Source organism: Desmodus rotundus, chromosome 1, assembly GCF_022682495.2.
Source record: "Desmodus rotundus isolate HL8 chromosome 1, HLdesRot8A.1, whole genome shotgun sequence".
NCBI lineage: Eukaryota > Metazoa > Chordata > Mammalia > Chiroptera > Phyllostomidae > Desmodus > Desmodus rotundus.
Window position 1 is genome coordinate 138784299 of NC_071387.1, and position 144179 is coordinate 138928477.

The 144179-nt window shown below is 37.2% G+C and overlaps 1 long non-coding RNA gene across 1 annotated transcript; it reads left to right on the forward strand.

Annotated features, from left to right (window-relative positions):
- Window positions 1-50474: 50474 nt before the first annotated feature.
- LOC128780855 (uncharacterized) lies at window positions 50475-106038 on the forward strand. The gene is made up of 3 exons (XR_008426828.1): window positions 50475-50553; window positions 97307-97377; window positions 105970-106038. It is a non-coding gene; the product is annotated as an uncharacterized lncRNA (long non-coding RNA).
- Window positions 106039-144179: the final 38141 nt, after the last annotated feature.

Here is a 144179-nt window from a genome sequence, read left to right on the forward strand (position 1 = left end):
TAACTTCTTTATATAGCTTCCTTCAGTTTTACCATATGAATTAGTTATTCAATTTCTTTATACTAATCAGTCCTTGAATTTCTTCACCAGTTCATCACCCAAGTGGGCATTCCTAACCTATAGCTTTGCACATTGTGTACATATTGGCTGTGACTTTTATATTTTTTAATATGCAGTTTTCTACATATCTATTTTTTCTTTGGAATTTATTTGTTTTAGAACTTAGGTCATTTAAGCTACAGAGGGCTACATTATTTAACATATTCCTCTGCCCTCTGACTTCTTACAAATTGGCAGTTGGTTCCAAAGGCATGATGGATTTGATTCCATTTGCATATCTATTGGTGGTGGCAGTTTTTCGTGGGGAGACCTATAACGTCCGGTTTTCTCTCAATGTCGCTCTCTCACTTTCTCCCGCTCTCTGTATCTCTTTTATTATAATGTTAGCAATCTTATCATGTGAATGCCTTAGTCATCAATTCATGAGGGGTTGGTAAATGGTGCTATTCTAATTCTAGTATTTTATATTTATTCATCAGTTGGAAAAATTTTATAAAGAAATGTTTCCCCTTATCTGTGATTACCCATAGGTACAATTCATATAAGGAAGGCAGAATGGATGCTTAATTATTTCTCTTAATTTACCAATTTCCAAGAGATTGAATCGATTGACTTTTTTCTCTATTGTTATAAAATCATAGATTTAAATGTTTTGATGTGTTTCAGTTCGTTGACATTGTTAACTTATTAAAGGTCAAGTTGTCTCATTCTTGGCCTGTAGGAGCCTCTTCCATTTGGCTCATGAGTGTTTTGACAAGACTCGCATTTTTTTATTCCATCTGGTTTGATAACATTTTCTAGGTTTGTCTTGTGTATGTCCTGTCTCAGTCCAGGAACAGCCTTTTTCCAAGAAATCAAACTCTGGATTATTTAGTGGAAAGTTGGATTTTGAGATTAAAATTGAGATGTTAGTGATGTTTATTTATTTGGGGCTGTTCATTGTGGACATAGGAGGTGATAGAATTATGCTATAATTTATTTCCTTCATCCTGAATTACTACACATACAACAGTCTCAGAATGATAATACTAATATGATCACCATCAATATGATTATGAAGCATAGTTATAAGTGATTTTTGCATATGCTATTCTCATTTTTCATACGCTATTGCTCATTTTTTAGTGGATGAACTATAATTTGTAAGGTCTGAGGGTGTAACAATACATACTATATCTTTTCCTTTTAACTTAGTTCATTTTGTCTTAGTTCTAAGTGTAATTAGAAACACTATGCTCACCACCAGTGCTTATGTTGACATTTCTCTGGTTATTTTGATTGCCAGAATTCTTTCCCTAGTAGATTCCTCAGGGAGGGTTCATGAGAGCATTCCCGGATGCTCCAATATTGAGAGTAGTTTGTGTTAGGCCCTTTATATTGATGGTCAGTTTTGCTGGATATGAAATCCTTGACACATATATTCTGTCATTGAGATTCTCATATTTTATTATATTTTCTTCTGGCATAAAGCATGGCTGTCAAAGTCTGATGATAATCTAATTTTATTTTTCTTATAAAATAAATGTTTTTTAAAAAATGCTCCCAATATTTTTTCTTTAAAGTCTAATAATTTTACTAGAATATAATTAGTGATAGTAGTTCTGAGTCTAAATTGTCAGGTACATGTGTGTTTTTTTAATATACAGTTTCAAATCTTTAATCCAAAAAGTTTTTCTTCAATATTAGATTTTAGTATTTGCTCTGTCCCTTTGCTTTTTCTATTTCACAGACACCTGTTATGCATGTCTTGGATTTTTTCCAAAACAATATCTTCAGTATTTTATCTGTTTAATATCTGTCATTTTCTTCCTTCTAAGCCATTTTGTCATTTCCTTTTTAAAAATTTCTAAAGTATAATTTACTTACAGTAAAATTCACCCATTTTAGTGTCCAGTAAGTCCTATGGATTTTAAGAAATGCCCAAAGTCTTGTAAATGTCACCGCAATGAAAAGATGGAAACAGTTGCAGCACTCCCACCGCCCCAATTCCTCTTTACTCCTTTGTAGTTGAGTTTCCTCCACACCAATCCCTGATAACCACCGACTTATTTTCCCTTTCTATAGTTTTGCATTTATAGAATGCCTTGTAAGTGGAATCATGTAGTAGGTAGCCTTTTGAATCTGAGTTCTTTCATCTAGTTAAATATATTTAAAATGTATACATGATGTTGCATCTTTTATACTTTATTCTTATATTGTTGATTGCTGAGTAATATTCTAGCATGTGTATGCACCATAGTTTGCTTCTTTATTCCTCAGTTGGAAGACATTTGGGTTTTTCTCTAGTTTTAATTATAAATACATCTCTTAAAATAATTTGTGTATGAGATTTTTCTGTGAGCTAAGTTTTAGTTTCACTTGAGTAAGGGATTGCTGGTTGACATGATGAATGCATGTTGAGAAAGGCTTCTGCACCTACAAAGAATGAGAGGTGAGAAAAGAGCTGAGTTACCTAATGGTGTTAAGTTCTTTTCTCTTTTTTTAAAAGATTTTATTCACTTTTAGAGGGGAAGGAAGAGAGAAAGAGAGGGAGAGAAATAGCAATGTGTGGTTGCCTCTTGCATGTTTCCCACCTGGGGACCTGGACCCCAACCTAGGCATGTGCCCTGACTGTGAATCAACTGGCCACTCCTTGTTTCGCAGGCTGGCACTCAATCCACTGAGCCACACCAGCCTGTGCTTGTATTAAGTTCTTGTTCTTGTTTTTCTATAAGATTCAGATTCTTCTTTATTTTTCCCATAACTTGGTTGTCTAATTATTCTTTGGTTTTCATAAGATAAACTAATATCCTTTAAACAATTATTTTTTGTCCTGTTAGGCAGTTTAGTTTTAAATAGATTTCTGATACTTGAAACCAAAGTAAGACTTCTATTATAGCAACCTTTTATTGAGCCCTTAGAGGGAGCCAGCCACTGTGCTGAACCCTTAACATGCATTTTATAATTTATGCACTGGGATTATCCAGTCTTGTACATTGGTTGCAATGAAAATTTAACTCATTGTTATGGAAAAGAGAGAGGAGGAAAAATGAAAATGAATAACCTTATGTGGAACTGATGTGTTTACTAAAGGGTTATGAAAATGCTGTCAAGCATTGCCAATGCATTTCTTGTTTTGGAGAAATACACTTTTCATTACAAATGACTTTATTATTTAGTACAGGCATTTTAATGTTGACAAGTAAAGTACAAGTCTACTTTGCACAAAAGAACAAGCCACATTGCTATGAATTCACACATGCATATGTAGATTACTTCTTTGGTGTATATATTAATAAATAAAATATTCATGAACTACAAGCCTTAAAATGAAAGATTTAACACATGATGGCTAAAGCACTTTGTTGTTTCCATTAATTCTAACAATATTCAGTTTTTTGCTTCCCTTTGGAACAGATTTTAAAAATATAAATGGTAAAAAGGGCCTGCAAATATGGCCATGGCCTCTGTTAAATAATTTAAGATATTTTGATATCCCTTCCATTTGGGGATGAATGCTCTCTTTTCTTGCATCATTTTATAAAGACACATATCATAGGTACTATGTGAGTGGTCCAGATGCCCTGTGCTGCTGGAATTGAGAGGGAGAGGTCACTTTCTGTGCTGGAGGCTCAGGGATGGCTTTGTGGAGAAGATGGTACTGGAATGAAGCATTGTAAGTTACATGTGTCCAGTAAAAGAGTCACCTTCAAAAAAGGAACTAAAATTTTTTTCATAGTATTTTGAACATACAGTTGAAATCAGTAAATTCATAGGGCGTAATTCTTCATTAATAATTAAAAGAAACTCATGCCCTCTATCTCCTGCCATTGCAATTGAAAAAGGCAACTTCTAGAATAAAATTATTCCATTATCTAATTCAATATGGCATATTTTTGTTATGTGTAGGTAAAATTCTATATTGGATTTTTATTTGTAGTTGATCAACATGAATTCCAGCAAGAGAGTTATTTAAAAATTGTCATGATCTCCTGGGGAAAAAATGTCATTAAAAACAAACACTATTTACTCACTGGAGATCAAGAGAATCAATGTGGTCACTCAGTAAAATATACTTATAGACTTAGAGATGACGTAGGTGGCTTTTCAGAGTAATAAAACAATCTCGAGTGCAATGAAAGCAAACTTCAAAGCAGGAAGAATCTTCATAGCATTTCGAAGCAATAGAAAAATATATAACCCATTTGCAATTGTTCATGGAGTCATTGCCAAGAAGTGAAGTGTTGCTGATTATTTATGAAACATTTAAGAAATAATGGTTCATATTTTGCCGTAATTCTGAGTTAATCTCTTGAGCACTTGTATGCTAATAGCATTATGGGCCTGATGTGCTGATACACAGAGATCACTGCAGAAACTTGTGGACAGGAGTTTTCTAAATGCTTACAAGACACTGAAAGATTTGATTCCCTTAATCAAGAAACCACAGGTATTTGCTACCAGTGTTTGTGTGTGTTTTGGTAAACGTGGTATTATATTGTGGTATCATGGTAAGCATCACATGAGTGAGTTTAATCCACTGTGCAGTTGTATTTAGTAATGCAATAGAACACTTTGAAATGCTTGTGCAATTATTGGTACATTCCCTTCATCTTCAGATACATCAGTGTGTGCTGGCCCAGACTCTGAGCAGGTCCCCCTCTTCCACTTTACCCAAACACATATTAATTCCAATTTTTATATATACCATACTTATAAAAGGGTTGGGAAATCCTGAAAGCAGCATTTATTAAAGAACAATTGTGGGATAGCTACTAGCCTAAGAATTAGAAGTGATTTAAAAACAAACAACACGATAGTTTATGATTTTAAAAAGTGTTTGAAATCTAATGTAACAGGGATATGTAATGAATAAAAAGTTACAAACTTAACTTTTTAATTTTGTTTGAATGAACTTTACATGTATTCCAAGCCCCCATTTCCACTATGATGGAAGGCAATCTTGCCAAATAAAGGCCACTAACAGTTTAAAGTTGTTTCTACTGGATAAACTCAGGAAACTTTAAAGCTCCTCTCTCTCTTGCTCCTCCTTTCCAGTTGATCTAGGTTCTTAGGTGCTCCCATATCTTCCTGACATTGGAGGGAGAGAACATGGTCTGAACTCCCATCTGCTGTACTCATTGCTGGAATAACTTGCCATCTGTTTTCTCAATGTTGGCAAAGTGCAGTGATTATCAGGGAAGCTCCTTCTGAGTTGCAAATGCCCCTATCCCTCACCCCTTTAACCTTCAGGGATCCCATATCTGGATTTTCACCTTACCTCTCTGTGCCTCAGTTGGGCAGCAGAATATTTTTGGCTTCTCTTCTTATGCCACAGGATTCAAACAAGGGTAATGAAGTGGGCATGAATATCAAGATATTTCTCTCTCTAGACCTGCCCTGTTGTAAACTATACTCGAAAGTGTTGGCTCCATGTTGGCAAGCATTACATTGCCAGGCTGCCTCTGACTGAAATCCAGACAAGAAATGGAAATATTTCTGCCTTCATTTTTTTCAGAAGTTTGATATTTTCTATAAACTCCACTTCTCTGGGTTTTAAGGCTTCTGTGGGAAAAGGAAGGACCGGGTGCAACAGTTACATGTAGTTCCCCTCCCCAGTCCTCCCCGAGTTCTCTCCCATCCCACACATGCACATAGAAATGTTTTGATAAACTGGATTTACATTAGCACATTCCTCTGCCAACCCCAAGGTGGTTTATAATCTAAACTGACATTTTCAAATTTTTTTGACAGAAACCCTTTGTGGTAAACCCATTTTCATATCAGCCCCCAAATCACATACTTACCTTACTGTAACTGCACGCACTCTGTCCTATTCTACGTAACCAGGGGAGAAAAAGCAATGCTAGTCCAGACCCAGGAAACCAACCCACTTGTGGGCCCTCACCGGCATTTTGAAAAGCAATGCTACGAACCTTTGCTGTGAGTCCCTCCTTGCTCCTGATAAGCAAAGCCAGAGTTTTAGAATTCTAGTAATTCCCTTCCCTTTTTGAGTGGCTGGGTCTTACAAATGGAAAAAAACTTTGAATTTCAGACCAGTATCTCTGCTATGTGCATAAAAATCCATTTGAATTATTTGTTTTGGTCTTTATTCCACTGTCTACCTTTGACAGTGAATATCTTGGGTATATGGGCAGAGAACTGTAAGAAAAATGAGGGAAAGAACTTAGAGATTTTATCCTGCTCCACATAAATCAGGACAGGGAATGACAGACTTTGTAAATGCCATGGAAAGTTAGATTAATTTTCCCAAGCAAGGAGTTCACAGAAGATGCTGATATTCAGGGGAATAATCTGACTTGTCTCATTTGAGCCAAAACTCAAATCCTGGCTCTTGGCTGTCATGTCACCTTCAACACTTAACACTATTCAGCCTCTTCTTAAAACTGGAAAATTGGTCCAATGAAAGTCCATATAAAGTCCTAACATGGGTTGGGGGCTGATAAGCACCATGAACTTAATACTAATATCTTTGGTATTAGGGAGCCTGACAATTCATGCACCATAAGACAAGTTTTGGGAATTGAACTGTTGGTCACTTTGTTTTTTGGCTGATTTACTCAGTAATGTAGAACCATCCTCCATTTCAACTCCTCCAGGAGAAAACATATTTTATATATGGACATAAAGATATCTGGACACTTCTGATGATCCACATCAGGGATCAGCAAAACAGGTTTATTTAAAAACGTATGTATCTAAAATGGCACATCAGCAATTTTAGAAGGTGATTTATCAATGTGTCAAAGATCTTTGAAATACATTCTAGTGTTTATCTGAGTTATGTCTAATAACAAAATACTATATTGGATACAGCTTAAATACCAGTACTAGTAAGATGATTTAAGTAGATCGTGGTAGTTGTACAAAACAAGTTATTATATAACCCTGAAATATGATATTAATGAACAGTATTCCTGAAAAAGAGGAATGATTGTGTTTTAAAATAAATATTTTACAAATCAGTTTAAAATGTTGGAAGCAGGGACAAAAACTCAAGTTTTAAGCTTTTAAGGTTTTTAGGTTGTGTGTGATTGCAATGTTCAAAGAAGCTTGGTGAACTGGGGCATCTGCACACTTTTTTTTTTTAATGGAATATCTTGAGATGTCATATCAGTAAATCACATCCACTGCAATATAAAAAAAGATGTTGACTAGGAAGAACATCAGCTTTTCAAAATGCTATTATTTAGCATTTTGAGTGGGCCAGGGTGTTTGTTTATCTCCTGCTGCTATGTATAATTTAGGACTGTTATTTGATCCAGAAGAGAGGAGTCAGTTGAAAAGAGAAGAAATGAATAGCTCCTCTACCCCCTCTCTGAGGAACTTACCTGCAATCAATTCTGCTAGAATGAGCAGCAGCTACAAATGGGTCTGCTTTCTTGAATTCACTGGCTATACCCACAGTCCACGCTGCTGTAGTTGAAGCAATCTTCCTTTCAAGATATTGATTTCCTATGGAATTGTCATTTGAAATGATGGATCTATAGTTGGGTTGGGACCTGGAGGAAAGATGGTTGTGTTTGTGTTCCAGACTTGAATTTTGACAGGCTTTGTTCTCCACACAAAGGACAAGAGAAAAGGAAAGGAATTATTAGAGTTGGGAGAAAAATTAAGGAAAATAATTTAATCATGTTCCAGTTTTACAGACCAATTTCTAATACCTAGGACAAGGTTATTTATGAGTCTATCATTTTACAGTAGTTGATTTTGTTTGGTGGTTCCTTAAACCAAAGTAGTAAGACTTAGGATTATGTACTTTCAACAGAAAGGCGGAGTGTTTTACTCTTTGGCTAGAGTATTCATTGGTGGTAATTTTCTAATTCTCAGATTAGGTCTGAAGGCTGATCTTTGGGTCACAATGATAACAGTCCTTTCTTCATAGTTCAGATTTCCTGGATCCCTGCAGCCTTCCATTTAAGAAGGGCCTGATTTCTGATTATCTCCTGCCATCCTAAGGTATTGGAACATTACTCCCTTTTCCCACTCTCCCTTCCGTTATCTCCTTTTATGTAATATGGATTTCATGTAATATGGATCTTCTTTTTCTGTGATATGTCATTGTGGTTTTTTTGCCACAGTTTGATGCAAGTAATTTCATCCTTTCTTTTCTCTTCTTGTAATTTGTTTTGCCTTACGCTCTGTGTTTTCCTTCAGAAACAACCCAGCCTCATTGTCTGGGGTTCACTAATCAGGCTGATTATTTGCTTAACATAGATCCCTTTCCTATTTATATAGGCCCAAAGACATTAATCTATCCTTTCATTCTCGTAGTTTTTACAGAGTAGTCCATGATGCAACGTGTGTACATGAGATATGTGTTCACGTATTTGTATGTGATAAACACAATTATTAAGTTCATATAGCAATTAATGAATACTTATCATCAGTGAATGCAGTATTCTTCACAAATGAATTTTATAACAAAATTAGGCTTTATTTTCAGATTATATTTTTAAATCACTTTACACAGAAAAATTTCTCTAAAAATCACTCCTTTCTATACTTATATCAAGTATCATAAGCCAAATAAGTCACTTGTAGGTGATGGAACATTAGTGTACACTGTATAATAAGTATTCTTAGGAGTTTTGGAGTCATTGGGTCATTATATTCTTAGGTTAAACCACCACTGTAATTCTCTGTTATTGAATTCAATACATATAATGATTTTTAATAGTGCACTATATACATATATATGTATGTGTGTTTTCCTCTTGTCTAATTTTGTGCTTTTAACCTATAGAATAGAAAAAATTGTATCTATATTTAGCAGAATTCTATCTGAAGTAATATAGTAATAAGTAGTCACTGGATGACATTTAAAAACACACATTTTGAAATGTAAGAGTATGATCTTTTAGTACACAGCTTTTGACCTCTATTTTTTGCTGCCTTGAGCTCTTTAGTAAAACACTATTTCCTCATTCTTATTAGAACTGCAGAGATCTGAAGTTGTTGGGCAAGTGTGATGTTGAAATATTTGACTGTTTGTAAGGAAATTAATAAGTAGGTTAAATATCAAAATGTGAGGATTAAATGTACCCTAAATACAAGCATTTTATTTATGATAGTCACATATTGTGTGTGTGTGTGTGTGTGTGTGAGAGAGAGAGAGAGAGAGAGAGAGAGAGAGAGAGAGAGAGAGAGAGACCATGCTCCCAGGGAGGAACTAACCAGAAAGAGGTAGCTTAAAACTTGTTTGGTAGCTCATCTCTAACATGTTTCACTAATCTGAGTCACAATTTCAGCATTATTGTCAAGCAGACAGCGATGTCATCATCTTCGTTTTGTTTAGGACACCTTCCCTCCATTTCTGTTATTTAGAGAATACAGTTAGTTTGGAGGATAGATTGGGGTGTGTATGTGGGTGAACATAAGGTGAAATAGAGCATAAACACATCCAACTGTAGCTGTGATTCTTCTGATTCGAATATTCAATTGAATTTCTAGAACACTAAAAAAAGAATTCTTTCTGCAGATGCTTGCTGATGACAATCTGTCATGATAGCTATATCTTATTGTTGAATAATCAAAACTATACTTATGAAGTAGAGTAAGCTTTCCAATGTGGGCACAAGAAAAACCAGGATTCAAGTGCCATCTAGACTTCAGTCAGTAAAACCTCAAGTAATATATTAGGAATATAAATTGACTAGATTTCAATAGTAAAATAATTTCTACTCTAGATTAATAAAATAAAACAGCTTAATATTTTAAAAATATTCTTCAAGAACAAGTCAAGTTTTTTTTAAGAGGAATGTTTTTTAGGAAACCCTCTGGTAACTAGGGTTCATTCTTCCATTTCTGGTATTATTAATGGATTTTTTTTTTGGCAATAGTATTTTAAAAGGAGAAATCTTTACTCCTTCAGGACAGTAGGTTTGTATCCATTTTTTAAATTCTTACAAGTCAAATTCTGATTAGACAAACTTACAAAATGTGTCTAATATTAATTTTCTACTTAAATAGAAAGATTTCTATATTAGTTTTTTCATGTATATGCATTATTAATGGCAGATCAATGTCATTTGAAAAAACATTTTATTTAAATCATCACACTTATTTTAACAAAGTACCATATTTTGCTCTAAATAACACATTTTTTTGCCCAGATTTTTGAAGGAAAAATAAGGATGTGCATTATACATGGGGAGTACTAATTTTGTATCTATATAAATGTTTTTAATTCTTTTATTTATGCTTTTGCATTAAAAGTATAACTTTAGAAAACAATATCTGTTGCAAAATAATACCCTGGAATGTGATAATTGGTTTTGTTTTTAAATATAAATAAAAACTGAATTAAAAATTGAAATGAAAGATATTTCTTGAAAGTTTGTACCAAAAATGTGGGTGCACATTATACATGGCAAATACAGTAAATAGATCCTATTTGGTGTTCAGTGAAACAGGCTGTTATTTGGCTGGATGTATGGTAAATATATGCCATTTCTCACTTATCTCTGTTTAGAAAAACATGGACTTCTGACATTTATCTATATTATTTACCAGTCAGTGCTATCTATATTGGTAGGCAATGCCTTTTCCTATTTGACTTTGGTATAATCAGTACGTGAGTATAATTTTGAACTCAGCCACCTGCTTATACACGTTGTCATGTGGCAAACAAAACCCATTCTAGAGTAAGTATTTCAAGGGAGACAGGCCGTAGTATGAGTGAGACATACAGCAAGTCTAACCCTAAAGCAGACTTAAATTAGATTAAAATAAACTGTTAGCCTGCATAAATTCCTGAGGAGGCCTCTTGGTAATACAATTGAGATGCTGGTGAATATGAATGGAGTAACAAGATCATTATTGATAACCCTTGGATCTAAGCCCTTAGCTTATAAATATTGAAAATGTGTTAGCATGTATTGATGTTTGGTCACGATCTCAGTGGCACTGAAATACATAAAGAAGGCACTGAGTACATAATCAATGAAGGAGCCACAGCTCTGCTGTTCCATTGATGATTTTTTTACATAGAGAATACTATTTCTCATCATATTTGTGGAAAGGACCCATGAAATCTCCTTGTGAACAGGTGTGCCAAACTTTAATAGTTTATAGGACATTTTATAACTGAGCTTCTCAGTGAGTATGATGTATTAGGGATTCTAGAGATCAGAGTTCAGTCCTATTACCTGTGTTATTTAACAGCTTAACACTAGGAATCCATTTTGGACATTGATTTCAGTGAGCTATTAGGTGAATGTCTTTTTAGCAAGTGATCTAAAACTGGATGAAGCGCTCCGCGGCAAATGTTTTATCTCATATATAGCAATGAAAGATGTATAAAAAGAATAATTTACTTTGAGAAGATGAAATCTTTGAAGTGGTAGGCCCTGGTATAAAATAAGGAGTAATCTTTTCCAGAATTAGGACTAATCTGAAAATATAAAGAAGGTGGAATTCTAGTGAGCAAAAATAATTAAGAATATATATTTGCCAATGAAAAACTTACATTTATTCTGATATTTTTAAAGTTAGGCTGAAGGAAAAGCTATTAGATCAGGCTTTTGGTGTTGAAATGAGAGTTCTGATCAAGGTTTTCTCTTCCTATCATTAAAAAGAGTTCTCTGAGTATGAGTTTCTAACAATATGGGCAATCAGAAATTTGGAAAAGAAAAGACTAATCTTGCAGGAGGTCAGGAAAGGGCATGAGCAAGCCTTAGACAAGAGGAGTACACACACACACAAACTCTAGTGAGATGAATACCCAACTTGTCAGAAACACAAAACTGCTTAATGATGGAGTAAAGATAAATCAGTCACTCATATGTTGAATATTCATCATATAGTCTAAGCAGCTGGATCTTAGAATGCCATTTTCTTTTCTTTTCTTTTTTTTTTTAACATAAAGCAGATTACTAGTTTCTTCTGAGGAATTGCTGTATGTACTTTACATGCTTAAGTATATTTTGTTATCCTTGGAATTTTTTTTCCTTACTGTGTGATCAGATTTAAGGTATATAGGTTACACATTTTTTTTTGAAATATGAAAAACATTATGTGAAATTGACATCTCCCTCGTTGATGCTCAGGCATTCTGATCGACATTTATTTAGGGTTGTATAAAACTAGTGCTCTATTTATAGCACATATGCATGTATATGTTGAGGTATGAATATTGTCCCTGATCATTTATTAGAGAGGGAAGTGATATTATTTCTCTAGTAGATTTCAGAGGTTAATGCAAAGTCTAATCATACATATCCTCTTAGACTCAACAGCATGTGAGATTCAAATTTTACAAAGCTGTGACTTGGAAATAATATTTAATCATCTTATTGGAGTTTGTAATCTTATACTTCAAACAAATTTATATGATCATTTTAAACTTTTAAAGGAATTCTCTAAAATAAAAAAAAATGTGATTCCTGACTCCAGAAATGGGTTTAAAATGAAACTCATGAAGCTTAAATATTAGGGGCCCCACTTTCACTGATCTTTTCTAATCTCAGCACATTTTCCTCCTGGGAAACGCAGGGGAAGCACAGGTCACGTGACTGTTACAAAAAAGACATCAATCATTTCAATGCATCTTAGGAAATATACTGAACCAATATATATAGAAAGATTATTTTGGTTTCATACAAGAAAGACTATTCATACAATTATATTTAACAATGGCTTCCTATTTTTATTTTTCTGTATATTGAATTCTCATATGTCATCTTTGGAAGGCCTAGTCATTTTTCTTAAAAATTGATGAGGAAGTTGTGAATTGCATCTATTGAAAGTCAAACTCATTGTTCTTTGTAAGAATAGAGATTATGTTCAATGTTACATCCTAAAAATCAGATTAGATGAAAAAAACTGCTTCCTCCATCCTGTTTTTCATTAGAGGACATTTTTTTCTAAGAGGAATTTAATGTATTTTATCAATATTGGTCCAGGTTCTATTGATAGTCTCTGTTCTTTTAGAAACACAGGTGGGAGGTAAGGGGTTCTCTTTTATTTAATTAATTCCCCCTTCTTCCCTACCCCAATCTATCCTCTGAATCCAATCCTATTTAAAAGAAACAGACATTTCTTCTCATTGTCCTCAAAGTAAGTGCGAGTTGTTTAGCACTCATAAAGAAGCTCTCTTCAGTTACATGGCTTCATCTGATGCTACTGCCTCCCAAGTATAGAAGGGTTCTAAGTATGATGTAAACATAATGTAATTTGTCTAGAAAACAGGTGGGGTGGCCACTTTTCCTGTGCATTGAGAGAATGCACAAAGAATTTGTCTTGATGGAAAAAGAAGGAAAAATATGTTGTAATAAATGAGTGTAAACCATCTCTTAGCCATCGAAGAGCAGTGCTAACATCGAGGTTAACATGTTGCCCATCACTTGTTCAGCTCCTTGGTGGACACATGCCTGAACCTATGGAGACTAGGGATGAGAGAAATATTTTGAAAAATTATAAAGAACAGTCTCCCTAAAACCTGTGTGAAACATTAGGACCCCAGCATCACTGTTTTGTGAATCTTCTCCCGGAGTGAAACAAAACAAAACTGCTACTGTGCTTTGCCATAGAACTAAAGCTTTAATTATATGAAGGTCCAGTGGTGGCCCCCGGGAAACTGTGGTTCCCTGTTGTATGATACTCTCTGCATCTGTAGATGCCATTGAAGTGCCACTTGAAAGATACGTTATCATAAATCTGCATAAGTCAGCTTGTGGGATCTCAGGAATATTGTGGTGGTGTTGGTGTTGGAATTGGTAGGAACTGGACATTCTAAATTAAGAAATGGAGAAAAAGAAATTGGGATAGTTACTACACAGTATCAGTTAAAGATGAGTCAGAGGACATAAACCACACTAATATTTTGAATAGGGGAAGTTTAATGTAAATAATTATTAAATAGGTAAAGGATTGTAAAGAGGTCAAGAAAACTTGAGCATTTTAACAGAGGTAGCAACTGCAGACTGTAACTGGGGTAAGTCAACCAGGAAGGAACTTAGAAACTTAGAGAGATACCACCATAAGGCAGAGATTACCACCTTTGAATGGAGGGCATGGCTGTTCCAGCAGCAACCCCTCTCTCTGCCCCTGGTGTGAAGAACACTGGCACTCCCTCACAGGACCCCCAAACCAGCCTGGAGGTGGAAAATGCTGCAGAGAATGCTGTGGGGAATGGTATATCCCCACGTTATTTGTCTCCTCTCTGATACCTCTAAACAGAAAACAAAAAAGGAGAAAAAGTCAGTTGCTTCTTCCTCTTTCAGAGTTTCAGGCCCCTTAGTGTCCCCTATTGGCCAGAGGGCAAAGGAGAACCCCAGTTTGTAGACTCCTGGCTTCTTGAAGTAGAGAAGGTAGGCTTGAAGCTAAGAGGCAGTAGATTAGTAACTGCCACACACCCATTTGCCCAGAGACAGACACCTAAGAGAAAAAAGGCACATTTAACCTGAGTTAATTCCAGATTCTACAGTTTTATAGGGCTGCCTTCCATTCATTACCTGAACCTGTGTTGTACAAGTCCTGTTTCTTCCCCATGTATTTCAGAACATACCAGTGTAGAGTTTATTATTTTCCTTATTACCAAGAATTTCTTTTATTGAAATGTTGTTTTGGTCTTCTATACAGATCACCTCAGGCCATCTAAAATTTCTGCAGCTATCTCTGGACCATTTCTCTTCCAAAATGGGGACCTGTACTTCCCAAAGCAGAGTTTACTCAACACTTGCATTTAACAGACTTAACTGGAGACTTGGGTTTTTCAATGCTGTCAAAAAATAAGGGGCCAGTCAACTGAGAAATAAGACAAAGGTGTCCCAGATGGAGCAAAAATATAGCTTGAGGTGGAGGGTATATTGATGGAACCACAGTTAAGGAGAATTTCCCACCTAGTCACAGATAAAGTTAGATCAGTCCGGGTCTTCACAATAGGAGCCTGACCAAGTCAGACTTCTGTCATGAAGGAGAAATTCCAGTGGAGGAGAAGGAGTGTCAGTGCTAAGCTTTCTGGTTTATTCTTTACAAGGTTAACTAATTTCAGAGAAGTCAGTCTATGTACATCTCTGTGAGCAGAGACAGCAAGAAGCCAGAAGTGTCACACCACTTGATCTCCCACACCACAGAGAAAATGGCAGAACTAAGGAGAAAGCATTCTCACCTATGACATATAGGTGAAAACAGGTACTAACTTATAACTTAGTATGAGATAGGATTGCACCCCATCCATTAACTACTGCCTTCCAAGGGTTGTCCATTGGTCATCTCTGTTCAGCCTGTTCTGCTGCCATGTGGCATCACATGGATGTAACTGTTTTACATACACTCTGCCCCCTGGCCCCACCATGTCACATGGCCTCCAAGTGAGGTTGGTGTACAAGACAAAGGAAACAAACAAACCAGTTGACACAATACTATTTTTCCCCTCAAATGTTATTTTTGAGCCAAAAAAATTGTTTCTCAGTTCTGAAAGTGAAACCAGGAGCACATTCTTGTTTTATGACTGAGTCTTTCAGGGAGAACTAGTAAAGTACACAAGAAAATGTTATCCCTCCTTCCCCTTCCACAGTTTCTCATGTGTGCTGGTAATCCAAGTGCCTAACACAGTGCTTGGGACATATTAGGTACTTAGTAAAGTGTTGAGTGAATGGATGTACTGAGTGCCAATTTAAGGCCAGGATTATTTCTTTCAACATTACCAGAACTGGAAAGACATTTCCTCTCTTCAGTACTCACCATCTGCGTCAGCTCTCACTCCCCTTCTCGGATATTCAGACCTTGATTTTCCCATTCGCAGTAAGCAGCTGTTTTGGAGATATTTTTATTCCCTCCTTTCATTTCCCTCTTGTTCCAAATTTAATTATTTGGTATCCTAACCAATAGTTTTGGCAAAGGAATGAATCTTGTCTGACATACTCACTTCTGTTGTTATACTAATGGCTAGAAATGGCTAAAATATGTTCTCTCTACTTCTGTTTAAATGTTGCCACACTCTGAAATTTTACTGGAAATTAAGCCTTTTAACTCAAAGATCTAACTCTATCATGGTGGAAATTTAGTCCCTGTGAGAGTCTTGCAGGTCAGGTTTTTGATGAGGAGGTAATTTTCAGGTGGCCTCCCAAATCAGATCTCCTAATTTCCTATAGTGTCAGTCCTTCCAGAACTGCCTCAAAACAAGTAAATTGCTTTGGATTCTAAGGCTACTCCATTATAACTGATGGCTCTCTGAGAGAGGGCAGATTCTCCATTTATGTCTACTAACTCGCTTCACTACTCCCATCTACACATGAAAGTCCTCACATTTATCATGGAATATCACCGAAGAGGAAAAGACCAGTAGTAATGGTTACTGGAAAAGCCAGTCCAAGGCAATCATCCAGAAAGATCTGCACTTTACATTCTTTTTTGTTTTACATTATAATAATCCACATACAAAAAAATCAAACTAAAGTGAGTAAAGAGTCTTGGTTTCCTGTGGAATTCAGCTTTGTTCACTGAAAGAAGTAATTGGCCCATAACTCTAAAGACCTGAAGTAGTTGCTATCCTGCTGATCAGACTTCCTTCCTTCTTAGTACATTTTTTTGTGGACCCAGTTTCCCAGTTTTAATCCAGATTCCAACCACCAAGTCCTTGAAGAACTTTTTGAAGTATAGACTGTATTCCTTCTGTTTTAGTTGTCTCCAAACGTTTCCCTTAGGAATTGCCTGACCCAATCCTATCACTGTACATGAAGCAATTTAAAAAGTTAAGCAGCTTCTTATTTGGTTGTTAAAACCAAAGCCAGGTCTTGAATGAGACAGACCAGAGCCAGGACTTTGTGTGTCTCTTAGTTCATTTATTCTTCCTTTACATCATGCATTTTCTCATCAAAACCCAGAGTGTCTCCCTTAGTATCTGAGAATACAGAAATGGCTGAGATGCTCTTGGAGGGCTTTAGATGCAGGTGTATCCAACCTTTTGACATGTCTGGGCCACGCTGGAAGGAGAAGAGTTGTCTCAGGCCACACATTAAATACATTGTGACACATAATCACAAACAAAATTTCATAATGTGTTTTAAGTAAATTTACAATTTTGTGTTGGGTCTCATTCACAGCCATCCTGGGCTGCATACGGCCCATGGACTGAAAATTGGACACCCCTGCTAGAGCTTACTTCCCTGGCAAAGGGAACAATAAAGCTAATTCTCATATCTTACTAATTGGTTTCGTGGTCATGGACACTGAAAACCTAAAATCATAGCGAACACCATACCATACAACATGGCATATTATACATTTATCTGAAAAATAACATTTTTTACAAAGCACAGAATTGTATTTGCTAGTTGCAGTTTGAAAGTGATGCTAAAATTGGAGAACATTTAACAAAATTTTCAACAAATATTAAACAAGAACCTACAAAGTACCAGGCACTGTGTTAGGTACTCAGGATGCAATGAAATCCATGTGGACATTACTCCTGCCCTCATTGTTCTTACTGTCTATTGAGGGCTATAAGTAAGTAAATGTAGTGTGAAAAGGAACATCATAAGCAAAGTACGAAGCATGTCAGTTCTTACCCAGGTCATCTCATCCAAACATGGGGAGTTTGAGAAGTTTTGCCAGTAGGACTGATGTTTAAGCTGAGAAATCAAGAATTAAGAGAAGTTAACAGTGCAAATAAGAATTGGATAGGAATGGACAAGTGTTGCAGAGAGAGAGAGCATCAGGTGGAACATTTCTAAATTAGAAGAGGGTGTGGGGGAGATTTGCCCACAAAGCCCCCCATCCACTGAGGATGAAAATAAGTCTACCAAGACTTGATCTGCTTGGTGAGGAAAGTAGCCGATCTCTCAAAGGAGACAGGCCAGGATATTGTTCCACCACGGGCTTTTATTGCATTTAATTTGCATAAGAATACAGGGCATATACTTAAAGCTCATCAATCATTGTCAGGCAGAAATGATCAAACAATAGATAACATTCAAAGAATCCTTAGGGCTTATTCTGAGTCAGGTCAGATAGTTAAAGGGCTATAGAACTTTGGGGAACAAACTCATTTTGTGCTCGGATTCTTATTATTTAAATTGAGGGTATTAGCAAAGCAGGTTTCACAGGGTTTTATGTATTCTTTCTTAGGCCTGATCATCCCAGGGAATCCGCCCTTTCCAGCCCAGGGCCACACCCACCTCCTGCATTGTTTTAGGCTTAAGGCAGGCAGGGGAAGTAAAGCAGCCAAGAGATTAGGAGACTTCTTGCAGACAGAATGAGGACTCAGGCTACGTCAAAACTGAGGGGTGAGGGTCCATCACCTCCTTTTTCTATAGCCCCCCTAGTCCTTCCCTGAGGCCTCTTCATGACTCTGCCTGTCTTAGGTCATCCCTCCTTTGAGGAATCTTGCCTGTTATTGGCTAACTGGTCATGCACTGGGGGCCAAGCAGGGTGAAGTAATGTGGGCAGAGGCAATGCTCTTGCCAGGGAGATAACCTTTCTCTCCTTAGTGGCTTAGGGTCCCAAGGTCTGTCACTCAGCCTTAGCCATGGGGGTTTATAGCTTCTGAAACCAGGCAGGATGATTCCCAACAAGAGGGATTAATTATTCAGGAACCAAGAGAAGTTTAGAATTGCCAAACTATGCCTCCTATAGCTTTTTTGTGGTTATTTCCATGGTAAGCATTCAACATTATTTTTTCTCAGGGCACACATTATTTACCAAAGGGTACTTTTTTTTAGACTTAGAAATTTAGGGGAAAAAATTCAGTTCTGCTTTATTTTCTGAATAAAGGGAAGAACCCTCTCTCCAAACATATTGATTATTTATTATTCTACCTGACATGGATGACTGATAGGTATGTGTGGGAGTGTTGCACTTAGGGGCTGTTACCATGCGTTTCTGTAACTTTAAGCCTGTAAATCATAAAAAATGGATGCTTTCTGTTGCCTGCATTGTGACTGGTATCACTTGCAACTTAAAGTGTAGTCATTGTGTTCGAAAGCCTTGTGGGACTTGTCATATACAATTGTTAACATGTGTACAATTCCTGGCTCTCCTAAACTTTATTTTACTTGTTTTATATCTTTCTTGTTTATGTAAAGCACCTCAATATTCTACTTGAATGCATGGAAGTTTCTGAAAACTCTGCCACACTGGACAATTATACTTGATAACAGAAAGAAAAAAAAAGACACGTAGGAAATGATTCTAAATAACTCATGCCTATTCAAAGCAAACTGGTGATGAAAAATCGTCCTGTTTACATATAAACAACATCTTACTGCCTTGTTGCGCTGCCTTGGTGCGCTTACTTACTTGTTGCACTTGTTGCAACATCTTACTCCCTTCCAGAATAGCTCATAGTTATATATTAGGTCACTCAATATTAAAGTGACTATGAAGATTCCTAATGAACAACTACGTTCTAATAATAGATAATAATTATTGGCAATTATAATAACCATCATTATTAATAATATTAATAGCTAAAATTATATCATGTTGCTATCTAACAAATGCTAAGTGTTTTATGTTTGTTATTTCATTTAATCTGCATCACATTCTTATGGAGCAGGCATTATCTTTTTCATGTCATTGTTAAAGAAGTTGAAGCATAGAGAGATTATACACTTTTCCCCAAATCACAGAACTAATATTCGGGGAGGGGGAATTTGAATCTAGACTGACTTCAGAGCTCACTTGTGTACCAGATACTCTATCACTGAAAATAGGGGCACTTTAAAAGTTTGCCAAAAGAATAAAATAGCAACATGCCCAGAAACCAGTAAAGTATGACATTAATTTAAAGGATAAAGGATAAGTTTCTTTGGCATATGGTCTATCTTCTTACAGGTATTTTCAGAATATTTATTAGGTTAAAATTAACTTGCAGTTCTTGTGGATGCTAATAAGCTGCCCTGTTTACCTTTAAGATGAACTTTACAAATGGTATTGTACCTTTATAACCTTGACATTTATTAAGGTTTGAAAAGTGCTATTCACTCCTTGAGAAAAGAGAGTAAATGTACTCCTAGTTAAGAGTGCTTTGAAAAAAAAAATCGGTGCTGTATGTGTGAATTGTTTGAGTGGTTCTTTATAGTATACCAAGCAGTTTTGCCTTATTTTATTTATTCTTACAGCTCCTCAAGAGAGGTGAGGTGGCTATTACTGCCTCCATTGTGCTGATAAGGAGACTTCTTCTCACTGAGTAAAGGATGAACCAGACCTACAACATGAAACTATGATCTTCCCTATATGCTGCTTCTCTATATACAGTTCAGAAGAAAAATGGAGGAAATTTCACAAGGAATAATATGTAAGGAGCTAAAGTCAGATCCCCATAAATTAAGCTGGAATGTGACTGCCTCTTGACTGCTTAAGATTACCAAATATGGCTAGGTTGCTAACCTCACTGGAGACAATGAATTCCTGATTATCACAGCTGATAAATTTGGCACATGGTTCTTTTTCTGGCCCCTACTTTTGTGTCAGTGGGAGATGGGGCTCCATGGACTTCATTTCTCCCCTGAACCCTACACTGATGCCACCACAAAGAGAGGACAATTATTTGCAGAGAATGGCCTTAAACCCTCAGAAAACCTGGCAAGCTTCATTTTTTTTTTTTTTTTTTATTGAGGAAACCCATTGACTCTATGACAAAGATTTTTAAAAAGTTTACTTAGTAAATAAAGCCAAAGTACATTTTCTTTTTTAGAACCCATTGTAATTGGTAGAAAACTCTATTGCCAACATACTCAAATTCTTGCTAAAATTTGTACTCAAAGAATCTGTTCTGTGTTTAGAAAATTTGGCTCTTGGTCAAAATTTTCCATATTGAATTATAGAAATAAGAATGAGAGAAGTGGCAAAATAACTGAGTTGAAAGTGAAGTGTAGATTTTGGTAAATAATGGGAAGAACTGGAAGGAAAGACATGTTGAAGGAGGTGTTGGTAACAGCACCAAGGAACCAGTAGTGTTAGCCTAAAGCAAGTATCTGAAGTTGACAGTGTGCAAAGAGTTATGAGGGCAAGTAAGGTCAAATAAAAAAGGCAAAATCAATCTACATTAGCCAATCAGATGACAACAGTATATTTTTGATTAAAATAGTGTTAACAATACTTTTACAGTGGACACATGTTATGGAAACTTTGTGATCTTCAAGTGTTGTAATAGAAAAGAATTTCCTTCAAATTTAGAAACACTTTTTATAGGCAACTAGTTATAGTTAGAATCCTAGGGAGCAAAATTACCCATCGTGTTGTCTGAAATATGTAGCTTGATGCAGACCAGGAAGGCACCACAACCCTAACAGCTTAAAGAAAGGAAAATGACAAAGGGGCTTATGGCATGATTTAAGGCTCCTTTAGAAAGAGAGATTGAGGTCCACTCAGGGCAAAGACTTCATGACTCTGGTGAGGAGGTCCAGTACTTCTGCTTCAGAGATGTGGCCCTTAATCAAATCTGTTATATCTGGGTTTAGCTCAAGTCTATTTAATATCTATCATGGGTCTGTCACAGACCAGCTCTGTGACCTTGGTCTAATGCTTAACCTCACTGGGTCTTTTTCTGTAGCACAATCAATATACTTCCTGTTTTTTTCCAGTTTTCATAGAGATGCCTGTGAACAAATAACATAGTAAAGGGGAAATTGTTTTGAGTTTCTCAGAGGAAAAGACAATTGTGTGCTGGAAATTATTGCTGTTATTAAAGTTAATGACTATTATTAGCAGTATATTGGGACACACAACATGCCAGTCAAGATTTGAGTAACTCTTAGTTAAAAATTAACAAAGAATTCAGGTTAAATATTATGAGGGTTCTACTGGAGTAGATACAAGGTTCAGGAATAATAGTTTTTTTTTTTTTCTAGGAAGGTCATTGAACCATAGATTCATTTAAGACTCACAAAAACATTTTCTTAGATATTTTAAAATTGTAATTGGAAGATGCTCAGGTACCAGATAAAATCTGTCTATTAGGTAAAATTTACTCCATTTAGTGATGGTTGATTGGCTTCAGCTTTTTATTCCTCTCACCCCCACACACTTTCTCTTTCTAGCTTAAACTATGAAATAATTATAAAAGCAATGCATTGAACACTCTTAATTCAGCAACATACAAATATATAGTGTTAAGTTTTTTCCAATATCTTATCAACATTATGTTCTGTCTATCCCTAGTGATATGGCTGGATAGTGGAGAAACTTGATCTTTACAAAAGTATCTTGATACATTCAGAAATTTTTTTCAGGTTATATTCTTATTTATTATGGTTAATGTCTACTTTCAGTGGAGTGCTAGAGGTAGCTTGCATGCTATTTCACCTGTGTTTGTTGAAGCTGGGGGTATAGGTAAGACCGACTGTTCATGTGAGAGACTATGCTCTTTGTGAGGAATTGGGGTACCTCTGTGGTTGGCCATTGCCTCTTCTTCATCTAACACTGGCTGCCTGGTAAGATTTAGTGCAGCTGGTCTCTAAATGCTGGTTACCTGGTGTGGACTTGAGGTGGGCTTTGGTGCCTAGAGGGGATTCTCTCTGTAGCACCCTAACTTCGGATATCTGATGGGGTGAGTTCCACCTTTCTCTCCTCTAAACCTCTAAAGGATGGTCTCTGTGTGAGCTCCTGTAGTGACCACCTACCTTTGCTTGAGATTAAGTCTGCAGCCTGCTCTAGACCCTTACAAGGTCTCAGAGCCCCTGCCATGGAGCCTCAGCTCAGGGAGAAATTGAAGAGAGCAATCTTTGCCCTATTCCTAATTGTTTGCAAGACCTGGTGCTCAGCACCCAGTCAGCTGTGTAATGAACTGTCTGTGGAGATGTGTACCTACTCCCTCAAAGGAGAGAAGGGAAAAGAGGAAGTGTCAGAGTCCTACAAATTCTATCAATAAAAATCTCCTTCTTCCCCCCTCCCCCATGGATATACCTTCTCTCTTCTAACCAGACTTTCATTTTTTTTTCCTTCTATTTTTGGTGGAAAAATTGTGGTTTCATTAGAAACACCTAATGCTAGGTAATCAGCATAGAGACTCCTCTACTTCATATCCCTACATGATCCTTGAGTGGATCTGAATCTTTTATAAATGAGTTTGTTTAAATTTATTTTTATTTTTTATTAGAAAATTTTGGAAAAGTCCAATATACAAAGAATTAAAGAAGTCTCATTCATCTACATGGGTAGGAGGGGTGGAGATGCAGAGATGTGGAAAGGGTGGTCCCACACCCACATATGGTATTTAAAAATTGAGAGGGATATCTCGGGAGCCAGGAATCCCAGCCCCCTACCAGACCACTCAGCCTAGGGTTCCAGTGTCAGGAAGAAAAGCCCCCATAACTTTGGGGTTAGGAGTGGCAGAAGAAACTGTGGGATGCTCAGACATCGCCTCTTAAAGGGCCCACAGTGGTCTTAGGACTTATGAAACTCACTCCCTCTGGGCTCCAGCACTGGGGCAGCAGCTGGAAGGGCACTCACTAGTGGCATAAAGGGAGAAAATGAAGTTTCTGGCATCAGGGAAAGTGCCGGGGGGATAGCTTCCTCTTGGATAAAATAGAGGCCAGGCAGTGATCATTGTCCTTTTTCTGCGTCCTCCCCCACATAGAGCCACAGAGCAGCAACACCATGTCTAAGTCTCAACCTAGTTATCACAGGTTGCCCTGCCCTGGCAATTACCTAAGGCTCTACCACATCCACATTTTGGGTGCACTTTTCTAAAATAGGCCATGCTACTAAGACAGGGAGTCAAAGCATCTCTATCTAACACGTAGAAACAAACACAGGGAGTTTGCCAAAATGAGGAGACAAAGAAATAAGGCCCAAATGAAAGAACAGAACAAAACTCCAGAAAAATAACTAAACAAAATGGAGATAATCAATCTATCAGATGCAGAGTTTACAACACTGGTTATTAGGATGCTCAAGGAACTCACTGGGTATTTCAACAGTATTAAAAAGACCCAGGCAGAAATGAATGTTACACTAAGTGAAATAAAGAAAAACTTACAGGGAATCAACAATGGAGTAGATGAAGCCAAGAATCAAATCAATGATTTGGAACATAAGGAAGAAAAAAAACAAATATTCAATCAGAACAACAAGAAGATAAAAGAATCCAAAAAAATGAAGGTAGGGTGAGGAGCCTCTGGGACATCTTCAAAGTAGCAACATTCAAATCATAGGGGTGCCAGAAGGAGAAGAGGAAAAGCAAGAAATTGAAAACTTATTTGAAAAAATAATGAAAGAAAACTTCCTTAATTTGGTGGAGGAAATAGACATACAAGTCCAGGAAGCACAGAGAGTTTTAAACAAGTTGGATGTGATGAGGACCACACCAAGACACACCATAACTAAAATACTAAAGGTCAAAGATAAAGAGAGAATCTTAAATGCAGCAAGAGAGAAGCAGTTAGTTACCTACAGGGGAGTTCCCATAAGACTGTCAGCTGATTTCTCGAAAGAAACTTTGCAGGCTAGAAGAAACTGGCAAGAAGTATTCAAAGTGATGAAAAGCAAGGACCTACAACATAGATTACTTTGTCTGGCAAAACTATTATTTAGAATTGAAGGGCAGATAAAATGCTTCCCAGACAAGTTAAAGCTAAAGGAATTCATCGTCAACAAGTCCTTATTATATGAAATGTTAAAGGGACTTATTTAAGAAAAAGATCAAAACTGTGAACATTAAAATAGCAACAAATTCACAACCATCAACACTGAATCTAAAAAAACCCCAACAAACTAAGCAAACAACCACAACAGAAACAGAATCATAGATTTGGAGATCATTTGGAGGGTTATCAGCTGAGAGGAGGAAGGGTGAAAATGGAGGAAAAGGTACAGGGATTAAGAATCATAATTGGTAGGTACAAAAGAGACAAGCAGATGTTAAGAACAGCATAGGAAATCGAGAAGCCAAAGAATTTACGTGCATGACTCATGGACATGAACTAGGGGGGTAGGGATTGCTGGAGAGAATTAATTTTATGAAATAATACTCTTCTTTAGCCACCTGCCTGAGCAATATCTGCTCAGTTCAGAAGTTAACTCGCATGAAGCTTTTTCTACCATCCCTTTTCCCTTTCCTAGCTGACCAATCCTTCCTTTAACTTCATCTTTATATTCTTTTTTTATTATTTTACTTTATTACCATTCCTTCCCCCTTCCTTCCTCCCTTCCTTCCTTCCTTCCTTCCTTCCTTCTTTCCTTCTTCCCTTACTATTTTGCAAGTTCATTCCTAATACACAGACACATCCTTAAGGGCAGATACCATGTCTTATTTGCACTGTTCTCTTCAAAATCAAGCCCAATGCCTGGAACAGAATAAGCAATCAATGGATATTTATTTGAAGAAAATTATGAATACTGTAAATTCTGGTATAGTTAATTTCCCTCAAATTTCACGTTTGCTTAAGTCAAATTTTTAAGACAGATTTTGCCCTGTGACTTTTGTAATTCTTCATTAAGCTGTCACGATTAATTTGGCTTCTTCTAAAACCCCTACTTATTTTCGAACTCCATCTTTTCTTCATTCTCTCTCAGCTCCCACACCCTTCATGTAAATCCACAAATAACCCATGTGCCTTACACAACAAAGTGGTCCAGGATTCATGACTATTGTTTTAATGTTAGGAATCCCCTCAGAAAAACCTTGATAATAATATCAGCACATTTTAAAGCACCTTGTATTTTCATTTTTCTGGCTCCATTCCATTGTGGCTACTTTTAATCCATTAAGATATGGAGAAGATTTCTGATTGCTTAGTGACACATGGTTTCTGTCAGTTTTGTCCAACATGTTAATGTACTTTGGAGGAAGACAGAAGTTTAGATTGGTCTTAGACATGCCTTTAACTTCATGGACTTTGAGTCTACCTCCCAAAGTTCTGAGGTACAGTCATTATCCTCGTCTATAGTGTAAAACTCTATTTGTGTTAACTGTCTCAGAATTCTCAATTTCACGCTGCGAAATATGGGGGTTCTATTTTGTAACACTCCCTTTCTAGAACCTACTCTTTATTTTCAAAGAGAACAGGATTATAGTGGAAGAAAAGAATGAGGATAATAATGGCTCCGTTTTTACAAGCTCCCTGTCAGGCCTTTTGTGATGTAACCCCTGTCAGTTTCAGTAAAGGCAGGTGAGAAAGACCCAGGGGCTCCAGCCACACAAGGCTGCCCTACATGTCCCTACTGTTCTGTCTAACTCTCCTCTAGTCTTTTCAAAAGGCGAAAAGAAAAGGACATAAATAGTTCCTGTCTCTTGTACTGTAGACCGGATAGAATATATCAAAGAGAAAATTATACGTCGGGGATTTGGAAAACATTCATTAGAAGTGGCCATGGGACAAACTGACACAGACTGGTGCAATGCGCTGGCCTCACAGTAGATTTAAATATACAGGACAAAAGCAAAGACGAGCTGTGTTGTGACCTTGACTTCCAGTCAGTTTCTTTAAATGTTTTTTTTTAACTTTCCACTACATTTTGGTCTTAAAAATACTGACATCCTTCTCTAAAAAGAAACTAAGTTAAACATTACGTTGTATAAAAAGTTACCTTCAAATTTATAGTTTAGTAGGGGAGGTGTCAAATAAATATAGCAAATTATAATTCAATGCAATATTTAATAACAACCATCTTAGAGTGAGTGACTTAAAACACGGGTCCCCAACCCCCTGGGTCTGTTAGGAACTGGGCTCTAAGCGAAGGTCCCCACCTGCGCTCCACCTCCTGTCTCTGCCCACGCCCAAAAAACAGTCCACAGCAGGAGGTGAGCAGCAGTGGCAAGCAAGTGAAGCTTACCAGGGCTCAGCCTCTGGCCCCTTCCTGTCCCTGGAAAATCCAATCTCTGGTGCCAAAAAGGTTGGGGACCACTGGCTTGAGGTACTCTAATTTTTGTGCCAATAGGACCTCATTTAATCTTTGTAATAACCCTATCATTATCCACATTTTACAAAGAAAGAAACTGAGGCACAGAGAGGTTAGGAAACTTTTCCACTCACAGGGGGTGAATGATGGTACAGAATTTAAGCCCACTTTGGCTGCAGAGCAAGTGTACTAGATGATCTAGTATTTTAGTCGGTAATAAGAGATGATATAGGCAGTACACGTTAAATGCATGTGTATTCCAGAGTGAGCAAAATGGCGGCTTGGGCTAAGTCCAGCCCTTTGATGTTTGGGCCACACTCTGTTTTGTCTATATGTTGTTTAGAAAACTTCCTGTGTGTTTTTTAAAATTTTAAATTCATTACCAGTACTTAAAAACTGAGGCATTTTATTGAGTTGTCTAAAAAGGTTTTTTTTTTTTTTCCCTGTAAGATGGCTGTAGTAGTGCTTAGTTGTCTTTAACTTCATTCAAAACAGTGTTGTTAAGATTGCGACAGGTGTCTTTAGTGTGCATTTGAGAAAAATCAAAATTTGTGAATTTTTGTGTAGCCATTTTAACACTGAAGATGGAAGAAAATATGCAACATTTTCGGAATATCATACTTGATTATTTTAAGAAAGGTAAAAACACAATTGAAACACAAAAAAGGTTTGTGCAGTGTATGGAAAAGGTGCTGTGACTGACTGAACATCTTAAAAGTGGTTTATGAAGTTTCTTGCTGGGGATTTCTTGCTGGATGATGCTCCATGGCCCAGTAGACAAGTTGAAGTTGACAGCAACCAAATCAAGACATTAACTGAGAACAATCAATGTTATACCATGGGGGAGATAGCCAACATACTCAAAGTATCCAAGTCAATAAAGTTATTGGTGAAAATGAAAAAATGTGTCTTTTATTTTATGGAAAAAAAAAACATACAGAGTTTTTGACCAACCCAACATATAAATATAAGAGTTTGGCTTCTCCTGATATTTCAGGAGTTTTGGATATCCTCTGCCCACAGTCTAATAAAGACAGATGGTCTGCAGCTGAGCAACTCTGTTCACTTTAGAAGTGGTATTGCTCTTCAGTTTGCCACAGTCTCCACCACTCCCTTTTATTCTTACACAAATGTTGTGTGTCAGGTGCCACTTATCATTATGCTTCCATATTTTTTTCTTGTGTTAGAGTTAGGAGGAAAATTATTTCTTGTACGCATGTCTGTATCAAGTGTGAGCAAAATGAGGAACAAACATAGATAGCAAGCAATTATACTTATTCACTTGCTCATGTTATTCACTCTGCCAGGTTTGTGAAATTGAGGTTATAACTACATAGGCTATAACAGAAGGCTCACTTGCATAGCAAGTTCTTAAAATAAAAAAGAAATTTATTTGGGTCTTAGAGACTGGATAGGATTTTTGTAGGTAGAACAAAGTATGTTAAGCAAAGTTGGAAGATTAAATGGGTAAAAATCAAACTGCAATTTGTATACAACTAGATTCAATAACAAAACAAGCATTACTAAATTATTGATTGGAGTAATTTGTGATGGTCTTGTTGGCTTCTGAGATTGAAATGAATGAAATGCATAAACAAATCTGAGAATGCTTTAATGGAAGTACCAATCATGTCTTCTCTTTCTCTTTGACCTTGTCTCCAAAACAGACAGACACACACGCACGCACACACTCTCAGATATAAACACAAACATAGAGATATGCACAGACACACATGCATAAATATACACACACACACAAGCTGTTTTTGCCTTTGAATTATTAAGTGGTTTTAGGTAACAAGATGAGATGTTAATACAATTGTTGATACAGATGTTGATACAAATGTTGATACAATTGCCACCGTAAATGAATTACAAGACCATAATTGTATCAAAAGATTCAGGTAACTGCATTACAAATATTCTTTTCCCTCCGGCAGGCACTTATATCCTCAGGGTCATAGGATCAGTAGGGAGTAAGGGAAGAGCCATGGATGCCTTTCAGATAGAACTGACAAGTGACCACGTCCATGTGATTGCCAGCCAGCCCAGGTCTGTCTTTCCAGATTCCCTACAAGGTCTTCAGTTGTCATCTTATCTCCCCTAGCCCGAGTGCAGCCTCCCCCAACCCTTGTTCCAAATGGAAAAAATAAAGTATTAAAAGATATGGTTTAAAATAGGTTATAACTTGGCATCTTTCAGAATCAGCTTGAGTGCATTTGACTGAAGCTTCTTCATGCACAGTGAGCCTCACTGAGCAACTAGACATAGTTCTCAAAGCAGTAGTCCATCCCAATTTGTCTTATGCCAAGAAAAAGTATGAGTATGCCAAGAAAATGACAGGGGCACGATTTCCTTTTTTATGTATTGTCTTGAAAGAAAATATTTCCAAACAAAAAACAAATATTTAAATCCCCTTGTCTTTCCTCCCCTTCCCTATTTTTAAAAGATTAGCTATTAGAGCAAAATAATTTGTGGTAACTGCAAATTCTTGAGATGTAGCCTGGCTAAACTACTTTTGTCCAGTACATAAAGTATTTCTTAATAAACTGCTTGAAGCAAAATAGGAATTTCACAGGTGTTAAGTCTGTTTTTCTCTCTTCAGATATAACTGCTGATTTCAAACATGTAGATTTGGGACCATGAACAATAAAATTAATGTCCAATAGGTACGTAATAATAAATAACATTAAAGGTTGAAAGTATACATGAAAGACACACGCAAAACCAAGTGATAACCAGATTTTAGAATTGGGAAGTGCATAGCATTTGCCTCAGTGGAAAAGTGCCTAAACATTTTGGGATTTCCTCCCATAGACACTGATTTCCATCTGTAAGAGAGTCCCTTTCCTCCTCTCTCCCTCCTTTTTTCCTTCCTTTGCCTATCACTTCTTTTCTTTGTATATTGAACACGTACTCTGTGCTGGTTACTGTACCAGGTGCTGAGACACAAACTCCCTGTAGTCTGCTAGGGCTGCCATAACTAAATACCACAGATTGGGTGGTTTTAACAACAGAAATTTATTTTTGTCATAGTTCTGGAGGTTAGAAATCCAAGATGGAGGTGTTGGCAGATTTAGTTTCTGCTGACGACTCTTTCCTTGGCGTGGAGATGGGCCATCTTGCTAGTGTGTTCTCACGTGGTCTTTGCTCTGTGCACTTGCATCCCTGGGGTCTCTTCCTCTTCTTATAAGGACACAGTCATATAGAGTTAGGGGCTTAACCCTATAAACTCATTTAAAGTTAATTTAAAGCCTCTATGTCCAAATACAGTCACTTTCTAAGGTACTGGGGGTTAGGATTTCAACATGTGAATTTTAGAGGCAACACAGTCTAGTCCATAGGATACCCTCCTACAAAGTCCCTGTTTTAGAGGGGCTGCTGGTGTAATGGAGGGATACAGCAAAGGAAACAAAAGCATGAATCACTTGACAAAGGATAACTCACTTCATTTCTCAACTCCTCAGTATTTTTCCTGTAAATGATGGATTGAGTACATAATGTCTACGGTTCCTGACAATTTTGGTGGGCCAAGTCTGTGTCTGAAAATTAAGCCCAAAACATGGGCTGGAATAAATACAGAAAATCGGAAGAGAGCATGAGTGAATGGCACCTGCCCCCCGCCGCCCCGGGGGTCACTAGCGGGACCACGATCCTCCCTCTTCAGTTTTCTGAGAATGGGTCCATGTCTTCCATGTACTGCAGGGAGTTGATGATTCTTATTAATCAGTCACCCACTCACTTTACATTCTGAAAGAATGAGCTAAAATTTAACAAATTTTGAAAACATAACAACTTTCTTCTTGGAGTGAAGCAGAAAATTTGTTGCTTGGATATAGGGACTGAGTCTCTGAAAAAATTACAAAACCATATATGACCAATCAATAAAGCAACTTTCCCCTACCGTAACATTGAGTGAATGCAAAGGCAACCCTTAGTGTTGCATAGTCAGTGACAAACATATAAGGCTTGTTGCTATAACTTGTGATTCTTCCTTCTGAAAGTGAGTCTCTCTTTTTCCTTTTACCTTTTATCCAGTGTGAAGTAATTTAAAAATCCATTAACACATATTGCCATGTTAATTGGGTGATATTCTTCAAGGTCAAGAGACTATCAATAGATATTGAATAGTGACTATAAATAAACTCATCACAGTAATTAGATTTGTCAATTAAAATTGGGAATGGCTGACTATGACTGGATTAAAGTGGATCATTTTGGGAAAATAATTTTGCTCACATAATAGATGAAGATTGGGTGATGATCTCATAGGCAACTTATACCTCATGAATGAAATAAGCTTCTGATTTTTTAAATAACGAATTCAGAAACTCCTGGAAGTGTGAATGTTCCTAAATTTTCTCTAAAAATATGGACAAATTAAAACCTAGTGAAAATTCCAGCATTATTTATACCAAGAAGATATTCTAATAACAATACTTTAATAACAATATCTAACATTTATTAAGCACTTCATCTGTACTATGTACAGCCTAAAGTTTTAGTGTACTAAAACTTTAATGTATTATCCTTTTTATTCCCCATAAAAGCCACAGGAGGTATGCAATTATCTTCTTTTTTTGTAGACAAAAACTTTTCCAAGTTCATTCATACTTCTAATGAGTGCTGGAGTTTGATTAAAATTTAGGTCCATCTGACTGCAAACCCAACATTCTCATCACCTCTCCACATGTGCATGACCAGATAAATCTTTTAATTAATTTCACTTTGTTCATTATTGTCTCCAAGTGAGAAAGTGTCTGGTGGAAAAAAATGTAACTCCTGTTGTTTTTAGTTTTAGTAAACTTGGAAAGGTTACTCTGAAAACCAGACTGCATAATTTATTGCATAATTTTCCATAGTTTTTCATTTTTAATCTGGAAATTGTAGAGTGTATAGAAGTCTGTGGTCATTATTTGCATTTGACTTTCGTGGCGACATAGAGCTATACACTTTCGTTGGTCTGGGAATGTCAAGGGTTCAGTGCATGGGACAGAGGTGTGACTGTCAATTCTTGATGCTGTGAGTCTGATATAGTCACTCAGCAAAAATATTAAGTGCCAATTCTGTTCCACAACCTAGCCTAGGTCTGTAAATACAGCAGTGAAATCAGAAGACAAAACTTGCTGAAATCAAAGAGCTTCCATTCTAAGTGGAAGAAGGGCAGAACTAGCGTGTGATCTCAAATATGTCTGACCCCAAAGTACGCACTTCACTAGGAAGCTGTTCTTCTACCTTTTCATGTCTGCTGAGTCACACCTTAAAAAAAAAACAAAACAAAACAAAAATGAGCACATTTGGTGTTTTGTATGTTTATGTGTGTGTGTGTGTAAAGGTTTTGGGATGTGTAGAATGTGTGGGTAAGAGCTGGGGAATCACCTGTGTCCATCTTAGTTTATGAGAGCATCACAGTAACTGCGGTCATCTGATAGCATGATACAGCAAGGGGTGCTTCCTACTTTCTGGTCGCGGTGGGACTTGAATGAAGTTTTGCTCACAAGAGGTCACTCACTTTGGGTTACACACCAGTCAAAGGATGAAACTCTACCGTCACATTTGCTTTCCTACTACTGAAGGATACAGATTGCATATTCCCCAGCCTGCCCTGGCCTCATGAGCACTATCTTTGAGGTTAGCACCAGAAAGATTCGAGAGGCAATGAATAAGGCAAGGTCCATCATGTTTGCTGATACACTTCGTGGTCTCGGGGATATTACAGCATTGAGAATAGAGTTATATTTAATAGATATCAGAAGATTAAGTTAATGTTTTAAGGTGAGTTGCAAGTGTAATTGAATTAAATGCCATATTTTAGGAGCTTTAAGTAGTTCTCACTGATAGGAAGGAGTGGTGTTTAGAAACTCTGCCCTTTGTGTTAGTAGACACATTACATGTCCATAATCCTGCAAAGACATCAATACTGTTTTATGCTGAGCTTTGCAGGAAGGTCCTGTGGTACCTTGGCCCACACTTTTTGGTTATACAGTGTATCTTTCTCCTTCTGCTGCTCTCTTTCACTCTTTATTTAAATATTTGTATCAGTGTATGTATTCTGTTATAAACAGCAGTTTAAACTTATGAAATCTTACTGGTTTTTTGAAGCAATAAATGTAGGGGTGAAATGCCCAGAGCTGGTACAGCAGCTGAAGCACATCACCGGAACTTGGTTGCTTTCTATCTTCCCACTCTTCAGCATGTAGGCCTTTGTCCTTGCACTCACTGACTCAGGGCCAGAAGACGGCAGCTGAGCCTACAGGGAGAGAGTTATGTTTTCCACACAGGAAGAAGCCAGTGAGCAGAAGAACTACTAGGCTAGTTCCTAGCAGGCTTTGCATTCTTATTAAAATTCTTTAGGAACTTCTGCCTACTTCTTATGGCCTGAACTGACATGACCACATCCAGCTCCAAATCAAGCTGGAAAATGGGATATTTTTGCTTTTAGCTCCAATAGTAAGGTGGCAAGAACAGAGAGTCTCGTGGAGGGGACATAGTCCACAGAAGGCTGTAAGACCTTCTCATCCCATCTTAAAAAAAAAAAACAAAAAACTTCTGTTAACTATTTATTATTATAAAAAGTATTAGATGGAGTGGGAGAGAGTGGTGGGGGAAAATGGAGACAACTGTACTTGACCAACAATAAAAATATCATGAAAAAAATAATAAAACATTTGTTAACTATTAAAAAATAAAAGTATTAGAGGCTTGTTAAAGAATATTTGAAAAAGAAATAAGAATAAAAAATTGTCCATCATTTTAACATCCTAAGTAGTCACTATAAATATTTTAGCCTGCATCTTCAGAGAACAAAGGTTGGGCACTTAGTGTCTTCATTGGTGCTGGGGGTGCTGCTGCTCAGTTATTCTAGGTAGAGACAGGTAGGTAATACACCCCCCACACACGCACAGAGTACATCTATATTTATTTCATCACGTATCTGTATATTACAAAATCAATGCATCCAGGCTGATATATTTAATTCCAGTCCCACATCACCGGGTTCATTTTAGTTTCCTTTTTCTATACTTGTTAACTCTTTCTCCACTGTGAGAGACATGGCTCCCTTTATCCTAGATATAATTACTTATTTGATCAGTCTCTGTGTGATCAAAGTCTCATCTTATTGCTTTCCCCTCCCACCCCTCTCAGTGTCTTCTTAACTCTGCTCAGGCTTCACCCTCAGGTGGACATTATCTCCTCTTTTCACTTGCGTTCAGACAGCTTTGCTGGGCTGCCTTTTTTTAAAAAAATAATTTCAATTTTTTATTGTTATTCAATTACAGTTGTGTGCCTTTTCTCCCCATCCTTCCACCCCACCCCAGCTGAACTCCCTCCCTCCCCCACCTCCACCCTCCCCCTTGATTTTGTCCATGTGTCCTTTATAGTAGTTCCTGTAAATCCCCTCTCCTCATGGTCCCCTCTCTACTCCCCCCTGACCATTGTTAGATTGTTCTTAACTTCAATGTCTCTGGTTATATTTTGTTTGCTTTTTTCTTCTATTTATTATGTTCCAGTTAAAGGTGAGATCATATGGTATTTGTCCCTCACTGTCTGGCTCATTTCACTTAGCATAATGCTCTCCAGTTCCATCCATGCTGTTGCAAAGGGTATAAGCTCCTTCTTTCTCTCTGCTGCGTAGAATTCCATTGTGTAAATATACCATAGTTTTTGGATCCACTCATTTGCTGATGGGCACTTAGGTTGCTTCCAGTACTTGGCTATTGTAAATTGTGCTGCTATGAACACTGGGGTGCACAGGTTCTTTTGGATTGGTGTTTCAGGGTTCTTAGGGTATAATCCCAGCAGCGGAATTGCTGGGTCAAAGGGCAGTTCCATTTTTAGTTTTCTGAGGAAATTCCATACTGTTTTCCACAGTGGCCTCACCAGTCTGCATTCCCACCAACAGTGAGTGCACTAGGGTTCCCTTTTCTCTGCATCCTCTCCAACATTTGTTTGTGAATTTGTTTATGTTGGCCACTCTGACTGGTGTGAGATGGTACCTCATTGTGGTTTTAATTTGCATCTCTCTGATGGCTAGTGATGCTGAGCATCTTTTCATATGTCTCTGGGCCCTCTGTATGTCTTCCTTGGAGAAGTGTCTGTTCAAGTCCTTTGCCCATTTTTTGATTGGGTTGTTTGGGCTGCCTTTTTGCACCTACTCCCTTCCTGCTTCTGAGAGGAAGCCCTGCTCACCCACAAATACTCCAGCTTGTTATTGGTCCAACAGACCACTGCACCCCTATGTTAATTTTTGGACTGAATTTTGCAAAAAAAAAAAAAAAAAAAAAGAGAGAGAGAGAGAAAAAAGTAAAAGAGGGAAGAAGGACACAGAAAAGAAATTATTTGCTTTTTTAATTTTCTGATGTTTTCTTGATGTTAGAAATCTTACATTTTCTTTAAGTAAATAGTCCAATCCTTTTTGATTATTTATTATATTACTTTTATGTTTAAAATGTGATGCCTCATAAAGATATTGAAAATATATTTTTTAAGTTTCTTTTGCATTTAATTATCCAACCAATTAGATATTTATTTTGTCATTTAATGCAAGGGGAGGATCTAAGCTAATTTTTCCCTATTTACATAATACCACCATCCTTTTTTATTTTTCTCATTTTCACTTTATGTGGCTTCTCTTATCCCTTTTCTTATCATTTCCTTCTACTTGTATTTACTTTCCTCTTTGCACCTCTCTCTGTTTCTATGTTCCCTCAATTCCTGCCACCAAAGGTCAAACATGCCAACTCTACAATGAATGACCTTTGCTTTCCCTTCCACCATCCTCTGAATGCTCTCTCCTACCACCTGAGTAATTTGTCAGCTAGGCAATCAGGCTGAGTCATTCAGAGTAGTGAATGCAAAATAAACAGCAGCTTTGTAAAGCTCCTCCTAACAAAGTTTAAGGGAAAGGGAGCTTTCTAATTCTCTAAGATCTTTCAGCTCTAGCTTTCAGTCTGCATCTGAAGTCAGCAGTATTAATTTTTGTTTTCCTATGCATTGACTATCTTACCTTAAGCAAAGTGTGACTCACTACTCTGATAGATCTACTCTTGGGACACACTGTTCAGAAAAGATTTTTCATAGTATCTAGGTAAAATATTTTACCTGTTGGAGAAGGCTCAGTTAGAGGTTCCAGAAACATCCCAGGATGGCTCCTTCAGTCCTCCTTGTTCTTTCACTCCTCTTTCCCAGATAAATGAAACATGCTTAGGCTGAGTGTTGGAAATAACCACAGATGTGAACCGCTTTACATTTACGTCTTAATATGATACCATGAAAAGAACAGTTGTTCAACAAACAACAAGTGCTGGCAAGGTTGTGGAGAAAAGGGAACCCTTTTACACTGTGGGTGGGAATGCAGATGGGTGCAGCCATTGTGGAAAACGGTATGGAATTTCCTCAGAAAACTAAAAATGGAACTGCCTTTTGACCCAGCAGTTCCACTGCTGGGATTATATCCTAAGAATCCTGAATCACCGATTCAAAAGAACCTATGCACCCCAATGTTCATAGCAGCACAATTTACAATAGCCAAGTGCTGGAAGCAACCTAAGAGCCCATCAGTAAATGAGTTGATGAAAAAACTGTGTTACATTTATACAATGGAATACTACACAGCAGAAAGAAAGAAGGAGCTCCTACTCTTTGGGACAGCATGAATGGAACTGGAGAGCATTATACTTAGTGAAATAAACCAGACAGTGAGGGACAAAGATCATATGATCTCACCTATTAGTGGTACCTAATCAACAAAACAAACAATTGAGTGAAACAGAACCAGAGACTTGGAAACAAAGAACAAACTGAGTGACCAGATGGGAGAGTGGAGAGGGATAACATGGAAAGAAGGGGAGGGGCAAGCAAAGAAACAAGAATAGAGGACTCATGGGCATGGACAATGGGGGAGATTTGACAGTGGGAGTGGGGGGATGGGGTGGAGGAGAGCAATGGGAAAACTAACTGAACAACAATAAATGAAAAGAAAAGTTCCTAATGATATTGGAGAAGTGTTTATATTAAATAAAAAAGCATGATATGAAGTTTAAAAAAAGAACAATTACTCATTTCACTACTGCAGATTTTGTGTTATGCTAGCATTTACACTTTCTAATGTTATTTCCAAGCTTTAAAATTCTATGGCATAGTTATCAGACCACAATTTACAGTAAAAAGGGATTAGGGACTAAAGAGATAATGAAGAGGTTTAAAGAAAATGAGTGGGAAGGACTAAAGGACAGTAAGTAATTTTCCTCTTCTCTTGATTCCCAAGTGAATGTACTTATAAGGAACTTTTCATTTGTTTTAGAAAGATGCTTATGGCCTGAGTGAAGTGAGAGAAAGCCTTAAAATGATGTAGTTACAATTAGGACATGGTTGGAGATGGAGGGTGGAGAGAGAGTCTGTAACATGTTTGTGAACTGAGTGATTTTCAAAAACCGTCTTCAAGGTGAAAGTAATAAGCTCACCCTATGCCAGTCTTTCTGGAACATACAGTCAACTTCATTATGTAAGGAAGCGGTGGTGTGGATAATTAGCAAAGCATAGATAGTTCCCTACATTTTTCTATTAATGTGGGTAAGGGGGTGGTTGGTTCAGGTTGTTTAATAGACAGAAGAGACAGTCCTTTTTCTCCTCTAACCTTCAACATTCCTTCCTTCTCCTCATTTTAAGCCATAACTTTTTCTCATTTCACAGAAGTGTTATTTTACAGAAGTAACCAGAAGAGCATTTCTCTATCTTCCTATCATCACATTATTCAAAACCTTGAATCTGTGCACATAAATTCAATCCTTTACCCTTCACTAGGATAGAATGTATCTGTCTGGTTATGGCAACACCCTCCCTCTCCCTCCTACCCCCAGCATTTGCTTTGAAGACTCCTTTCTGGTTAATCAAAGGCATTGCTCTAGCAATTCTTTTCTGTCTTGCTTTACCATTTCTTGCTTTTTACTGGATCATTTTAATGAATAAATGTTTAAGCTTCTTCCTATCTTAAAACATAATAACAAACCCCTAAAATTTTCTTTATTGACTTAATTTGCTTTTGTTTTGAGCAAAACTCCTGGAAAGGGGTGTTCTGTTAAACTGTATCCCCCGGGGCCCTGTTATCTCAGATCCCACTTGATGACCTTGAAACAGCTCCCATAAGTTGTACCTGACTGTTATGTGGCTAAATAGAATGGTCAATTCTCGGACCTTGTCTTACTTAACCTCTCAGTATCATTTTTCACAGTTCGACACTTCCTCCTCTCCCGAACACATTCTTTAACTGATTTCTAGCATGCCACTTTATCTTGGTCTCCTACATCACTAAGAGATTCCTCTTTAGCCTTTCCTCACTGCCCTGACCTTTAAGTTTAGGGTACAGTTCCCTGTTCTTTTCATTCTTGTGGTTGTGAATACTATCTCTATGTCAAGGCCTTCTTTACCCATATATAAATAACTTAGTTTTCTTGTTTGTTTTACTTTTTTGAGGTTCTTGATCAAATACTGGCTTTCCAGTCAGGTCATCCCACCAGCCTATGAACGTGTGAGCCCCCATCACTCCTCATAGCCTGGTATTCCTTTATTTTTCTCTTCAGCCCTAAACAACATCTGGCATGTGGTATATTTACTTGCTAAAACTTAAACGACAATGTAAACGGACTGAATCTGGGTTTTTACTCTGTTGAGTCATGTCAGATAGAATACCATCTATCTCATAATAGGCACTGAGTAATTATTTATTGAATGGATGGATGACTGGATGGTAAAAGGAACAAGCAGCTTCTTATTTTGCTCACAAGTTGTAATGACTGGAGTTCTCTCATGCTTGGGTGGCAGAGTTGAAAGAAGGAGAAGGAAATAGTTATGGGAAAAGAGTGGGGCCAGAGCTCAGGTGTCAGCTGGTTGGCACCAAAGCCCTGGGAAGGGAATTTTAGTTCTGTCTGAGTGGTGATGAAGTTGATTTATGTAGCGTGAAGATGGGTGATGGATATTATTAGGCATCAGAGTGGCCATTTAGGGTATCTTCATGTGGAGGTGGCCAGCCCCAGAATTTTGGGGTCAGTAGGAAAGCAAACTTTAGTGTGCTAGGTAGGAGACATTATTTTCAGCACTGACTGGTCCTATGAATTCTTGAAGTTTATTTGTCACAAACTGTAACTTCTTTAACAACATGTCTTTTTAAAGGTGAAGACTAATGTTCTTTTCTTAAGAAGTGTCTTTGGCTTACAAAGAGAAGCAAGAGAAAAAATAACAACATTATGTATATGAAAATCAGCAGCTGCAATGTGAGGAAAATAAGGCAATGAGATTTTTAAATTAAAAATACTCTAATTTCAAATCTCCTGTCTCTTATATTAAGAAAAAAAGTTCTCTAAGGCAACAAGAGATAGCTATAAAAGCTCAAAATCTGCTTTAATCTTTGCTCTACTGCAAAAGTAATGAAATAGCAAAATGGGGAATTACTTATGTTCTCACTACTTTACTTTATTTGTATATTGAGGGTGCTGGACTGAAGTAGAGTTAGCAAATACATTTCATCTTTTGTGCCAACTGCGATCAGTTGGTGAGCACATCCTGAAGTGCTATGAGGGTAAGCACTGGAGACCACACCTGGGCTCGCCAACACCAAAAGCTGAGTTGATTGGTGCGGTTTGCCTTGGACTTAGGAAAGAAGAATGGCAGCACATGGGATTGTGTCTTTGCTACCCTGGACTATACAGGCTGTAAGGTAGTTTTCAGTTCTAAAATTCTAGCCTTAGGAATAGTAGGTTATGTTTAGTCTTTGCAATAGAGGCACTTATAAAATTTGGTATGTAAGATATAAAACCATTAATTTCACTGTATGCTTTTGGAGAATCTGAATATGTTTCATAACCACATATTCTAAAGGTACTATGATTTATATATTACTCATAATATTTTTACATTGTGTGCTTAGTGCAGCGTGATAGGTGTATGTAAGCAGTGTATGGAAATAGTTCTGGTATTTTGCATGGAAAACTCAAGTTAGCATCAATGAATATAATTCACTTAAATTAGGTTTCAGTTTAATTTATAATAATCTTGCAGTTTTACCCACCAGCTCTGCCTCTTAATAAGCCCATAGGAAATACTATTTTAACACCCAGGAAATGAAGCTTTTTAACTGCAACCTTTCCAAATTGTTATAGGAATTTCTAGAATTAAGTCACGCTGTTTCAGTTAAAAGAAATATAAGGGTGAGATATGAGGGAGAATATCTATAAATATTTAGAGTTAATTATACTTTAAACATGGAAACTTAATTACAAAGAACTGTGGTCTTCTTCAATTTGTATTTCTTAGAGCAATTTTTCCCTGGACCCACCCTCAACATGCCACATAAAAGAAATTGGAAATTTGGGGTCAAGTATATGGATCTGATATAGTTTAATCTATTTTCAAAGAAAGCACCAAAATATGATACAGTTACATAACTGGCTGAAAAATGTCGTTATATTTTGCATATTTGATTGCCATTTGGTAACCTAAGTGATCACAGGAAGGAAATGTCCATCTGTGGAAGTAAGTGTGTGTTCATGGAACTACTAAATGTGTCTTACTCATCCTCCAACCTCATACTGAATTTGGCATATTAAGTTCTTAGTTTTTGAATAGAAATAATTCAAATAGGTCTTTTGATAAATGTACTTTGAAATACATTATTTCATGTATAATTAGCTTAGAGTTATGTGTGGTGTTTGAATGATCTGAACTCATTTTCTCTAATTTCTGATCTTTGATATATAATCAAAGATATTTTTCTAATTACTGAAAAATGACATTTAGAAATTATCTAATTCAAACCTTTCACTTTCCTCTCCTCTCCTTTCTTTTACTTTAGAGTTGATAATTTCTATAGTCATCTTGGTCATTTTTTGGCTTTCCCATCTATTTTATTTTTAAAACATTTTTTATTGTTCAGATACAGCTGTCTCCATTTTCACCCACCATTCCCCACAATCCCAGCCATCCCCACTCCCCACCCTTGATCCTACCCCTCTTTGATTTTGTCCATGTGTCCTTTATACATGTTCCTGAAAGCCCTTCCCCTTTTGCCTCCGTTATCCCCTCCCACATCCCCTCTATTTTATTATTTTTTGAAGAAATACAATGAAACAAGTCAGATCCCACTTTCTAGGTAAAGCTTAGTGTCAGCCAAACATCTGGTTCAAAGTGGAATGTCTGTTAAATTAACCAACTGTGCTTTGCTTTCACACCCTGATCAAATTGTCTGATTTTTGCCGGACTGGACTGCTGGTTTACCACTCAGACTGTCCAATTTAGTCCTTTTAGTAAACTGACTCGATTAACTGAGTTCATTTTCCCCACATCACTGTAATCTCTAATTGCCCCAAGTGTTTGTGGTGTGCAAGCAGCTCAGGGCTCAAGGGTTTTTTTTGTGTTTGTTATGTTTTGTTTTTTAAAAAAAACAGGCATTTCCTGCAGGCTGGGTCCACATTATGTTTATCTTTCAGCATCTTGGACAATATTTCTTCCCAGTAGGCTCTCAGTATTTAGTTTTTCAATCTCTCTGTATTCTTGTATTCTGTTTACTTGGAGAGATGTAAGACATTTTACCATAAATTAGGGCCTGTGGTTCTCATATCAATTCCTTTGGAGTCTTAGTTACACCCCTTTGGATGTTCTTCTCAGCTCTTCTAAAGTCTTCCTAAATTTTGACCAGCTTTCAAGATTTCTTTTTCTTCTGATTAATTAATGAATTTTATTGTTGTTCAAGTAGAGTTGCCTCCCTTTTCCTGCCACCATTTTCCCCTGCCCTACCTCACCTCCCACCCTCAATCCTACCTCGCTTTGACTTTGTCTATGTGTCCTTTATACGTGTTCTTTCACGACCCCTCCCTTTCTTTCTCACGTTATCCCCGTCCCTCTTCCTCTCTGGTTACTGTCAGTTTGTTCTTTATTTCAATGCCTCTGGTTATATTTTATTTGCTTGCTTGTTTTATCAATCAGGTTCATGTTATTGGGACTGTCTTTGGTATCTGAGATGCTTTCAATAGTTGCAAGTACTCCATTTTTTTTCATTTTTTAGATTTATTAAAACTCCAAAATTATTTTTTTCATTGAGTATTACTCGTATGCTTACAGATGAAAATTTATGAATAAAGCATACTTTAGGAAGATGTACATAACACAACCCCAAATCTCCTTTTGTCAACGAGGAACCATTACAGAGGAAAGAAGAGAATGCTGGTGCTTAAGAACACCAGCAGGAAACTCAGAAGTGCAAATCCTGTAGCCCCATTGGGAATTCCAAACTGAATATAGACAAGTATTTTACACATGAGGAAATGAAATCAAAGAAAGATTCTCTAAGTTGTCAAAGATGCACACTTGTGAGTGACTAAACGGTCCCCAGACTCTATTTCTTATTGACTTCACTGTTCAGGGAGGTGAATACTAAGTTCCTCAGGTAGTCACACCTCTCCATCTCTGTTCCTGCTCCTTCTCCTGTCTAGAGTAGATCGTCGATGAACAGATCCTGCTAAACCTTAAGTCACAGGTGGCAAACACAAGGCCTGTGGGCCGAATCCAGCCCTCCACTTTGTTTCTACCCGTCAGCAAAACCAAGCCCCTTGCCCCTAGTTAAGGAGTAGCTACATTTATACCATCCTAAAATTACATTCGGCCCTTTGAAGGCAACCATCAGGCTGATGTGGCCCCCGATGAAAATGAGTTTGACACCCCTGCCTTATGTTCATGAAACAAGTAAAAAGGAAACGGTGAAAGATGCTGCGGAGCTCATGGTGGTTAATGCTGTGGAGACTGGGTATGGGTGAATAATGAGTGCTTAACCATGGAAGATTTCTTACCTATGTTTAATATTTTCAAAGTTAAAAAACCCTTCAAGTTACATGGGCTTTTAGCGCGAAGACTAACCGTCCCATAGTCATCAACACTCCCCAGCAATTGTTCGCTTCCTTATTCTGTTGCACGGGAGTGCTTTCCAATTTAAGGTACTTAAGCTGTCAGAAATATCAGAAAGCTTTGCACTTTAAGCAATCTTCCCAAACCCCTCTCCAGTGGACACATAGTGAGAGCAATTTTGAAGCAATCCTTGTTTTGCCTTCCCATTGTCCTTTCAGCCCAAATGTAGCTTTCAGCTAATTAGCTCTTCCTGACATTGCAATGGGAGTTATAAGGTGCTCTACCTAGAGAGGTGAATCAGGGCAGGTCACACAACTCTGGCATTGCTGGATTTATTTGTGACATCCGTATTTTGTTTAGCCACTTGACACCTACCACTTTAGTTGCCCAAGTGCTCACAATTTCAAGGTTGCAGTGAACTGAAACGTAACCATTTTAACTTTAGGTCAGACTCTTTACTCTTTCTGCCTCGTGTCCTTCGGTATTACCAGTCCCAAATCATAATAAAATTCATTTGTGAATTTTATTGTAAAAATGTGAAGGAATATTGACTGTCAGGACAGAATCACCGGCCTTCTTTCTATAGACACATTACTTAAAGATTAAAAGGCAGTGAAAGAACAAGAACCCCCTCGATATTTTCAGTGTAGAGTATGCTTTGTAAGGCAGCAAATCAAAGGGCCTTGCTCTGCTGGACCTTCAGAGAGAAATGAAGCCAATTAATGTGCAATTACCGGCAGCAGTGCTTTATTTGAAGGGTCTTTTACAATGAAACTTTTTAACAGGGTAATTGTAGGCATCTGCTTCATGTACCTTAGCAACAACATAGCCAGTATTTGCTAAGATCTTCTAAGCTCTTACAGCTTTACACAAAAGGACATATTGGCAATTCCATTTTCTATATAATAGGCAGACTATGCAAAATACTGAGCTAGAATTCAGCATTGTTGTAGAAATGTTCAATGTCACCAGAGCGATTGACTGGTTCCACCTGCTTTCAGACATTTGGAGAAGCAAAACATATGTACCTTAATAGCAAAATGTAGGCTTAATGAACGTGCAGGCGTTGTTATACCAAATGCAACAATCGACATGATGGCAAGCTACTTAAGAACATGTCACAATGTTTGGTTTTTAAGAGGTTTGCCTTTGGCAGTGTTTCAGAGAAGAATGTGTTCCTTACACTTGCAGTCCTGGGAGCCAATAATAAAATGTTCAGCATATGAAGCTGGTATTTATTTTAAATTGCTATGTCAATATTTTTGTTTAAAAGCAGGTTTGATTCCCTGTGTGGACTTTGTTGAAGGCTTCTATCACTGTTTTTTCATTTGAGTTTGATTTAGCTTCTTTTCCCCCTGATTTTGTGTTTTGCAGAATGGCTTTCATGAAAGCCTTCTGATTGTGGGGGAGGTGGGGAAAAAGTTGCTCTGTGAATTTCAAAGCCCAGAAAATGTAAAAAGAAGCAAACACTTGCTGAAGGCATCAGAGAAGTGACTGCAATCAAGCAGTGTGTTGGGTCTGTGACCTTGAAGCTTCTCAGAATAGCTGCCGCATTTGGAATAATGGAAGCCCTGGATTCAAATGGCTCAGGATGACCTCATCATGAGCAGCCCCCTTCCTCCTCCTGACATGTTTCCAGGCTTTATGCCAATGTTTAGTCCATTAGCAAGAATCCAGAGAATCAGGCTTTTGTTTTCAAAAATACAAAATAAAGGCAGCCATTATGGAATATCGCATAACTGATTTAATCCTAATGTGATGTCAAAACAAATTTCCCCAGCAGTTGAGAGAATGTTTATCTACCACAGATACAATTGCTTTGTGGATGCTCTTCCAATAAATTGTTGGGCAATTCTGTTCATGAACTCTCACAATTTTCCATTCCCAGACACATTTCTGTGGGGTAATTAAAATGGTCTTTTTATAATGGCAGTATGAGACAGTGTGCGTCATCTATACACACTGAGCTGAAAAAATATTGTATTCATACATTAAATTGGACATTTGGAAGGCTAATGCAAAAAGCTACTTTGCTCCTGGTAATCAATAAGGAAAAAAGGATTTCAGGTAATTAAAATCTGTGAAGTGAACATTTCTCATTTGAGAACTATTAAAGAGAATATAAGCAGACAGAAGCAAGAGATAAATATGGAAAACAAGTGCTTCAAAGTGTTTGTTATATGTTGGCAAGGGAATGTAACAACATATATTCTGAGGTCTGAAATAATATGTTATTACAGATAGCATAACAAATTATAATCTGTATATTGAGCTCCAGTTTAGTTATTACAGGGGGTTTCCTTACTCAGAGTTGGACCCGGAAACCAGTATGCATCATTGGTGCTTGGTTAGAAAGAGGGAAGTTCAGGTCCCTCTTGGCTTACTGAATGATAATCTGCAATTCAATGAGATCCCCAGGTGATTTAAAGTTTGAGAATATTTAAAGTTTGGATGATTATCCCATAGTAAGGTGGGTTGCCTCTTAAAAAATTCATGTTCATTTGTTTAGACTCAAATCAGTAGTGTTTTTTGGGGGGGTAAATATGAAGGCAGTAACTAGAATTCAGAACCTGGCAATTTAGAATTTGAAATATCTGAATACATTTCCTCCTCTGATGGTTAATTTTATGTATCCACCTGACAGGCTAAAGATTTCCCAGATAAGTGGTAAAATATTATTTCTGAATGTGTATATTTCTTTTTGGAAGAGATTAGTAGTATTTGAATCATTGCACTGAATAAAGCATACTTGGCTCTTCCCAGTGTGGGCGGGCATTATCCAATCCATTGAAGGCCCAAATAGAACAAAAAGGCAAAGAATGAATTTCCTTTCTCCACTTATGCTGAGGTAGATATCCATCTTCTCCCATCCTTGAACATTGGACATCAGCTCCTGGTTTTTGGCTTTGGGGCTCAGATTGGGGCTTACGCCGTCAGCTCCCTCCTCCAGGCACCCCCCTTCCTCCAAGAGGGTCAGTCCTTTGATTGATTGCCTGCTTTTCATTCCTGCTTTCCTCTTTTAATGTCTTGGTATCAGGCACACAGCTTCTATTAGATACAATATGCTAGAATATAAAATTTATTTTGCTTTTTATTCAGTTTCATATAGCTCTTAGAACATTGAAATAGCATAGGTTTCATTTTAATTTTGACATAGAGTTGTAAAGGTGTATTGTTTTTATGATAAAAAACCTTATTTTGCTAAAGATACATATACATATATATATCCTTAAAATATATATACATATACATATACACACACATTCATACACACACACACAGTGCCTTTTGTTCAATGAAAAGTAAGGCCCTGTGTTGTGTGCTGTGTAGTATAAGGATGGATTATAAAAGACATGGTCTAGGGCACCTAGTGCATATAACTGTAATACAGGTAGGCCAGTACATAAGTGCTCTGAGAACAGAAGTGACAAGAAGGGCATTAGGTGCGCAGAGCAGAAAGAATTCTTCTGGCTGATAGTCAGGAAAAGGCTCAAAGCAGCAGCAGCATCTGAGTGGAACTGAAATGGGATAGGGGAAAGGTATTCCCAGCCCAGAGCATAGCAAGGGCACAGTTACTAAAACAGATTGATATAAGACGTACCCAGAACTATAATGGATATCTAGGTGAAGCTGAATATTTGTCAAGGCAAATGGGGGGAGACAAAGAAATCTGAACACAATGTACTAAGCAAATGAAATGGATCTCTGGAAGGAGCATATTGTTAGTGACAAAAATGGGAGAAAAATAGAAAACTTTGTGCTTGAATGCCCAGCTACTAAAGGCTGGCCACAAAAAGGTTATACTTAGCAATGAAGGAGTGTGTATGTATTGTTTGTCCATCTAAGCAAGACTTCTCATCCAGAGAGACAAAGGACGTAGAAACGAATGACACCATCCAGTGATAGGCAGTCACACAGCAGAGAGAAAAAATGATACGTGGATCTAATAGACTGAGAGTCCAGCGAATCCCTGACTAAAGTTCACAGTTCAGGCCAGATGAAACAGTGTTTGGGTGTCATGAACCGGAAGTGAACGGGTGAGACGGGCCAGTGGAGAATAGTTTAGTGGTGTAAGCACCAACCCAGCACTTAAGACGGGGACTACAATGCAAATTCTGTCCTAAGTCACTCTGTGACTTTTGGTAAATTATGTCAACTACCACGGCTTCAGTGTTTTCATCTGTAAAATGAGGATACTCTCTATTCTTGCCCAAGGTGGATACAATTTGCCTTATTCTCTAGTTCTTTTGAAAATCACAATTAACGAACAAATTTTGAGTAGGAAACTGTGCCAATCTAATGGGATGAAGTGATCAATTTAAATATGTTTCTGAATATGGAGAACCAAGATGGCGGCGTAGGTAGACACACTGCGCCTCCTCGCACAACCAGAACTGACAGAGAATCGAACAGCAAGGGGGACCAACACCAAGGAAACAGAAAATAATCATTCATCCAGACCGGTAGGAGGGGCGGAGACGGCACTGGGGTGGAGAGGACTCGCGTGGCTGTGGCGGGACTGAGACTGGCGGAGTGTGGGACAAATGGCGCAGGCAGTCCAAGCACTAGCAGAACCTGCGGCCCCACATTCGCACAGATAAACCCAGAGGGCCGGACTCAGAGTGGCGGAGAGTGGGGCAGGCAGAGTGGCAGGTAGCACCTTGCGGCACCACATTCGCCCACAGATAAACCGGACGAACGGCGGGCAGAGAAGCAGTCCGCTGCGCAACCCAGGGCTCCAGCTCAGGGAAATAAAGCCTCAAACCTCTGATTGAAAGCGCCCCTGGGGGTTGGGGCGGCAGGAGAGACTCCCAGCCTCACAGGAGAGGTTGTTGGAGAGACCCACAGGGGCCTAGAGTGTGCACAGGCCCACTTACTCGGGAACCAGCACCAGAGGGGCCCAGTTTGATTGTGGGTAGCGGAGTGAAAGACTGAAATCCGGAGGAGAGTGAAGCGGGCGCCATTGCTCCCTCTCGGCCCCGCCCCCACGTACAGCGTCACAGCGGTGTGACCAGCATTACCCCGCCCCGGTGAACACCTAAGGCTCCGCCCCTGAAAGTACCAGAGGCGCCAAGACAAACAAACAAAAAAAATGGCCCAAATGACAGAACACTTCAAAGCTCCAGAAAAAATACAACTAAGCGACGAAGAGATAGCCAACCTATCGGATGCACAGTTCAAAGCACTGGTTATCAATATGCTCACAGACTTGGTTGAATCTATTCGAAAAACAGATGAAAAAATGAAGCCTATGCAAATAGAAACAAAGGAAAATGTACAGGGAACCAATAGTGATGAGAAGGAAACTGGGACTCAAATCAATGGTATGGACCAGAAGGAAGAAACAAACATCCAACCAGAAAAGAATGAAGAAACAAGAACTTGGAAAAATGAGGAGAGGCTTAGGAACCTCCAGGACACCTTGAAACGTTCCAACATCCGAATTACAGGGGTGCCAGAAGGAGAAGAGGAAGAACAAAAAATTGAAAACTTATTTGAACAAATAATGGAGAACTTCCCCAGTCTGGCAAAAGAAATAGACTTCCGGGAAGTCCAGGAAGCTCAGAGAGTCCCAAAGAAGCTGGACCCAAGGAGGAACACAACAAGGCACACCATAATTACATTACCCAAGATTAAACGCAAGGACCTACATCCAAGATTACTGTATCCAGCAAAGCTATCATTTAGAATGGAAGGGAGGATAAAGTGCTTCTCAGATACGGTCAAGTTGAAGAGGCTCATCATCACCAAGCCCTTATTATATGAAATGTTAAAGGGAGTTACCTAAGAAAAAGAAGATCAAAAATAGGAACAGTAAAAATGACAGCAAACTCACAGTTATTAACGACCACACCTAAAACAAAAACGAGAGCAAACTAGGCAAACAACTAGAACACGAGGGTTGTCAATAAGAGAGTGGGAGGGGGAGAGGGGGGTAAAGGTACAGAGAATAAATAGCATAGATGATAGGTGGAAAATAGACAGGGGGAGGGTAAAAATAGTGTAGGAAATGTAGAAGCCAAAGAACTTATAAGTATGACCCATGGACATGAACTATGGGGGGGGGACGTGGGAGGGAGGGGGGTGGGCAGGATGGAGTGGAGTGGGGGGGGAATGGGACAACTGTAATAGCATAATCAATAAATATATTAAAAAAAAAAGTATAAAATTAAAGAGTAAAAAAAAAAAAAAAAAAATATGTTTCTGAATATCAAATTATCAAAATGTTGCTGAATCGTCTGTCCTTCAAGATCTTTACTCACGTGGAATCATTGTTGGACACTCAGGTAGTCGTGCTGGCAGCACAGGGTTTGAGAAGAAGCACCAGCGGGCCGAGACCCCCATTCTCACCTTTTTGACCCCTGGACTGCTGGAGGGGTCAGGGGAGGGCTGGAGTGAGAAACCGAAACTGGGGACACCCCAAGGTGGTTTTGTGGACTAGGACACAAGGTCAGGCCTCCAACAGAAATATTCAACCCTTACCTTATGCCTCCATCCATGACGCTTAAACCTCAAGTAGTGTATTTTGGGGGTTTATCTTTGTGGAAGATCTTACACAATTTGCGATGATGACTTTTGCTCCAAGTGCAGCACAGTCAGTGTACGCTCTGCAGAGATTGTCTGCCAATCAAGTAATAAATCTCAAGGAAACATTTTAAACATTTTGATGGCTGTAATCATCTCATATTACAATATTCTGCACAGTTCTACTCTGGAAGGAAAACTGCAAAAATAAAAAAAAATGTTTATTTTCAGAAAATTATTCACAATTAATGCCAAGCGAGTAAAATTCCTAAGTGTTTAAATGTCAAGGGAAAGACAATGCTAACTTGACCTCCTTCAATTTTCATATGGAGGCTTGTGCAAGTTTTGGTCGGATAAAGGGAAAAGCACGTTTTATCTCCAAAGGCTTTTAAAACCTGCCTTTAGTAGGCACTGCATGTCTTCTTTTTGTAATCTCAGGTTTTATAGTCTCCTTTATCAATTGTGAGAGGTGTGGAAAGCTAGTTTATATCTTTCAGAAGGGACACCTGGGTCAACAGGTTGAAAGAACTTTGAAAGTTATTTTGTATCTTTGCCAGTCCCTGCATTGTGTGAGAATCACCGTGGCTAGTGTGTAAACTGTCTTTGAATAAGAGGGAGAAAATGGAATTTATCAGGGGACAATGCCTTTTGTTTAGAAGGAGCAACAAAAGATGAATAAAAGGACACAGCCAGTCTTCTGTGTTTAGTGTCCCATTTTTCCAGATAAAAAAGGGGATAATATTCAATCTTGATTGTGCTCAGGGACCTTTGGTACTTTAAGGAGATAGAGGAAGAAGGGAAATGAAAAAGAAATAAAGCAACCAATATGTTCTTGAACTGTGACTTCTAGCAGCTGCATTTAAAAACAACCATTGCATTTTGTGGGTGTATCTGTGAAGCTTATCCGTTATGTGTGCAAACACAATCTGATTAGTATTTGTTATAAGCTCGTCTTGTCTGCTTTTATTACAGACATCACCTTCAGATGTGGGGCCACTGCAGCTATTAAATCAGGAATATTTAGCTATTATTTGTAATAAATGTCAGCAGGGCTGAACTGAAGCCAGCAGGAAATGTTCAGGGCAAAAAACACACTGACATTCATTCATGCAAATTTGTACCACTGGTAGAATTAATCATAGAGAGGGAGGGGGGAGCATACGGTGCATTTATATTACTGGTTTGGCCAATTCTCCTTCCTGAATATGAGAGTTATAATGAACAGAGAGCAATCTGCTGACAAACAGTCCCATGTGAAGTGCAGGTGGTGAGATTAACTTTCCAAAGCAGGTATGTCTGGGTTTATAGTGGGCTCCCCATTACCTCCACACCACATTGACCCTCTGAGGTGCTTTGTGGTGGTTTTTGTGTGTGTGTGTGTGCGTGTGCGTGGTGTTTTCCTTTTCAAAAGACACCTAGATTTAGCACGCACATAAATCTTGCCTCTTAAAGTCACAGGGACACTCAACATTCTGCACAAATCGAAAGCTACCACCAGAAATAAATTAGTGCACTTATTTGTTTTCTTTAGGCTAGAAAAATATAGGATGAAAGCATACTTTAATTTTTTTTTCTCATTTTCTCATAGTATAAAATTATTTATTCACTGGGAAACAAAAACTGCTAAAAGGAGCCAACATAAAAGTTGTAAGTGACTTCAAAGATGTTAATTGTTCTTATGGTGTTTTAGTCCTATGACTTGAATAAAACACATGAAAAACATGACATAAAAATGTACTCGATAATGTTAACACAAAACTGCTTTTAAAAATTGTGTGCTAATGTTGACCAAACTTAAGGAATAGTTTTCTCAAATGTTTCCTAGATTATGAAAGTTGGCTCTAGGTAATGCATTTCTAAAACAATGTCATTCCCCCCCCCCCACTGCTTTGAATCATGTGCATATTCATAGAAGGCACATTATGAGCTGAAAGACTGTTTCTATGAATTCTAATCCACAATGTGGCCATATTCCTTGCATTGTTTTTTTAGCATAGGTTCTAGAGAGACCTTGTGCAAGTCAAAGGGAAAGGACATTTCTGTTGATTAAGTGAAAGTTGTCCTAAGTATAGTAACTGAATTGCATGACTTACGCTATAATTAGGGAGATTGGTAATGGCATCGGGGTGAAGGGTGGAACGCGTTTTCACCTATGGGATATCTGCCGTACTAATGGAAAAGCCAGAAAAGCTGATGCAGCATTGCGACTTCACGACTTTTCAGAGCTGAGCTACTCTTTTTAACAATGTCCTTATGGTATAATTATTGATTCCATGTCTCATTTTACAGAGGACTTGCAGGAGTTATAGGAACATATTAAAAAGTAAATGGATAAAGGATATGTAAATTAATGGCAACGGTTAACATCTTTTCATAGAGAAGGCCAATCTGAGGGGGATGTTTACACTGTGGATACACAGACTATTTGGCTTTATATAGTTTCTAAAACTCAGTAAAAATTTTGTCTTGGGCACCCTGGTGGCCAAAGAGAGAGAGAGAGTAATGTAATTCATATGTGATTCACATTGTTGAACAGAAGAAACAATGTTAGCATCATGAGGCAGGCAGACTCTATGGTGGCCCCCAAGATTCCTGCCTCTAGGTATTGATGACCTTGTGTAAACCCTTCCTTTTGAATACAGTCAGGATCCATGAATTCTAACTAATGGAATACGACAAAGGTGACAGCACACGCGTGGTTATGTGTGGGTGATGACATTACATAAGGTCCTACCACCCGTATTGCTAGAACTCTCAAATTCGTTTCCTTGCTGGCTTTGAAGAAGAAAGAAGCCACACTGGGAGCTGCCATACAAAGAAAGCCAATGACAAGGAGAAGGTAGTCTTTAGAAAAGAGCCAGCAGGGAACAAAGGCCCTGACTGTGGCAGCATCAAGAATTGAATGCTGCCAACAATCACATGAGCAGATCATTTCCTATTCAAACCTCAGGTAAGGCTGCAGCCCTGGCTGACACCTATGTGAAACTCTGAAACACAAGATCTTGCCAGATCATTTTGGGATCCTGACCCACTGAGATAGGAAGTGTGTCTCATTGAAGGCATCTAAAAATATTTTGATGTTACTTTAAAAAAATAGCATAGCACAATTTACTCAGTAAAAGTGCTACAAAGAATTTTATAAGGGAGATAATAAAATAAAAACATACATATTTATTATGTGTCAGGCTCTGTTTTAAGTACATACATGTTATCTCATATTTCATTAACAGAAACCTTTTTGTTTTCATGAAAAATTGAAACAGAGAGGTTAAATAACTTACCTAAATTCACACATTTATGAAGTGCTAACTGCAATCTGATTATAAGCAATTTGGTTTCAGAATTTGTACTTTTAACTACTATGTCATCCTGTCTCTTCAAAGCTATTAATAGGAGAAGACAGCTATTAGAGTGGGTATGATTGGTTGTAAAGCTGAGTCTAAGTTTCTTGGTGATTTTTGTAGAAGTCAAAATGTGTTAAGTCATTTAATTTTCATTGGGTAAGAACACATTTATGAAATGGGCAATGAATCAGTCTCCATAAAATAAAAGGAGATTCAAAGAGTTGTTCTGAAGTCACCTTTGGCTTCCTAATTGGGCATATGACCCAAACTACCTCCACATCAGGAGATTCATTTCAATGCCAATTTTTATTAATCTCAACTTGTTTAAGAAGGCAGCATTTTTTCAATGTGATTATTCTTCTTGAACCTTTGGGTTCAAGCAACATGACCAACTGATGTTTTTCAGAATAAATAACCTATGTTTTTCTCCTGCCGTTCCTCCATCTCTACCTTTACTTCTTTAATTGTTGAACTTTTAAAATATTTTTCATTTTTCAATTACAGTAGACATGAATTATTATATTAGTTTCAGGTGTACACTCCAGTGATTAGACATTACATAACTTACTAAGTGATCATCCTGATGAACCTCATACCCATCTGACACAATACCTAGTTATTATAATATTATTGATTATATTCCCTGTGCTGTACTACACATCCCTATGACTGTTCTGTAACAACCAATTTGTACTTCTTAATCCCTTCACCATTTTCACCAGTCATCCTCTTAAACCCCCTCCTTATCTAGCAGCTGTCAAAATATTCTCTCTATGTATGAGTCTGGTTCTGTTCTGTTTGTTCATTTTGTTTTAGATTTGATTGTTGATAGATTTGTATTTATTGACATTTTGCTGTTTATATTTTTTATCTTTTTTCTTCTTCCCTTTAACATTTCATATAATACTGGTTTGGTGATGATGAACTCCTTTACCTTGTGTTTGTCTGGGAAGTTCTTTATCTGTCCTCTTATTCTAAATGATAGCTTTGCTGGGTAGAGTAATCTTGATTATAGGCCCTTGCTTTGCATCACTTTGAGTATTTCTTGCCACTCCCCTCTGGCCTGTATGTAAAGTTTCTGCTGAGAAATGAGCTGACAATCTTGTGGGAGCTCCCTTGTAGGTAACTAACTGCTTTTCTCTTGCTGCTTTTAAGATTCTTTGTCTTTAATCTTTGACATTTTAATTATGATGTGTCTTGATGTGGACCGTTTTGGGTTCTTCTTGATTTGGACTCGCTGTGCTTTCTAGACTTGCCTATTACCTTCACTAAGTTAGGGAAGTTCTCTGTCATTATTTTTTAAATGTGTTTTCTTTTCTTTTCTTTTCTCCCCCCCCCCCAATTTCTTGCTGCCTCTCTTCTCCTTGCAGCACCTTCATCATATGAATGTTAATATGCTTGAAGTTGTCCCTGAGCTGCTTACACTATCCTCATGTTTTTGGATTCTGTTTTCTTTTTGCTGTTCTGGTTGGGTGTTCTGCTTCCTTATCTTTCCAACCTCTGATTTTATTCTCTGCTTCATCTACTTCACTGTTGATTCCCTGTAATTTTTCATCTCAGTTAATTTATTCTTTATTTCTGACTGGTTATTTTCATGTTTTCTACTTTTGCTTCTATGTTTCCTATCTTTGTTGAAATTCTCACTAAGTCCATCTACTCTTCCCCTAAGTTCATTGAACATCCTTATAACCAGTGTTTCTAACTATGCATCTAATGTATTGCTTATCTCCAACTTATTTAATTTTTTTTCCTGGAGTTTTTTTCTGTTCTTTAATTTGGGACATGTTTCTTCGTCTCTGCATTTTGGCAGCCACACTGCGTTTGTTTCTATGTATTAGATAGATCTGCTATGTCCTATAAGCTTGGTAGAATGGCCTTATGTAGTAGGTGTTCTGTAAGGTTTAGTGACACAGCCTCCCCAATCACCCAAACTAAACACTCTAGGTGAGGCCTTTTGTGGGCTTTAAGCACCTTCCTAGTGTAGCTGAGCCTTGATTGCTGTTGGCATTTCAGTGGTAGGTATTTACCCTCATGCCAATCAGCTGTGATGACTGGCTGTGACCATCAACCACTGACTTCTGACAACCATGGATGATCAGCTGTGCAGGGGCCCACTCCACTGAGCAGGACTTACTTCAGTGGGGCTCTGGTGCCTCTGAGTTTGCCGCTTGAGTGTGTCACTTGTAGAGGTAGTTGGATGCTGGTACTTTGACATGGTCTGAAGCTGTCTACTGATTGTTATGGCTCTGAGACCTCCTGGGAGGTGCAGGCCAAGGTCAGCTGCCGCCTGTGTTCTGCCTGGGCCACCTGGCATGGGCTACAAAGTGATCTGCAGATGACTGTTACTTGTGCTGGATGGGGAGGTGCCTTGGTAAGGCCAAGCTATGAACCAAGGCTGGCTGCTGCTAGTGGCAGACCTGGGGCCACTTTGTGAGAGGTATGGGGCACACTTAAGCCAGATGCCATTTCTTTGAGAGATTTTAGGAAAATCTCTTTTGAAGTTTTATGTAATGTGATGGTTAATTTTATGTGTCAATTTGGCTGAGCGATGGTGCCCTGACATGTGTTCAAACATCATTGTGGTTTTTTTTTTTTTGTAAAGCTGTTTTTTGTTGAGATTATAATTTCAATCTATGGATTTTGAGTAAAGCAGATTGCCCTCCCTAATGTGGGTAGGCCTTATCCAATCAATCTAAGGCCTGAATAGAACAAAAAGCCTACCTCATCCTAGCTAGAAGAAGTTCTTTCAGCAGACAGTCTTTGGACTCCAACTACAGCATCAATTCTTCCTGGATCTCTGGTTTACCAGCCCACCCTGAAGAGATTGGGCTGTGCCTAAAGAGGGTATAATCTGCCGAAAGGGACAACTACTTAACTCCTATGCATTGCTACCATTGAAAAATGCAATCCTGGTACTGTCAAAATTTTTAAATTTTTGAGGGAATCTGAAAATCTGGATTTTTCTTTGAAATTTCCCATTTTTTAAATGTTTATAAGAAATTATAAGAAATAAAACATTAATTGGTCAAACAATCAAGGTTAAAGGCCAGAGTTCACCTATAAGCTTCTAGTTTACAGTTTCTGACAAAAAATGGTGAATTTCTACCAAATATAATGATTTCTCCTTTGATTTTATGTTATTGTAACTAATATTTTATCTCTTATTCCTTGTGTATAGGTAGCAGGACTAATAATCTCTTAAGGTCATTCTTGAATAGTGATAATAAGACCATATTACCTAAATACAGGAGAATGCTTATTTTTCTATTTGTTTTAATTTAAGGCATGACAAAGCAATTATGATTTAAGGATTAAAGAGCAGAAGGAATGTAGAACACAGTATTTTTATTGTCACTTAAATTGATATCTATTTGTCATGATACAGTTTCCTTTACAGACAATTTGTGTGATTTCTTTTTTTAGCAAATATTTTATTGTTCTATTTCAGTTGTCCCAATTTTTCCCCATTTGCTCTCCTCTGCCCAGCCCTATCCCCACTCCCATAGTCAGTCCTCACCCTGTTGTCATGTCAACGGGTCATTCATACATGTTCCTTCACTAGTCCCTTCTGCTTCTTTCCACCCTTGTCCCCCTTGCCCCTACCCTCCAGCAGCTGTCAGTCTGTTCCTTGTTTCCATGCCTCTGGTTCTAATTTGCTTGTTTGTTAATTTGTTCATTTTGTTCCCCCTATAGATGGGATCATACGGTATTTGTCTTTTGCCACTTGGCTTTTTTCCCTTAGAATAATATTCTTCAGTTCCATCTATGCTGTCATGAAAGGTAAGAGCTCCTTCTTTCTTTCTGCTGCATAGCATTCCATTGTGTGAATGTACCAGTTTTTTGATCCACTTATTTACTGGTGGGCACTTAGGCTGTTTCCAGCTCTTGGCTATTATAAATAATGCTGCTATGAACATTGGGGTGCATAGGTTCTTTTAACTGGTGATTCAGGATTCTTAGGGTATAGTCCCAGCTGTGGGATCACTAGATCTAAAGGCAGTTCCATCTTTAGTTTTTTGAGGAAATTCCATACTGTTTTCCATAGAGGCTGCACCAGTCTCCATTCTCACCAACAGTGTAAAACGGTTCCCTTTTTTCCACATTCTTGCCAGCACTTACTGTTTGTTGATTTGTTAATGATGTCCATTCTGAGCAGTGTGAGGTGGTATCTCATTGTAGTTTTAATTTGTGTCTCTCATGGCTAGTGATGGTGAACATCCTTTCATGTGTCTCTAAGCCCTCTATATGTCCTCCTTGGAGAAGTTTCTATTCAGGTCCTTTGCCCATTTTTTATTGAGGTTGTTTGTCTTTCTGGGGTTGAGTCATATGAGTTCTTTACATATTTGGATATTAAACGCTTATCTGAGGTATCATTGGCAAAACTGTTTTCCTATACAGTTGGATCTCTTTTCATTTTGATAATGTTTTCTTTAGCTGTGCAGAAGCTTTTTAATTTGATGTAATCCAACTTGTTTATTTTTTCCTTTATCTCCCTTGCCCTAGGAGATATATCAGCAAAAATACTGCTCTGTGGGATATCTGAAATTTTACTGCCCATGATTTCCTCTAGGACTTTTATGATGTTATGACTTATATATACGTCTTTTATCCATCTTGAGTTTATTCTAGTGTATGATATAAATTGGTGATCTAGTTTCATTTCTTTGTATGTACCTGTCCAGATCTCCCAACAGCACTTATTGAAGAAGCTATTTTTACTACATTTTATGCTCCTGCCCCCTTTGTCAAATATTAATTGACCATAGAGACATGTTTATTTCTGGGCTCTCTATTATCTTCCATTAATATATGTTTCTGTTCTTGTGCTAGTACCAGATTATTTCTATTACAGTGGCCTTGTAGTACAGTTTGATATCAGGTATTGTAATCCCTCCTACTTTGTTCTTCTTTCTCAAGTATGCTGGGGCTATTTGGGGTCAGTATTGGTTCCATATGTATTTTTGAAATATTTGTTTTAGATTTTTGAAATATGCCATTGGTGTTTTCATAGGGATTGCATTGAATTTATAGATTGCTCTGGGTAGTATGGACATTTTAATGACATTAATTCTTCCAATCCATGAACAAAGTATATGCTTCCATTTATTTGTATCTTCCTTAATTTCTTTCTTCAGTGTTATGTAGACCTGAATACAGGTCTTTTACCTCCTTGGTTAAGTTTATTCCTAGGTACTTATTTTACTTGTTACTATAATAGATGGGATTTTTTTCCTAGTTTCTGATTCTGATATTTAATTGTTGGTATACAAAAATGCCTTCAATTTCTGAATATTGACTTTGTATGCTGCTATTTGGACAAATAAATTTATTGGGTCAAGTAGTTTTTTGGTGCGGATTATAGGGTTTTCTATGTACAGTATCATGTTATCTATGAATAATGACAGTTTTACTTCCTCCTTTCCAATTTGAATGCCATTTATGTCTTTTTCCTGTGTGATCACTGTGGCTAGAATTTCCAGTACTATGTTGAATAAAAGTGGTGGGAGAAGACACCCTACTCTTGTTTCTGATCTGAAGAGGAAATCTTTTAGTTTTTGCCCATTGAGTAAGATGTTGGGTGTAGGTTTCTCATATATGGCCTTTATTATGTTGAGGTATGCTCCATCTATTCCCACTTTGCTGAGTGTTTTTATCATAAATGGTTGTTGTACTTTATGAAATGCTTTTTCAGCATCTATTGATATGATCATGTGATTTTTGTCTTTCATTTTGTTTATGTGATGTATTATGTTTATTGATTTGTAAATATTGTACCATCCTTGCATCCCTGGGATAAATCCCACTTCATCTCAATACATCTTTTTAATGTATTCCTTGATCCAGATTGCCAATATTTTTCTTGAAGATTTTAGCATCTATCATCTTCAGAGATATTGGCCTGTAGTTTTCTTTCTCTGTTGTGTCTTTACCTGGTTTTGGAATTAGGATAATACTGGCCTGGTAAACAGAGTTTGGGAGCCTTCCCTCTTCTTGAATTTTTTGGAATGATTTGAGGACAGGAGTTAGTTCTTTAAATATTTTGTATAATTCACCTGTGAAGCCATCTTGACCAGAGCTTTTCTGTGCCAGGAGATTTTTTAGTACTGTTCCAATTTCACTAGCTGTCATTGGTATATTCAGGCTTTCTGCCTCTTCTTGATTCAATTTTGGAAGCTTGTATGTTTCTAGAAATTTGTCCATTTTGCCCAGCTTCCCCAATTTCTTGGCATATATTTGTTCATAGTAATTTCTTAAAATCTTTGTATATCTGTGGTGTCGGTTATAACTTCTTTTTCACTTCTGATTTTATTTATTTGGTTACTTTCTCTTTTTTTTCTTGAGTCGGGGTAAAGGCTTGTCAAATTTTGTTTATCCTTTCAAAGAACTAACTCCTGCATTTATTGATTCTTTGAATTGTTTTTTAGTAGCCATGCCATTTAATTCTGCTCTGATCCTAGTTATTTCCTTCTTTCTCCTTGCTCTGGGCTTTGTTTATTGTTGTTCCTCCAGTTCTTGTAGATGTAGGATTAAGTTGTTTATTTGAAATGTTTCTATCTTTTTAAGTAGGCCTTTATTGCTATGAACTTCCTTCTCAGGATTGTCTTCATTGCGTCCCTTACATTTTGGGTTGTGTGTTTATTTTCATTTGTTTCCACAAACTTTTTGATTTACTCCTTGATCTCATTCTCAACCCATTATTTAATAGCATGTTATTCATTCTTCATGATTTGAATGCTTTTGAGTTTTTTCTTTAAGGTTGGTTTCTAGTTTCAAGCCATTGTGATCCAAGAAGATGCTTATTATGATTTCAATTTTCTTGAATTTATTGAGGGCTCTTTATGTCCTACCATGTGGTCTTTCTTTGAAAATATTCCATGTGCATTTGAAAAGAATGTGTATTTTGCTTCTTGGTGGTGAAAGTTTCTGTATGTATCAACTAAGTCATTTGATCTAGAGTGTTGTTCAATGACACAATATCTTTGTTGATTCTTTGTTTGGAAGATCTATCCATTATTGACAGTGGGATGTTAAAATCCCATACAATGAGCATGTTCCTATTGATATCTTTCTGGAAGTCCTCCAATATTTTCCTTATATATTTGGGTGCTCTTATGTTGGATGCATACATGTTTACAAGGGTTATATCTTCTTGATGGGTTATTCCCTTAAGTACTTTATATGTCCTTCATTTTTTTATGGCTTTTTTTTTGAAATCTATTTTGTCTAATATAAGTATTGATTCCAGTTTTGTTTTTGTTTTTTTTTTTATGTCCATTTGCTTGGAATGTGTTTCTTTCCATCCATTTGCTTTCAGTCTGTATAGATTTTTTGTTCTTAGGTAAGTCTCTTGTAGGAAGCACATTTGTGATCCATATATTTTTATCCATTCAGCTACCCTATGTCTTTTGATTGGAGCATTTAATCCATTTATATGTAAGGTTATTATTGATAGGTACTTATTCATTGCCATTTTACTTCCTTTGTACCTGTTTTCCTCTCCACCTGTTGCAGTGTGAACAGTGGCTAACAAAGACCTATCACTGATCTGGATGATAAGATGAGAAGCAGAGGACTCAGCACCATGAGGCTGAAGAGCCCCAAGTGGGATTTTCTCATCATATTTATTGAGCAGGAGAAGAATGAGGGCAGATAGCAATGCATTCAAAGCAAAAAGCAACTGTTATCAAACACGTACACTCCCAGCAAGTTTAGGTTCAAGTGAATACATAACCAAGGCTGTTCCATGCCTCTAGCGAATTTCAGGGAGCAAGCAAGATTGTTCAGTTCTTGGTGGCGTGCCTCCAAGATAAGCCTGAATGCCAGCTTGCCGGTCATGTCAGGATGAACAACTCTTCCCTTGTCGTCTTTCCTTTCACCAGACTCATGCGTGAGAACAATTCATTTCTCAAGGCCTTCTTCCACATCCACCTCACTGTTTTTCTTCCTTTTATTAAAGCAGACCCTTTAGCATATGTTGCAGAGATGTTTTAAAGGAGGTGTATTCTCTGAGGCTTCTTTTGTCTGGGAAGCTCCTTATTTGGCCTTCCATTTTAATTGAGAGCCTTGCTGGGTAGAGTAGTCTTGGTTTCAGACCTTTGTTTTTCATTTCTTGGAATATTTCTTGCCATTCTTTTCTAGCTTAGAGCATTTCCATTGAGAAGTCAGCTGCTAGCCTTATTGGACCTCCCTTGGATGTTACTTCCTGTTTCTCCCTTGCTGCTTTTCAGATTCTCTCTTTGTCTTTAAATTTTGCCATTTTAGTTATGATGTATCTTGGAATGGGCCTCTTTGGGTTCATCTTGATTAGGACCTCATGTGCTTCCTCAACTTGCATGACATTTTCCCTCATCCAGTTAAGGAAGTTTTCTGTCATTACCTTTTCAAACAGGGTTTCTATCCTTTGCTCCCCTTCTCCTCCATGTGGTATCCCTATGATATGAATATTATCATGTTTCATGTTGTCCTGCAACTCCCTTAAACCCCCTTTATTCTTTTTGAGTCTTTTTTCATTTTATTCTCTGTCTGGGAGTTTTTTTCTACCTTGTCCTCCAGCTCGCTGATTTGATTCTCTGCTGATCTTCTGAAATCTAGCCTGATTTCAGTTCCTTCTAATGTATTCTTCACTTCAGATATTGTATTCTTCATTTCTTCTTGGCTCTCATTGATTGTTTCTATGTCCATTTTCATGCTGGTGTATTTCCCAGTAAGTTCTGTTTAGCTTCCATTGAGTCCTTTATAGTTCTCACTGAGCTCCTTGAGCATCCTTATAGCCATTATTTTGAACTCAGGGTCTGATAGTTTGCTTGCCTCAATGTCATTTAGCACTCTTCCTGGGGGTTCCACCTTTCCTTTTGATTTGGGATTGTTTCTTTTGTCTACCCATTTTAGGTGACTCTTCTTGTTTATTTCCACATAGTAGATTGATCTGCTTTGATTTCCTGATTTCATGGTGTGACCTTCTGTGATAGGAGAACTTTGGGACTCAGTGGTGCAGTCTTCTTGATCTCCAGAGCTGGATGCTCTTGGGATGTGCTTTACGCTGTTTATGTGGGCTCTCTGGTTGTAATTGTGTTTGGTTGTTGTTGGGTTGTTTTTTGTCAGGTCTTTCCCTCTCACTGTTTGACTGAGAGTCACACCACCCACCATGTCCTATATGCGGTTGTACAGTTGCTGCCAGAACAAAACTAAACACCCCAGGAGCCAAACTCATAACTGCAAAAATAACCCTCACCCACAACCATACTATCAACAACAAATGAGCAAATATTAATAAAGGTGTGAAAAGTTGAGAGTATTATAAGAAAGGAAAAAATGAATATGAGATGACTAACTGAAAGAAAAATGATTTTGAGAGGGTTGAGGGAGGAGAAATAATAAGAGTAGGGAATAGAAACAAGGCAAAGAAAGAAAGAAATGAAAACTTACATCATAAATGAAAAGGGAGGGAAAAAGGCAGAATTGAGTAAGAAAAAGGAAGAGTATAGTATAAGGTTTAAACAAAAACTGGAAAAATATAGTGGAAAAAATAGGAACCAAATTGGAGAAAAAGATTTGCCAGAGCAGTATCAACAACAAATGAGCAAAGATTAATATAGGTGGAATGGGAATAAGAAGGAAAAAAGAAAGAAAAACTTATGAGATGTCTAGAGAAAACAAAAGCGATTTGGGGAGGATAGAGGCAGAGGGAGTACTAAGAGTAAAGAATGAAAACCAGGCTAAGACTGGGAAAAATGGGAATTTACAATGAAAAAAAGACAGGGCAGGGAGAAGGCAAAATGCAGTAGGAGAGGGGCACATTAAAATTTGAGATTTGAAATACAAAAGAACAGTGATCATCTAGAAATAAAAATTGAAGAAATGCAACAACAAGTAACATACCCACAACCAACGAGCAAAGACTGATAAAGGTAGAGAGAGAATAAGCGTATTTTAAGAATGGAAAAAGGAGTGTGAAATGACTAACGACAAGATAAATGGTTTTGAGAGGCTGGAGTGGGGAGAAATAATAAGAGTGTGGAATAGAAACAGGTTGTAGCCAGACAAAAATAAAATTTTAAACAGTAATAAGAATAGGAAGGAAGATGGTAAAATGGAGTAAGTGAAGGGAGGAACAAAATATGAGATTTGAAATAAACTAAAGTATTAAAAACTAGTGAATTAATAAGCACAAATTTGAAGAAAAAATGAATATTAAAAAGCTATGTAGGAGAGGAAATAATGCAAATCATGAAGAACACTGTGCTGGAATTAATCTCAGTAGAATTCAGTGTTTACTACTGTCCTCTCTTTCTGGATCCACTCCTGGTGATGTCAGGTGGTGTCCTACTCTGGCCCTAGGCAGCCTGTTTGAGGCTACTAGCAATCCATAGTCTGTAGCTGTCTTCTTCAGATTTGGCTGGTCCCAGCTGTTCTGCCCTGCTGGATTTCCATTAGCCCAGGGCCCAGGAGTGGCCCATTTAATGACCTGAGAGCACCGCCAGTACCTTCTCCACCTGCCTCCAGAGGGGGCCTCTGGTGAGATTGGGAAGTTGAGAATCCTGTGCCCCACCCTGGGGGCACTGTTCAGTCTTCCAGGAAGATGACGGTAATGTTTCCCCAATCCCTTGCCACACGTCTTGGTCTGTCCCAGATTATTTCCGATTATGTATGGTTTCTGGTGAATTAGCTGTCTGTTTTCTGTGAAGAGCCAATCTGTGTAAAAGGAGCAGCTCTTTCTTGCTTGGTGCAAACAGCAGCTCTGTTAAGGTGCTGAGGCTTGAGGTGGGGGGAGGCCCTGAACCCCCCTTGCTGCGCTTGTCTCTAATCTTTTGGCCCTGACCCAGAAGAACAGTGTAGCTTGTAATGTCTTTTAAAGAGTCCTTTCAGAGCTTTTTCTTCTTTCTCCTGCAGAAATGTGCCCAGCAGGGGGCTCCTGAGCCTGGCCTCACTGATCTGTAGAGCCTAGAATCCTGCAGGTGGGGGTTGGGCTTGCCTGTCTGTTAGGAGACCTGCCTGGCTGCAGCAAATCTCAGGTTTTCAGCTCCTAGCTTGCCGCTCTCTCGCTGGAGACTCCGCCCAAATTCTCTACTCTGTATGGTCCCCTGCTTGCCAGCCATGCTGGGTTGTGTCCCACAGTCCCTTCAACATGACTCTATCCTTTTTAGTTCTTTGCTCACAGGGCCACTGCACATGCGCACATGCCCAGGGGAGCACCAGGTCCCTGCCGATTTGCGGGTCTTGCCTCAGGTCCTCTTTTAAAAGAGTTTCTGTGTGACCATCCCTGTGCCATGCTGCAGCATTGAGCCTGAAGGGGCCTGTTCTGCACCCTCCCGAGAAATCACGAAGTCTCTCTTGGTCAGGGTCGGCCACAGTCTGTCAGGGCCTCTGACAGTTTTAGATGGAGTTTCTCTCTGGATCTTTCCTGCATGGTGCTAGGGAGAATCCCACAGCCATACTATAACATGGGGCGGTGGTGGGGTGCACTTGCTGCTCCCTTCAGTTGTTCTCTGCCTTGGGTGGGCCTGCTCATGTGGCGCTCTCTGCAGGCAGCACTGCCTGGGGCCACCTCTCTCCACTCCTGGGCCTCGCGACTCCTGAGCCACTGCACAGCTACCCTGAATCTGTGCAGCCAGAAGTGGTGGGTTGGGCTGTAGCGGCAGCCTTGGCACCACCAGGAAAGCCTAGGCCGCCCATTTCCGAGTGCCCTGTAGGCAGGCAGGCTCTTGCCCACTCACTCACACTTTCCACACTCTTCGTCCATGTTCGCACTCATGCACTCTCCACTGGATTTTCGAGTTGCTTGCTCTGTGGTTCAGCTGCAAGACTGGTCGGGTCTGGAAGCAAGTAGGATGAGCTTCCAGCTACTCTGTAACCATCTTGGATATGCTGATTTCCTGTTTTCATTTTGTTCTGAAACATACTCGCTGAATTAGCAGCATAGTCTGTTGAGATTTTAAATTCCAATCAGACGAATACACAAGAATTTTTATGCAGGCTCCACAACCACTGTTATTTGACACTGGGAAAATTATTTAAGTTTTAAAAGTTTTTTTTTTTTTCTATAAGTAAAATATGAAAGTTGAGAATGAAAATCAGGAACATTCTTTTCAACTTTAAGATATAATGATTTTTGGTTTATGTAACAGCCTACAAATTACATTTTGGGAAGAGTTGATGATACTGACTTTGTAATATTATTTTCTAGATCAGGAATATTGCCTTTTAAATAACTTGCAATGGGGTCAATCTGTGAAATTACCTAAACCTTAAACTTTTCTAGAGTTCCAATCTGAATAATATTTGGGGGGTAATGAGCTCCATGTGTTCTATAATCAACAGGTATATCTTTCTTTTGCTTGTTCCCAAATACGGATTTTTAGAGTGAAGCAAAATTGGCAAAATATTTATATAAATTGCCATCAGAGGTGGGATTGTCACAGCCATTTATAATCGCTTAAAAAGAAACCTCATTAAACCCGTATGAATATAATGAAATAGATGTGGTGATGTTGTTATTCACTGCAGTGATAAAAGAATAGCAGCAACAATATCACACCAGCATGAGATCACTTATCAAAAGATGACATAGACTTTCTCAAGGCAACAGGTTCTCTAAGACACTCCAAAAGCATTCTGAATTTTCCTTTTGATGTGTTTGTATCTCTTTTTAAGCTGTTGGCTAATTATGCCAAATTCTAAATGTCAATCTTCTGTGAGAATTGAATAAATATCTGTTGAATAGAATAGAAGTTTCTTACTGAATATATACAGAGAATTCAGTGACTAACAAATATGACCTAACTCCTTAGGAAAGGGGAATGAAATTGCAATGCTTCTAGCACTGAGCCTCAGTGTTCTCAATGTACTGAAATAACCAAATCTTCATCAGATGTGTATTTCTCATCTGCTTGAGAGGAATATTTATTGTGAGATTTTCATGCCCTTAACTTTACATTCTTTGTGTTTAAAGACCATTTATGTAAAATAGAATTTTTAAGGGAGCACTGTCTTAAATTTGTTTATTTTGAGGATGAAATGTTTTAGAATTTTATCCTTTTCTGGACTTTCTTTTTGCTGTATACAGGATTCAGAGATATTTAGAGGCCTGAGAATCAGTAAGGGTAGGAGCTTTTGTGTTTATTAAATCTAAGTTAAAAGCTCCCACATTTGATTTCTCAGCTGGCAGTTCTAAACTAAAACATTTATATTTGTTAAAAATTGATTTTTTACCATGGACTAAAAGTTGATTTATTTTTGTTTGACCTCAACTATTCTTATGAAAAGGAATAAATATGAAATGTTTTAGTGAAATTCATACAGTGATTCTACTTTTTTTTTTTTGGCAGCTGTGATTTCTCAGGTTGTTTGAATATGACCTGGTGATTCCATATGGCCGTGACCTGAGGTCCTTAAATCTCTTCCACTTGAAGGAGGAAATATGTCAGAACTCATTAAGAGGTCATCTGCACATTATATTGATTTTTCATAAATTGCTTCTTAACTTATAGTAGGCAGTGTAACATAAACACCAAGGATATCAGGCAATGTTTGGATAATAGTAATACATTTTACTTGTCACAGCTATTCTGATACTGTACCTTGAGTAATTGTTTTTTGGTACATTATTAAAATACAAACTTTTATCTTCATTCTCATTGAAGGTATATGTTAAGTAAATTGTGCCCATTGTTATGTTATAGATGTCAAACTTGGTGCCTAAAAAAGTTCCATCCTCCCCAGGTCAGTCTTACCGGTCCCCAGCCATTGCTGAAGAATCTACTTGTGTAGATGTTGGAACTCTGTCCGCTTGATTTGACTGATTGGAAAATAGGGAAATAATTAGTAGTTGAGAAGGGGAGTGGCAGCTGAAATACTTCAGGAGATAGAATTAGAACCCTGAGTGATGATTACAAGACAAAGTTCTGAGGAGGCAGAGCTGTGAGTAAGCAGAAGTTACAAAGAGGAGAAAGGATTGCAGATCTGTCCTAGTAGTGTGAATAGTGTTAGTAAAGGTAATTGGCAAGCAACAGAGTTAGGGTAATACCAGAACACTAGTGTAAAGATTCTACTATGTTACATGATCTTCATCCTTCTGTGCACCAGACAGTCCTGGATTTCTGTAGTCATGTGTCCTTACAGTACACTTCTCACTACATAAGGTAACTCACATATGTCTCTATTTCTTCACACACATCGAGAATTACTCATTTTTCTAGCAGCAGAAACCAATTCTTTAAGTGAAATTTTTTTAGCTGCCTAATATTTCAAAGCAAATGAAGTCCTGCACACTTGAAGCAATGCTGGGAAGCTAAAGTACCTCTTACATTCTTCCCTTTGTTCTTCCTATTCCCTGTTCTTACCTCGAGAGACAATTCTGTACACTCTAGTTCCTTCCTATAGTTTACAAGCCACTAATATGAAGGAAAGATTCAGGTAAACCCATAAACAAATGATGAAAGAAGTGGAGGGACCTAGACACACAAAGGTATATTTTTCTCTTGGTCGACTTGGATTAATTTTTTATTGTCACTCTATCTTTGGCTATGGGACCTCTTCTCTACTGTCATTCCTCCCATGGTCTCACAAAATGTCACGAAATAGTGTTCACTTGACATCTCCAGCCTAAACTAGTTCTCCCAAGTCTGGAGTCCCCTGTGCAGTTGCATACCAACCATGTCCTGTGTGATGCTAATAGGCATCCTGTGTGTGGCTAATAGGCATTTCATGAAGTAGTAGAAAAAACAAAGTCATTATACAAAGCAGTTGTTTAGTTATACTGAACTTAAGAGAAACTGTGTTCTAGAAGTGACTAATATAATTATATTGGATCTAGTAAACAATGCATAATCAGACATTACATTAAATTAGTATTAATTCTAATTTATTGCATTTACATATTTTATTATATATAATTCATATATTTTTTATTTTATATTTATGTGAGGAGTTTATATCTCAATTTATGGTTTAAATATTAAGTTACCATAAACACCATCAGAATTATTCTGGGTAATGCAAAATGCTTCCTTTTCCTCTAAAATAAAAAGCGTCCATGAGAACCGCTTGACTGACCGACCCCATTATTAATTGCTGTCAGCATTATTTAATGGTGTTCACAGACTGGTCTTTTATCTGCAGACATCCTGGTGGCAAAAGTATTTTTTTTAATGAGACACTTTAAAAATGGGAGCGGTACATTTTTGCTGAATAAAGCAGGATAAATTGATGAGGCCTTTTTTGATGTTTCAGGTTGGAAAAGCACTATTTAAAACCAAGTAAAGGTTACAGAGATCCTCCTTATATCCATATTTGTTTCACTTTTCCTAGGTCTTTGAAGGTAAAGGTTATGATTAAACTGTTTGTTTGGAGTCAATTAATAATACCAATATAAAGCTAAAATGTTGGTTTTTAGGTAACATCAAATATCACAACTTCAAAATATGTTGATTTGCTGAAAGTATTCGGTTTACTTGCAGCCAGGTTTTCTTTTACGAGTACCTGTATTTGTTGACACTAAGAGACTTAGAAGTTTTTCTTTCTTTCTACATCCCCCTCCTTAATAATGGTGTTATAGCAAAAGTATGGAGATTATGTATATGTAATTGGAGGAAACTAAAAGTAAAGTAGAGAGGAACCAAGAAAATTACAAAATAAAATAGAATTTCTTTGATAATGGTGTTAAAAATAAAACTTCTTTTATAACTAGCAATATCAGTAAGATAATCTCCAGAATTAAACTTAGAAGCATTTCTGCTATTGCATTTTATGTAATGGTGGTGAGGTTGTTTATAGACAAATAAGATTTCCTAAGCAGCACCTGTGTATAAAGATTGTGAACAGTGCCCTGGTTCAGCAATGTGTGGACTGAGGTTTCAAACCCAGATTTTTCTGGCTTCCAAATTTATACTGTGGTTGTTATGTCTCTTTAATAAAAATGAGAAAGATAAGCATGGAATACCATGCATTTCATGAAACATAAGGCTTGTGTTCTTATAAATTAGTTTTTTTTAAACAGGTTTGAGGTTCTTTATTTAAAGGGAAAAATCCATGGATCAGGGAGTACAGTGCGTCAATAGCAATGGAGCACCCTTCCCAACTCTTGTAGGCAAGAGCAAGGATTTTTTTTATAGTTCATTTTTTATTGTATTTTTTCCATTACCATTTATCCCCACTATATCCTCTTCCTCCTCCACCCACTCCCTTCCCCCTGCAATCACCGCACCGCTGTCCATGTCCATGAGCTCTTTCTCTTTTTTGTTTGATCCTTCTATACCCTCAATCCCCACCCCATCACCCAGAGCTATCAGCCTGCTCTCTATGTATGAGTCTGTCTCTATTTTGCTTGTTAGTTCAGTTTGTTCATTAGACTCCACATATGAGTGAAATCATATGGTATTTGTCTTTCTCTGACTGGCTTATTTCACTTAGTGTATTGTCCTCCAGGTCCATCCATGTTGTCATAAAGGGTAAAACTTTCTTCTTTTTATGGTTGAGTAGTATTCTGTTGTGTAAATGTACCATAGCTATTTTATCCTCTCATCCACTGATGGGCACCTGGGCTGCTTCCAAACCTTCACAATTGTAAATAAACTGCAATGAACATAGGGGTGCTTATATTCTTTCGAATTAATGTTTTTGTTTTCTTCAGATAAATTCCCAGATATGAAATCTCTGGCACATAAAACAGTTCCATTTTTAATCTTTTGAGGTAATACTATAGTGCTTTCCACAGCGGCTGTGCCAATCTGCATTTCCACCAACAGTGCAGAAGGGCTCCCCTTTCTCCACATCCTCACCAGCACTAGTTGTTTGTTGATTTACTGATGACAGCCATTCTGACAGGTGTGAGGTGATATCTCATTGTTGTTTTAATTGGCATTTCTCTGACGATTAGTGACATTGAGCATCTTTTCCTACATCTATTGGCTATCTGTATGTTCTCTTTGGACAAATGTCTATTCATGTTTTTTGCTCATTTTTTAATTGGGTTATTTTTTTGGTGCTGGGTTTATAAATTCTTTATAAATTTTGGATATTAACCCCTTATCAGATGTATTGCTGAATATGTTCTGATATATCTCCTTAGGCAAGGGATATAAAAGAAAACATAAACAAATGGGACCACATCAAACTAAAAAGTTTTTCCACAGCAAAGGAAACAATCAACAAAATGAAAAAACAACCCACTGAATGGAAGCACACATTTGCCGATACATCTTGTAAAGTAGTTTAAAGATAACTCCTAAACTAATGCTCTATTACTATTTGGAGTACTGTATGCATTTTAAACCTTCCAAGATAACCAATTTAAGGAGAACGACATATTTTTATTTTTGTAATATTTCAAGCATTACAAACAAAACAAATAGTTAAGTATTTTAATGCACTTTTTACAGTATATACTAAAATAGCTATAGTGATTGGAATATCTGAGTATCATCTTGAGATGGTTATCTTTCAGGATTCTTAATTATATATTTAATGTACTTACAATACGTGAACCAATATACTAGATGCTGGTTGTTTGTAACATTGCCAGCATTAATCTTACTGCTGGTCCCCAAATTGGAGACTTGTTTGGACCAGTAAATAATTTTGAGAGGTATGTTTCTCCTTTCTTCATTTCTCTAGGCTAAAGCATTTGATTCCATGAGGTTGTGGCTATGAAAACCAAAAGGCAATCCCAGTATTTATTTTTGGGACCCCTGTGAACTTTGCAATTATCAAGGAAAAGGTGATGGGTGTGTCTCTTAAATGATTAAGTGGGAATCGAAGAACACAATACTGCTCCCCATGCCCCCCACACTTGCCCTTTAATTCTGGCTTCCTATAAACCTAGAGTCAAATTTAATACATATTTGTTGTAACTAATTCCTAATCTCATTGTTGAAAGCTTTGAATTTTTCTTCTAAAATCTATTTTTACTTTGTACTCATATCCACATTTTTGGTAATATGCTTATAATTTAGACTGTCTCCAATTATTTTTAGAAAAAAAACATACATTCTTTTTGCACTGAATACTATGGCACTATGTTCTATCAAGTAAGAAATAAAGGATCATTTGGTGTTCACTCTATGAGGCCAAGAAAAATTCTGACTACAGAAATTATTTATTGAGTGTGTTAGTGAAATTTATCATTGTCTTAGCATACTTCCGATGTAACAATACCACCTTTCAAAATGTTGCCTAAAAGGGGCTGACTTTGTAAACTTTCTTTGGAATAGTTCTTATTAGCTGCTTGACAAATGTGAAATGGCAAATGCGTGTATGTTTAAAAGCCGGTCTTCACAACTAAGAGATAATGTGACTTTTGACTGTTACTCATTTCACACAGCAGTGACAGGTGGTTATTGTACAACACCAAATATTCTGGGGTGAGATTTGCTGTAATAACACAAACCAACAGGCTTAAACTTCACAAATGACCTTTTAAAGGGCAGGCATTGAATTTTGACAAAAATGTTCAACAGCAGGCTTGAGGCTAAAATATAAAAATTTAAAACTCTGTAATTAGGCAACTTATTTAAAAACACAGGATGAGAGAGGCACAGATGGTTCATATTAACAAAAGCAAACAAACAAAAAACTAAAAACATGACTATAAAATTAGCAATGGCAAGAGATGAACTATGTACTTTAATAGACTGGCTCTAAATATGTATCTCTTCATCAATCAGCATTTATTGAGAAATGGGGTTAAATACAAGTCTTTGCTTTAAGAAACATACAATCTAATAAAGGTGACAGAACTTACAGCAGTTATACAAATCTATGTGCAAATGAAATTTCACCCTATGAAATTATGTGTACAGAAGTATGAAACGTTTGGGAAAAGATTTTAAAAAATAATTTTTTGCACGAATAGATACAAATACAAATGTAAATTGCTATACTCCTATGTATTGCAAGAACTATACTTCTCTCAATCCGTTCTTCTGCCAAATTAAATAAAGCTAAAGTCTGAATACTTTTTTCCAGGAGTAATCACTGCATTCAAATTGGATTTATAGTCAGATAATATTTATGACCCATCTACTATGTCTGCATGATACTTCAGTAAAAGCGATGTGGGAGTGAGAAGTTGGTGATTTGGTTGAGGGGAATGTTCATAAGAAATAGTGGGAATAGTTTTTGTCCTTATGAATGTGGTGGTTTGAGACTATGGCTGGGGGAAAAAGTGAGAGTTTATGTGCTATAAATTACTCTTCATTTTTTTTCCCACTCTTTCTTCCAGGGCTTGTTCCTCCTTTCTCGTGTTAAAAATCTTTCTTCTGTTCTTATATTTGCACATGCGTACACACTGAGCCCAAAGTGGTTTGAGTGGGGGACGTATGTGGTTCAAGGTTGAATTGAATTGCTCATGGGGCAGCATTTTAGCTTTTCTTTTTTATTGGCTTCAATTCTTGACTCAGTTCTTAGTCACAGTGGGTCCACCTTTGTGACTGTTTTTGGCTTAGTGTGGGAAAGGGAATTTGATTACTTTGCTTATCAAAAGGCTTGGAATCCTTGATATTTTTCTTTTTTAAATTTTCTTAATTTATTGGTTTTGAGAGAGAGAGGAAGAGAGAGAGATGGAGACATTAATTTGTTGTTCCACTTACTTATGCCTTCATTGGTTGATTCTTGTACATGTCCTGACTGGGATCAAACCCACAACCCTGGCACATTGTGATGACTCTCCAACCAACTGAGCTACCTAGTTGGGGCTGATTTTTTTTTTTTTTTTAAGTAATTTGAGGGCATGAGCCACAGAGGAAAAGAAGAAGCCTCCTCAAATGCCAACTAACACTAAACCAGTTTCTTGAATGCCTTTGGCATTTGATTGTCCTTAATAGATTCTTTCAATGGTAGCATCTGAGGCTGTCAATAAGAAGCTAATCTATTTGATCTCTTCAATAAAGTGAATGATTTCAAGAACACCTGATTATATGGAACACTCTTCTATATCAAATTGCTTTTATTAACTTATTTTATAGACTGAAAAACTGAGTAACATAGAAAGTTTAATAACTTTCCAGCACCACTCAGCAAGTCATTGTGAAGATAACCAGTTTCTGAAACTGAATGTAAAGCCCAACAGTCAGGTAATTGTCCATGTGCATTTTTTGCCTAGGCCTCTTTCAGGCTCCATTATATTTTCTGTGGTTGCTTCTTTCTTTCAGCTGGTCACACTTCAAAAGCACCAGCTCTCAGAAGCAGTGACATTGGGAGCGGCACTGTCGGCAGCAATTAGCTCATCACGACCTGGAGACCCTGACTCAGGAAAGCAGCCCATCCACACAAACGTGCCTGTGATGGACTCACAAGCTGCACTCACTCCATAGGCAGCAATATTCATCTGACTGCATGACTTAGTTGGGCCGGGGGTACTAATGTGTACATAAAAATTTGTGTGCCATGTTGTTCTTTTCCAAAGCTATGAACTCCACTTACCAGAATAAAATTTTGTTTTGATTTGCAAGATTTCCGTATCTGTTTCTGACTTCTCCACATATTCTCTCTGCTATGTTAGACCTGAATGTGCTGTAAGTGGGGTAATGCGGAGCATGAGAAGGACAAGATGTTCACTGGGGACAAGGCAGGGAGGGCGACCCTTTTCACAGCTATCTTCTGAGGATGTGTTCAGTCTTCTTGGTGGCCAGCTTCGCCATTATTACTAGCACTTAGGACAATGTTGTCCTCCAGCTGCTAGTACCTTTGTCATTCTTGTTGTTGCACTTAATGCCAGGCTGACAGAGCAGAGTTGGCAGAATTTTTCTAACCTCAGGTACAAAAGTAAAACAAAACAGTTGTGGATAAATGGGTCAGAACTATTTTCTATCTCTCTTTGGAAGGAAATACTTTTTTTCTTTTTTTTTTTTTTTGACAAATGAGAGTGAAGGCAGGCTTGTTGTGGGGAAAAAGATAAATCAAATAATTACCTTATGTTTTAATCAATACTGAATGCTTTGACATACGTTTTGTACTGGGAAGGCAGGACCGGGGTTGACACGGAGTAATTAGAGGCTGGTGCTCAGAGCTTGTATATGCCTCTCAACCACATGACTCAGGCAGTTAAGCCTTTCTGTGGTCTCTGTGGCAGGGACCCTTCTTCCCAGTGGTGATGGGGAAGTACCTACAGATGTGTTGGCAGGGAGACTGTATGCTTTCTCTCGTCACCTTCTTCCCTTCTCCATTCCCGTACCTATCCACTTCCTCCTGGCGAACTTTTTGCCGCTGCTTCCTAGATCCCTTGACTCTGACTTAGCTTTGTCCCTTCTTCTTGGCACCTGCAATGTGGCAAGAAAGCCACTTGTTCTTTCCAGATCTCATGTCAAAACTCACTTTTGAGACATGTTTTCAGTACATTACCACAATAAGTGCATTTCTAAAGGTTAACAGCCGGGCATTGAAACCATTTATATATACACACACACACAAACACATAAGAAAAGTACCATCTTATCTTTAACTTCTCCATTAAATGTGAACGATAGGCTACATTCCAAATTACTCATTTATTTAATAAATATTTACTGACTAAAAGGGCTTACAAGTCTAGATCAGGAAGAAATTTGCCTGACCAGCAATGAAATAGTACATGGAAAATAAATAAATACATTCCTAAAAAAATCAAAAGTGGGGCCATTAATACTGAAGCTGTATTCTGTCTTACTAATGTGGCTGCCATTTGACACATTACTATTATAGCAGGAAGAAGAGGAGAGTCTAATAAAAACTGTTCGACCAGACAAGGTATCTTGTAAACATATTTTTTAAAAGTTCTGTGCAAGGCATGCATATATATACTTTTATATATAGTATTTTAAATCTGTTTGAATCCCCTGGAAAATTATATTCCTGTTACTTCTGTGTACTTCTATTATTTCTCCTCCAGCTTTTCCACAAACTTGTTTATTCAGCAATCATTTCCATACTATTGCTAGCTTCTATTGTCTATACTTCTGTACTTTCAGTCAAACTGTAGAAGTTCAGAGCTTTAAAGCAATGTTTAAAAAATTGTAGTTTATATTATTTCTTGTAGTCAAAGATAAGTTGGATAAGCAACAAAGATATATTATACATTGTTTTTCTTCTTTTAGTGGATGACATGTAGTTAAGGCTGATAAAGACCACTTGGGATGCATTTACCTATAGTTGTCTGCATATCCTATTTTTCCATCTCTAACTAGTTTTAGTGACTAAAAAAAAAAAACAGAAAAAGTATATACCTTGCTAAAGACAAGAGAAGCACACACTGTGCTGGAACATAGGAAATTTTACAGATGTAGAGAAGGTGTTTCAGCCTGGCTTTCACAATAGAGAATAGATTCTAATTTTTTTAAAGCAATTCAAAAGTGTGTTGTCAGCTTCTTAGAGAGAAATAATTTTAAGTGGAAGCATAGAAGAAATGAAGTGTGAGGAGTACAACAGACGATAAAGATAAATACCAATCTTGGAAGCATTAAAATGATTTTCTAAGTGTATTTTTTCTTAGGGTTAATTCTCATTTTTGTGAGGAGACTTTATCTTCTTAATAGCAATAAACTAATTGATCCCTTTGGCTCTAATTTCTATCGTGGGTGAAATCTGCAACCATGAGTGAAAATCAGAGTTGTTTAGAAAGTATTCCAGCTGTGGAGCAGTTCTTCTAGTACTTGTATTTCTGTGTGAAAATATGTTTGGGAAATGCCTGAATTTCCAAACCCTGTGGATATCTCGCCATTTTCTTTGCCCTGATATTTGACAGTATGTTGCTGAAGATGTCTGTGAATCAGTGAGAATTCCACTTGCCTTTTCTGATGCCTGAGGGTAGAAGAGAAGCAAAGATGATTTATAATAATGTTCTGTACCCAGGATTTTTTTGGACAAATACTTAACTACATAATTGGGTGACTTCATTTTCAGTTAGGGAGGAGAAGTTAGCACACATTATAAAAAATATAACAGGGGAAAACAAAGATTTAATGAAATTCATTAAAACATTTTAAAAAGTACTTTTAAAAGTACTTTTTTAGAAGGTACTTTAGAAGTCCTTGGGTGGAAACGTGCTCGTTTTGAGACCCAGGCAACCTCTCTGGCATCATTACACGAGCACTAAAGGACCATCAGAGCCTCTCAAACCACCTAGAGGAACAGAGACTCGAGCTGAATAAAGTGAACAAGTCTCTCCACGCTAGGGGATTTTTAAAAATCAGACCTTTTCTGCTTTCTAAAGTGGTGAAACAAAGTTACAAAGTTGGTCTCTCCCCTGAGTTCCTTTATATGGATTTCCCTCCCTTCATTCTTTCACCCTAATCAAGTAGGGACTGTATACTTTTTTTGATGAATCAGTTTTCTCCATATGCTGCAAATGATATTTAGATATAACACAATACAAGAGTGAAGATTGATTAACATACATCAACATATGTCATTAACTGTTCAGATGGAAAACTATCAAGTTATATGAGGTCTGTGTGGAAAAAGTCCAGCTGTTGTTAATGAGAAGGGTTTGCACAACATCCATGTAAACTGGCAGCCAAGGAGAGTGGACTGGAATGTGCATGTGTGAACAATGACGACTTCACTGTACTAGTCAGTGGGGGTGGTAGATGCCGTTGAATGAGTATGTACTGTGTAGCCATTGTATTCAAAATGACTGAGTGAGTAGAGCAATGAATCTGCATCAAATTTTATGTTAAGCTTGAACATTCCTCCACAGAGACTCTTTGGATGATTCAGAAGGCTTTCAGGGTGATGCAATGAGTGCAGTGCAAATAAAAGTGTGACACAAATGCTTCAAAGTGTTCAAGAATCTGTTGAAAGTGATCCACGTTCTGGAAGGCCTGCCACGAGCAGAACCTCTGAGAATATTGAACGTGTGCAGGGTGCAATCAACAAAGATCGGTGACTGACAGTGTGAGAACTAGAAGCTGATCTGGGGATTCCAAAAACTACTGTGTCCAAGATTTTGATGCAGGATCTTGGCATGAAACATGTCTTGTCAAAATTCGTTCTGTGGCTTCTGCTACCAGAGCAGAAGGAACATCGTGCTGCAGTTGCTAATGATTTGATTCAAATCACTAACAATGAACCAGATTTCCTCAAGAAGGTCATAACTGGAGATGAGTAGTGGGCTTACAGCTATGATCCAGAATCAAAGGCCTAGTCACCCCAATGGAAGTTGTCTGGTTCTCCATGCCTGAACAAGGTGCAGCAAAGTTGCAAGCAAGAGCAAGACCAACGTTAACTGTGCTTTTTGATTGACAAGGTGTTGTCCATCATGAGTGCACCTCTCCAGGCCAAACAATTAATAGAGTACTACCTCAATGTTCATCAGTTGAGAGATGCAATACAATGAAAACAGCCACAGCTTTGGGCAACTGGTGATTGGCAGCTTCATCATGACAACACACCCGCTCATGCATCACATTTCATGCAGACTTTTTTTGCAAAACACCAAATTACTCAGGTGACTCAGCCCCCCTACAGCCCAGATTTGGCCCTTTGTGACTTCTAGCTTTTTCCAAAACTAAAATCAGCTTTGAAAGAGAAGAGATTTCAGACCATTGATGAGACTCAGGAAAATGCGACAAGGCAGCTGATGGCAATTCCAACGATGGGTTTTTAGGACTGCCTATAGTAAACAAATCTAGAGTCTGGAATTTGTGAGGCATCCTCTCTGGGGTCTCAGCTGTCACTGTGGGCCAGAAAGTTTGTTGGTTACAAGAAGGAAGGGCTTGTAGAGCCACATGGGCTATCCCAGGGCTCTTCCTGCTTTGCCTTTGCATCTTGATTCTGGGTAAGATCTCTGATTTATGTGAGCCTCGTTCGTCAATCTAAACCATTGTATTTGAACAATTACCGTTCATTTAATAAATAACTAAATTGCAAAGCATATGATAATTTGTCTCACTTGATTGTTGCAAGAAACAAAATATTTCCATTATCTTACAGAGGAAATAACTGAAGCTCAGAGAGGTTACTAATTTGACTTAAATTACACAGTAAGTGGTACAACCTGGCACCATGCTAGCCCCCTTGGGGACAAATGGAAATATAAAACTTAGTTTCTGTTTATTTTAAAATAATTCTTCATGCTCCATACAAATGGTATTCCTGGTCCCTGAAAATAACATGTCTGACTACTAGTAAAAAGAAACCCGAGTATCAAGTTGCTGCAGTCGTATGGGAAACACTATTTAAACTGTAGGTAAAAAAGGTCCTGTGTAGGAGGAGATTTAACTGTAGAGGAGACTGAGTAGACTTTGTAATTTTAGGGAATTTGAGGAAATATGAACTTTGAGTAACTGAGATAGAGACTAACAAAAGAGTGGCCAACTTAACTTGTATTCTGAGATGTGTGTGGGGATAGAAGTGTTTAAATGGATGTTAGAAATCATTCTATGTCATCTACTCTGTGGTGATAGAAATCTCAGTCTACAAAATCAGGTGAGCTGGAAATGTAACTTCACTTTTTATTACTTACTCCAAGACTCTTTTTTACTGGGTAACAGAAAAATCTAAGTCAATACACAGTTTTTGTTCCTTCTCTGAAGTTGAGTCCAAGTTCTAGCAGACTTTGAAGAGCCCGGGCTGTACACTGAGATTGGAGCACCCTTTGGTGATTGATATCTGCTGTCCTGTATATCATCTCATTGGTCCTTGGTCTTTGCATTGTTTTCACATCATTGCTGTGCCTGTGCCAGTCTTGATTTTGGCTAATAGCCCAATTAGGGTCAGCTGAGTCCCTATGTATTTTTCTCTTCCTGCATCATCTTCGTGGACAGCGACCACTACATAGTTGTCTGAGGCCCATTGTCCTAAACCCACCGTGCAGCCTCCACTCCTCTGTCACATCTGGGGTGCAGGGAAATTCCCAGGCATTTCTCTCTCTGCGCTCTACTGGGAGGTGAGGTAGTTTCCCTGTAGTCTGGTCTTCCCCACAACTCTTCAGAATTGTTTCCCCCTATCCTACACTCTTGGTGCAAGATAAGGGACATGGTTAATGCACAGGCAACTTTCTTAGGGACACATCAGCATCTAAGCTCTCTTTGATTCTCCTGTTAACAGAAGTAGAAATCTTTACTCTTACCTTTTGTATTTTATATATTCCTGAAGCTCCCTAGGACTTAGGTTTTTGACACCCTGAAGCTTATTCTATGTTCTTCTGTCCCAAACTTTTCATAGATGCCAAAAGTTTAGCTGCCCAAATGGGAGAAGTTTTAAAAAGTAGCAGGAAATACAAGAAGTACCATAATCACTTATATTCTCTTAATACCTCTCATTTAATATTAAAATATATATATGAGTGTGTGTGTTATATATATATATATACACACACATGCATACACACATACTCATTTCATGGATGAAGTAACTGAAGTGCAAAGAGGAACAGCAATGTGTCAAAGAGAGGCAATAACTGCAACCTGCTCTGACATTATACCATGCTGGCTATGCAGGCAATATGGTGTACTAGTTATATGTTGTTCAGAACAACCTATTCTAAGACCTAGCAGTTCAATTTAGTAAACATGTTACACAGTTTATGTTGGTTAGAGATTTGGGGGGAGGAGAGAGAGAGAGAGAGAGAGAGAGAGAGAGAGAGAGAGAGAGATACTACTTTTTATGCCCTAGTCTTGGAAGTCATACTTTGTCACTTCTGCCATGTTTATTTGTTAACTTGTTAATTTAATTTTATCTGTCAGAAGACAGTTACTAAATCCAGTTTATATTCAAGGCCAGGGAAATTAGTTTTTACCTTTTAAAGGGTGGCGTGTCAAAGGATGGATAAGTATATTTTAAAATATACTTATCCATATAATATTATTCAAACATACGTACTGCAATGGGCATTCCGCAGTCGTCATGATTGTTGTAATCTAGTCCAATTTAATTTCTAATTTGCTCTTTACAGGTATGTGTGGGAAAATATTTTTGCTGTAAAGAAACACATTCAAAATCTTATTAGGAAAAATGTACTGCATACAATTGAATCCACCCGCGCCTTGTGTTAATATTATGGCAGAAGATGATCATAGCTTTGATGTGCACTTCATTGTACTTAGGAAGCAAAAAGGTATCCGTTTCCATTGCCTTCGTTTGTGGCTACCTTTGATGTGCTTTCCATTTTCCCCTTGATACACTGAAGTCTGTCTCTGTGCTATATTCATCATCCTTGAGTTACATTCCTGGGTAAAATGCAGCCCTGCACACACAGCTTCAAAACCCAGCTTCACCACTTATGAGTTTTATGATCATGGATGTGTTAATGGTCTTAAGTCTCAAGTTTCTTATCTGTAAAATGGGGCTAATTGTGCATATGATATGACTGTAGTGATGAAATGATGTTGTCACATGTAAATCATTGAGCACAGTGCTTCATACATGAATGCACACTATAAATTATTGTGTTGACACTATTGCTATTTTTCTAATAATCTCATAACAGAACAGGGTTAATATCTGCCAAAGGATACATTGACATTGCTTTTTAAAAAATATTGGCTGAAAAATGATGAGACTACTGACCTCTTTCTCCTGGGCATCACAATATTTGGAAAAGTGTCCCTTTTTTAGAAATGAAACTTTAAACTAATAAGTTATCAAGCACCTGATTTTCAAAGAATGTATCCATATTCCCAAAGGATTAGGCCAAATGACTTAATAGATTCCACTATTCCCCTTTAAGGTCAATAGTTGGTGATGGTAAAACACTTAATTGTGGTAAAGTCATGGGTCAACTTTCCTGCTCAGTCCAGTTTTACTGCGAATTTGCCTTTTGTTTTCACTTTTCAGCCTTGTTCTCCATTAAGTCAGATCTTAGAAAATTGTGTTATCAATCACTGTGGCAACAATTACTCTTTATGCTGAATAATATGCTCAGAAAATCATGTACATTCTTTGACGACACAGTTCTGTAGCTGTTTCCTTGCACATGATAAGCAAAGCAATATTCAAGTTTCTTTGCTGAGAAGCAGAATGTACCAAGACATGGAACTGATTCTCTTTTCTAAATTCAGGAACTATTTAAAGTACTTAGTTCCTGGGCTTTTTAAGACTATTATGCTTGGATTTAATCTCTGGAAAATTACATAATTTAATTATGTGAATTAAAATAAGTGTGTGTTATCCTCTCTTATTAGGAATATCATCACTGTTTAACCATAACACTGGCACATTCTGTTTTATGCAGAGCAGTGCGCCATCCAGCTATCCCTGCAGCCAGGGCATAATAGACGGTCCACAGGACGTTCTGTTGGGTAACTTGGCTTCGACTTTCCTAAACCAGCCCGGCTCAGTGCTTAAAACTAATATCTCTTCAGCATATAAATAGATATTATTGTCCAAATCGGGCTATGCTACTTTTTCCAAACAGGCTGCTTTTCCAGGGAAAGTGGTGGGAAGGAAGAATACTTTTTAAAACTATTTCTTTTGGTTGTTTTATAGATAATCTCAATTCTGGATGTGCAGTGGAATCATCTATGTCGCTTTTGAACATGCAGACGCCAAGGCTCTATCCTAGACTTGATGAGTTAGAAAAGCTAGGGGTGGGGTATAGAGATACATGCATTTTAAAGTCTCCAGCAGTAAATTTAAGACATTCTTAGATTTAACTATCATTACATACGCTAAAGTTTTATTGGAAAAATACACCAGGAGTCACTTTGCAATTTTCTTTTAACTAACAACATAGACTAGGAGTTGGTATAATACTCAGTACACAGTAAACAAGCTGGGTGGATTTTTGGGCAGAGCTTCAAAGCCAGTGCGGAAGGAAATAGGAAGTCATAACAGGGGACCTCTCTGTTCCTACTGCCTGCGCTAAGGGAATTCCCGGGAAGAGTTCTGCTCTTAGAGGAATGCTAATAAACCAATTCCAAGCTGCATTTCAATTTTATTTTGGACAGACTGTAACATTTCAAGGTTTTCTTCCCCTCATGTTCAATTTTATAGGCTTCATTGACCCTGGGATTTACAAATAAGGTTCTATATGACTATATTTTTGTGATAATTTAAACTTTCTGTTTAGAATTTACTGGGTTCTATATATTTGCATAGATTATGTTCTATTTTGAGGTGAAACATTTCAAAATGAATAATCTGTTATATTAGTATTATTCTCAATTGTAATTGCTTGACGATATTTACTATGTTTACCTGCTGTGGCCATTTAGGACTTCTTGGAGCGCGAAGAAACATGCCCACCGAGAACCAAGCCCCCCACTCTGTTCTGTTTGCTGCTTCACATTACAACATCTCTCTGAGATGCAGTTTTATGCATTGAACTTTAAATGTTAATCAGTTTGTGTTCATGAGCCGAGCAACTTCCTTATAACCATCACCATTCTGCTCCTCACAATATAATTAGCCACTTTGCATGTATATATGTTCCGGTGCCAGGCTGCATATATGTTACTCTGGAAAAACATCTCTTGTGAAAAGTGGTTTGGGAGAGTTAAATGTGTGTGAAGTGCATGACAGTGGTGAAAAGACTTATTTTTGGAAAGCTTGTCTTTAAAAACTAGTTTTTCAATGGTAAATAAGACACTTGAGTTCCTTAGCAGTAGCATATATGTAGCTTTTAATAATTTTAAGTGATTTTGCATGTTTCATTGTATTTAATATTATATTTAACCTTAAAAAAACAGATAAAGTTGAAAAACCAAACAACGGAGAAACTGATGTGACTTTCCTAGGACAGTTAGTGGTTTTAATAATATCTACCATTCAATGACTCATAGTAATGCATCAGAAACTCTGCTGCCTGGTTTACACAGTTGGCCCTGGAACAAACGTGGGTTTGAACTGTGTAGGTCTAGTTATACACAGAGTGTTTTCAATAAATACCTGGGCTGTCTTCCATCTGTGGTTGGGAGTCGACAGATGTGGGGGCTGACTGTATGTATTGTCTCTGCTTTTTCATATAGGGAACTTGAGCATCTGTGGATTTGGTATCCACGGGGAATCCTGGAATTAATCCCCCACAAATGCCAAGGGACAATTTAAATTTTAAGGTGTCAAACATTACAGGCAGATTTTTTACTGTGCGGGGGGTCAGAGTCCCTAATCCATGCATTGTTCAGTAGTCAACTGTATATATCATCTCATTTAATCCTCAAAGAAATCCCCAAAAGGTAGGTATTGTGAATGTAGATACTGAGGTTTAGAGCAATCACCTTGCTGAAGACCATGGTGTGAGTGGCAAAATAAGTATCTGGATTTTTTAGCTTCACGTCCTTTGGAGTTGAAAGTTCTTCCTCTTAACTGCACTAGAATACTCCTGGGGCTTAAACTTTCCTACTAACGATCCCCTTTCCCCCTCATTGTGTAATGCCTTCTCTTTATCACAGCCACTGCAGACCCAAAAGCAATAAAGACAATGTAAATGTGCTGGCCACATTTATAAACTGTAGATTTGTTTTAGTGAAACTAAATAAGGTATTATAAAATTTATAAGATGATGAGTTGTGCAATAAATTGTATTTAAAAGATAATTATTATATGATTGGATTTTACTGTTTTACTGATTCCTGGCTTGTAAAATAATAGCTTGACTCTTACATTGGAATTTGCTGTTTTATAAATTATAATTTTCATAGGGCAGATATTCACTCTGGCCTTAATAATATCTTTCCCCTATCTTGAGCATATCATTATTCACAGGTGTACTCTAATGAAATCCTTTTGGGTTACAGTGATATAAATAGCTAGTGCATTAGAAAATCCACAGCAGAACATAGTCATGGCAAGGCCAAATAGGCTGGTGTTAGGAAAAAATCCATCTTTTATATAAAAAAACCCAAAAAAAACCCAGTCCTCACATTCACACTTTACCTGTTGTATGGCTGGATTTGCGATGCTTCTGTAAATGTGCGGTTTTTCTTTGCCCAATTTACTGCCCAGATGACGGTGTCATAAAACCACCATCACCATCACCACTCCTGATACTAATTAGCACCCCGTTTGTCAGCTTCAGTCCAGTGGTGAGGACTTGAGTGGTTATAAATACTGGAATACCTTTTCACCTGTGAAAGTAGCTCTTCCAAAGACAAAGAAGAAAGCACAGCAGGCAGGAAGCCTGCATTATTGCCACCTGAGCTGTTCCTTTCTCTGGACAATTTCAAGCTTTAACATCTGTTCTGAGCACTGCATTTATTAAACTAAATAAAAAATACATTCATCTGTATATAATAGTCCTCCCAGGGGATACAGAATAGGATTTCCCTCTTTTTAAAGAGAGGGAAACAGTTGACAGAATCTTGTGTCTGTTTTGTGTCAAGAAAAGCAGCCTGGGAAATAGGAAAGGAACTTATTAAGAAAGAATTTTCCTCTCTTTGACCGTGGTATGATTGCTGCTGAGGATAAGCCTGTGTGTATTCTTCTACAATTTTTAATTACTGGGTTTAATTGTTGGCAGGTGGGTAAGAGTTCTGTTACACGTAATGTCTAATTGTTTATCTTTTGCTCTTTTGTTAGAAACTGAATGCATTCGTTTGAAAATGAGATTCAAGAGGTCTCTTGTGGTAATGTGTTCTTTTTCCTGATAGAGGACAAAATAAATTCAGATAATCAATTTCTAATTCTTGCAAGGTCAAAAACTTTTCTCACATATAGCAATCACATGACTACCAATGAATGCATAGGTCACCCACTTTACAGTTTTGATAAAAGCAAAAAATGACAGGAAAATATAGCCATTTTAAATAGATATAACAGTCCATTCTGAAACCAATACAGAGAGCATCAGTAAATATTCCAACTTTTCTTTCTTTACTATCATAGTTATGACTTCAACATTTATTCCCTTTCTCTCACCTTCCCTCCTTTTCTCCTAACCCCCTAAAGACTCATTTTAGATTCCAAAGTACTTTCTGCATTTTCAAGGCTCTCACTCAGCACTCCCACGCCCTAAGGCCTCAGTTCTCTGTAGACCCTAATCTCTAGCAGGCTGCAAAGCTCAAAGGAACTTGGGCTTAAAAAAGTGTCTTAAAGAGTGGAAAAGTCTAACAGGGTTCAGAGGAGTAAAAACAAACTGGTTATAGTGTGTAGAGGAAGTCCAGTGGGAGAAGTGATTCTCGGCTATGATGGTGGTGAAGTGTTAGGGGTGGTGGAAGATTGCACTCAGATGGGAGCAGAAAGCTAAGGGCGAAGTGTGGATGATGGCCTTTGTGGAAGATGGGAAATATTTGGCGAACACTGGAAGAAGACATGCTCTGAGGTTGTTGGTGAGACATTTAAAACAGGGGAAAGTATGAAAAGAATGTTCGGTACTTAACCGGTGTTGAGCCTGCGTTAATGATGCTGTTGTGTGCTGTGGGGGACTAGCGCAAGGCCTGCGGATATGCTGCTCGTCATTGTGACCCACATGTGGTTGTACATTTATAGCACAGCAGGACTACTGGCTCACCTGTCTGGTGTCTAAGTGGCAAACGGGAACTCGACACTTTGTATTTCACACCACAGGTGTGTTTTTACAAGGAAAATACTGAATGGTATGAATTGCCACTTTGAGTTTGACAAAAAAAAAAAGTCTTTTGTTTAGCCAAGAAAGCAAGCGCTATATTTCACTTGCAAACAACAGAAAGAATGTCTAACTATGGCTTTTAAAACCCAATGGAGAGGTTAGGTTTGCTTCTATAGACTTACTTAAATTGGTGATTTGGATTGCTAACCTAAAGTGGCTTTTTGCTTTTTATGTTTTTGGTTATTTATAGATGCACGAAAAAACATGGATCATTGGCTAGGCCTCTCTGTCAGACCAACACTGGTCGTTCCTTCCCATTCTACGTATTTCCTCTCATTCACTGGGAAATCCTCTGGCTGATGCCTTTGGCCTCTGCCTCCACACCTTTAAAGAGCACCTGTATATTGCACTTTGGTTTAAGACATTATTTCTGGAATGTTCACTAAGAAAAGTGAGGATTTGGTTCTGTTTCATCTACCATTCATGACATTTCCTTTCCTCCATCCCCCCAAAAAGTTGTAGCAAAGTTTGAGTAGATCAACATTAAGTGTGATGAAGTAAATGGTATTCAGAAGTGAGCTGTATACTCTTTTTATTTTTCTTTTTTCACACAAAAGTAGAGAAGAAACAGCTGGGAATATTGAGTGTGCAGCACTCCCAAATATTCCAAATTGGTTTGGAATTCTAGGTTAAAGAAAATTATCTCTCAGAAATTTGAAGTTATTGTCCTAGTAAATTTGCTTTCCATTATTTCTTTGGAGATTCCCAAAACACTTTAAATATTTAATGGTTTGTTTATGACTCTCTCTCCTTTCTGGAAGCCTATAGAATATTCTCTCTATGCTCTGAACTTTCCCAGTGACGTGTTTCATCGAGTTGGACATTCAGAGGGCCCATTCAATTGGAAATTACTATTCTTCAGTTTTGGGAAAATTGCCTGATGTATTTCTTTAATGCTTTTCTTGCTTTTATTGTTTTTTCCTGGAATTCTTATTATTTGGATATTAGTGATAGTTTTTTGAGGTTTTACTTACTAGTATGATCTGTTTTTTCAAGTTGGTTTTTGAAAAAGATTTTATTTATGTTTATAGACAGAGAGGAAGGGAGAAAGAGAGGGAGTAAAACACTGATGTGTGGTTGTCTCTTGTGCGCCCCCTACTGGAAACCTCACCTGCAACCCAGGCATTTGCCCTGATTGGGAATCGAACCAGTGACCTTTTGGTTTGCAGGCCCATACTCAGTCCACTGAGCCAAACCAGCGAGGGCAAAGTTGATTATTTTTTTAAATTTGATTTTATTCTCCTTCATGTTAGAGACTTTCCTAAGAAAATTTACATTTACAAGGCATTAAAATGCTAATTGGAAATTCTGAACATTTAGATCAGGCCTATCAATTGTGCAATTTACTCTAAGGTGGCCTGGTAGGGCTGTTTTCTCTAGGAACCCCTGGTATTGATATCTTCAGGTCCTTCCTTATTGGATGGCCAAACTCCCAAGTTGAGTATCATCCAACCATCTTGCTGGAGGGCGTCTGGTTATTCTGGGATTCTGGTAAGTGAGGAATTCTGGGAATGAGGGTGGGACAGAGCTGTGTATTCACTTATTACTCCTGGCTCCCTGCATAGTCTTGCTCTCAACTGTGCCTGTAAACCCTGAGTTCAAAGATCCTCTTTTACCTTCTTCTGTGAACATAAAATTCCACGTTTTTAGAAGAAAGTTCTTCGGCTACACAGAGTGGGAGAGAGCGAAGGTATCTGTGGGCTTTAACTATTTCTAATACTGATTTTCAACCACCCTGTCCTTCTTTAGTTCTTTTTTCACCTTCTTCCAGAGGTAATTAACTGGGTCTTCAATTACTTTTTGTGAGTTCTGCATGTGATTGTTTCTTTCCTTTCTCTATGGCCAGCTCAGGATTCCCATTTCTTATAACTCCCAACTTGACCCTCTACTTCCCAGGTTCAGAATTTTGTTGCTGCTGTCTTCTCTCCTATATTTATTCATTTTCTTTTTCTTCTATGTTTATGCCTTTAAGTAGTACTTTATTGTCATTTAATGGGGTTTCAGGAAGAAGCAAGAGTAAAAGGAAGTATTCTGAGTACTTAGAACTCTAACATTTTTAAATAGTATTGTATTATTCATCTTTGAAATGGTTACTTTCTCTCACTTGAGCCTATATTTGATATATCTTCTTAGAATTTTAACAGAAACATTCCCTTCCACACTGGACAATATGGAAAAGAATCTTAAAATTTCACAAATGCAAGCTGAATCTCTTTATTACTCTGGTTCTATAATAGCCAACTAACCTCAAACTTTTAGCCTGGATATATATGTTTTATATACTTCAATCCACATTGTTTGAAGTAGCATTAAAAGTTGAGGTGAGTTGGTTTCAAGGCAGTTCTAACACAGCTAAGCAATCTACCACAATTCTAGCAGATAGAAACATGAATGCTGACAATGTCATTGCCAACAAATTGAGAGGAGAGATGAGTAGTTTAGCTCTTCAAATTTTGGCATAAAAGTCATCCATAATATACAAAAATCAGTAATCACACATGTTTTTGAAATGGGGTTTTATTTAATGAATCCTAACAGGAATATAATCCCTGTATTTAATTGAAAAATATTTTATCTATTTGAATACATAAGTTTTTATTTTCTTTTTCAATTTGTGGCTCTACAAACATTTTACAAACATTAGAACTGCTGGCAATATTATGAGTTATAACACAGGCTAATTAGAATTGCAATGAGGATTTTAAAGGAAAAAAAGAAATGTACAAACACTTTTAAGGTATTAAATTGTTCAAAAAGGCATTCTTCTTATTCCCAAATCCATATGACACTTCATAAAATGCTAGTTATTGTCTATTTGGTTATTTTGCAGAGTAATGTGCAAATAGTTAAAACAAGGCATTTTTTAATTTTGTTTGCAAGATATTTCTCTCTCATGGCTGCTCTTATTAAGTAGCTAGTTTTTGTACTGTGTGTGTGGGAATTAGTGGTACACGAGGGATTAGAGACTGTTCAGAGACATAAAAGAATCCACCTTTTAGGAACTGATGTTAAAACAGCTTGGAAACCCCTGATACTGATGTTTCTCAAGAATTACTTTAAGTAATTTAGAATTCTGAGCCAATATATCTATGCTGAAAAATAATAAGTCTCTGAATTTGCTTCTCTGCAGCCTTATCTTCTGCCTACTTGGTTCAAAAGAACAAAATACTTCTTGTTGATCCAGATAGATTAGTATGAGTTAACTAGAATAGCAGTTCTTCTGCTTAAGACAATCCCACTATGAGAAGATATTGATTTCACTTTTTAGAAGTTTTTCTATTTTGTAATGTCTTTTTATGCCTGGATGGGTTTCCCCTGCCCTGGCCCCTCCCAGTTAAGACTCCAGAAAACAATTTGACATGTAGTACTTGGAGCACAGGAGGAGCCCAAACAGACAAGACATGATTTCCTCACTTACCAAGGAGTCATGTACCTAGTACCTCCTCTGTTTGGATCACAAGAGAGATTCGAGATGTCGAGACAGGAGGCTGGTGGTTGCTAATGTACATGCCCGTATACTAAAGCTCATGAACTGTACTCACACAAAAGCTTCTTAGATCCTTTTATAGCAGTTGTTTAAGTTTCTATTGTAAAAACACAATGGATTATTTTCTCATCCCCCTACCTACACTATTTCAAAACTATTTTAAAAGAAGAGAGGGAGGGACAAATCTAGGGGCAAGTCGCAGGGGCACTGGCAGTCAGCAGGTGAGAGAGGTTGCAGGCTGAGAACCCTCTGTGATCCCTGCGGGCGGCACTGCACTACTCAGAATAATGATGGCGGTAATGGTAATAATACAATGGTGATGATGATAATGGTCGGCACTGAATTGGCTTTAATTTCCTGAGTGGTTTCTATGTTCCAGGATTCGCTTTATGTGAACTTTCATACTTGACTCCTATGATACATCAATGGAATACGTATTAATGTTTTCTTCATTTTATAAAAAACAGGTACAGAGAAGTAATTTGCACAAGGTCACATGATTAAAAGAGGCAGAGGCAGGATATACACTCCTACAGCTACATTATGCTCTACTGAATAGCTTTCATTTGATGGCTCCAAATCATCAAGAAAATACTAAATTTTATTCAGTATTTTTTGGTTAAGAAGATAACAAATAGTGTAGCATAATTAGAGATTCCTCTAATGACATCTTATAAATGTCAGTTTCATAGAAAGTCTACTTATTAAGAATCAGTCATTCTCTTTTATCATTCTCTGCTATCAAAATGGAAGTATATGTCAGGGACAATTAAACGAGGTCCAGGGACAGACTGCTCAAGGATAGAGACTAAATAATTGATGTGCATTTGTTACGGGGTGTAGGCAAATCAGAAGGGTTTGATGAGTGACATTTGGGATGCCCACGACAAGGTGGGATACTGCTACAAAGCTTTAGTGAATGTTACGGAGAATTCGTTTGAGGCTAGGAAAGACTTTCAAATTTGTCTCAGGGAAAATTTGTTTATAAAAGGAAAACAATATAAATATAAGTGAAGTAGAATAAATACCATATAATTTCATTCATTTGTGGGATCTAATAAACAAACAACTAACAAGCAGAATAAAAATAGACTTGTAGATAGAGAACAGGCTGATAGCCCTAGGGTGGGGGGGATGGGGGTAGAGAGGACAAGAAAAAAAAGAAAAGGACTCATGGACATGGACAACAGTGTGGTGATTGTGGGGGAAGGGGATGGGCAAAGGTGAAAGAGGGTATAAGTGGGATAAGTGGTAATGGAAAAAATACAATAAAAATATTACTCCTCAAAAAAAATCAAAACATAGGGAAAATCCTGGAAAGCAACGCAATCACTACAGTTGGGCATAGACAGTGACAATTGTTTTTTTCTCCTATGAATGAGTAATGTCTTGGATAATTAAAGAAAAATTAGTCAATATATCCTATCAGGTGGCAGTGTCCACAGTGTGGTTGATGTGCCCATTACTAGAAAACCACAAAAGGAATTCCTGCTATCTCAGCCTCAAAAATGGGGCTAATCTTCTTTTACGTAATTGATTTTTATCAAGTTGAAAATTAATCAGTTCCTTATTAGATGAAATTTGCTATATGTGTATCGAGATATACATGACTGCTAACAATTTGGATGACAAATGTATTAAGCTGAACAGATTATGAAAATTTTTTTTAAATAGCCAACAAAAGCTAGAACTAAGTCAACCAAGAGTGACTACATGCAAATATATTAATGACCAAAACTTAACAATACATGTATGATTAGAAAAAACCCTGACTTGGAAGAACTATGGCTGGAAATAACCTGGCAGGAGTATGGAGTGAAATAAGAATCAGACACCTAAATGTGGAATATATACATGAGTTTATAACACCTAAGGTTATTAAAAATAGTTAATTTTATACCGCGTCTAATGGTTTCATGGATGAGGTTAAACCAGGATTGGAAGAACACTCTAGTCAAATGTTCAAAAAAAAAAAAATCCCTAAGCAATGGCTGAACTAAAATGCACAGAAGAATGATATTAACATATCTGAATTTCACACTTCTTAAACAATTTTTAAAGTGTACCAGGCATCTTAGTTATGATGATAATTTAAATAATATTTAAAAAATGACTTAGTATTCCAGAATGGAATATAGAAAACCTAAAGTCAGCCCTTAAAGATAATTTCATGTTCCATTTTTTAAAACATGTTGTACATGATATTTATACTATATTTTTTTCCTGTATTTTCTACCTTTTTTTCACTGCATTGCTTTGACTTTACATGCTATTTGTGGTGGGGACTATTGATTTTTAATGCTCTCAAGTTGGATTGTGATTTATCATCATAGGTCAAAGACACAAAAGGTGTAATTTAATACATTTTATAAACAACATTGACATTATATAATTATATCTTAACTTAATGCATAAACAATATGATTCTTAGTTACTACAAAGTTTCTGTTTAAAACAATGCAATAAAGGTTAATTAAATCTATAGTTTAGTGTGGCTCTAAATATCTTATCCTACAGTTCATTTTATGGTAAATAGACTTGAGATATTATTTTTGAGAGAAATTTAGACATACTCAATGTTATCCCAAATAATATCCAAAATTTGAAAACAGGTATTTGACATTTGGAAGGTGTCAAAGTAAGTAGAAACACCTAACATTTATGCACGTACTTAAACACAAATCCAACTCTCTCTTATTTTATGAAAAATCATTAATTTGTACTGGGCATATTTATACTGTATAGCAGTAATAAAAACTAGACAGAGTAGGGAATAATTAGAAGGGTAGTTCTGTTTTTTTCTAGGAGGAATTTTTAGGAGGAAATAGGTGAACAGTACATAGAAAAATTCTCATTCTTTTTGGTTAAGTTGGATCTGAAAGCAACATACATATTCATATGCTTCATGGACATTTGGATTTAGAAATAACATAGATTATACCCTTATTATAAGCAATAATATATTTAGAGTAGTAGTTCTCAGTTTCATTCTATGAATACTCCTTCTTTCCACATCTCCTATTCATAAATGTAAAATTCTTCCTCCCATTTCCTAGGTTCTGATACACTTCTTTCCATGCCAACCTAGCTTGAGAAGTACTAATTTAGAACATGAGTCTGAAAACAGTGACTCAGTTTTGCTTTTGGGAATAACCTCTCCCTCTTTTAGTCCATATAGTTTAGTTGAGCTAATTTAGCTGCCAATCTAACCTAGGGAGTTGAGAGTGCCTCATATGGATTATTATTTTTTATGGCTGCAGTTCAGAAATTGATGCATGAAGGAAGTAGGTGCAAATGATTGAACTCCAGGAGGAAATTTGGCATTAACTTATATGAAAAAGCCTTATTTATTTATTTACTGTGGGATTGTTTTCTGTTACAATAATACAAGTCTGAAAATGTCAGTACCCACAAGATAGAGAAGTCATGCTCAAAATATAGCCATTGTAGAATGAAACTGCGCCAAGAGCCAGAAAATGATGGAATATGGATCATATTGTTTAAGCCTCTGGGTCCAACCATGCCTGAAGCTAACATTTCCTCTGCAATTCTCAGTCATAGGAAATAGCAAATTAGTGCCTTCTATTTTTTTCTTTGCTTTACTGAATTGATATAGCTTTTTGTCCATTGCAAGCAAAAACATTCTGACTACTTACAGAGATATGTACATACAGCAATTAATTCTTTACTAATCTGTTTGTCATATATATATGATGCACACATATATGTATATATGACACACACACAGAGCTCACATAGTTCTCCCAGTCGCCATCAACTTCCCTATCATATTTTCATTGATGATCTGAAGTCTCTTCCCTTTTAAAGGTGATTTTAATTTTGAGAAAAGCCAGAAGTTGCAGGTGCCAAATCTGGGCTGTAGGGGGCTGAGTCACCTGGGTGATTTGATGTTTCGCAAAAATCTTTGCCCGAGATGTGATGCATGAGCAGGTGTGTTGTCCTGATGAAGCTGCCAATTACCAGTTGCCCGTAGGTGTGGCCTTCTGAATCATCCAAAGAGTTTCTGTGGTGGTCTGTTCAAGCTGAACACAAAATTTCATGCAGACTCATTGCTGTAGTCACTCAGTCATTTTGAATGCGATGGCCACACAGTACACATGCTCACTCAAGGGCATCTACTGCCCCCACTGACTAATACAGTGAAGTTGTCATTGTCCACACATGCACATTCCAGTCCACTCTCCTTGGCTGCCAGGTTACATCCATGTCGTGCAAACTGTTCTCGTTATTATTAACAGCGGCTGGACTTTTTCTGGACAGACCTTCATATGTGTGTGTGTGATGCAATATAATTTTACTTCAGCTTGTTACTTCTCTTTTCCACAAGCTCTCTATCATCATGGGTAATGATTATATATTCAATAACTATAAATATAAATTATTCTTGGAGTACAATCATTTTCTTTAGGTTGGATGCTAACAATCATATCCCCTTAAACCAGAGTTGTTAGCTTATTATCCTGTTTACCTTCAACCTCTTTATCATTGATACTGACATTATCATTTTGTATTCAGTTTATGTTTCTCCTCCTACTTTGTGATACCATACCATACTTTATGATCTATGGCTTGGATATTTTGTTCCCAATTCTCTTTTTTTCCAACTAGGTTTTTGCTTTTGAGGTGTTATTTGACTTACAGCTCCTTTTCCTTTCTTGTATTTACTGTATCTCTCACTGCTAACCCTTAACTTACCCCTTCGTTCCTTAGCTGTTCCTTTGCTAATTCCTTCCCTCCTTTTTTTCTTTTTTCCCACCAGTCTTATTCCAGGAGATACACGCATGAAAGTTTTTTTTGGATTAGGCATCTTTGGATTTCCTAGTATGGTGTGTCAGCACACATTAAACATTCAATAAATGTTTATTGAATTTCTATAAACTTACCTTACTAAAATAGCATTCTAGAGTTCTATGAAAATTAATGCTGTTTCAAAGCTGTCTGATTTATGCCCAGAGAGCAGATTAGATAAGGAAAGATGTGCAATTTCTCATCTTACCTTCAACATATAGGTAATACCTTTTACCACTCACTGCTGTTTGGAAGGTGGTAGCAGATGTGTCTCTTCAGTGAGGGCGAGTCTTTCTATACATGCTCTAACAGCCGAACAATGAAATGTCAAATGGTGGTAAGTGATTATTTATCTTTCAGCACAAGTTCCTGTTTTATTTCATCCGTTTTTTAAAGTTTATGAGACTCTGGGGAGACAATTAGGAAGAGAAGGCAGCCATACCTTTGGCATTGTGATAGTTATACTCTGTTTCAGATACTCTCCTGTGCTCATTGACCAGGTTCTGCCCATATGAGAGACCTCTAATGACCCACCTGCTCGCTTTCCTCAGTCAGTCTTCCCTTTGTCTAAGCTTGCATCCTGGCTCGGCTAGAATTTTTGTCAGTCACCTTCAAGCAGTTCTAATGCCCTAGATTGTCTTCTGTCTTTAACGATCTGCTTTGTCTAGATCAACCCCTGGCCAATTTATCCTTTTTATGCTCTTAGGCTATAGGCTATCCACAGAAAGTACTAAGTATGTTGATTTGACTCGCTGTGGCCTCTAATGTACGTTTTAACTCACAGCGAATAGTAAAATTTTTATTCATTTATCAATTTCCTAGTAGCAGTTTTTTGAAATTTCTGATTTCTGTAATGCTTTAATCTCATTTTGTCAGTTCCAATCATGTCAGATAACCGTAACCCTGTTTCACAAAAAGGCTAGAGGCCATTGCTTTAGTCACACCTCTGTCCACCTTCTCTCTTCATTACTCACAAGTACCCTTTGTTGATATTCGTCTTTCTTCTTTGCTTCCTTCCTTGTCTGAGGAAGACTTGCCCTGTCCTCTCTTCAGGGCTAACCACAATCCAATTTCTCCTCAAAGACCCCGCTCACTCATTTCTTTCTTAATTATAACATCTCCAACTTCTCCATCTTCACACTTTTTCTTCCTCCAACCTGCAAAGGTCTCATCTCACTTTCACCTTTGTCAAAATTTTGAATGCAGGAATAACAACCACTTGTCTCTTCATAATTCTGTACTCTACTTTTAAGCCACTATTTATAATATTTAGCTTTGTTACCTTGAGGCTACTGAAATCCTTTCCTTAAATTTCACTGACAGGCTCCTAACTGCCAAATCCAACAACTTATTTTCTGTTTTTATTCTCTGAACTTTTGGCTTTGTTTGCTGTCATTAGAGTTTTTTCTCCCTTTGCTGCAGCATCCTGACAATCTCAATTTTCTTAGCAGTAGGTTCTTCCTGCATCTCCACACTCCCATGTCTACTTTATCTTCCCCGTACCTCTGCGTGGAGACCTTATATACTGCTGGTTTATTATTACACTGTGATGTTCGAAAACTAGGAAAGGGTCTAAACGCCACAGCCTGGCAGTCAGGGGCAGCTCCCTTGGCCCTGCTTCTCTTCCCTGCCTACTTCAGCTTGCTCACCTTAGCTATCCATCCCAGTGGGGATCCTCCGCTCTACCCGAACTACATTGTTTGCTTTACTAAACTAGTTCTTGTGGTTAGAATACTTCTCTTTTGCCACCTAAAACATCTATGGCTGGGAAAAGTAACTATTAGAAGCCACCACAAAGCTTTTGTTAAAATTTCCAAGCATCTGTGATAAACAAAAACATCAACTCACTCCTACTTGCTCTGAAAAATATTCTTCCTTTGATGGGGAAAGATAATAATATTCATTTAATTCCAGATGAGATATCCAAAGCATATTGTTTGTTCTGTGTTATAGAATATCCAGTGTGCCAGGACCGAGCTAGGTTTAGGGGTAGCCTAAATGAGAAAACAGTCCCTGCTCAAAGGGACCTCAAAGCTAACCTGTGCATTGGGACATTAAGCCTCACTTTAGCTCATTTCGGAAAGCTTTAGTAGTTGGAGTGTAGTTACCTTTTCTAAAAAATTAAAATACCCCTAAAGGGGAGGGGAAATGGGGACATTTGTAGTAGTGCCTACAATGAAAATGAAGTTAAAAAATTAAAATACTCCTACTCATGGGAGGTAAGTAGATGTTTTATTAGTATCCTTAGAATCATGGCAAGTTTATTTATTTGTTTATTTATTTACCCAATTCAGTGATACTTTTGGCTCAGCATGTGAAATTTAATTATTTTTCATGTTTTATTGCCCATTACCCACTTCTGGAGTATGGAAAAATCCACATTAGTGAGTTTAAAATTAGTTTATGACTTATTAATTTACTAAATAAAAATTTAAAGGTTTTTAACATGAGAATCATGTGTTCCAAAGAGAAAATATGTTAGATACATATTTAATCTATCTCCTAATGGAAATGCACAGAATCCCTTAAATGAAGAATGTTTATCCAAATATACAGTTACCCTATTTAATAGTTAATTTTTGGCTTTAGGGGTCATGCTAGGTAAAATATGTAATAGTACATCATGGAATCATATTCATGTAAAAGACACAGAACACTTACTCTGTGTGTGAGCCAGACACTGGGCATTTGTCATAAATGCCAGTGGCTTGCACACCTCAGTTTAAAATGTATGGACTGTCATGTATGAACACCTCCAAATATCGTGTCCTTTACAAGTAAAAGTGACTGGTGAATAGCAACACAAATTTAATTTTTTCCTTGTAATTCAGCTATACTCCTTTGTGAAGAGTCATTATTAATTTATCTGGTGATTTCTACTGATTTAAAGTGCATTTTTGATAAATCATATTTTATACACAATAAACTACCTTTCCTAAATTTTCTTGCATTCTTTAGGTTCCATTTGGGTGTAAAGAATACATGTCTTATATAATGTATATTGCATATTGCACCATATATGTGCATATAATTTGCTTTTTCTTATATTACTCTAAAGGCAATTGTTGAGATTAGTGTTCAAGGAGCTATGTCTTCCCATGAAATAGTTTAAAATCCTAAAAATATGTTAAAAAAAGCATTCAGGATAAAACAAATCTTGGAGTTATATCAGGGACCCTAAAAAATCTGAATGAGTTCTTCTTATTTATACTATTTTGAGGCTGATGTATGCCAATATACAAGTCACAGAATTACTTCATTGGGTGCCTTCTGTACCATTTACCTAATGAAAATATTTGCAGGGATAATGAAGTCACAACTGCCACAAAAGTCTTATAAGGTTGTAAAAAGTTGTTGTGATTGGGGCTGGATGTGGAAGACACGTGACCTCTGTGGCCTTTATAAAGCCTGAGGTTCCAATACGTGTGCCCTTGTATCAGCCTCTGGTCTTCTGGGGCGTGCATTTGACTTCAAACACTATTTGGCGCGGGAGTGAGGTGAAGGCTTTCCGTGCTGCGACAGTGACTGTTGCCTGGGAGTCTGTCTCACTAGAGTTCTGATCGCCTGCCTTGCCTCCTACATAAATGCTTTTTTATTTTTAACTAAGAATCAGTTTCCCTTGAGATGGAACTCCTTTGGACAACAAGTCCTCTGACCTGAGCCCAGATGTCATTTCTTGTACATTAGGGAACTAATGAGGCATTTCTAGTATGTCTGAAAAATCCTTAGCACATGAAGTCTTTGAAATTACTATTTCTTCTGTTAGGAACATAATGGGGATACATGATTGAAAAGGTTGGTCCGGTCTTTAAAATGTCTAAATATATACACAGGGGAGATAAGAAAATGGTTATCAAAGCAGATTTTCCATTCTCCCTGTGCACTTAACCCACTCAGAAGAACAGCTAACACTCTCTATTCTATTCACAGACCACGCTGTCTTTGCCCAGGACCTGCTGAGCACACAGGGCTAACAAGCTGCTAGCCTGCTCTACTGGCTGGTATGTTTTTACAGGTCTACTTCTAGTTAGTTTATATGCTTACCTCAGTGTATTCTCAGACTGCTTGTGTCTATTATTATAATTATGTAATTTACTTGCTAATCTATGAATTAATGTAGTGTCAGTGTGAAAAGAGAGTTGTTTCTATGATCACTAATTAGAATGCTTTGGAAAGCCTTGAGAGAAGTGAACTGCTAAAAAAACCACTGTGTTTGCTGTCAAATTAGGTGTGAGAAAGCCAAATATAAACAGTTGAAAGAAAAGTTATCAAAATATAGATATTTATCTTTCGATAACATTTTAAAACTCTTGTTTAAAAAACCCTAAGTAGAAATTATATATAATGATTTGTATGTATTGTTAGTGAAAGAAGGAAAACAGGTTATGATGAGCAGATCCATACAATTGCTAAGACCTTGTCTTACATCAAAAATATTAGATAATGTGCTTTATTTTTTGCATAAAGTGAAATATTTAAGGTATTATGTACATGTTCTTTGATTTCTACTTTTTGAAATATCTGACCAATGACTGTTCTAGGTAGCTGAAAACCCTGTCTATTGCAAATGCTTTAGTCCAGGTAGCAATCTTTGCAGCTTATTTCAATTTGGAATAAATCCCCAAATCCCCATAGGAAGAAGCAGACATTTTGCTTGGTTAAGCTGAATTTCCTTAGCATACTACAATCTTCTGGATGGAGTTTCCACTACCTCCCCAGCATTATTTTCCACCTTTTTCCCATTCATCTGAAGCTATGGCCACATCTGACTTCTGACTATTCACTGATGATGTCATACACTTAATCCTTCACATTACATTATTTGGGATGCCGTCATCCTCCTGCCCACCTGAGCCATCTGCTTTGTCCACTAGCAAAGTCCTCCTCAAATACTCCAGGTCAAGTATTCACCTCCTTTCTGTAATTATCCCAGCAGGGAACTCCCTTAGTCTTACAGGAGTACTTTGTTTTAGCACTTAATCACTTGCCTTGCAAGATGATATTTTCATGCTGTTTTTGTCTCAGTCAGTCTAAGCTCCTTAAAGGTGAAAAAAACATGTATTGATTGTTTCTGTATCCCCAGATCCTGGCAAATACTAAGTATTCAGGCAATGTGTATACAGTGAAGTAACAAACAGATGAAATTTGTTACAGATTGAACTAACAACTAGAATCTTCAGAGATAAGGACCCCCTCCTTTGTCTCTATTTTCCTTTTCTCTATTTTCCTTTTACCACATTCTTGACTTCATTGTCTCAACTTTTATACCTCTCATTAATCCTAACCCCAGTGCATTTCACCTTCAGCCCCCACAAACATAAGGGATAATTTTGAAAAGAAGGTGAACAACACTGGCAGGGAATTTTAGAAGGAATTAAACTCTCAGATGGTGGGTTTGACCAGATTAAATTTAAGCCTCCCTCTTGCCCTCATATTCTGTGAGTTATCTTTCAGCAGGTATTAGTTCCTTAACGAATTTATGGGACCCTTTACACCCCACCATGTTCCACTCTATTTTGCTCTATAACCACGACCCTGTTATGGAGCCTCTCTTTCATCACCTGATTAGGGATAAACAAGAGCAAGGGGATGAAGTCCCCACTCACCATCCTATCTACCTGGCGGGTGGCGGGGCTTGTTTCCATAGCTCCACAGGCTACTTTCTCTTGTATGAAGTAAGAAGCATGCTAAAACTCGTGTATGTGTGCATGTGTGTGAGTATGTTCCTACTCTGCAGCCATAATCTACATGGAACAGAAAGGACCGTGTACTTCACTGTGTAGAAAGGAAGTAGTAAGAAGAACATAGTTACCTCTCACTGCTGAATGTATTCAGATAGACTGGGTTGTGAAGATGATCTGATGCATCTATCTGGTTATTCCTGAGTATGAGAGCTGGCAGCAGCAGAGTTAACTCAGGATGAGCTGAGCCTTCTTAGACGTAGAGAGAGACTTGACTTTGGATAGTGAACACACAATACAATATACAGATGATGTGTTATAGAGTTGTACACCTGAAACCTATATAATCTTATTAACCAATCACATCCCAATAAATTCAATTAAAAAAAGTTGTTCTCTAAGACTAGATGAGGGTGGGGGCAGTGGGATCTTAAGGTCTAAATTTAAGTGTCAGTTTCTGTCACAAACACTGTCACGAACAGAAAGATTTCCTTATTATCAAAGAGTACAGCAGTCCTTCCTTATCCATGGGGGTATGTTACAAGCCCCCCAGTGGATGCCTGAAACTGTGGGTAGTACTGAACTCTGTATGTACCGTTTTCCCTATACATACATACCAATGATAAAGTTTAATTTACATATTAGGCACACTAAGAAATTAGTAACCATGACTACTAATGAAATAGAACAATTATAACAATATACTTTAATAAAAGTTATGTGAACATGGTCTCTTTCTAAAAGTATCTTAGTGCACTGTCCTCACCCTGGCTCTTGTTGGGATGTGAGAAGACACAGGGCCTGCGCAATGGTGCGAAGTGAGGTGAATGGCATGGGCAGTGTGAGGTGCTGTAAGGCCACTGTTAACCGTCTGACAGTGTGTCAGACGGAGGATCATCTGCTTCAGGCGGCCCCAGATTACCTGGCCATGATGATTGACTATGAGCAACTGTAACCACGGGTAAAGGGGGACTACTATAATACCTTGTTATTGGTGGGGCACGTAACAGGGCTGCTAAGATAATGGATATTACCTAGGTCCAGTATTTGTAACAACTAGTACTCGGTGTCTTGATGCCCTCCAGAGCGTTCTGCTAGTTGTGGACAAAGGGTGATCATTTTCATTTCTTTGATGGTTATTCCTAAAGACATGAAGTATAATTATATTCTACTAAAAGTAATTTAAAACTCTGAAGTCTTGTGTGACTGATAAGTTTATTTTTCTAAAGCTACTTTGTTGGAAGTAATTTCATTTAAGCACAAAAAGTGGGAATTTAACCATAGGATTTTCATTATATTTACAGAAGCAAAGTTGCTAAGTCAGTTTGTTCTGGGCTCTGAAAATTTACCCTTAGTGGGGCTAGAAAATATACATTTTAAAACAGGCTGGAAATCTGATTAATGCTAGCATCACAAACTCTGTATGTGTATGAGTGTGTAAGAGAGAGAGAGAGAGAGAGACAGGGAGAGAGAGAAACTTACAAATAAACAAAATGTAATAGATCAAATGTCTATAAAGTCAAACACAACAGAAACTATAAACACTTTTAAAACTTAAAAAGCCCAGCTGAGGATATGTGGGCTAGAAGCACAGTTATATCTTTTTACTGTGCAAAATTGCATTTCATTTCAAGTTCTTGTCAAAGAAAGCTACATACATCGGACACTGAAAATGAAAACTGACATTAGCACCAGCTGTTGGGTGAAGGCACACAATATTCTCCTAAGTTTAGCTGTTAGCAGTGTCTGTAACTTGCAGTTAGCTGTGACTGATTCAAGTTTGTGTCCTTGAATTAGAGAGTGAAGAACTCTGGTAGATAAAATTAATTGATAAAATTTAACTATATCATTTAATGCACCAAAAATGAATCACATGGAGATAAAAATTAATATATATTCATAACAAAATTACCCTTTGGCTCATTGACAGCAGGGAGCAAAATAATTCTGGGATGGAGAGGAATTCAGGTCAGAGCTGAGGGACTTTGCCAGTCACACAATTACCTTGTGGCCTGAAAGGGCCAGTGTCTTGCCGCAGGCAATGCTGTCACTCTGAAGTATTCCAAAGCCCTAACCAATTCATTCAATTCCCTTCCAAAATTTTATGCATAGACGATAATCCAGGGGAACTGGGAGCTTCAGATGCCCTGTTATTAATATCTAGCATACAATATTTCATTCATAATGACTTTTGTTCCTTGGACCCTCAACAAGAAACTAAAACAAATGTGACTACACTTCATAATAAGTGACAAATCTCTCCTTGCTCCCTTTTGGTATTCATTGTGATATCATTAATCAACACTGAACTCCAGATTATAAATCCTGATGTTCCCTAGAATGCGAAAATGCATTATTCCTCTGTTATTCAGGATTGTGCATGCCACACTCTCTGTTAACACTCTTTGTTAAAAACAGCTAGAAGGTTCTAGAAAAAGCATTTAGTTTAAATTCAGCTATTCAACTATTTCGCTTTTGACACCATCACAATTTCCTTGGGATCTCATTAAGTGCTGTAAAGATTGCTTTGTCATTTCTCTATTGTCCCTGGAAAGAAAATAAATTTCCTTCTTTTTGATTTTGAACGTGTAGTCTAGGAGTGTTTATTTTTTCAATCTTTATATTATGAATATGCATATTGGTCTGTTCCAGTATCCACGGCCGATGAGGAATGTAAAAAAGGAGAAAAAAATTGTGTCCATTTGATCACTTCCTAATGGGAACATTATCCATCTGTTCTTAATAGACTGTAATCATCCCTATTTATTTTGATTTTTTTCCTAAAAGAAATTGACAAAGATAAAATAAAAGATGCATTTAGAATTTGAGAAAAATAGCTTCCTCATCATGAATTTTTCTACTAGATCAAATTTGTACCACGTCACCAATCACATCATTTAAGCAATATCAAGATTAAAATAATACTCATACAATCTGCAATCAAAAGAGAAACAGTTGGCATTTTAAAGTCTGACACACATGTTTTCCAAATGTATTTTTAAAATCAAAGCAATAGAAATATCTACTTACTAAAAAAAAGTAAAATGGGCTTATAAAATAAGTCTTAGAATGAATTTTCCTTGTGCCACACCCCAGATCCTGTTCTTAGAGGAACTACAATAAACTTTTCCAGCTGTTTTATTCCTGGTATTCACCCTGTGTTTCTAAATTAAATGGTGTTCTGTGTGTGTGTGTGTGTGTATGTGTGTTTATGTATTGATTTTAGAGAGAAAGAGAAGGAGAGTGCGATTTGTTTTTCCACTTATTTATGCATTCACTGGTTGATTCTTGTACGTGCCCTGACCAGGGAATGAACCTGCAACTTTGGCTTATAGAGACCATGCGCTAACCAACTAAGCTTCCTGGCCAGAGCTTTGTGTGTTCTTTTAAAAAATATTATTCCAACACAATTATATTATAATATTTGATTAAATATTCAGTCCTTGTATTGATGATTATATAAATACTGTTAACTGATGTGTCAAATAGCATACTCTACACACATACTCTACTCATCTTTTCATTATTGTACATGTTTTTGGTTTTCTTAGAGTTGGAAATTGCCTCACTGTTTTCACTTTCTCGCTAATTATCACAAATTCCTTTTGAACTCTTTCATGAAACTATGAAATGCCTCTAAGGCACCTTTCCCCACATGAAAAAACTATGTAATCTATCGTTTTTTTAAAATATATTTATTGATTATGCTATTACAGTTGTCCCATTTCCCCCCCTTCACTCCACTCCATCCTGCACACCCCCTCCCTGCCACATTCCCCCCCACTTTAGTTCATGTTCATGGGTCATACTTATAAGTTCTTTGGCTTCTACATTTCCTATACTATTCTTACCCTCCCCCTGTCTATTTTCTACCTACCATTTATGCTACTTATTCTCTGTACCTTTCCCCCCCTCTCCCCCTCCCAATCCCCTGTTGATAACCCTCCATGTGAGCTCCATTTCTGTGGTTCTGTTCCTGTTCTAGTTGTTTGCTTAGTTTGCTTTTGTTTTTGTTTTAGGTGTGGTTGTTAATAACTGTGAGTTTGCTGTCATTTTTACTGTTCATATTTTTTATCTTCTTTTTCTTAGATAAATCCCTTAACATTTCGTATAATAAGGGCTTGGTGATGATGAACTCCTTTAACTTGACTTTATCTGAGAAGCACTTTATCTGCCCTTCCATTCTAAATGATAGCTTTGCTGGATACAGTAATCTTAGATGTAGGTCCTTGCCTTTCATGACTTGGAATACTTCTTGCCAGCCCCTTCTTGCCTGTAAGGTCTCTTTGGAGAAATCAGCTGACAGTCTTATGGGAACTCCTTTGTAGGTAACTGTGTCCTTTTCTCTTGCTGCTTCTAAGATTCTCTCCTTCTGTTTTATCTTGGGAAATGTAATTATGATGTGCCTTGGTGTGTTCCTCCTTGGGCCCAGCTTCTTTGGGACCCTCTGAGCTTCCTGGACTTCCTGGAAGTCTATTTCCTTTGCCAGACTGGGGAAGTTCTCCTTCATTATTTGTTCAAATAAGTTTTCAAGTTTTTGTTCTTCCTCTTCTCCTTCTGGCACCCCTATAATTCGGATGTTGGAACATTTAAAAATGTCCTGGAGGTTCCTAAGCCTCTGCTCATTTTTTTGAATTCTTGTTTCTTCATTCTTTTCTGGTTGGATGTTTCTTTCTTCCTTCTGGTCCACACCATTGATTTGAGTCCCAGTTTCCTTCCCATTAATATTGGTTCCCTGTACATTTTCCTTTGTTTCTCTCAGCATAGCTTTCATTTTTTCATCTAATTTGCGGCCAAATTCAACCAATTCTGTGAGTTTCCTGATTACCAGTGTTTTGAACTGTGCATTTGATTGGTTGGCTATCTCTGTGTTGTTTAGTTATATTTTTTCTGGAGCTTTGATCTGTTCTTTCATTTGGGTCATTTTTTTGTCTTGGCACGCCTGTTATGTAAAGGGGCAGAGCCTTAGGTGTCCACCAGGGTGAGGTAACGCTCGTAGCAGTGCTGTGACACTGTATGTGGGGGAGGAGTCCAATAGGGAGCAATGGTGCTTGCTCCACTCTCTGCCGGATTACAATCACTCCCTCTGCTACCCACAATCAAATTGCACCCCTCTGGTGCTGATTCCCGACTGGGTGGCCTTGTGCATGCTCTAGGCCCCTGTAGGCCTCTCCAACGAACTCTCTTGTGAGGTTGGGAGTTTCTCCTGCTGCTGCCTCAACACCCACGGGTATTTTCTTTTTTTTTTTTTTATTGTTATTCAATTACAGTTGTATGCCTTTTCTCCCCATCCCTCCACCCTACCCCAGCTGAACCCACCTCCCTCCCCCCTCTCCACCCTCCCCCTTGGTTTTGTCCATGTGTCCTTTATAGTAGTTCCTGTAATCCCCTCTACCCACTGTCCCCGCCCCCACCCCCCCACCCCCACCCTGGCTATTGTTAGATTGTTCTTAACTTCAATGACTCTGGTTATATTTTGTTTGCTTTTTCCTTCTATTGCTTATGTTCCAGTAATCCCACGGGTGTTTTCAATCAGAGGTTTGAGGCTTTATTTCCCTGTGTTGTGCAGTCTGTTTCATTCCCCCTTTGTTCCTCCCGGTTCGTCTGCATGTGAATGCGGGACCTCCCAGTCCACAATCTGCCACCTTGCTGGGTCCTCCAGCCACCGCCTTGCCCCAAGCTCTCTCCGCCCAGCTGTGCATCTCCACCCTTCCTACTGGTCTGGATGAATGTGTCTTCTTTAACTCCTTGGTTGTCAGACTTTCACACAGTTCGATTTTCTGTCAGTTCTTGTTGTTTTCATTTTTAAATTGTTGTTGTCCTTCTTTTGGTTGTGTGAGGAGGCACAGTGTGTTTATCTATGCCTCCATCTTGGCCAGAAGTCCAGTTTGTTTGTTTGTTTTTTTAAGCCAGGGGACATCTGTATTGGAGCCCTCCCGGGCTTACTGTATACACAAGGCAGCTTGTGCTGCACAACTCCAGAATGTGCATTGACACAAACTAGGATGTGACTGGCTGCCTCCACTCCAATCCAGTTGCACAGTGCAGCAGCCCCAAGCTCCCGTGTTTACCGTTTCTGCTTGCTCCAAACTGCACCAGGTGTTCTCCAGGCCTGCTGTGTGACTGTTGTTTTGGGTCTTCTCTTTATCGTTATGGTCCCTTCAATTTCTCTCTCTGTTGTTTCCTTTTTCCTGGATTTTAGGATCTCCTCACTCTTGCTCCTCTACCTCATTTTAGTGGAGCTCTTTTCTAGTAGGTTCCAGGAAAGATTTCAAAAGATGTAAAGCTTGCATGTTTAATAGTATTTTCATTCTATTCTCACACTTGTTTGATGGTTTGGTTGGTTGTAAAATTATAGTTAGAAATTTTTTCCACAAAATTTCAAGGCATTTTACTGTGTTGATGAGAATCACTGTGTCATGTTGTATCCTGATCCTTTGTCTATAGTCTTTTGTTTTATTGTTTTATTGTTTGTGCAAGCTCTTCAGACCCAGTGCGTTAGAATTTTATGCTGACCTACCTTAGTGTGGATATTTCTTAATTTATTGTGCTTGGTATTCAGTAGTCCCTTTCAATGTGGTAACTGACCTTTAGTTGTAGGAAATATTATTCTTATAATATTATTTTTTTATCATTTTCCCCTTTTTTACCTAGAACTCTTGGTAGATAAATATTTGACTTATTGCTCTGACCTTCTAATTTTCTTATCCTTTTTTCCTATTTAACAACTCTTTGTATTTGGTATTTTTATTTTTATTTATTTATTTTTAGAGTCCTCAGCCAAGGATATGGTTATTGATTTTTATAGAGGGAGGAAGGGAGAGAGAGAGAAACATTGATGTAAGAGAGAGAAACATTATCAGATGTCTCCCGTACATACCCTGATGGAATCAAATCTAATCTATAACCCAGGTATGTGCCCAGAATGGGAATCAAACCTGCAAACTTTTGGTGCATTGGAAGACGCTCCAATCAACTGAGCCAACTGGTGAGGGCTTTTCTTTTTTTTTTTTTTGTATTTTAAAGAAGTTTCTTTCAATAAGGTTGTTGTTGACCCTTTTATCTTTTAAACTTTGTATTAAAACTTGTATATTGGCTGTTCTATTATAATATTTTTATGTGCGTTCTTTCTTTACAGCTCATTTTTTAAAGCTATAATTTTTCTTGTTTTGAGGATAGTTTCTTTTATCTCTTAAATAATATTTTTAAATTTCATTACATTATTACATTGTTCTAAGTGTCTCTTATGTGCTGTCTCTTTTTCGTGTTGGAAACTTTTATCAAATATTATTTTGTTCTTGGCAACCATTCAAATTTAGGACTGAGGACTAAAAAGCTGACGGGAAACTTCATGGTGTGTATGTGGAGTAAGTGTTATTTATAAAAAGTAGGTCTAACAGAGATCCAGAAGATTCATTGTGGGACCACTGGATGTCTTCTTGACCGTTTCTCTGATTATTTCCTCCAGAGATTAATTCAGTCTACTGCTAGAGTGTCTGGAGTCTGGGTGCTAGCATAATGAGAGTACAGGAGGGAGAGAGGGCTGGGCACTCATTGTTTAGTACATAGAATTTAATTTTATTCTCCTCACCCCTGCTTCCCCCCAGTTTTTAGCCTCTCCAGTCATTTTTTAAAGGACTAAGCATTTCATCTATTTCCAAAGCCCCCTGTGGAGGGGTCTAGGTCTAAGGAGAGGGGTTGTCTGAGGGAAGGGGTTGTTCCGATATAAATTTCTAGCTTTTAGCTTACCACTCACCAAATTCTCCACATGCACAGTCTTTCCTGAGGCTGCTCAGAATTCTACAGCATGAATTGGCTTAATCTCACAGTGTACCCCAATCCATACAAGGTCCGTCCAGAAGGTGTCCAGCTATATAATATGAAAAAATAGAGACATTTATTGAAGAAGACACAAGATACAAGAAACATTGTACATAGGACAATGATGCCTCAGTCCCTTCAAAGTAGGCACCTTGGGACCTCACACAGTTCTCCCAGTGTCTCTTCCACTATTCAAAACACTCTGCAAAATCCTTTGTTGGAATCACCATCAGCTGCCTTGTCATATTTTCCTGAATCTCATCAGTGGTCTGAATCTTGTTTCTTTTCAAAGTTGATTTTAATTTGGGGAAATGCCAGAAGTTGCAGGATGCCAAATGTGGGCTGTAGGGAGGTTGGGTCACCTGGGTGATTTGATGTTTCACCAAAAAACTCTGTATGAGAAGCGATGCATGAGCCAGTGCATTGTCGTGATGAAGCTGTCAGGCACCAGTTGCACATAGCTGTGGCCTTCCAAATAGTTTCCACAGAGGAAGGTTCAAGCTTAACACAAAATTTGATGCATATTTGCTGCTGTACTCACTCAGTCAGTTTGAATGTGATGGCCACACAGTACACATGCTCACTCAACTAGACCCCACTGACTACCACCGTGAAGTCTTCAGTGTTCATGCATGTGCATTCCAGTCCACTCTCCTTGGCTGCCAGGCTACATCGATGTCAGGCAAACTATTCTTGTTGCATTAGCAATGGTTGGACTTTTTCTGGACAGACCCCGTATGTTGACATTTGAGTTTTCTCAACACAGTTACGTGTATTACAACTCATTTACTTCCTTTCCGTATCCTACCATTTGTTGACATATATTGCCCACTGTTGTTTTCTCATTTTATTTTCCTTGTTCTTTAAAACTCTTTAGTATCTTGTCATCATTTTGGTAGTGGTTCAACATGGAGTAAACATGAATACATGTGTTAAATCTGCCAAATTCAACAGGAAATTCTCTAAGAGAATTTTATGTATCAAAGAAATTGCCCTGTTGAAAATATATGTGTTTATATACACAGCATTTTCACTGCACAAAAAATCTTCAGAGCTCCATCTATTCATTTCTCTCCCTCCAAACCTCTGGCAACCACTGATCTTTTTATTGTCTCCTTTTCCAGAACTTAATAAAGTTGGAATCATACAGTCTGTTACCTTTTCAAATTGGCTACTTGCACTTAGTTTCCTCAATGTCTTTTCATGGCTTGACAGCGCATTTCTTTTTAGCATTGACTAATTTTCCATTGTCTGGATGTGCCACAGATTATTCGTTCACTTAACGGACATCTTGGTTGCCTCCATGCTTTAGCAATTGTGAATGAAGCTACTATAAATATCGATGTGCATGTTTTTGCTTGGATATAGTGTTCACTCCTTTGGGAAATTCCAAGTAGTGCAACTGTTGGATTATATGGTAAGCATAGGACTAGGTGCTTTCCCCCCAGCAATGAATGAGCACTTCTGTTGCTCCACACCCTCACCAACACTGGGTGTGGCAGTGTTCTAACAGGGCACCATGAACAACCTTGTTGGGAGGGATGCTATGGGGAGCAAGAATGGCAGATTTTGAATTTTATGCTCAGGTGGCTGACAGACTCAGAGTAAATATTAATTTGATTTTAAAAATGTGAAGAAATTTGATAATCTTTACACATGTGATACCATGGGCTATATTAGTGCTCTTTTGCTACTATAAGAAATTGTTAGAAACTTGGTGGCTTAAAACAACAAACTTTTTTTTTTTTACAGTTCTGAGGTCAAAGTCCTAAAATGGTATCAGTAGTAAGGAGGCTCTAGGGGAGAAGCTTTTCCTTCTCTGTTTAGCTTCCAGAGACAGCCTGTATTCCTTGCTTATTAATATTTTCCTCCATCTTCAAAGCCAGCAGGGTAGCATCTTACAATCTCTCTTTTTCTCTTTCTCTCTCTGTCTTCTTTTCTCAGATATTCTATTCTCACATCTCCTTCTCTGACTCTCCTGTCTCCCTCTTTCCCTTTTATGAACTCTATGATTACATTGTGTCCACTGGGTAATCCCAAATATTCCATCCAACCCAAGATCCTTAACTTGGTCACATATTGAAAGTCCCTGTCATAATGTAAGGTGACATATTCACAGGTTTCAGAAGTTAGGAAATGGGTATCATTTGGGGAGGCACTATTCTACCTACCACATGGACAATATTGCACACAAATATAATTTGAATCAGAATATAATTTTTACTCTGGGAGAGAGAACCAAAAACAATCAGACAAACAAATAAACAAGGGTTTATAACTCATAGCTGAAATAATTTATTACTTTTTATTTTAAAACAGTCTCATGTTTATGTGGCAAATGCAATCAGTAAAAGAACTATGTGTATATAATATAAAGTAAAAATTAACTTAAAATTCCACGGTCCGTTGACAATCACTGTTCAGGTACGGTGCTTATATTTCTAAATGCTTATCTTTCAGAGAAAAATGTCAGTCCATGAACTTGACAGGAAGCCAATCTTTTTCTACCCAGATCTTCATCAAAGAGATAAGCAGTCTACCAATATGATTGATGCATGCATTCAAAAGATTGTCTTCAGGTCAAGTTCTATACGTCTGTTATTTAAAACAATTGGTTATTTCCTATTTAATTGACTCTGAATGTGAAATATCAGTTTAATCCCTCTACTTGTTATTTGTCTTAATTGAGAGAGAGACCATGTCTAGATTATGACTTGACTGAATTTTAATTCCTTCTAACATGAACTTTCTTGGTGTTCATGTTATTTTATTATAAATGTTATATTTTGATTTTATTCGGTAGCAAAATCTTTTGGCAATTGGAATTGAAATTGCATTGAAGGTGTAGAGTGATTTGAAGGCAATTTATTCTTTACACTTCTGCATATCTAGTATTCATCTAAAGTCTTCCACAAACTGAAGAATGATGAGTTTTTAAAAATTTATATTTTATTGATTATGCTATTACAGTGTCTCATTTTTTCCCTCTTTTCCCCTCTCCTCCCCCTCCAGCAATCTTCCCCTTAGTTCATGTCCATGGGTCATGCATATAAGTTGTTTGGTTTCTCCATTTCCTATGCTATTCTTACCATCCCCCTGCGTATGGGTGGGTGGAATGGCAGGTTGGTGTTTCTCTCTCTCTTAAAAAAAAATCAATAAAAATTAATAAAAAATTAAAAAATAAAACGAAGCTTTGGATGCCAAAAATTGACATGAAATGTGATGTAATGTAGATATAAGTGTATAATCAATAGTTCCATTGTACACTGAATTAGTAGTAAGAATCAATCATATGAAAAGGGTACCAGGACTCAACTGTTTAACAAATAATTTTATTCAAAAGTTTAAAGAGCAATAAATCTTATCTTGGACAGTATGTTTCTGCTATTGACTATCTTGTTTTATGTGGGTTTTAAATTCGGGGTGTAAGGATAATTCACTATATCAATCCATATAGTTTCCTATGCATAGTAAGATAAACAAACAAACACTTCAATCAATGCAGAAAAACATTTGATGCAATTCACATTTTCTCATTACATAAATTTATCATATTAAGAATAGAAGGGAACATTTTTAATCTGATAAAGGTATGAATTTAAAAGTTTTAAATCATAACTAATGGTGAATATTACAATATTACTTTTGGGACATGAAAACTACTCTCTTATTTTGTCTTAGTTTTGAAAACAAATGATAAGTTGACACAGGAGCAGAAATAGCAGCTTTATCACTGACAATGATTCTTAGAGAACGTAACTTGTATATGCGGTCACACTGGCTTTCCAGTTCCTCCCTTTTGTACTGAACTTGCTCTCCAAATGCAGGCCTTCCTGTGCCTCTCTCAATGTGAGTACTACGTCGATGATCACACAACCTAGGAATCCTGCGGAAGAGTAGATCAGAAGGGAGTGATTAGCATGCCACTCCTCAGTTTGATAAAGTAGTGGCAATACATAGTATTGTAAACCTGAAAGTCTATGGAAATGTGAGTAGTGAGAGATAAAGTTCTCTCTTAATAGGTTTTATTAAAACCAGGAAAAAGACTGTGATTCCCACATTATACCCACTATTTGATGTTATATTGGAGAAGTTGGACAATGCACTAAGTCATCAAAAGTAGATGAATTTTAAGAGACTGAAAGAAACAAATATAATTTTTATTTGAAGATACTAAATGCTACATAAAAAAAATAAGATGTTAGAAGCACTAAGAGAGTCTCACTAGTTGTTAAATATAGTATTGACATTTGTGAAAAAAGAAATACAATTATTAAAAGGTATAAAAGAAAACTTGAAACATGAAGAAATGTATTGTATTTATTGATGAGAATATGCCTTTTATAACGGTGACAATTTTCCTTCAAATTACTCTATATATCCAAAGCAATTCCAATTACATTCCAAAAATGATTATTTTTCTGTGAAAATGTACAAACTGATTTAAAAATCATTGTATTTTGCCATGTATAGTGTGCACTTTTCTGCCCAAATTTCTGAGGGAAAAATAAGAATGTGCGTTATGCACAGGTATAGTGATTACATACCATGGGTATCAGAATCCCGTGTATAATGCGCACAAAAATGCGGGTGTGTATTATACATGCAAAATGCGGTAATGTGGAGGAGTGATGGTCCAAAATAATGGTTCAACAAGGAAATGTAATAATATAGGGATTGTTTATCAAACAGACTAGAAATTCAAAAGCAGATTCATTCTTAAATAAAAATTTGATGTTGGCCTGGAATTCCTGGACATCATATAAAATTGTGTTTATAAGCATCTATGTAGTACTTCATTATTTTGTAAAATTGGTGCATAACCCCCAACATTAATTACAAGATCCACCATTTTGGTTAATTTTTGTAGACACTCCTCAGGAGAGTAAAATAGCATTTAAAGTATTTGTTTCCCAAATTCTAATATTTTTGCCACTTGTCTTGGCATTCCCACTGGCCCTTGGCTTTCAGATGGAATACATGTATATAACTTTCCTTCTTATGTAGAATTTGATATATATTTTTTAAAGTTGTACCTGTTAATGATAGGCAAAGCATCCATTTCCCTCAGTTTTGTACTAGGGTTCTGGTGACATCATTCCCTCTGAGAGTTAGAAATCAGCAGCAGTTATACCTTATAGCTTGCATTCTATATCTAGATCTGGGGAAAGATTCTTGGGAAGAGGAAATAGTTCCTAGGGTCATTTAGAGTGAGCTTTATTCTTCTTTGGGGTTGTCAGATTTAGCAAATAAAGATACAGAAGGCCCAGTTAAATTAAAATTTCTTATGAAATTAAAAAAACACTTAATATTTTTGGTATAAATATTCAATATATCCTATGACATATTATGAATACACATATAAAAAATTTGTGGTTTATCTGAAATTAAAATTTAATTAGTATGATATATGTTATTTAGCAATGCTGCTTTTCTCTGGGTGTGAAGGTTCTCACCACTGTCCATACCTCAGTTACTTGGGTAAAACCCAGGTATCCATTCTATGAAACACAAATAGGAATTTTATTAATATTGTTCACGGACCCAGAAAATGCCTCAACCCTGGATTCCTACATTAAATTTATTGCAGAAGACAAAACCAAATCATCATTCATTAACTTCACCTTCCCTGATGATTCAGGAGAAGAAGCATAATTTAGTTCATCAAGATAATCAAAAGTATTCAAATCATTTAAAACTAAAATTTCAGTCAAGTTTCTATAAAACCAAGAATCATAGATTCTTTGTGAATGTCTCTTCTCTTGTACCCCCTTATACCCACAAATACACACTCTTATTACCTACAAGTCTGACTTTGAAGTTTTATTCCAAATACATTTTATACATCCATTTTGTAAGAAATCAAGGAATTAATACATAAAGAAGGGGCTTACAAAAATCGAATCAAAATTAAAGAAATTAGTTATACAATCCATTCCAAGTACAAGATACTTAAAGTTTCTTTTAAGTCTATGACCTGTGATCATGGCATTTTAGAACATCGACTAAAATTATACTTTATCAGTGATTAAATTATTTTGGCAACCCTGATGTTCTACAGCATGATTTTATGTTTTTAAATCATGAAGATAAACTTATAAATAATGAATAATTTAGGTCTTTTCAACTTTAATTACTGTAGAGTCCAGGGTAGGTGTGTTTTCTCAAACAGTGAGAAATATGAATACTACTGTGGCTTGAGGTGAATCTTGGGATTGTCATTTTTCAATTCAAAGAATGCATTTAAGAATAGATATCATGGTAGGCAAAATAGTGGCTTCCCAGTGAAGGTCATCATGGTGAAAAATATGTGAATATATTATGTCACATGGCAAGAGAGAGTTTAGGTTTTTATTTTTTTTTAAGATTTTTAATGAATGCTTTTCTTTTCATTTTTTTTTAATTGTTGTTCAAGTACAGTTGTCTGCATTTCACCCCTACAACTCCCACCCACCCTACCCATCCCCACCTCCCACTCTCAATCCTACCGCCCTTTGGCTTTGTCCATGTGCCCTTTATACATGTTCCTGATGACCCTTCCCCTTTCTTCTCCCATTATCCCCCTCCCACTTCCCCTCTGGGTACTGTCAGTTCTTTATTTCTATGTCTCTGGTTATATTTTGCTTATTTGTTTGTTTTGTTGATTAGGTTCTACTTGTAGGTGAGATCATATGGTATTTGTCTTTCATCGCCTCACTTATTTCATTTAACATAATGCTCTCCAGTTCCATCCATGCTGTTGTGAAGGGTAGGAGCTTCTTCTCACAATGACACACCACTTCACACACGTCAGAATGTCCATCATGAACAAATCAACAAACAAGTGCCGGCACGGTTGTGGAGAAAAGGACCCTGGTACACTGTTGCTGGGAATGCAGACTGGTGCAGCCACTGTGGGAAACAATATGGAGTTTCCTCAGAAAGCTAAAAATGGAACTGCCTTTTGACCTGGCAATTCCACTGCTGGGAATATACTCTAAGAATTCTGAAACACTAATTCAGAAGAACCTATGCACCCCAATGTTCATAGCAGCACAATTTACAATATCCAAGTTTTGGAAGCAATCTAAGTGCCTATCAGTAAACGAGTGGAGAAAAAAAAAAATAAAACTGTGGTACATTTACACAACAGAGAATTAAGGTTTATAATCAGTAAACCTTAAAATAAAGAGATTACCTTGGATTATCCCATAGGCCCAATGTAATCATAGGAATGCTTAAAACTTTGGGGGGTAGCAGAGGAGTCTGAGTAAGAGATTTGAAGGCAATATGCTGCTAGATTTGCAGATGGAGAAAGAGGCCAGAAGTCTAGTTTACAGAAGTTAGAAAAAAAAGAAACAGATTCTTCCCTAGAGGCTCCAGAGGGAATGCAGCCCTGTCAGTATCTTGGTTTTAGCCCAGTAAGACCATTTTTGAACTTTTGACCTCTAGAATATAAAGATAATAAATCTGTGTTGTTTGAAGCAAGCAATTTTCAATCTTTTTCATCTTATGATAACCATAACTAATTACTAAAATTCTGCAGCACACACAAAAATATATTTTGTTGATTTGACAAAAAAACAGGTATAATTTTGATTAATTTACAAAAGATAATTATAATAATAATTACTTACCCTTTTTGCTCCAAAGTGACTTTTGAAAAAATCAGGTGCCTATACTTGTATGTAAGGATTTCTCATACCAAGAATTATTAACCAGTCAGATGCAACCTTCTTATGTGACGTGACCAATAAGATGCAACTCTATTATATGACATATATATGTGTGTGTACATGTATATTTATACATGTACACACACATATACAGATATGGTTCAAGAAAGAATATATAGAGAGAGATGTTCGGAACTGCCCTGCCTGGTATCAGAAACTGTAACCCCTCAGTGGCTAAGGCTGAGTAAAAAGATATTGGGATCAGAAGCCACTTAGGAGACAAAGCTTATCTTCCTTGTAGGGACACTGCCTCTGCCCCCTTTCACCTCACCCTGCTTGGCCCCAGGCCAATGACTGGTTAGCCAATGACGGGTAAGATTCCTCAAAGGAGAGACGACCCAAGACAGGCATGGTCATGAAGAGGCCCTCAGGGAAGGACTTGGGAGGCTCTAGAAAAGGGGGTGATGGACCCTCGCCCCTCTGCTTTGACATAGCCTGAGTCCTGTTCTGTCTGCAAGAAGTCCCCTAATCTCTTGGCTGCCTTACTTCTCCTCCCTGACTTAAGCCTGAAACAATACTGGAGGTGGATGTGGCCCTGTGCTGGAAAGGGAGGCTTCCCTAGAGCTATCAAGCCTAAGAAAGAATGCATAATATCCTATGAAACCTACTTTGCTAATACCTTCAATTTTAATGATAAGGGTCCAAGCAGGAAGTGAGTTTGTTCCCCTTAGTTTTATGGCCCTTTAGCTATCTGACCTTGACTCTAAATAAGCCCTCTAAGTTCTTTGAGTGTTATCTATTGTTTGATCATTTCTGCCTGACAATGATTGTCTGCTTTACGTATACCCTGTATTCCTGTGCAAATTAAAACCAGTAAAAGCCTGTCCAGGCAAGGGATAGGGCTGGCCCTCTCTTTCACTGAGAGAGTGGCTGTGTCATCCCTTTTCCTCCACAGGATTTCTGTAGTCCATGTGAATTTGTCTTGTCTCATCCATAACCCCGTGGACACTGCGGGCCAGTGTCCACATCATATACATCTATATGTATGTGTGTGTGTGTGTGTGTGTATGGTTCAAGACAGGTTGTTCACACTGAATGGATATTGTGTTGGCTGTTGTCATTTTTTAATTTGACAATCTAAGGGAAAAGAGCTCAATACCCCTGACTAAATAGGTACTGTAGTTTTTAAAAATTCTTGCAGCACACCAGTTGAAATTGCTATTTTAAGCCATTACATTTCTGGTAATTTTGAACAACAGTAATAGGAAACTAATACAGACACATAGTTCATATAGCAAAATATTTTCAGTGCTTGGGTTAAAGTTTCTCACTTCTAGGTGGTATGCTAGATTGGTATATTTACTGTTAACAACCATTTATTGAGGCTTACTATTTATGAGTACTTAGCTAAGTGCTTTATTATTTTCCTTAACTGTCTAGGTGAATTATTATTATGATCTCTTATGGATAAAGAGACTAAGCCTCAGAGAGGTGAATTAATTTGCCCATCTTTGAAAAGTGAAATAGATCTATCTGAATTTAAAAGCTCTTAAGTATTATTTTATACTTCATCTTCATTAGTGGAAATAGCTGATGTATGATACGTACATAGTTAAAACAAGTAAGTACATTTTTTAGGGAGAGGGATAAATTGTTCTCAAGGGTAGGAAGATTAAAGAAGATAATGGGAAAACTTTGGGTTAAGAAAAGTTTGCTTATATCATTTATAATATATTATGGGTAGTCATTTCTAAAGAGACATTTTGCATGTTCCCTGGTGTGCTAGTACTAAAAGAGATATATTTTACATGGATTGAAAGTAGTGATTTTTCTTGCTTCATGCTAATGTTGGCATTTTGTTATACGTTTAAAAGAAAATTTTGATATTAATTCAAGCTGTGACCTTAAAATATATTGGTTTTACTTTGGTCCCAATAAAAAACTATCAGTCATGAACATGACCATGGATGTAAGATTTCTAGAAGAGAAATCGGTAAATGATCTAAACAGTTAATAGGATTAGCTATCATGTTGGCCTAAATGAAACAAAACTTAAGTTTTGCCCAGCCTTAACTATATTATCAGGGCTTGCTAAATGAAATAAAATATATAGGAGAATATGTTTTACTAGTTAATGCTAAAATGCTCTTGCACTATTTTTTTTACTTTGTTTTATTCCATTCTAATTTATTTAAAAATAATCAGGAACTTTGAATAGAATGCCTTCTATTTTATTCTTGGCCTTGTCTCCTACTCAAATGTAATCTCTGCTGGGATATTTGTCTTCAACTCTTTACTCCCAGACAATAAATACAGTGAACATACAATTAATGATAAGTATAGTAGTCAAGTAAAGTTTATATTACTCATAACTGAAATTCAGAAAATGTTTAATTCTAGGGATAAAAGGAGTTAACTAAAAACTAAGAAAGGCAGTTAAATTGCTTTGATAGACAATTTTTTTTCTTTATCCTTTTTGTTTTATAAATTGAATATTGAAAGAGGAATACTTTATTCCTCTTTCTTGTATCAAAGTGATGGTTTATGTTTTATGAGGGATGTTTCTATCTTTATCAAAGTAGATTTTAAGAACCTCTTGTTTTCCAACAGTGAAGTTCAAACCTGTTTTTTTCATTTCAGTGAAAGAAAATCTGACTCAATTTGGCTGAAACAAACTGGCTCGCCTTACTGAAAAGTTGTAGGGTACAGCTGAATTCATGGACTGAAATATTAGCATCACAGTTTCACTTTCTACCATCTTTTAGCTCTTTCTACTGTGTTGGCCTTATTCCTCCAGAAACACCAAATTCATATCATCACAAATCAATGTCAGGGGAAAGAGCCTGCTTTCTAGGGTTAAAACCTGTTGCTGTAACTGGTGTAATGTGGGTATTGTGCCTTCCCCCAACCAATCCTGTGGATGAGCAGGGGAAAATCCTAATTAGTTAAGCACAGTTTGCATTTCATTTGTGGGGATAGATTCATTCTCACTGGAACCAAATAATAACAGAATGAGAGGGGGGCATCATTAGCACAAGAAACAAGGATGGATGCCTGGCTGCAAAACCAATAAATAATAACTAGGTCTCATTTTTGCTGACCTTGCTTTATAACCAAAGTGTGAGGAAAACAAACAGTCACCCCTGGTTATTCTGACAAATGGCACTGGGCACTCTTTTCCTGGTTAAAATGAGTTGGGTTTAGTGTTTCCTTTGAGGTTTATGGACGTAACTTGGCCTTTGTAAGAATAAAAGTAACTCTACTGACATCAGCTTCAATAAAGCTAGTTCTCCTTAGTCAAGTGAAAAGTTGCTGAGCAGTGCCTAATTCTATAAGTAGATTACAGTGAAAGATGACACACAGAAGAATTAAAGTAGCTATTAATTTTGGATTCTTGTTAGTTTTAGTTACAACAGAGAATTTAATTAACTACAGTTTAGGTAGATAGCAGAAGAGAGCATCTGCTTTCCTTTTTGAGAGGGAGTTAAAATCAAAGTTTTGAGCCATTAAAATAGAAGGGTTGGGGACCCCAATTAAACTTTATAGTAGATAAACAAGTGTGAGAATATTACTTTTCTATGTCTACCTATATAACTTGCTCAAGTTTTTTTTTTTTTTTTTTTGACTGGTTTAATGGCAGAGTGCGTTTGTTATTAATTAGGTGAAACCCTAAAGTTATTCACATTTATATATAAGTGTCATGTCCTTTAGAATTTATGAATAATCTTCTGAGAGAGAAAAAGATTTGAGAAATCAAGTTTAGTAACTTATGTGACCAAGTATATTTACTCAGTGGAGTGAACTTGTAATCCATTTCTTTTAAATGACAATGTGATTGGGATCCAAGAAATGCATCTTGTTTACCACTCACATTTTCCTACTAATTGAAGTCGAATGAGTAAGACTCATGCACTTGATTTGGTGCTTTGCTGTGTATAGTCGTCTGGTTTGGTTTTTAATCCCGAGGACTCATTGACACGGCAGTATGAGGAAGAGATCTCAGCTAGCTAACAGAGATACGGTATACGCTGTATAACACACTCACTCCTTTGAAATCCAGTTCAGTGAAAGTAGTGTTTAAAGCTTCCTGAATGAATTACAGCCTGGTAAGATACTGCTATAAAAGCAGCAAAACCATTAGCATAGACAGTAGAGTTGCTAGGCTGGAATGCTTTTATATACCAATTTAATGTTTGTGATTACACTACAGACATTCAGTCCTTCATAAACCCATTTCTATGGAAACAGGAGAATGTTGAAAGCCCACAGCATATAACTAAGACTTGAAAATTCTGACTAGACTAAAGAATATGTTTTCTTCTTTTAATGCACAAATTTGAGAAATTGAAAATTACTGAATAACACATGAAGCAGATGATCTGACATCTTACAGTTAAGCCTGCTGAAAGCCCTATTTGATAGCTTTTTAAATGCAGCTGGTATATTTCAAAGTAAGACTAGAAGGGAAAAAAAGAGTTGAGTCTGTAAAATGCTTTAGTCCAAATGAGCCTTTAGCTGATAGTAAGGAAATGCATCCAATATTCCTGCTGGAATTTACTTTTAGGATTCCCTCATAGTTTTTGAGTGGGATATTGTGAGATGCAGCAGAGATTTCAATAACAAATAAACAAACAGAAGATAACCCATGGAAACTTTTAATAATCTGATAGCCTTGTAAATGCTTTCTTCAGAAATTAACTTTGGGACTTTGGCATTTATTTTCTTATAACAAGGGTGAATCGATTATTGAATGGTTGAAAGCACACAATGCATATTGATCTGTTCATGCGTAGCTGCTTTCTCCCAGAAGTACCTTGCTGCCTGCAACACATTTTTAAATAGGATTACTACTCATTAAATTACAATGACCTGAAGCAATGGTCAACAAAAATGAAATTGCCGGGTTCATCATGGTTTGGAGCATTGCCATGGACTCTCAGTGGCTTGTTTTCCCGGGGGAGGTCAGCCTGAAGAATATGCACGGATGACTGATTCATTGTCTAGAGTTTAGCCAAGCAAAACCCCCAATTTTATACTAAGGACTGAACCTCCAATATGACCAACCTTTTCTATCATAGTGACAAGCAGTTTTAAGAAATCTTTTTTTACATTATCTGATGTTAAGATTTATTTTTTTACATTTGATTTTTCAGTTACAGCTTACAGTCAGTATTATTTTATATTGGTTTCAGGTATACAGCATAGTGGTCACACATCATATATTTTACAAATTAAATGATATATTTTTTTAATCAAACTGCTGGTATCTTATGTAGCAATCTATGGGCTACTGATCCAAGAGAATGGAGTTTAATTGTAGTCAGTCTGAATGCTGGTGTATGCAAAAATGGTATTTTTGCTATGAAGATAGAGTATGTTTTGTAGAATATATAGAATACATACATTCTCATTTAGAATATATAAGACGATCTTTTATAAAACAAAGTAACTTTGTTTTATAAGCAAAGGGGAATTTTTTCTTTTTGTATTTTTTAATGGCAGAATATAGGTAATCACCATAAAAGTATGGCCCAGGATGTCAGTGGAAGTATCTGGATTAGATGATCATAGAAAGGTATAATGTGGACATTAATTTGTATAGAAGTTATATATTATTCATGTAATTATTGAAAATTTTAAATATCATGGGTTCCTCCTTACTCTCTTCTTGTTTATGTATTATTATTCCATGATTTAACCTATTTTACAAAATCTGTCTTATAATTTCTACCTTCTTAACCCATTTGCTGGTACATGGGCATTTGGTATATGTATCAAATCCTTCTCTGAGAAACCCAGAGTCCAGGGTGTGATAAGCATTTGGGCGATATGGTCCTTATTCACATCACTTTAACTCCATATCCACCAGGCCTCCCCATTATGTATATATTTTTACACATTAAAGACTTTGCTGTTGGTAGAAAGATCACATAATCTCCTCATTTCCTCTGAGGAACTGGGGTGAAGTCACAAAAAAACTCCTGTGATATGGTGTCAGGACCATAAGGTCCAATCACATGGTCTGAATTTGCTTTACTTTTGGACATAATGTAATGTAGCTACTATTGATTCTTCTAGAACCACGTTTAGTTCCATTTAGTTCACATTTAGTTTCTCAGAAGTTCCAAGTCTTGTCAAATGTCTTAATTCTGGTGTGATTCTGACTCCTACATGTCTACTTGAACTCTTGGGACTCTTTGGAAACTCAGTGATTGCTTCACTATTTAGTTAAGCCATTGCGGCTCTGGGCTGGGATGGCTACGAGGTTAGAGTTCCTTGATGCCACGCTAGTGACCTTACTATCTAGGCGTGGTCACAGTGTTTGCATATTGTTTCTTCTCCACACTGTTTCTTTACACGCAGAATAGGACCTTTAGCAACTCACTGATTATCCTGTATAGAGTGGCAACCTCTCTCACCACTGTCTCCAGCATTCCCAACTGAGTTACTTTGCTTTTGCTTTCCTCTACAGCACTTCTCATCTGCTATACTGTACATCTAATTATATATTTATTTGTTGCTGGTTTCTGTCCACTAGAATGTGAGCTCTTTTAGGGCAGAGTCTTCATTTACTGCAGTTTCTCCTGCGTCTAGAACATCACCTGACGTAAGTGCTAAGCAAATATTAGTTGAGTGACTGACTAAATGCAGGAAAGGCAGAGTTTCGAGGGTTAAGGAACTCATTATAGTCTCATTTCTGCTATTAGGAACATTCTTTGAAAATGAGATTGCCCTCAACTGTGAATCATGGGTCTTTGAAGAAGATGGAAAGATGGGAGACCAAACTTTTTTTTTTGATATTTGTAAAAATCTTAATTATTTTATATTAAACAGTTTTGTGTTTGTATTTATTGGTGCTTTCTGATAATTTAGCTCTGTATTAACAGATATTATTTGTCTTCTAAAGAAACAAGAAAAATTAGAAGGCAAAAATTGATTTCTAAGAAGAAAGCTGTTGTCCTTTTGGGAAATAATGTAAGCTAACAGGGTAAGTAAAAGCCTACGTAATAGCTCTGCCTTATTCCTGGTGCTCAATTACTCTATTCAATTCTATTGTTCAACAGCATAACTGGTGTTTGGGCAAAAAATATCAATGGGTTATGACCTTGATAATGTAATGTTTGGAAAACGTAGATATTCTTTCACCATAAGTCCCAGGAGAAAACACCTCCTGGTGGTAGGTCCCATGCAGATTTTCTGTTGAAGAAGCAAAAAACATGATCACTTAGCAGAAACAACAATCACCACAAAAGAAAGATCATTGCTCAATCAGGGTGAATTTAAGGATGGGAATTTAAAATGCAACAAATAATGTCAGCTGTTTAGGAATAATTGATCATATGGAACATTCAGCTTCACTTGAATGACTTTAAATTATGAGTCATGATTTCATCTCACAAGTTACATATTGCAAACCCCTATGAATTTTAAAATCTAGTAAATAACCCCCTCCCCCCCAAAAGAGGCTAACTAAGCTGGTTAGCATATAAAAAGATATTAAACCATGAAAGTTCATTTGGGGATATGAGCAAATGTGAAGTTCCAGAAAACATCTGGAATTGCTTATTCTTCCTTTGTGCCGCCCATCATTTCCTCTAGAAATGGTGCTGCTTCCCTTCTTTGAATTCTTCCCTCCCTGATTTTCGTTCTTTTTATTGATTTTAGAGAGAGAGGAAGGGGGGAGGGGGGAGGAAGGAAGGCGGGGAGAGAGAGAAAGAGAGAGAGAGAGAGAGAGAGGGAAAGAAATATTGATGTGAGAGAGAAACATCAGTTGGTTGCCTTTCATGTGTGCACTGACGGGGATCAAACTGAAACAGGTGTGGGCCCGGACAGGAGGGAACACGCCATGTTTTTAGTGTACGTGACCATGCTCCAACCACTGAGCAACCTGGCCATGGCTCTTTTTCATAAAATTAGATTTGTTGGGGTAACATTGCTTAATAAGATCCCATAGATCTCAAGTGTACATTTCTCTTGTACGTCATCTATATGTTGTATTGTGTGCCCACCACCCAAAGTCAAATCTCCTTCTGACACTATGTATTTGACCCCTTTACCCTTTACTGCCTTCTACCACCTGCCCTCTCATAATCACCATATTTTATCTGTTTATGAGTTTTCATTTGTTTGTTTTTCTTATTTATTTATTTGTTATTTCTGTTTTATACCCCATGTATGAGTGGAACCCTATGGTGCTTAACTTTTTCTGTCTGGCTTATATAGCTTAGCATGATACTCTCAAGATCAACCCATGTGTTCGCAAATGGCAGCATTTCATCTTTTCTTATGCTGAGTAGTATCACTTTGTATACATGTACCACATCTTCTTTATCCAATCATCTATTGAAGGGCACTTTGGTAGTTTCCATGTCTTGGCCACAGTGAATAATGTTGCAGTGAACATAGGGATTCATATATCTTTATGAATAAATGTTTTCAAAATTTTCAGGTAGATACCCAGAAGAGAGGTTGCTGGGACATGCTAACTCTACTCTTAATTTTTTGTGGAGACACCGTACTGCTTTCCATAGTGGCCGTACCAGCCTGCATTCCCACCAGCAGTTCACGAGGGCCCTTTTTCTCTACAACTGCTCTAACAATTGTTACTTCTTGTCTTGTTGCTAATAGCCATTCTAACAGTGTGACGTGGTATCTCGTTGTAGTTTCCCTTTGCTGATTTTCTTATCCAAATCTTACCCATACTGAATATTTCCTTCTCCAGGAACCTTCCCTGTCAGAACTTACACTGACAAATGTCTTTTATAAATCCTGGGAGATTTTACATTTACATGTCTCACCTCTAAACCATAGATATCTCTATCCTCGATAGGATTTTAAGTAACTAGCAGGCAAGGACCATGGTGGCTATTGTTTCTCCTCCTTTTTCTCCATATCATCTTCCTTTCATCTTCCTTTTGTTTCTTCTTTCTCTGTTTCATTTGACTGGTAACCCAGTGGTAAAGTTGAATATATTTTTTTATTTTACGGTGCTTAATACAGTTTGGGGAACATGTGGTACAGTTGAAAGTTTGGAGTCAGACAGAGGTGGCTTTTAATTACCTGCTAGTTCTTTGACCTATGGCTAATTTCTTCTCTTTATTTTTTCAGTATCCTCTTTAAAATGATATGCCTTATAGTGCAGTTGTGAAAATTAAATTTGGTAATGTACACAACCTCTCTGACATACAGAATGTACTCAACCATGTCCTTGCCTTTTTCTCACCTTGATTTCATACTTTGACTTTGTGATGACACTAATTATTTGTTTGGGTTATGAAAACTCATATGGAGATTCTAAATGAGAATTTTCTGTTTAATCAATGTAGTGCCACCTATAAGTGTTTGGGGAAATAGAAGATAAAACAAAACATTCAGTTGAGTAATTTGGCGGGGGAGGGGATTATTGAATTTTTTTCTTCTTTCTGATTTTCTAACTTTCTTTCCTCCTCCCTTTCTCCTTCTTTTCTTCCTTCATTCTTGCCAGACTTACTTTCGAAAATATAATACCTATACCCAGAAACAGAAAGCAATGAGAAAACATTATGGAGTGGTTTATAAAGTGGATGTATGTATACAAATATAATTCAATTTTATCATAGCTCAGACAAAAATAATGGTATATCATCACTTCAGTCCTTTGTTTAGTTTAACAAACAGGAATCAGTATGCACATAATAAATTCCTTTGATTGAAAAAGGTAATATCCAGAAACTCAGGACTGTGATTTTAAAACTATACCTGGTTCTGATTAGGCACCTCTTACTATAATCTCAAATTTTTATCTAATTCTAGGGGTCCAACTTGATAACTTTCCTACATTTCCCAGTGATGATTTACATTTCTGATAATGTGTAATATTAACCTCAATTTTTCTAAACTGAATACAATTTTATTTCTTGCCCATAGTTCTTTTCATTCAGGTCCATTTGTCTAGCTTCTCTCTCCTTATTGAAATTTGCAATACCATATAATTTATCTTGAGCTAAAAGTTTCATAATCTTTCTTCCAAACCATTACTGATGGAGTTCAATGAGACAGATTAATTTTCAGTTCTTTAATCACTTTCACAATGGGCTCTATTTTCATTATCCTTTAAATTTGTTTGTAGCCCCACAAATAGTTTTTATTATATATTATAATATTTTTATTATATATTATAATATATTATAAAATTTTCAATAAAATTTTATAAAACACAAATAAAATGTTATCAAAATAAAAATGCTTTCTGGCCTTTTTTTTTCCCTCTGAGAAAGAAATGCATTTTCCAAGTACCTGAGGACTAGATTAAATTTAACAATATTTCTAATTAAAAATTTAGTTGTGTCGGCAATTACTTTTTTTGGTCCACCATTTGTAATAATTTTCCTTAATGCAAGCAAGCTCTGTTGTATTACTTCCTTACTGGTTCTTTAAAAAAAATCATTACTATTCGAAACTGGCATTCTTAGCTTAGACTTTATGTATACACTTAAGAGTAATTCTGAAATCTCAACTTAAAGTAGCTTTTGGTCTGCTTCTTACACCAATAAGCTCTAATAGAAAAGAAAATACCTGTGCAGGGGGCATACCCAGAAATGATTAAAGACGGTATCTAACCTTAGTCTCACTCTATGAGTATATTTATCATTTTAATTACTGCATCATGGAGTTTAGTTACTATTTGCCCTTGCCATTGTTGATCATTTTTTATTTGGCTCCTTTTGGTACCAATTTAAGAAATGTTTTCCAAGCAGTGAAACACTTTTATGATATTATGATCTTGAATAATACAAACAACAGCTATTCATTACTTTGAATTTCTAATTCCTTGATGGCAATGAGCACTTGCTTTTATTTATTAAAACTTCTGTTTCCATTGCTTAGAGCTAGTCTTATTCAAAATTTAAAATTAAACCAAGTTTTCTTTAAGGCTCCCAATCTCTATTTAAACCATTTCTTTGGATATTTAACAACTTAGTAACATGGTATCGGGAGTGTTCATTTCTTGTATTCAGTAGATCCAGCAAAAATTCTAGATGATTCCAAAATTTTCCTTTCTGTAAGAATAAAACTTTCCTGTGTTAAGTGCTTTGGTTCCCTGAACCCAGTTAGAATAGACTGCGTTAAATCATATTATTTATGTTAATGTATAAACTAGCCAGTATGTTGTAAACTTCTTCCGGAATAGTGCTTCCTGTGTCTTACCAATTAGGAGAATTTCAGAAAGCATGAAATTTAATTATGTTGATATATATTGTGTATCCCACATCATCATGCATTGTAATCTGCCTATTTTTCCTCCAAGTGAAATCAGTTTTGTACAGCAGACATCAGTGTTAGGGGCTCATTTGGATTAACTGAACCTGATCATGTTTATCTCATGAGATTTTAATTGGTTTGATATAAGTGTGATGCATTATGCATTCAGCCCCAAATTAGTGGTAATCTCTCTATGGACTACAGTATAGTTATTGATTACATTTTTCACATTTTAACAAACTAGCAATTCAGTATCTATTCTTAAAATATTAAAATTTAAAATTTAATATATTTTTGAATACATAATCATTTACATGGCTCAAACATTCAAAAGCTGTAAAATGATAAACTCATACCAATATATCTCAGCTACCTGAATGTGCTCTACACAGGCAACTGAAGTCACCTCTTTATTTATGTCCTTATAGAGACATTATATGCATATATAAGCAAGTACATAAATACACACACATCTTGTTTATCTTTTTTAAAACAAGTGGTAGAATATTATAGTCATACACATCAGAGATTATTATTTTCTATTAGTCTTCAGAACTGATTTTACTTGTGGGAATAAGGCAAGGCAACACATATTATTACATCAGAGTCAAATATTATTAACAGTTACTGATTTCAACTCAGATTGGTGCATATAACTCACATACAGACTATTCAATGTAGAATTGTTTGCATTAGAGAAAGTTGGAAAAAGTAAATATCCATTAATAGGGAACCAGTTAAATAAACTGTGGTGTATCTCTATCCATTATATTCTTATTAATGGATATTTATTTTTTCCAACTTTTTCTAGTCTGTACATGGCAAAGTTTTTGGTTTCCTTGCTTCCCAGACTTAGTGTTTACTATGAGAAAGAAAAGCAGGCACTCATTTAGGGCTGATTGCATTATGGATACAGGGACAAAAATCACAACATCTCTCTTTCCATAATCACATTCTCACCTCTTCATGCAGTGCACACCTGTGCCTTGTTGGCAATTGCACTCAATGGGAAGTCACACATCACATAGCTTGAGTAAGGGAGGAAATTAGATTCTTGCAATATGTGTCCTTTCAGATGACACTAGGTGTTTCTTACTGAAGATCTGCAAACTAAATAAATAAAAAGAAGGGAAACTTTGAACAGAATTCAGTGCAAACAGCGTCTGGCATGATGGGTATAGATTTGCATGCCATGGGTAATGGAATCATAATGACTTTAGTAAATGCTCGTGTCTCTGTTTATTTAAAATTTAATAGCAATTCAAGGAAGAAAGCTTTAGAATAAAATTATGTATACTAACTCTGCACTTTGCATGAATTTTCAGGCTGGCTCAGCTGAACAATAGGATGTGGCAGTGCATTCATTTGCCATATGAGTTCAACATTGTCTTCCCCATCCCAACCCCCTGCCCAGCCTTCACTGGAAATGTTTTGCAGCTGTGCGATTTTTCCATTGTGAGACTCTATCTGAATTTCTCCTCTGAAGTCAATTTTGTCTTGGGTCCTTGGAACTGTCACTTTGTTGGATATTTTTCAGCTTCCCAGATATTTAATTTCTTTTCAGTGTTGTCTTAACAGTTATTATTAGCTACATTCAAGCTATCTCCTATCTGTGACTTTGTTTTACATGTTTTAATATTTGAACAATGATCTGCTTGAATGTGTTCTGCTACCTACTGCCTTAATACAATTATGTCTGTATATAAGAGGAAATTACTACATTTATGTATTTAATTTGTCAAGTTGAATTAGTTAACTAGCAGATTAGAAATATAATTGGAGCAAAAACTAAGACAAGAGATTATTCAAAATTTTATTTGAAGTCTTAGATAGTTCACAAATAAACATAAAAGTAGTCATAATTAGAAAAATCAGAATTTTTTAACAGAATTTCTCACGCTCATTTTAGCCTTCGTACTGTTTTTATTTTGAATTATGTCCAATGGCCCAAAATCTCTTGTGACATTTAGGACCTGTCACAATTTTAATCTGATCTTAATAATGCAGTCGCATAACCAGTATTTCCTGTTCTTCCCAAGTTCCCAGATATTAACAAAGACAAAAGATAATTTTTCCTTTCTAATGTTTACCTTACCCATTTTATGGGCAAATTGTTGTGCCTATCCAGCAAAAAGAGTTACGGTTCTGAAATCTTGATTCATTTTAGGGGTTGGCAAATGATGGCTCCTGAGCCAAATTTGCTGTGACACCTGTTTTTGTCTGGCCTGCCTGCTAAGAATGGTTTTACACTTTTTAATGGCAGAAAAAAAAAAGTTTAAGTATATCTAAAAACATTGCATATAAAACAAACAAGAAGACCCTGAAAGTCAGAGAGAAAAAGGCAAACCAACTAGGGCTCTCAGGACCCAAGAAATAACACTGTGATGGGTTTCTTCAGTTTCCTTTTTGCCTCACTTATCCCATAGTTGCAGCTGAAGGAGCCAGAGGCCTGGAGATGTGGATGGTCAGACAGCAACAACAAAAGTGTGCTCTTTCTAGCCAAAACACCAGGAAAGGGTTAGCCTAGCAAGACAGAAAACTTTTAGACAATAACTACTGTATTCTAGCTAAACTCTGCAGGCGGTGAGAGACACAGCTGTAGTTTAACTCCCTGCCCTGCTAGCAAAAGCTGAGTATGGAACCCTTGTGAGGCTGTAGTGAGGCAGCCGAACCCCTGCTTGCAGTGGCAGAGAAAGCTGAGTAGGGAGCCAGGACTTTCATCCCTGTGGGTTTGAATTGGTCCCCACTTTCATCCCCCTATCATCTGTGGAACATATGGGGAGCCTGGATTCTTATTTAGTAGCAATGAGGTGGCCCTCCTCTTCCTCACTGAGATAATGTCAGAGGAGATCCAGTGGAGATATGGGGTTTTCATTAGTGCCCAGGTGGAATGAGGCCACCCTCCCCCACAAACCTCTGGTGTCACTGGAGGCACTTCTGCTCTTCCCAGGGTAGTAGTAGTGGAGGGCTAGTGGGGAGCCGGAACTTCCACCCCTGCCAACAACACCAAGGAGCGCATGCTGTCCTTGAGTGCCAATGGACATCGACATCAAGATGACAAAAATCTTAGAATTACCTGACAAAGATTTTAAAGTGGTCATAAAAGCGCTTTAATGACAAATTACAAAAACAGTTGAATTAATGAAAAAAATAGTCTTGACAATGAAATAGAAATTCTCAGCAAAGAAAAAGAAATGTAAAGCACAAAATGGGAGTTTTATGACTAAAAAATACAAAAACTGACATTAAAATCTCAATGGGAAGACTCAATAACAGATTAGAGGAGGTCAGAGAAAAAAATCATTGGCCTTGAAGATAAAACAATAAAAATGATCTCATCTGAAAAAATAAAAGATCTTATCTGAACACCAGAGGTAAAAATGAATGAAAATAAGTAAACAGAGCAGAGCCTCAGGGATATCGGAGACTATAACAAAATATCTAATATTCATATTTTTGTTGTCCCTTCAGGAGAGGAGAAAAAGAGTGGAGCTAAAAATGTATTAAAAGAAATAATAGCTGAAAGCTTTCTAAATATGCAAAAAGTCATTCAAGAAGTTGTTCATACCCCCAATCCAAAGAAATCCACACTGACATTATTATGATCAAAATTCTAAAAATTAAAGATAAAAAAAGAAATCTTGAAAGCAATGAGATAGTAATGACTTTTTTGTATTAGAGACAAACAATTCAAATGACAGTGTATTTCTTATCAAAAAACATGGCAGACATTTTTCAATTCCTAAAGGATCTATCAACCTAGAATTCTTTACCTGGTGAAAATATTCTTCAGAAATGAAGGGGAAATCCAGACATTCTCAGATGAAAGAAAATTAGGATAATTTGTCATTAGTAGACCTATCCTAAAAGAATGACTAATAAAAACCTCTCTAAACAGAAATGATAAAAGAAGGAAACTTGAAACATCAGGAAGGAATAAACATTACAAGGGCAAAAATATGAGTGAATATTATAAATTCTCCTCCTCTTGAGGTTTCTAACTTTTGTTTAATGGTTAAAGCGGACATGATAGTACTGTAATGGGGGACAACCCCACTGTAAATGGGAGAGGGGCTTGATCCGTGCATGTATGTGTCACCCTGGAACCAACCTGGACAACCCCCAAGAGGAGGGATTCCCCCCAAAAAAAAGTAGCCTGAGACATTAGGTTCGTAAGCGGAGAGGAGAGGAGGCTCCGGCCTGTTAGTGGCAGGACCCATGCCTCAAACTTGCCGATGCAGCAACATGGACTTGTCAATGGCCGCAGGCCCTGCGCCCCTCCCCCCTCATGGGATGTGCCAATGATTGCCAGCTCGGGCCTCTCAGGGGAGTAGGAAGTAGACAGGGCATCGTGAGTCCAAAGCCTGGGGGCACAGACTTGAAAAGATGCCTGAAGCTAGACAGTGACTTGGAGACCAGCTCAGCCACCTACATTCCTCATACTTTTGGGTGGGAAAAGAGGTTCCTGGGGCAACCTTGAACTGAGCTGGCAGAGGGTGACAGGGTGATATTTCTTTGGGTGTCTTAGAGGAGACAGGCTTTCAGGCAGAATCTTGCCATTACTTCCAAAGGCGTTGGTGATAACAGTCAGCTCTGTAAACAGGTTTTTGTTCTTGTGTTATTCTCAGTTCTTGAACCTATGTAGTAGTTGTAATGACAAATATTTGAACAGCTATTTTTGATGTTATACTCAGAGTTGTCCTTTCCCCTTATTTTTGTCACCCAGATATTTTAGGGAGAAACTTGCCATTATTTCAAATTATATGAATCTTAAATAAAAGATTGCTTCTTTCCCACCAAACTGTCTTTGGAGATTTGGTAGGTAGCCAGCAGTAGGACCCCTCCCCCACCCACTAGTTGGTAGATAAAAGTTTCTACACTTCACTCAAACTGGTAAAATTTTAACATCAGTAGACTGTGGTGAGTTGTATATAACATTATACATAGAACTGGTAATAAAAAGGCAATACAAAGAGCATACCGAAGGATGCTTGATAGAAAAATCAAAATGGAATTCTAAAAGAATGTTCAAGTAACCCATAACACCACCAGAAAAGAACAAACAGAAACCAAAACATAAAATGTTAGACCTAAGCTTTAACATATCAACAATTATATTATGTATAAATGGTCTAAATGTAGCAATTAAAGAGAATTACACAGTGGATTAAAAAATTAACCCTGCTTTTATGTTCTCTACAAAAACTCACTTCAAATATAACAAAACAGTTATATTGATATTTATAGATCTTGCACACATTAGTATATTAATATTAGATATGTTACAATCTTAAATGTGTGTGCACCAAACAACAGAGCTACAAGTGTGTGCAACAAAAGCTGATTGAATTTAAATAGGAAATAGACAAATCCATAATTATAGTTGGAGATTTCAATACCCTGTATTGATTTCCTTAAGGGTTTCATAACAAAGTACCACAAACTTGGTAGCTTAAAACAACAGAAATTTATCCTCTCTCAGTTCTGGAAGCCTAAAGACTAAAATCAAAGTGTTGGCAGAGTCAGTTTTCTTCTGGAGGCTCTAAGGGAGTGTCTTTTCCATGCCTCTCTCCTAGTTTCTGAAGGTTGCCAGAAATTCTTGGCATTTCTTAACTTACAGATATACCATGCAATCTCTGGTCCTACTTCACGTAATCTTCCATTTGGTGTCTCCATGTTTCAATTCTCTTCTTTAATATACCCATGTCATCGAATTTAAGGTCCATCCTAAACTCAGGGTGAGTTCACCTCAAGATTTTTAATTATATCACAAAGATCTCCCCCATTTTATTTCCGAATAAGGTGACATTCACTGCTACTGGGTGAAAGATATATTATTTGAAGCAACCCAAAGCAGCTCTGAGAAGACATTTATAATACTGAATGCTTAAATAATTAGATAAGCAGAATAGTCTCAAATAAATAACCTAAGGTCCCATGTCAAGAAGTTAGAATAAGAAGACCAAATTGAACCCAAAGCAAGATGAAAAAAGAAAATAATAAAGATAAGAGCAAAAATCAAGAAAATTGAAAACAGAAAAAAAAATCATATCAAAGAAACAAGAAGCTGGTTCTTTGAAAAGATCAATAAGAATAACAGACCTCTACCAAGACTGACAGAAGAAAAAGAGAGAAGACAAAGCATCACCACTATCAGGAATGAAATAGGGGCTACCACTACAAACATTTCAGATATCAAAGATATAATGAAGGACTATAATTATAAACACATGAATTTGACAACTTCAATGATTTTTCAATTCCTCAAAAAGCACAGATGCCTACCACGCACCCAATATGAAACAGAACATTTGAGTAGACCAATAAATATTAGTGAAATTAAATTTGTAGTACAAAAAAACACCCCAAAACAAAAAAACAAACTCCTGAAATAAAATATCCAGGCCCAGATACTTTCATTGGAGAAATATACCAAAAGTTTAAAGAATTAATGCCACTTTACACAGTCTCAGGAAATAGTAGAAGGAAAACATTTCAATTAATGATGCTAGTAATACCTTGATATGAAATCAAAGACAGAAAGGTATGGGGGAGAGAAAGAGAGAAAGGAAAGAGGGAAGGAAGAGGATGGAAGGAAAGAAGGAAACTATAGAATTATATTCATACCAGAATACTGCTGAATAAGAAAAAGAACAAATGTGACATCTGCAAAGATTCTGATGAATTTTCAGAAAACTGCTGAACAAAAAGAGCCAGTTCTAAAAGTTACATGATTTCATTTGTCTAGCATTCTTGAAATGACAAAATTATAGAAACAAAGAGTAAATCATTGGTTGCTAGGGCTAAAATGGGGGAAAGGGAGAATATTAGGTGTGGCTATAAAATGACAACAAGAAGGTTGTTGTGGTGATAGAGAATTATGTATCTTGACTATAACAATATCAATATCCTGGTTGTTGTATTACAGTTTTATGAGATGGTCTCTTTCTTTATTATTGCTTACAACCTCAGCGGATCTACAATTATCTCAAAATATTTACAAAATTATAAGATATTTAAATTTCAGTGTCCATAAATAATGTTTTATTGGTACACAGCTATGTTCATTAGTTTATGTATTATCTATATGAGCTCTTGTACTAAAACAGCAGAGGTGATTACTTATGACAGAAACCTTATGGTCTGTAGAAGCTAAAATATTTACTACCTGGGTCTTTATAGAAATGCTTGCCAAACCTAGATCTCTGTGATAAACTTCCCTCATCTCCACTTCAGTAGGCAAACTAAAAGTAAACAAATAAATAAACAAGATATTTTCAGATAATAAAAAGTGTGAAAGAAATAAATCAGTGTGAGAAAATGGCAAAAGGCGATGGGAGTGGTTGGACTTTGACTAGGAAGGCAGAGGTGTTCTGTCTGCGGAAGGGACTGGTTGGTTCACTGCGCCCCCTAATGAAAAGTAAAGCCAGCAAGAGAAGATGGGGAAGGGAATCCCAAATTTTTTGAATAGCAAGCACCAAAGGCCTAAGATGCCATTCGCTTATAAAGATTAGCTTGTTTGAAAACAGAACTGTGGCCAGCGTGGCTGGCGTGCAGTGATGGTGTATGACGTGAATGTGAAAAGATAGCAGAGCAGAGCAGAGATCAGCGGGGCCGGACAGGCCACGGTGACAACAAGTTTAGATTTTATCGTAAGTGTAGGAAAGTGATTGGAAGATTTTAAGCAGAACTGATATATATTTTAAAAGACCATATTGACTGCTTTGTGGAGAATGGAAAAGTTGAAGTAAATAAATTAGTAAAGTCACTTTTATAATAATTTAGGCAAGAGATGATGTCTGCTTATACCTCTTCAAATTGAATTAATTAAAAGTGCATGTTAAGTTAATAAAGGAAAGGAAGGATGGAAGAATGAAATTAAGCATTACAAGTGGTTAATTATTTCAAAAGCTCTCCATGGGAACAAGAACCTGAATAATGGAGTCATCTGACCAGTTGCAGCCTGCATATCCTGGGAAATCAGAGGAAGAGGAAATTTCATGCTATCATCAAATGTTAATGATCACTTCCAGAGTAGTGTGATGTGTGTGGTATATCTAGTGCAACCCTAGTGAAATTGTAATATAGTAGGTAGTCAGGGTTCTCCAGAGAAGCAGAACCAATAGTACACACACACACAGAGATTTTAAGGCATTGGTTTCCAGATCGTGGAGGCTGGTGAGCCCCAGAGGTAAACTGCAGGCAGAATTCCCTCTACGACAGGAAACATCCATCTTAAGGCCTTTTACTCACTGGATGGGGCCCACCTGCTTTATAGGGCGATCTGATTTACTCAAAATGTACTGATTCAAATGTTGATCTCCTTAAAACAACACATTCACAGCAACATACAGATGTGTTTGACCAACTATGTGTGTCCCATGGCCTAGACAAGTGCCACATGAAATTAAGCATCATACCTAGGGAAGGTGGATTCTAGACACCACAGCCCTGAAGAAACCACACAGGCCAAATCATAGGGATTTCAGCAGTAATAAGTGGAGGCAGGTGACTAATGACAAGAGGGTTACACTTTGACTCTGCAGCCGCACAAGTCGTCATAACCCTTGTTGAGGGGTGGATAGACCCTTGGCAATAATAATCAAGATCAGATTTATCAGCTGCCTGGAGAGAGTTGGCTGGGTTGGATTTATGTTTATTTAAAGAAAAGGTTAAGAATGTGGTTTATTTTCTGTACTCAAGTTTGTGGACTAAGTGTTAAGTAACCATGATGCAGAGTGCTGAAGAGGGTACAATTAGTTCACAAGTTAAGTTTTAATTTTATGAGAGAACACCCATTTAAGGACTAACAAAAGGCACAGGTAACAACTCTATTGTTTACGCTGCAAAATTAGAGTGAGGGCGTTTCCTCATCATTGCCACTTCTAGTCGTCTTTGGTTCCTGTTTCACCTCGCAGACTTAGAAGACTTGCCAGGCAGAAGATAAGAAAGATCTCTCTCAGAGTCACTTGTGGTTAATGTTCAGAATTCTCATTACAACAAGTATATATTGATCACGTCCCATTCATAAAACATCGGACTAAGCGCTGAGGACAACCGATTTCTGCACTGAAGGAATTAACAGTATCCACATAGAACAGGCAGGCAGTGTAGCTATTGTCTTTTTGACTTTTAGGTTGTACCAATAGGGGTTTCCTGCTTTAAATAATTATCAGCTATATGTCCTCGGGCAAGTAACTTCTCTTTGAGGCTATTTTCTGATCTGTAAAATGTTAACAGTGCAATAGGTTCACATGTTATACTTGAATTACTTCCTAGAGTAAAAAGTAAGATGATAACCCCATATAATCAATATTGTGCTTGAAAAGATCCCATCGCTTCTGAAATATTGCATCCACAGTTTTATATACACATCTGTACACTACTTCTTATGCACTGAAATTTGACAGTTGCTAAACTGGACTAAATGAAAGAATGAAAGTCTGCAAGCAAATTTCTGGGCACCACTTAAAAAATCACTATCAATCCCCAATGAAAAATGGGGAGCTAGATAGAGAATTATTAAAGTTTCTGCTTGCTCAGAGGGTTTTCTCCATATTAAGCCTTTTAAATTACATGTATGTGCTTATAGATTTGTTTTTATTGTGAGAATTAAATCAAATAGTGGAATAGCCACATTTTTTAAGAGGTTGAGGGAATGGGAGTTTGCTGGGAATACGTTCTAAAGAAAGTCTAATGGCAACTGCAGTGTGGTAGGGTTGTCGTGTGGAATAAGTAAATAGATTAATCACCTGTTAGCACACTGACACGGGATTTTAAAAAATGGTAATGATTTTTGGTTATTTTAATTGATTTATATGTTCTAGAAGTAATTTGATCATCACAAGATGGGTTACACTAGGTTATGTTTACAGCTTCATTCAGCCTTAAATCTGGTCTTTTTAAGCCAGATTTTTAAAAACATTTTAAAACTATCATATGTGATTGATTTTGACAATGTCAATGACAATGAGCAGCAATTTTCAATCTTTTTATCTCATAGCACATGTAAACTAATTACTAAGATTTTTTTTTAAGATTTTATTTATTTTTAGACAGAGGAGAAGGAAGGAGAGAAGGAAACCTCAACGTGTGGTTGCTTCTCATGCGCCCCCTACTGGGGACCTGCTCCGCAACCCAGGCACGTGCCCTGACTGGGAATCCAACCGGGGATCCTTTGGTTCGCACGCCTGTACACAATCCACTGAGCCACACCAGCCAGGGCTAATTAGTAAAACTCTGTATCCCACAAAAATATATACTTTTTGCCAATCTGACTAAAAATAGGTATAGTTTTGATTCATTCACACCAACATCTATGGTGTGTTGGCTGATGACATTTTTTTTTATTTGACAATTTAAGGGATAAGAGATCAGTGTCCCTGACTAAATAGTCAGGTATTACATGTTTAAAAAATTCTTGTAGCACACTGGTTGAAAAGTCACTAGTTTAGAGTATTAAGAACAGAGAAAAAAACAGTGATTGGTGTGGAAATCAGGTTTGGCCTCCTGGAAGGGGGAGTGTTTGAGAGGGACCCTTGAAGAGCTAGTAATATTTTTTTATGGCTAAAAGAGAGTGATTCTAATTTTTTTTTATAGCTAAAGAGAGTGATTTTGGCAGCCACCTTTCGTTGAATTTATAACAGTCATTCCTTTCCCCACTCTAACCCTTCCACACTTCCTTGCTGGCAGAGCCTGGAGTTCCACAACATACCAGAAGCTCACTTTCCCAGATTTCCTTGCAGCTTTGCACAGACATACATGTGATGCAATCCTAGCCAATGGGATGCAATGGATAGCTACTGGGTAGCTTCTAGGAGGTTGTTCTTCCCTGCTTATCAGACAGAAAGAAGGAGGGTGGGAGAGAGGGAGGGAGACACTACATTTCCCTATCAGCACATAAATAATAGAAAATATTTATATGATGCTATGTGCCAGGTACTATTTTAAGATTATTACAGTTTTTCATATTATAATATCAAGTCTTCACTTTACATATATTAAGTCATTAAACCTTAGATACTATTTTTATCTGTATGTTAGAGATGAAAAAGCTGAAGCTCAGAGAATTCATGTACATTCAAAGGTCACAAAGCAGAAGCAGCTTTTGAACTCAAGTAGTCTAATTCCAGCAGCTGTGACCTTCACCATTATGCTACATAATAGGTCCTAACAGACTGGTGATGATGCACCTGAAGGAAGGAAATTGCTGGTTTCTTAAAAATTGTTATGACAGGAAATTAGCTGAGTTCCTTTACATTTATAATTTTGGAATATTTAAGGTTTTATTTTTGAACTCACACAGGTGGATTTCCTATTACTTGCGAGTAATAGAAGATGATCTAGGGCCTCCTCAGGTGGGAGTGTTGGAGTGGGGAATGAAGAACATTTCAGGCAGAGAGAAGCATGAACAATGCAAGGATGGGATGGGTTTAGAGCATGGCTATTAACTTCCATTTGCCTGACCGGAGTCCAGGTAACAGAGTTGTAGGCAATGAGTCTGGAAATATAGGATGAATCCTAAGGTAACAGTGTTTAATTCAACTTTTCACTAATTGCAGGCAGCATTGGGAATTTTCGTTTAAGATTACTGACCTTGGGAGTAACACATTTAGAACATTGTTTTAGGAAAAACAAGCAGGTAATGCAGAAGGTCTCTTTTTCAGGGGGATGGAAAAAGAGGCAATTGCATTTCCTAAATGTGGGTAGAAACAAATTTGTATGGCACCTGTTATTGAAGAGTTATCTCTAGGCCTTGAATTCTAGTTCTATCTCTGAAAACCCCTAAGAAAAATCACTGCCCATTTTGTTTCCATGGAGATGTTTGATTTCTTACTACTATCTCTTTAATCTATTGCAAATGTTTTAGAGCAAAATTACTTCCATTATTAAGTCCTCAAATCCTTCTTCTTAGAAACCGTGTAACATGCTGCAGTGTAGGACCCCTGTCTAATGAAACATTACAGCAAAGACTGTAAATCAAATGTATGCTTCAGCTTAGTCCTCCCGTTTTGCAGGAACTGAAGGACAGAGCTCATGCATCACCAAGATTGTCTGTTTTCTTTTTTACATCGCATCTCTTCTCCCGATAGTAGAATACGCATAACGCCAGAGGCAGTGCAGTGTAAGGGGAAAAGTATTGGTGTTGATTTAAACAGAACTAATTTCAAATCATGTTTCTACTTTGTGTTTTTGGATACATTCTGCTTAAGCACTCCAACCTCAGTTTTCTTATGTATAGAATGGAAATAATTCTTCCCCTGTATGGCTGTTGTGAGTGATAAATGAGACGACGTATGCGTTCAATAAATGATAGACTTCTGTTCCTTTTTTCTCACTCCAATGAATATGTGGAGGTAATTGGGAAGATACATTAGAAAATATAAGGAAAAGACACTCATGGACATGGATAACAGTGTGGTGATAGCTGGGGGGAGGGTGTGTAAGGAGACTGGTAATGGAACAAAATACAATAAAGATTAAGTTTTAAAAAAGAAAGAAAATATCCTAGTACTCTAAAAGATCTCTTAGGATTATTCAGAAAAAAAAAAGAATTAAGAATCATTTTGAGACTGTTTTAATGTTGTTTTATACTATAGCTCAGTATCAGGTGTTGGCTGCTTTTGGAACTCTTTGCAGTTTGTTTCTTTAAGTTCTTATAGCACATTGATTTGCAGAGAACTTAATCCATAATTTAAGTAACTTTCTGCTGTACTCATCTGCTGACTGGTTATGAGATCAACAGACAGTCACTATCACATGGCAGCCAAATGGAAACCAAATGACACTCAGGAGGGGACCTTCACTGTGTCCATCTGCACCCTTTGGTTCTTTAAAAAGCAAAGAAGATTTTATCATAGCTCTTGAGCAAACTCTTACTAAATGTGAATTGATGTTCATACATTGATAGTATCAGATTTTCACTGTTTTGACATAAAATAGCCATGACATTTAACAGCGACCTACCTGAAAGAGGATAATAAAGAAATCAGGCAGTTGATCAATTGAAAGTCAGTCACTGAGTCAACATAAATTTGATTTACTTTGATGCACCTTTGGTTTGATTTTCATGGGTATCATTGTCTGGAAATTTCAAAGTATCTAGTGAAAGCAAATGCTTTAACAGTTCTGAACTCAGGGATATTCTGAGCACCGAAGTTCAGGAACTGGGGGGACTCCGGCAAAGTGTGAGATCGGTGAATGTAAATGTACCCAGGACAAATTTTCTCAGTAACATAGTATTTTTTTATAGGACTGATAACTTCTAAGAAGATCAAGAAAACTAAAATAATCCTTGGAAGTTCAAAGCAGTGTTGTAATATCCTGCTAAATAAATGTCAATTTAATTTTGGCATAGAGTATCTAAAATTGGTTTCACCAAGTGTCACTGAGCTGAATTTACCCCAGGCAGGTTTAAGTAAATTACTGGTAAATGTAGTGTCAGAACAACAGTAATGATGGGAGGGAAATGATAAAAACCCATATATTTCAAGCTTTTGAAAATTACATGGCACCATCGCATTGAGTATTCTGGGTAGAGAGCTTAGCACCCTTGTCATACTTCCTGAAACCTCCAAAAGTATTGCAGATGCAGTGTCACGGGATACATAAAGGCTTTGAAAGGCATTTTAGATTCAACAAATGATAGGGCTGGAAAGGGATTGTCAACCTACTCATTCCACAGAAGCAGAGACTGAGTCGCTGAAGTGACTTATGTTGAACAACAATGCCAAATGTTATAAAGATTGTTACAATAAAATTAGACGAGCAATCGCTGTCAACAAATTATTTATTTTTAAATGTCAATTATAGGGAGAAACTTGAAGGTGATGATGGTTTTTCAGGTGTACTTAACACAGAAGATGTGAGAGGATAAAGAGGAGAAATGGTAAATAAGCTTGTAAAAACATGCTTCACCTCATATGTCATCAGAAAAATGCAAATTAAAACACAACACAAATATTAGAACCACTATACCACTATTAGAATGCCAAAAATTCAGAACTCTGACACTGCCAAATGCTGATGAGGATTTGGAGCAATAAACATTCTCATTCATTACTGGTGGAAGTGCAAAATGGTACAGATGCTTTCGAAGACGTTTGTCAGTCTCTTACTAAACTAACCATAAACTTACCATGTGATCCAGCAGTTTCACTCCTTGGTATTTACCCAAAGGAGTCAAAAATTTATGTCTACACAAAAACCTGAACATGGATGTTTATAAAAGACTTTATTCATAATTGCCAAAACATAAAAGCAACCATAAGTCCTTCAGTAGGTGAATGTATAAATAAACTGTGGTTCATCCAGACAATGGGAAATTATTCAGTACTTAAAACAAAAGAGCTCTAAAGACATGGAAGAATTCTAAATGCATATTACTAAGTGAAATAAGCCAATCTTAAAAGGCTATGAACTATTTGATTCTAATTATGTGATATTCTGTAAAAGACAAAAGGAGACAGTAAAACCCAGGTTGCCAGGGTTTGGAGCATGTGGCAGAGGAAGCAGGGACAAATAAGCAGAGAACAGAGAGTTTTTAGGGCCATGAAAATACTCTGTATGATACTATAATGATGCATATGTATCATTACACATTTGTTCAAACCCATACATGTAAACCACTAAGAGTGAATCAATCTTAAGGTACACACACTATGGCCTTTGAATGATTATGATGTTCAGTGTAGGTTCACCAGCTGTAACGATGTACCACTCTGGTGGAAGATGTTGGTAATAGAGGAGGCTATGCAGGATATATATGGGGAATCTCTGTACCTTCCTTTCCATTTTACTGTGAACCTGAAACTACCTTAAAATAGGGAAATGAGGGCATATACTCAGGAAAATCCCTGTCTAAAGTATAGTCAAGCTGAGAGGAACATTAAGGCTGTCTTGGTCTCATTCCACCATTTATAAGTAACCTTCGGCTCATAGTCACACGTGATGTTCACAATTCTCTAGATGAGCCACATAATCCTGATAAAATGGTGTCACCATCGTCATGCACTGAAGAATTGGATGCTTGGGGCAGCACACGTTTGTCCTGAGTCTCCCAATAAGGACATGAAAGAGGTTGCATTTAGGTTTTTGATTCCTAGTCTAGTAATTATTCTACTATGTTAGCTTGTTTTTTAAATAATAACTAATGTTTGGGTGGAAGCAAGGGAGGGAGGTTGGTTTGGCTGGGGTGGGGAGGAGTGGTGGGGAGAAAATGCAGACAAGTGTAATTGAACAACAATAAAGTTATGAAAAAAATTTAAAAAATCTTAAAAAAATAAAATTCTCTAAAATACAAAAAACCCCTAATATTTGGGTAATATTTATATTTTCTATAACACTTTCATATACATTATCCAATTTGCATTTTCACTCTGAGACAGAGGTAGAAAGTGTGTAATTATCTTCAATTATAAATGAGGTAATTAAAACTTCAAGAAATTAGTAAGTGACTTTTCAAGTAACAAGATTGGAATCCAGATCTCATGATCCCATTAACTAATTTTACACATATTTAGAAAAATACCTACTGTTCATTCAGGTTCTATGTCAAGAGGTAGGGATTCAAAAGGAAGCAAGTTGTCTGCTCTCATGGAGCTTGCATCTTAATGAAAAACACAGAATGAAAGGAAAGAAACTGAGGAGATGATGATGGGGAGCAATGAGGGCACTGAGAGGAAGCAGAACCTCTCAGGGGTGGTGGTGTTTGTTTCTTTGGATGAGATGTTTTGGGAAGGCAGGTCTGAGAAGTGAACATTTGTGCTAAGAGTGGGCATGACAACATTTCCAATAGAGGAGACAGTTACACAGTGCAAGCCTAGAAGGAAGGAAATAGTAAAACGCTTAGCTGGGAAGTGGCAGAGCCAGGGCCACAACTTATAAACTCAGGCATTCCATGTTCTTCACATACTGCACATTGCTGGCCGCCAGAGCAGTGGGGAATGGTAGCCCGTACCACCATTCTTTGACATCGTTTCTATAAGTGCTGACTCTGACTGATATGTAGCTTGTAGATAAACAGCATGTTTGTATAAGAATTCTAGGAGCTAACTTCAAAGATACAGACTTTGGCTTGAGGCATTCCAGCTCCAGGAGATTTGCTGACCTTCAGATGAAAACCAGGAGGATGCACACCAGACCATCACTTGACCAGTTTCAAAGTCCTCATCAGAATAGACTGGGCTGGTCTGCATGTAGACCCCTCAACAGAGAACTCTGAACCTCCTCCCCTTGATCTCTGTTCTGCTTCCCCTCTCCCTCCTTATAAAATCCTCTGCCTGTACTGAGATGGGGAGATGGGCTTTGGGAAGGGAGTTCCCCATCATCTCAGGTGGTCGACACTTGAATAAACCTCTTAGTTTCTCACCAGCAGTAATCCCATGGGTTTGGCTTTCATTGCGGCAGCCAGACCTGCACTCGGTAACATAATGAGAAAGTAGAGTATAGATAAAGCTGAGGTCAATGAGGGGCCTACGAGCCAGACCATTCAGGACTTGTGAACCATTGGGAGGATCTGGGCTTTTATTCTACCAACTACGGAATCCACTAGAGTGTTTTCAGTAGGGAAGTCATGAGATCTGACTTGCCGATATCACAGCAAATATTAGGGACTCCTTCTCCCTAGTGTTTGATGTGCATACTCAGGGACTGCTCCTGAAGCCAGCTACCATCAGCCGTCTACCTGTGAAGATAGGTGAGGGGAGAGAGGGAAAGGGTATAGCTGGGAAGGACTGGGGCTGAGACTATACCATACAGTATACAGAAACACTCCACTGAAAAAACTGGGACACAGGATTGATATTGACAGATATCTGCGTCCTGCCAACACGGGAGCACTTCGTGGGATGTAAGCACGACCGTTCGTCATTTCACTTTAGTATACGCACTGCCGCTCCTCACTGGCAGAGTCATTATGTTTTCAACAGACACACTTATGCCTGCTCTTCAAAACTGTTGGGTTGATGAGCTGCAAATTTACACCTTTTTGAAGAGATCACTTTATTGTTAGTGTCTTAAGCCAGAGTACCAAGGTCAAAATATGAATAAAAATAACCAACATATTACACAGGAGGAAAGTTGCCTTTCTTTCTTGACCCTGACTGAGCACATTAGCTTCGAGCAATATTTAATGTGTACTTGGGAAAGAATGTTATGGACGTATTGAAAGTTAATGAGAATACAAAATTAAACAAAATAACAAAATGCATATGATCCACAGTCTTCTAAGTGAAGGTGTTTAAAATTTTTTCAGCAGTTTGCATTATAGATTTTATAATCCTTTTAACATCTTGAAAATAAAAGAACTTGTGCAGAGGTTTAGTGACTTTCAAGTCAAGCAATTAATTGATGTACAGAGATCATACAAGAATATCTTTTCTAATGGAAAAGGCTGAACTAAACGAAGACCCTTAAGATCAAAACGCTAAAAAGATTAAGCCAATTGAGTTCCGATCGGCATACTTTTTGTAGGCAGAGTCTTTTCAGTAATGTTCAATGAGATTTTTTTTTAATGCAATCTGAATGATGAAGTAGCTATGATACCGTTAACAATATGGGGAGAAAAGCTGACGGCACTTCTCTCCCACATTATTTGCAGCATTTCCTTCGGCACAGTCTGTGGCCTTGTTATGAGCAGAAGGGCCCACTCATATCCCATCTGAGGTACTTCCTACTCATAAAGTTGCACATGGGGAAGACAGAAGATGAATGCACGGAGAGCTCAGGGTGAAGCTCAGGTGAGTGCCAGGGTGAACATAGTCCTGGAAGTAAACCTTCTTTTCCTTTCTCCCTGGACTTTGCAGACTATCCTCTCATGAACATCTAGGTGCATAATGTCCACATTCAACAAATCTGACTTTGACCTAAAGGCATTCCAGTGCCAGGAGATTTGCTGACCTTCAAATGAAAACTAGGAGGATGCACACCAGCCCATCACTTGACCAGTTCCAAGGTCCTCATCAGAATAGACTGGTGAATGCTCCCAGAATTTCCCACGTGCCAGACACATGCAGCTGTTCTTGTTTAATTGTTGCCTTAACTATAAAATACGCCTCTGGACATTTGCTTGTGAGGCTTTGGCAGAGCAGTTAAGGAGAGAAGGTGATTCTGTGTCAATTAAAATGCATCAACATTTTAATTGTTTTAGTTCTTTTTCTGTTCAAATAGCTCTTGAAACTTCGCCCACAAGTCTTTGTGTGGAAATTGTGTGTATTTACTCTGCCCTGGGGGTTCTTGGTGCTAAAATATTCATTTGGCCCTGTTTCTCTTTGATGTTTCATTTTTATAAATTATTGTTTTTTTCCCTTGTAATAAGACATAGGATGAGATATTAGGAAGAAAGGGAGAATAATTACCACTAATATTCATGGAGGAAACATAAATATGACTAAAATATCTTGTTTT